Here is a 126,510-nt window from a genome sequence, read left to right on the forward strand (position 1 = left end):
ATTCATAAAGCTGAAAAAGCATATTTCTGATTTACAATCATACAGTATTGTAAAGATATTAAAATATTTTGCTTTTTTTCTTCTCACTGCAAGTAGTGAATGTGGCCGCCTCCAAGTTTCCTCTAATTTTACTCAAGTGAGAAAGAGGAAGCTGAATCTATCCTCTGGTGTCATCCTTTGGATGCGTGCCCATAACCAGAGGCAGCTTTTGGGTGTTTTAAACAGGAAAGTTCAGCAACCGAGGATATAGCTATAACCAGTATTTTCTTTTCTTTAAAGAGAGATAGAAAGCAGGAAGGAATGGACGGTTAAAAAGCAGGACAGAACGAAAGGTAGAAAGCAGAAAAGGAGGACAGACAAAGCAGGTAAAACCAAAACCAGGGGAAAATAAAAGGTAGAAAGCAGGAAAGAATGAACCATAAAAAGCAGGAAAGAACGCAAAGTAGAGAGCAGGAGAGAACGAAAGGTAGAAAATAGGAAAGAAGGAAAGATAGAGAGCATGAAAGAACAAAAGGTAGAAAGTGATAGAGCCCGTGAAGTGCATGCAAGTGTGTGTCTGCTCACCACATGCAGCACCCATGTGAGAGCATGCTGACCTTTGATTTTAGATGCATGCGACAACCTGACTAGGACCTGACTGCGTGTTTTTGTGAGCGTGTGTGTGTGTGTGTGTGTGTGTGTGTGTGTGTGTGTGTGTGTGTGTGTATCTGGGAGTGTCCCTCTCTGTGTGCATCTCACGCATACTTGAGGAAATTGTCAATAGTTGCTCATGAAGACCAGGACCAGCTCAGCCCTGTCCTGCCCTCTGAGAGCACATGGTCCACATTAAAGCCATCTTCCACAAGGGCGTGCTCGCCATCAGGTTCTCCAGTCGAACGTCTGGCTATTTCAGTGGCTGTCCTTACGTTAGGAAATGACATTGCTTTTGAAATAGGGCTTCTGAGTGGATAATCTTTCCCGGGAGTGTTAGCAGAGACTTCCAAGTTCACTGGGTTTGTGCTCAGTCATGCAGAGTGTAACAGTGGACTGTGATACTGTAAGGCTGGGATCGATGCATTATTCACATAACTTGGTTTAGCTCCAGAGCTCCAAAGCAATACAGCCCAGTCTCCTTTTAAAGATATACACTGCACCTCAGGGTGGTAAGTTAAAATCAAACTACATTGTGCAGAGGGCTGCACAATGAAGCAGGCTTAGTGGCTTAGTGAGGTATGTTGGGCCTAAAGCCAGAGTTCTCTGTCCTATGTCCAATGAAGATGGCTCTCTTTTAACCTGGCTTGATTGCCATGGTAACTAATGCTGAAGACTTAACCTGGTCAAGACCTTTTTTTTCAGTTTCAGCTTGAAACTGGCTAAAAAGCGCCTTTCAGCTCCTTTGAGCAGCCTCACTCTGTAGTAAATGTCAGTCTACGAGCGATACAGATTCTCAGCTGAAGGAATGTATTATAAATGCGCATTATCCAATTTGTTGAGCCATAGCGTTACATAAATGCCACTGAATAGAGCCGTGTAGCACTTACTGGATGAAGAATACATTAATAGTTTACTATATGATTAATCAGGATGATGTTTACTTGCATGTGAAATGCGGTATTATTCCTTCAAAGCATACCATGATAGCCGTGTCTCAATTCAGGGGCTGCAGCCTTCGAAGGCTGCATTTGAGGACCGACTGTGTCACATCAGTGCAACCAAGGCTGTCCCATTTCGAAGGCTCCTTTCCCAGAATTTGGAGGATGCAACAAATGAATCGTTCGTGGCCCAGCCTATCCCAAGATGCAGTTAAGTTAACGAACAGTTGTTAACTAGCTAACGGTTGACTGTTGTTAACATTACTGTTAGCTAAAAGCACACAGCTTAAATAATCTTGATTAAATAAGTTTACCTGAAAACAGTCCTCCATCAGCCTGAAACATATCAAACGGCGGCGTCTCCGGCGGTGAATCATCTCCTCAAGTACTAAATTAAAAAAAATATATATATATATATTTAACAGTCTCTGGGTCCATGATTTAGGGCTAACTAATTTACTAGCTTACTCCTTCTTTTGTCAAGCACGGCTGGTTGCTAGGTAACAGTAACGTCAACTGGTCAGGGCGAGAACAACTGGTGATGCAACCAGAGAATCCTTTGCAAACCAGACTGTCCATTTTCGGACATCATTCGGTTTGGCTAATGCGGTCTTCAAAGAAAGTGGCCGACGTTGACTGCAAAGGCTGCGTCCTTCAAAGGCTGTAGCCCCTGAATTGAGACACAGCTGATGTTATCACTTTAGGTGAGACTTTCATGCTTCCTGATTTGCTGAAGTCTCTTTCACACTGCAATTTACAGGTTGGTCTATTGTGCTTATTACACAATATTAAATCAATAAAATTCTTTGACTTTGATTTGTCCAAAAACTAAACTAAAAACTAAACTTATTAAGGGACGGTTTCAGAACTAAACGTAGTTCTTGAGTATCAAGTTTGAATCTGCTGCATTAAATTGAAAGTTTAGGAGGCACACGATCAATCAATTTTATGAGTTAAATGACATGTTCCCGACTGGTTTTATGTGATCGAGTACAGAGCCTGAAGCAGATAGCCTGAGTAAACAGAGCAAGTTAATAACCACCTTCGTGGTACCCATTATCTCTGACTGAGGGTTTAGGGTTTGTTGAGCCAGATAAGGTAAAGACAGCCCGACTCTGTTGAACTGGCGTCGTTGGACAGCCCTCTGAAGTCAGTCTACTGGTTGCACATTTCATGATTTCTCCACATGTAGAAGAACAAGAATGGCTTAGAGTTTCAAATTTGCCTGAAAAGATAATTGTGTTGCTTCTTACTATGATTTGCTTGTTTTTGGGAAACAGATGTGAGTCAGAGTTGAGCCAAGGTGCTGGTGTGTTACAGGCAGTGAAAGTAGGTTTTTGCTGATTTTTTTTTTTTTTTTTTTTTTTAAATGTAATTTGATATTTATCTATAAAATAAACACTGCACAACTTTCCAAAGATTATAAATGAATAGAAATAATTCACTGCACCCCAAACTGTGAATTTTATAAGTTTAAAATCACATTTGTCTTCTGTGGAGTCCCTGCATCTTTTTATAGCTTTATCCAACTGCTTCTAAACAGGTAGACGATTTGTCTTAGGGACCAGGCCAGGTTAAGTGTATTGAGGTCAGACAGGATGGCCGCTGAACAGCACACGTTTAATCCCTTGACCTGGTCCAACCGACAGATTAGACCAGCTTGTTGGGGGAAATACTCAGGTCGATCCTGTCACTCTCTGTTGGCTGCACTTCAATCACATTCAATATCCAACTTCCTCCTCTCATGTCCCCACCGGCCCGGCAGAAAAGGTCAATACGCTGCCGTCACATAGCCTGGTCACAGTGCAGAACTACTTTAAACAATGAGTAATGACGTAGCTCAGGCAGGATTTTGTAATAGGGTGACTTCATGGCATTTAGTACTGGAAAAACCAGAAGAGAACAGACAGCGCTGTGAGAGACAATGAGACCAAGAGACAAAGCAATTCCATTAAGGTAATCAGGCAGGCTAACAACACCTCTGCAGTGAGTTGAATAACAACTGCTACACACGTCATTTACTTTTTTTTTAACTTCTTCATTTTAAATGTGACGTACCTGTGACACACCTGCAATTATTAGGCAGATTACATATCAACTATGAAACCTGGCATAGGTAGAAATCTGTAAGAGGCAAAACTAACAAAAAAACAGCACAACTTAAACCTCTAACTCTCCCACCAGACAACCATGTACATATGCACATGCTTCACACAGTAACCCGGTGTTTTCCATACATTTATTTATTTAATCTTATTTCATTATGCAGTTTATTGCAGCACATTCACTCAGCTCCTCTTTGTCCTGCTCTCTATCTCTCTCTTTATCAGACCACAAATGAGGCAAGTATTAGCTCGCTAGCCCCACCGTCCCTTCGCCTCACTCCCCGCCACTGTAGACTGCTTTGCTGGGAGGAGAGCAGGCAGCAGCTCTAGAGATGGACCTTTGGTCGGCGGCTGTAGCTGCTCGAATTCTGCCAGCGCAAACCCCCAAACGCTTGATATCACAGCGGGCCTGCGGCCAGTGACAGCATCAGATCTAACCTGTGTAAAGGAAGCAACAGAAAGTTTGCCGACATGGTGGGGAGTCAGGGCCATGTGGTCCGCTGGGACTATGGTTTGTGCTGGCTAGATTCAGGTTGGTGTGGCTGCCACTCTCCTCCTGGCGGATGGTCTGTAGCTGCAGGGAGTGAAGCGAAGAACACATTGCGATTCAAGGCCCTAGCAAATGTCAGCTAACATTACACAAACCTGAACTTGAAGCCACAACCATGTGCCTCTGGCTCCAGTTAGCAGAAGGCTAAACTAAAGGCTACATTTTCTCTCCATCTCCGAAACGCTTCATCGTGTCAGTGTCACACTTGCAGTGTAGGCAGTTGTTGCCAGTGCTCGAATAGCAGCTTTCTCTGGAGGAGTCTCCGCCATTGAATCAGGCTTTCACCAAAGGGACATGTACATGCATCTGCATTTGTAAAACAGCCAACAGGAACGCACTCTCTCTGAAATGGTGTGTAATTGGCCCAAGTCTCCCATCACAGACTGAATTTTCTAAAGCCTGGAAACAGAGGCAAAAGGAGGTGCAGAGGTCTAGTTTTCTCTCAGTTCACTTCACACTCAGTTCAGTTGAATTGAAATGTGCTTAAAGTTTATTATGGTATTCTTGCCCAGTGAGACAAAATAAAACTGCCTACCCTTACTTTAAGTCAAGAGTAAAATTATATGTGAGATTGGCGAGTAAAATATGAGACTGGGAGAGAGGTGGTACAAAAAAAGCAACTTTTTTTTTTACTGTTTTCTGTAAATGAAAAAAAATATAAAAAGGTTAGGGGGGCTGTATTTGTCAATAGCTGCTCAAAAATGAGTGTGTTGTGCTTTGAGTGAAAAATAAAAATCTGATGTCATGCATCTGTTATGTGCCTGGTGTTGGGAACGTCTGTTTGCTGCAGAGAATTTAGTTGGTAAGTTAAGTAAGTTTTTATTGCATTTAATGTTTTTGCCTTTGCGTGATACTTAATGAAAAACAGTCCACGAAATCAGGGTTTGTTGATGTGCAACAACACCACGAGGCTGGAATCCAGAATTTAAGGAAAATTATACTTACTGCATTTCAAACAAGACAGTATATTCATGTTTCGACCTTTGCATTGACACAAATTATCTCAGGAGAATGCCCTGTGATTAATGTTTCTCTGTCTGTATACAGGCTTCATTTGCATTTTGTTTGTCGTGCAGGTGGTGATTTAGAGAGATCTAAATGTCTTAGTAGATGTCTTAATAGTGGCATGAGCTCTTGTTGAAGGTAAATAGTGTGTGTCCAGGTCTGTGCAGGCCCATCAGGTCTATTAGGTCAATTGGCTCTATTAGCTCGCAGCATGGGCACGGGAGGATTTGCCTTGTCTTTGTCAGCTTCTCATCAAAACTACACTGTCAATTACCACTGACACCACTGATGACTTACAGGCACCAGGATATTAGAGGTTACAGCGACAGATATGCATTCTCTGGATTAAAATCTTGAGCCATAAATCAGGAGGTTAAGGAGGCTAAAAGATGCTTTAAATAGGATTGTTTTAAGTTTGGTTGTAGAGCCTGACAGGGTTTTTAAATATGGTCTGCTGATGAGTACTGCTGCACATTATTATTCAAGTACTTTTGCTGCACTTCACACATACTTAATTCTTAAAGGGGTACTCTACTGATTTTACATGTTCATACATTTATGAATACTGTGATTTGTGTCAGTTTTTAATCTGGAAAGGGAAAACATTCTCAAACACAACTCTGTACTTATGGTCGGTAAAAGAAGGAGTGCAATTACTTGAAATACAACAATGAATTACATCAGCAGATTCATTTTCGTAATTGTCCTACTCTGCATGCACATCACAAAGAAGCAAGCAAGTTTGGAAGATGGAAATGATCACCTTAAGTGGCTGGACATATTTCCATTACTTTTATTATTATTTTGTTGGGAGGAAAGATGACAGATCATTGTTTGAGGTAGCGGAAGTGATTAGTCGGACCCCCATGTTTAAAATTTTTAAATGCTTTGTGTGATGTCACAGTTATCCAGCCTATAGCCACCTGGTAACCCTGGGTAACCCAGCTCATGCAACTGTAAAGGTGGCTGTGTCAGTGGCCATGCCATGAGTGCGTATGTGTGTGTGTGTCACTTGCAGTCACTCTATCTGCACCCTTTTTGTCGCACGTCACAGACCTAGATTCAATATTTCCTGCACCACAGAGGACACCTTTTGCACTACTGTGTGCATAAGAAACAGGGAGCCGGTATGTACTGTATGAGTGTGTTTATGTGTCGTGTGCATTTGCCCTTTGTCCCGGCTGCTATGTGTTCTGGTATGTAGCTAAAGGTCGGGGCCAGGCGGAGAGCAGGACGGCAGGGGCCCGGTCAGGGGGAGCTGCGGCTGGGGAAGAGCCTCAGAGCCAAAGGCCAGAGCGGGGATTAGGACGGAGCCACGGATATCTGAGCAAAACAATACAGATCCTTGTGCACAGGCTAAAAGATTATGGGCTATAGAATGCAAGAGGAAATAATCAGTTGTGAGCTATGTATATTTCATTTCCCTCTACACACACTGCATTAAGTAAAACACGTGTGTAATTTAAGAGCAGCAACTGATGCACACCTCGGGAATCTGAGCTTATGTGTCATTCCAGAAACTTCTGGCCTGTTGTTACCCGCTGCATGACTTCACAGGACTCCAGTGCAGGCTGCTGCTGAGAATGTTTCAAGTCAGGATAGCTACAGCACACACACATACACACGCACACACGCTCACTCACACATAATGAGCTATCCAGCAGCCCTACTGTTGGCCAGAAGAGGTACTGCAGGGTCAAAAGTCCTCTGCCTCAGTGGTTTAGACAGCAGTGACTCTGACCTCTGACCTCTTCTGCTTGGGCTTGTGGCCAACAGTCTGCTTTACGCATGTGTGTTACTGCAGGAATAGACTGGATTTACACAAGGAAGACAGAATTAACTAGTTATCACCACATGGCCTGGACTGTCTTTTCCCTGTTGGTTAAATATGTCAACATTAATAGTGTAATGCAGGGTTAAATATCAATTTTGTCATGTGTTATTGTTGTGTGTCCCTGTGCTAATCTAGCCATAGAACAAAATAATCATTGTCTTGTTGACTCACAGCAGAACTTGGAAAGACACATTTGGGAGGCTGCCATTTGTTATGCAATCCTTTTAGATCTGTGACCTTGTTCTGCAAGGCCTACAAGGAAATTTTGACTTAGAAATATGTGCTAGTGGAACATTACAAGGGTTGGAAACGATACTACGAACACCTGCATGATCTGATGACGAATACTATCAACTACTGAGGGACCAGAGGACTCTCACTTAACCATAACTTCGCAGATACATTGTTTGGGAGCTTTGGCGAGCGGGTGATTGCTCAAATTCCACAGACATCTGTAATCTATGAATGAATGTTGTGCGCACAGCTTTCCTCCATTTTGGCCCCTTTGATAAATAAGGCACACACACTGTTTAAAAAGTTGAATAGACAATCCAAATATGAAATCCCGTGAGCCTAAAGGATTTGACCAGCTTGATTGAACTGCTGCCATCTCGCTTATCCTTTTCAAATCTTCGGAGGAAATATGAGGGATGGACTGGAAATCTTCAAAATTTCACTTCCTAATCTGGTGGAGTAGAGAAGTAAGAAGGCATAACATTTATTATTCTCATTCATCAAAGACCTCGACATTTACTCATATGAGCGTCACAGCAATGTTACATCAAAAGATTAAATCACAATCAGAAGGAACTGTACAGTATAATAACCATCACTGACTTTTTTGGATCATTTTAGACACATTTACGCAGCACATACTTGCATTGCATTGAAACTATCATTGTCTATATACATTTTAAGAAGTCTACCTCAGAGGTCATGTGCAAAATGTTACATTATTTGCCTATTTGATGTGGGATTGATGTGTGCTTCACTAACTGCATTATGAGGTAATATGTCACTGAGTCCATCCTCTGTTTAGACAAGCTGTTATTAACCTATGACTAACAACATCATGCTGTATGGTATTCAGTGCTGCAGCCTTGACATACATCAACATGAAAATACTGCTGGATGACGTCCAGTAACAAGTATCGTCAGTGTCCATGCATGCACGAATGCTGGTTGAGCTGCAGTTTCTTTACTGTTCCTGAAAGTCAATCTGTGCTTCTTCACCAGCGCACAGGAAAGTACCAACAACTGATAATTAATTTCAGCCACTCAGCTGGTGTGAAAGAATTTCCACGCCTGTTTGTTCCACACTTTGAGACTACATCCTAGTATCTGTGGCCTGATGGGAGCAGCTGAGGACAGGATTGAGATGAGAACAGTTTTCAAGATTTGTGTCAGTCCTCACATGGCAAGGTATATCAGGTAAAATTCAACTCTGTAAATAACCATTCAAGGGTTGATTAAGTCTAATGACATACAGACTGGGCAAATCAGTGAACATTTAGAGCTGCAACCTGTTCTCATTCCCAGATTGTCAAATATTGACTCTTTGTCACACCCCTTGTGTCTCTTAGCAATGCACAGAGCCTCCTTTAGCATATCTATGTGACGCACAGCTGAAGCACATCGAAACGTGGAATTTAGGCAACAAAACTACTTGGTTAGGTGTAGTAAAAAGATCCTGCTTTGGCTTAAAACAAGAAGGTTTGTTATGTACCATAATGTTAAGTAAATACATAACTAAGTGATGTCAGTGCAGACGACGTTACGTTAAAACAACACTGACTTTTGGTTCCTCAAGGGACACAAACTCCCCTGGATTAAAGTCTTATTTTGTTTGACCCATCCACGTCCCCTCCCTTCCGTCATACACAGACTTTCTCACTCTATAAAATACGTCATTTGCTCCGGTGGTATGTGTCCACAAGATGTGTCATTTTCACACTTCCCATTTAATGTCTATGTAAGCAGCTGGTTGATGCATTCTGGTTGCACAGCGTTGCATTTCAAGAGACGGGCTAAAGTTGCGTAAAGTTGAATCTAGGCTACTTGATGAAAATCAGCGGCCTCTAGCATAACTAACCTCACTCTAGAAACCCCCGAAAAACTTTTAAACTAACTGTTGTTGATCTAAAATGAAGACAGATTCAGCAACTGCATGGCTTAATTCTCGCCACAAATGTTTTCACATTTCGGTGAGCTGTTTTCATGATATAAGAGAACGTTTCCAAATCAGCCATCATGGTGATCAGGTTTGAAATCCAACGGGCCTAGTGGCAAGCCCATCAAGGGTCAAATGCTGGGAATCTGAGCAACATTTCGGGCTCTAGTTTCCCAGCGCAGCGCAGGGTGGCGCAGGGTGGCGAACCCTGCGCAGAGCTAGTTTCGAGCAGCGCAACCCGAGGCGCGCTCAGTTTGGTAGTTTGACAGACCGAGGTGCGCTGAGATGGGTGTGGCGGTGCAGCAGGGGGAGGTGTCGACAGATCCAGCTTGGCGCAGTGACAGTTTCGTGCCAAAAGGCTTCACCGAAGGTGCGCTAAAAGCTCGCCAGCTGAAACCAGGGGCTCTAGTTTCGCAGACCGGGCGAGGCGGGGGCACAGCGCATCTGCGCTTTGCCAACTGGGTGTGGCCAGGTGCCTGGCGCAGCTACTCCTCTTTCCCACCTCCGTCCCTCCTACCTGCGCAAGTCGGAAAGAGGTAGGAGAGAAGGCGTGGAGTGGGTTTTACACACATCACACCAATCAAATGAGCCCCTCTCCTCGCCCTTAAATGCGCAGCGCGAAGGCGTAATGAGAGTTTACTCAATTCGCCATTGCAGAAGAGAGCAGCAGCGTCAGACGGCCAAACTTCTCCCAGGAGGAAACTGATATTTTGGTCCGGGAGGTCCAAGCTCGCAGTGTCCGAATATATGGAACTGCGAGCAGACCTCCACGGGCTGATGATGCAAAGGTAGCCTGGGAGGAGGTCACCACAATTGTAAATCAATCAATCAATGTAAATGTTGTGTTTCTCTCGTGCGCGCGTGCGCTCTCTCTTTCTCTCTCGCAGTCTCACTCTGTTTCTTTTCTTTTGACTTTTCTAAGAATGACAGATGCCAGGGCGCACGGTGTGCCAAACTTACAAAATCCGCCTGGCCACACCCAGTTGGCGAAGTGCAGGTGCGCTGCGCCTCCGCCTCCGCCTCGCCCGGTCTGCGAAACTAGAGCCCTTCATGTTAAAAAATGCCCCTAAAGACACTTACCAAAGCCTTGTACTTCTCATAAAGTCCCCAAAGGCTGCCTCTGGTGTCGATATTACACACCAAGGGGCAAGGGGAACATCCTGCGTCTCCAAAGTCCTGAACTTCATTCCATCCATCCATCCATCCATCCATCCATCCATTTTCAACCACTTATCCGAAGCCAGGTCGTAGGGGCAACAGGCTGAGCAAGTAATTCAGACGCCCCTCTCCCCGAGAACGCTTTCCAGCTCCGCCTCCTACCAGTAGGACGTGCCCAGAACACCTCTAATGGGAAGCACCCAGGAGGCATCCTGATCAGATGCCCGAACCACCTCAACTGACCCCTTTCCATGTAAAGGAGCAGTGGCTCTACTCTGGGCTCCCTCCGGGTGTCCGAGCTCCTCACCCTATCTCTAAGGCTGAACCCAGCCACCTTTCTGAAGAAACTCATTTCGGCAGTTTGTGACCTCATTCTTTAGGTCATTACCCATAATGAGCTTAACTTCATTAACTACCATTACTACTAAGCATTGAAGATATAAAATAAACTGTGTTCTGTGACATCTCTCCCTACATTTTGTAAAAAAAAAAATGATTTTCTGCAGGAGAATTAGGAGTAATTTGACATTTCCACAGCAGCCTCTGTTTTTCCAGATTAAAAATAGAAGGAAAAGACCAGTGACAGTCCAGTCTGTACTGTGTGTCCATTCAGGAAGGGTTCATAGTGATATGTAACTGGAGAAAACGGTAAATCATCCATTATAGTCAGACTCCTTAAAATTACATCTGTCTCCACGTATTTCATCCGTAGCCTTGGCTAGACCAAAATGACGAAAGTGAAAACTGTGAAATAGCCTTGCCAGGCTGTGTCGACCCAGCAAATGATCCAAAATAAGTTCAAACTGATTCAATAAAAGAAGAATAAAAGATTCTGAAGCGAGGCATGTCATTATTAGTGTGGGGAGTGTTGAAAAGCATCTGTAGGTTCAAAGTTTTTGATGTCCTCCTTCCAAAGTCAGAGCAGATGAAACCCCTGGCTTAATGTCTCCACTGAGGATGTTAGGAATTCTGTTATATGCATTACTGATCTGTGCGTGTATGTGTGCGTGTCGTGTGATCCATACTTCCAGCTGAGTGTACAGCCTCTGGGCAGCGCAGTGTGCGCATGCCTGTGCTTCTCAGAGAGCAGTCCCTCTCAGTCATTGTAATCCTGGTGTGTGTGCGTGTGCAGGAACAGGGCGTGTCTGAGAGTGTGCAAAATATCTGTGCATTTGTCTTTAGCCCAGAATGGAGGTGTGCACAATAGGTAGATTAACTTCACCAGTTGTACGTCAAAAAGTATGTGCGTATATGTGTGTGAGTGTTTCCATGGAGGCGGTCAGAGAGGCTGAGTCACAGTGTAACCCTCCGCTGTGTCACTGAGAGATACACAAACATACACAAACAAAGGAGATGGATACTTAGTGACATGGTGCCTTGGTCTTAATCTGTGTATGCTTCAGTGGTGTAGAGAGTATTTGATATCCTTTACTTAAATTGAGATCATATGAAGAAAATCGTATATCAAGACATATTTGACCAAATACCTAAATATCAATATTGTGACTATACTACAGGATCAATTATTGGTGCTTTAAAACCAGGTAAAGGCAACACAATCTAAGAAGATATCTAGTCTTATATCATGATATCGATACAATGTTGATATATTGCTCAGCACTACTTAGATTACAAGTATACATATATATTAAAGTAAATGTCTTGCTTTCAAAATTTCCCTTAAAGCTGTTCAAATAAATGTTTCTGCACTTACAATAAACAAATGACGACTCGTGTGTGTGGGGTGTTGCTCATAGAGACAAATCTTCAGAGAATTATCACCTGACTGTAGCTCCTCTCAACTCCTTCCTCCTTCCTCAATTTAGCTCATTGTGTTGTTTTTTTGGCACACAACTTTACTGTTTTGGTTCACTCTCAGCACTCTCATCAACCACCAAACAGCAGACAGTAGATAAAGAGTCAGATATTTCCCTCAGGAGTTGGTGGAGACCAACAAGAGAGTAACTTAATAAGTTTGATAATAGAGATGTCACTAGAACTGATACTTCAGTACCATGTTGATGACAAAAAAATTTAAAACATGACTATTGGCCATTAGTCCACTAGTCGCCCGCATGTTTATATTAATTTAATTATTAAATGATATATTTTGGGCGGGGCAACACAATGGTTTGAGTTGAAGGTGTGAGAAAGAATAGTATCAGACTGTGCTACATTACAGAGAAATACAAAACCGTACTAATGAACCTTCATTAATATAGGCCTATATTTTATCTACAAGTGCACGTCACACACTGAGCGAGCCGCCTGTTAATGACGCTGTCAGCAAAGCAGTAATGACTGTGCTAAGTGGCTAATAATACCTACATGTTTCAGATGATACGTCACGTTTGTATTCGACGAATGACAGGCAAATGTTTGCAAGCTGAGTTTACATATCGCCTTGGGTTTGTCCTTTACCTTTTTTTTTTTTTCTGCGACTAAGTGGCTAATAAAATCTTGCTGACTAATGACCTCTTTGGTTGACTAATGTTTGATCAATTATTAGGGGCCAGCCCTAGTAGTTATCGTAGGTACCAGGGATGAAGTTCCTCCAAAAGCGTTCTTGTCTGCTGTTAAATGCTAAAGGACGAAGAAGAGCACCTACCAATACGGAGAAACAACAGCAACACATGGAAGGTGACATAGAGACAAACAACCATTCACACTCACATTCACACCTACGGGCAATTTAGAGTCACCAATAAACCTGCGTGTCTTTGGACTGTGGGAGGAAGCTGGAGCACCTGGAGAAAACCCATGCTGACATGGGGAGAACATGCAAAATCCACACAGAGGGCCTCTGCCACCCGGGGTTCGAACCCCCCACCTTGGGTTCGAACCAGACAATGCTAACCACTGCACCAATTTGCCGCCAAAAATGTTGGGAAAACCACTGTGCTCGTCACTGTCACTTTTTACCCAGCCATCCAATCACAGTGGACCAGGGTTGGGACAAATAGCCTACGACAAACACCAGCTGTCACATCTTATATGTACGAGTACTGAACTGCAACAACAATCAAGGAGAAATGTGTTACTATACTGTCGGCTATATATTAACATAGGTTAGGCATTAATGGTACAATTTAAATTTAACATAATTTCAATGTTTTTAATGAAGGGGTTTATGTTTAAGTGCACGGGATTCATTGTTTTGTTTTTGTGTTTCACCCAGTATCAAATTGGGTATCGACAATTGCGGGATTTCCCTGGTATTGGTATCGACTTAATTTCTGGTATTTTGACATGCAACAGCGATAATAAAGACTATTGTTAATCATAACTAATGTGTGAATGTTGTGTTAAAGCTCGTCACACTGCCCCCAAGTGGAAAACATGAAGTACTGCAAAGTAATAAAAGTAAATGTAATCAGTAAAATCTACCTTAACATTTCAAAAGTAAAAGCACTCATTTACAGAAGGCTTCTGTCAGTGTTAGTTGGATTATATTTATTGATTATTGGGCAGCATCTTAATGTAGTGGTGGTGCTAATTTTAACAATGTTACAAACTGTAAAAAAAAATATGTTGGGTGATTAAACTTACTGTGTTTTGCGTTTAATTAACTACTCAATATAGGCTTTACAATTGCAATGTGCAATATACCTAGTAACTACATCTGCCAAATAAATGTAGTGGATTATGTCTCCCAACCTTGCACAGTGAACCCCACACTGCTCTTACTGCATGTTCCTCCTCCCTTTAGATCTGCTAGGTCAGCTCTGCTTGTCAATCTGACAGGGAGAGAAAGAAGTGTTTTCTCTCTGTGTCTCTCCCACAGCAGAAGCACAAAAGGTTTACACATTCATAAACATTATGCTATGTGCGTATATGTTGTGCGTCATGGAAGGAGCCCTTCCCCCGTGGGTTATGTATATGAATGAATGGCCTCTACACAGGGAATGGCTCCTCCCCAGGAAATCCACGACTGTACTTTCCAGAAATAGAGTATGACTTGCTTAAAGTGGAACTAATGCATCAGCGACAGGTTTCCAGCAGGGCTAAATATGAAGGAGACCGGGGTGTACCTCCTCCTGCTGGTAGGACTCCTTGTAGTCTCAAAGACGATGTGTGCACGCAGTTCTGCAGACACACATCTGACTCCCCACACAACTGTGTCCATGCTGCAAATCCAGATATGCATTTAAAGACACAAACAAATGCAGCTAGACACGCATAGGCGAAGCACTAGAGAAAGATGTAGGCGGTGTGACGCAAGCATTATGAGTCACTCTGACACAAAGCCTGAGCATTACAACACACGGCATTGTCATGGTATTACCTCTACAACAGGTTGGACGTATTACTGCTCTCCCTCCGCTCAATGGTAGGAAAACGGAGCAAAGGTGAGGACGCACACGCACACACAACTTTAAAATGACCCAAAAACCAAAACCATATTCAGCTCAGGCCTCTTAGGATATTTTCTTTCAGGTTTATAATTACAGACAGGGGTCCAACAATGATTAATCACTCTTTCCTTTTTCTTTTAAACTCACAGATATGATAATTATGTAAAAGGCTGTCACTATAGCAACACAAACCTGTCATCCAAGAGAAGCACCCCACCATATGCCCAGTGTTTCCACAGAGATGGATGGAGGAGCAAAAATCCAGAGAGAGGAAACAATTCAAAGTTATTTAGACACACTGTAATTAATATTATAATGATAGTGCTCATGAAGCTAACACCTCACCCTGTTCACACATCTGCTGAGCACATTTTGTAACTATCTGTGCGTGCTACAGATGAATTTACGAAGCCAAATGAAGTGTATGTGTAGCCCAGTGTCATATAAATGTCTCATAAGGGCTTCACACATCCACATTTACAATATATTTAAATCAGGCCTGACAGGATCAAGAAGAGGACAAACTCCAGCTGCACTACCAACCTCTTCCACATGAGGGCGCACTATCTTCTCCCTGCTTGTGCTTGGAGAGTTGCCAAGTGCATACCAAACTGTTGCCCAATCCTGTTACTCTCACATCAGTGGAAAAAAAAAAGGCAAACCTGATAGTACGTTGCAGCACTTTGCAAGGATATAGAGGTCTTATTTGAACAGAGATAAGACAGCAATCTCTCAGGATAATACATGGACAAATACCTATTCCTCCATGTTGTTCCACGGAGGAAACACAAAGCTGTAAAGTTATACAATTGTGAGCACTGCCAAGGTGCAGTTATGGGGTTTTTCTATGTGCGCAATTAGAACAGAATAAGGCATTAACACTGGGTAATGTTTTTGGAATAATTGCCCTCTCAAACTGCTTGCAGACTTTGTTAGCAAACACTACAGGAGCCTTGGATTACACACACACACACACACACACACACACACACGCACACACACACACACACACACGCACACACACACACAGACATCCACACAGCACAGATGGGAGACAGATGTTTAATAGACAAAGTCAAAGAGTCCATACAGTAATTGTCTGCTCCACCATTTCTCAGTATTCTCGGCATTGTTCAGATCACCACATCCACATAAATCCAGGAAATTTCCTCTGGAATGGAAACCATGTCCCACTCTCACAGACCTATTTGTGTGTTTTTTTTTTCTTTCTCCTACTCTCTCTGTCTCTCTCACACACACATATACGCACACACACTTTTGTTCTGGTCTCTGGGTACATCCAGCACCCACTCAGACATTTACATAGACACATAAAACAAACAAACAAATAAAAAAAACCTATGCAAATGTAATCGCGCTCAAATGTCTGTCGCTCTGACTCTGCTTCTCCTCCTTTCTGGATGCTTCTCGAGTGCGACAGCATCCAGAGAAAGTGCTGATGACGACTGATACACAAAGCAACAGCAGAGAGATGATGAGGCGAGGAGGAGAAGTTTCTAATCTCATTATCCCTACGTAACCTAATCCACCAGGAACACCACCTCCGTATGATTCATATCCTTCACACATGTTGTACCACACACATCGTACACACAAACACACTCCTGAGATATACGGTAATATAAGGTGATCCATATCAATAAATAAAAAGAGATGGCGGACATGCAGGACACGATGTTGCTGGGTATGGAGGGAATCAAGAAAACCATCCTGCATGGAGGGACCGGAGATATCCCAAAACTCATCACCGGGGCAAAGGTACTGTAGAACTTTAGTATTTTATTTACATTAATACAACATTTATTAGTTTTGGGAGCCCACAGCCATTTCACTATACAGCTCATTTACTGTGCAGATGAATCTACCCGAACCATATTTCAGATAGGTGGCAGCTCTGTGTGTCTGAATGATTAATAATATTCCTCACGAAGCTAGTTTTAATGTTCTAAATCTAATAGAAGTTACATAGGCACTTAATAATTACACTATGCAGAGCATGCAGAGACAAAGAGGGATCAAAAGCATCAAAAACAGAGAATGCCCAAATCGAGGCTCTTCTTCACCAACCTGTCTTTGACTATCATATAGACTTCATTTTAGACATGACAGAAATACTGTTTTCTTCTATTAAAAGGAACAATTTAGTTATGTCTGTTGTGTCTCCTGATAATATGCACATGACTTAAAAGAAGAAGTAACGGACTGTTATTGACCTGCTGAAAAGCATGGCTGTGATCTGTCGTCAAGACGACCTACACCTAGACCAAGTCATGACCAGAACCAGTGTATCTAGACAAGACCAAGACTTTGGGGGGTTGAGACTAGGTCAAGACCACAACTGAGACCAGTGACAGTCCCACACTGCATGGCAATAAAATATGGAAAATGCAAACCATAGACTCTTCTTCATTCATGTCATTGACGTAGGTAGGTAGGTAGTTAGGTAGACAATCAAAACGCATTGCAGAGGATTTTTTGTGTGGGAATTTTTCTTTGTTTTCTGAGAGCAAACAAATACAAAACACTAAAATCAACCATATTTATTCAACACTCCTTTTTCTGAACAGGCAATTTAGTGATATCCCCGTAGTTGTGGTCTTGACCTGTCCTGAAATAAAATGTATGAAAGCGAAGCAAGACCAAGTAAAAATGCAGACGATTCCAAGACGAGACCAATACCTTCACAAAGTGTTCTTGACACCAAGACTGATCTTGAGTACTACAACACTGGATCAGTAATGATTTGATCATTCATTGCATCATCACTTGAGATTTATGGATTCCAGTTTCCTGACTTGGGCCAATTTTTACTCACTGCAGCTGCACAGAATATGTGAGGAGAGGCACGTTCATGTAGCTTCAATTCCCACTGGCAGCCAGTAGAGGCTGATAAAGGACACCTATCCCTTAATGTATTTATAATGGCAACTTCTTACATTTACATTCTTTATTTCTTCCTCTCATGTCCATCCCAGCAATCAAAGTCACAGTCAAAACAACGCTAATACATATTTCCATGACTGAAAAGGAGCAGCAGAAGAAAATCTTTTTTATGAAGCCATTCTTGAGTTTGAAAACACTGCTGCTTAACATTTCTTGGATGTTATACAAGTTTGCGGCCTTGATATTTGCCTGTTTAGACCAGCTGTGTGACACTTGTGACAACTATTAGGTTTCCTTCATGGTTCTCAACACTGATGAGTCACTAATTGACATCATCTGACGTTAATAAAATCACTCATGACGTACTGGTTCTTAAATGAGGGCACTATTATTATGACATATGGGCAGTTTTTCATGATCTCACTTTCCTTGGACATTATACAACCACGTAACCTTGGCATGTCTGTCCTTCCTCCTGTCTGTCTGTCTGCCCTGTTGAATAATGGAGTTGTGTGAAGCTCGTGACATAACATTTTTGTTAAGGCTCAGCTGTATTTCGTCCCCTTTTTCAGCACAACATACTATCTTTAAGTTTATGGCATTAGAGATCATCTGCATTTTAGGCCTCTCTGATAAATCATGTCACTTCAGCTGCCTCGTGTTTCCTGAGAGAGTCTTTGTCCATAATTAAAGCCGAGATAAGTCATGTATTTCCCCCGCTTTCTGTCCACATGGTATCATTTTAACAAGCAAGCCTCATGTCTCTTGATGTGGTTCTCCTTACTCCAGGTGACATTTCACTTCCGCACCCAGCTGTGTGACGATGAACGTACAGTGATAGACGACAGCAAAGTGGTGGGGACGCCCATGGAGGTAGTGATCGGCAACATGTTTAAACTGGACATCTGGGAGACGCTGCTGTCCTCCATGAGGATCGGTGAGGTGGCTGAATTCTGGTGCGACACCATTGTGAGTGCTAAAACAAAAAAAGTGCCAACTGTGTTTTAATTTGTGTGTGTTGCATTGTTTTCCTCCTCGAGCACAGAGCATCATTGTCTGTTGGTGCGAATCTCCTCTGAGAAATCTGACTGTTCACTTTATGCAGAATGCAATACGCTGCAGATGTGGTGGTTATAGGCTCTGTTTTCAATAACAAGCAATACATCACAATATGACAAGTGTTATGTGCCCCACTTTGAAATCTAAAGCCCTAACATAAAGCACAACCATATATTGCATCCTTCTGTTCATGTATCACTCTGTGGCTGCACTGGGCTGACAGAGGCAGAGTTGGGTGCTCACAACTTTTTCAAAACTGGATCAACAGGCTGCCTTAAGTAAAACACTTAAATAATTACACACGGACATGGTTTATAACAAATATTCATGTGTTTAGAATACTGCCTGAGGAGCATCTGATTCACTTTTACTTCAGTTTCACTTTGAATTTCCTGCATATTTCCTTTGTGAGTCATGTTTTGTCCTAATTAAACCACGTGCTGTTGTGAAAGCTGTGCCATACAGATATCCATTGTATAAATATACACGCCCCTACACCAGAGTCAGGTGTTATGGAGCAAACATACTTCCTCCGAATATGCAATCGATGTGCGTGTATCTTATCGATTTATAATTTCCTCTTTCTGGTTTATATTCTTGTGTTTGTGTGTGTGTGTACGTGTGTGTCAGAGACAGATGGGTCGAGGCATACTGTCATTAATCTGCAGCAGCCTCACTTTTCCCTAATCGGCTCTGATTCCTGCTGAATCAGCACTACTGACTCGCCTCAGCTCTGATTAGATTTGATGGGGCTTAGAGCATTTATTCACTCCTCTCTGAACAACATGGCCGCACCACGCACCCCACCGGATATGTTGTGCAGTGTCACTCCCATCCAGTGGAGGGCAAACTTGCCATGTTGGACTGGGGACACAGACTGGGGATGAATGTGATAATGTGATTACAATCAATCTTTAATCAGTTTAATATGAAATGAATCAGATTTCCTGTGTAGGGTAAGTGCAGTATAAACAAAGCAAGTCTATGGATAAGACAGAATTCACTATAGAAAAACTCCGGTCACCTGTTTAATTCCATTTTAATTTTGACTTGAGGGATGAACGATATTGGGATTTTTGCTGATATCCAATATGTCACTTTTCTAACTCATTTTGGCTGACTGTCAATGCCGATAAATACTAATATTTTTTTCCCATCCAACTGTAGAAAGCATTAAGACTCTCCTGTCCGGAAATTACCATATAATTATGCCTACTCTTAACATGATGGCCGACTGGCCGAAGCAGACATTCAATGCTTTTCAAAATGTACACATCCACTAGGGAAATAAGAAAACTACTTCAAATTTATCCAGCTTTAACAGACAATTCTGACAACAGCCACAACCAAGCCAAGTTTGACCTATTTCGACAACTTAAGTCACAGAATTAAAGCATTATCTTATCGACCCGTCATATTGTCAGAGAAGTCATTTCAGGGTGTTATATATAATTAATTTCAAAGTCTTTAGCTATCAATACTGATGATGTGCCGATACTAGACTCTTGCGATCCTCTCTCCACTCCAGCACACTGGCATCTATCCACTTGTTTCCAAGAGCATGAGGCGCATCGCTGAAGGCAAAGACCCAGTCGAATGGCAAATGCATACGTGTGGTATGGCCAACATGTTCGCTTACCACAGCCTCGGCTACGACGACCTGGACGAGCTGATGAAAGAACCAAAACCCCTCTACTTTGTCCTTGACATGCTCAAGGTGAGGAAGTACATAGACAACCAAGATTCATGAGGATCTGTGTCAAAGGGAAGCTTCCCCTGTGAGGACGTTCAGAAACTAACTCACTATATACACTGTGTGATTGACAGGTGCAGCAGCCTAGTGAGTACGACAGGGAGACGTGGGCTTTGAGTGATGGGGAGAGGCTGAAGGTGGTCCCTGTGCTGCATGGCCAGGGGAACAAGCTCTACAAACAAGGACATTACCAACTGGCCGGACAAAAGTACAAGGAGGGGATCATCTGCATCAAGAACGTTCAGATGAAGGTGATTACGGCAAACTAGTGGTGCAAAATTAAGTTTTATTTGCTTCTATAAATCAGTATGCATAGATGTTGATCTGAGCTGCTTTCCTCTTAAGGAGAAAGCATGGGAGGCCCCGTGGTTGAAGCTGGAGAAGATGGCCAACACCTTAACCCTCAACTACTGCCAGTGTCTACTGCGCATGGAAGAATACTACGAGGTTATCGAACACACCAGCGACATCATCAACCAGCACCCAGGTTTGGCACTTACTGACGTAGACTGATGTGATGTGTGTGACTCTGTCATGATGGAGTGAGGGGCTACATAGACATTTCTAAAGCAGAAAAGGTTTTCTTTGCTGAGTAGATTACCATCTTCCAAATAGCTGATATATTGTGAGTGTGAACTGTCTTGCTGTACAGCTCCAAACAAGCTGGGTATGCTCTTGCATCATTTATGGCAGCTGTGAATGTATGTTTCATGTGACTATGAAAGCCTGACCCTATAAAAAGGTCTGGTGCCTGCACTTCAGCATGTGTATGTGTTCACAGATGCTCATGTGACTTGAACAAATTTGTAAAAGGCTGATAGAATTATGCAGTTAAGAACATCTAGCACACACTCGAGCTGCAGATGTCTCTCACATGATTGGAGGCTGTCAAACATGTTCGCATTTGTCCTCCAGGTGTCGCAAAGGCCTTCTACCTGCGAGGGAAGGCACACATGGAAGTGTGGAATGAGGCGGAAGCTCGGCAGGACTTCAGCAGGGTGCTGGACCTGGAGCCCGGCATGAAGAAGGCCATCAAGAGGGAGCTGGCTGTGCTCAACATGCGCATGGAGGAGAAGAACCAGGAGGACAGGAACAAATACAAGGGCATGTTTTGATCAGGAGAGACTGCGGCCGAGGTTGGAGAATTGGGGAAGTGATGGGCTAAAGAAGAGTTAAGTTATTAAGCCACATACCCAAATCCCTGCACTGACTTTCACAAGGTCTGTGAGACACTCCCAGGATTTTGAAAGACATCCAATAAAATGATCCTGTTTCATTGAATCAGGAAGTTATACATATATAACCCCCTCTCTGTTTGCCCTCTTTTCTGTTCCTCTGCACCATGAATGAGACAACCTATTAAATTTCACTCTCATAATCTTACTTAAACAAATATTTCATTGCTGGAAAGATGGTGTCTTTATAAAACGGGTCTATGCAGTAGAAAGACAGAAGTACTCGAAATCAGTGCTACATGACCAGAGAAAAATACACAGCAATAAACGCTGGTCCATATCTTATCTGCTTAGTTTTACCGTGTGATCTCAGCATTTTCAGCCTCTCTTTCTACAATACAGGAAACGGTGTGGCGCCCACTTCCTACTCACAAAGTCAGGTATTATAGCCATAAAGTACCCTGGAAATCCAGAGTTCTCGCGAGAGCACAATTTGAATTTGCTCAGCGAGTCACTCTGGCAATCAGTAATGATGCTCATTACCCATGCCCTTGGAGCCGAGCTGCACCAATCACATCGGTGTATCTGATATAGGCGGGCCAGAGGTGAGCTAAACAGATGACGACAGCGCTGTGACGACGAAGTCCGGAATCAGTCAGTAAACATTGCAAGATGGCTACGGATGAACACCAGTTGTTTGAAACGGCTTTGGCCGCTACAATGAACGAGTTAGACTTGGCTTTTTCTCTAAAAGAGGAACAGAAGACGTCACTCGAGTCTTTCCTTTGCAAGAAGGACGTTTTTGCTGTTTTGCCAACCGGATACAGCAAGAGTCTAATGTACCAGTTAGCTCCACTGGTAGCGCTCTGGATACGACCCCGTGTATTGTTCTGATTGGTCGTAGTGTTATCCAATTGCATGCAGTGATATTTACAAATGCATGCTTGGTGCCGCCCCTCGAGTTGGGCCATTTTTATTACTCATGCCCAGACCCTAAATCTTTCTAGATTTGGGTCTGGATTTCCAGGCTAGCCATAAAGTGCACTAAAATAAGTTTCTGAAAACATTTCAGGGGAGAATTAGACACTACAGTAACATTATCTTGGTTTATATTTGATCAGCACTGCCTCGTCTTACAGTTTGATCTGAGTTTCAGAGAGAAAGGGAGCAGCCATTCAATCCGCTTTTATACTCTGTGTCCGTGGTGGCGGGCATATGAAAATGCAAAAGTACAATCTTTAGTTCGAGCAACAGCCTTAGAGCCAGGAAAAAATCATTGGAAGATGAGCAGGGCGATCTGGGAACTGGTAGGGTGGAGGAAAGTTTACCACAGTTCTTTTACACATACTGCCCACATTGTTATGACACAAAGCTGGTTGAAAACCAGCAACGTATCCCTTTAAATTGGTAAATATTTCACGGATTTCTTTGCGTACTGACTGCTGTTTGTATTGCATTGACAGTATGTAATGTTCCAATGTTTAACAAGATTTAAAGATGTATCTAAATGCAAGATTATGGATGCATTAAGTGATCTGAGTGGCAACTGCAATACTGTTGTGGAATATTTTCTCATCGTGCATAGAAAAAAATCATCCATTCTTAAATGTTATAATAAAATGAAAACCAAGTACTTCCCTGAGTCTTGTAGGCACAATGCCCTGCCACAAGGTGGGGCTCTAACCCCAACTATTCCTCTGTTTCAACCTGAACCCTGTTGGAGAAATTATCCTGCATCTATAAGCAGCAATCTCATTTTCATGAAGAGTCTAGGAGCTCGTAAAACTAAATGATCTGGGTGGTATGTACCGCTCGTCTCCTTCCCTTCTTCTCCTCTGTACATTTCAAAAAGACAGAGGGGAAGGAGACAGAGGGATTTTAATGCAAAGGGGGAGTTATGACTAACACATCCGGGAAATGCACTAAAAAACACATTTGAAGGCAATTAGGTTTGTGCATCGAGATGAAATATTAGATCAATAGCGTGACATCACATTGAGGGCTCGGTTTCATTCAGGGAATCCCCATTCATCACTATCTGCACCGTTTCCCCCACTCATCACTAACACAGGTCACGGTGCAGTGTAGCACCCACTCAGGGAAATGAGGCTGACGCTAATGCACCAGTCTAATGATGAGGAAAATCAATAAAAGCAGATCAAAGGGAAAAAAACCCACAGAGGATCATGATTAAACATTCAAGCTATGGCATCCATCCTTTTACAACCGCCTTTACTAATGCAGTTCCTGCCGCTGAATCCTGTCTGATGTGAGGCAGCTAAACAAGGAGACTAAAACTGTGGTTGGATACAGCAGTCATTAGAGACCAGATGCAATTTATCTCTTTCCAGATTCAGTCAAATGTTTTCTTAATCCTCACACTTAAATATCGTCAGTGCTGATGAGAAAATGGACTGAGAAAGAGTTTATGATAGAGGCTGTGCCTGCCCTGGGCTAAAACACAGGGCTACAGTAAATTCTGCATAGCAGCACAATCTGCCACTGGCTCTCCTCCATAAACCTCTGGTGCTGATGTTGAGAGGAGGGGAAGAAAGGGAGGAGGAAAGGGAGGAGGAGGAGGAGGAGGAGGAGGAGGAGGGGGAGGCCCTGCCACACTGCCCTGCTCCAGCATGAGACGCATAAAGTTAGCCAGAGAAAGCCCATGTCATGCAGGAAGTACAGTGATGGTGTATTCAAAATAAAAACCTGTAAATGCTGGATTCTAAAAGGAAGATAATAAATAAAGTTTTTTGGGTGTTTCGTGTCTGCTTGTCTTGGTCTTTACCCTCTATTTTTACGAAACTAATTATTTTGTTTTAATTTATGGGCTACTTATAAAGTTACGTCGTATACTTTATGTGTTTTAAAACTGATTCCTCTCTCTTTCATTCTTATATACACTGCATTCATTGAGCAAATGAGTTTCTTTAGATAAACAGTTCCCATTTACGTAGACATAATGGGCAATTACATTGGGCATGTAAGCAGAAGGAACTGGATTTTGATCCCTACAATCAACCAAACTGCTCTCACATCTGAGCCAGGGGTGTAAAACTTATTTTAGATCATGGGCCACATAGTACAGCCCAGTTTGATCTCAGATGATGAACCTATAAGTCATCAGCTCCAATAGTTTCCCTATTTTTGCGTAAAGAATGACAAGTACATTCTGTAGGCGTTCATCCTTTAACAAAACAGCTGACATGTTCTAAGAAAAATAAGCGTAATTTGACCAGTATGTCTCAGTTTTTCCACATTCAGTCAGTCCACTTCTCACTGTCATTACATGTGCATTTATCCACACATTTCCTGATACAGATTCTTCTGAACTGAAGCTGCTGATTGTTTTCTGGTCAGGGTGGAAGAGGCTCCGAAGCAGAATTTTACATGAAGCAGGCAACACATTGTTAACTCGCTCCTGCAACCTGGCACCTCATATCTTTGTTGTGTCATTTAGGCTAAGTCGAGAATGAAGTTCACTTCTTGTTTTATTGTCCTGTATTTGAAGACATAAGGAATGTATTATTCAGTAAGATGACCTCTGTGTATGTTGATTTCTTTTGGTTGGATGATCATGAAAAATTTGAGTTTTGTTTCAGAAGGGAACCTTTTTGTGGCTGAATTTCTTTGCCAGGATAGAAGGCGGAGCATTTTGTTTCTGGACTGAGTAGTTCGATAGCATTTACTTTGGATTGTTACTGTAGTGTCATTGTAATGGTGTCTTGTAAACTCATGAGGGTTGAGCACATGTAAGTGTACATGACACAAATAAAAATCAATCAATCAGTCAATCAATCAATCAAATCTTAGTCTAGTTATCTAGTGGGCCAGATTGGACCCATTGGTGGGCTGGTTCTGGCCCAGGAGCCATGTTTGACAGCCCTGATGTAAGCTATATGTTCAGATCAATACTGGCTGTACAGTAAGCCATACACTTTGTAACACATAATATTTTGTCATCTTACACATATTGCTTTGAAAATGAGCACAAAAATGTGTTTCCCAAAAAGTGACCTTGTTTGCAAGCTGGGAGGGTAGGCCTATAGAGAAAAAAAACTATGGCATGACAATGTTATATGATAGACCTATTTAATTAATGACCATATTTAGGCTACAGTATAAGTGCATCAACATGTCAACATGACACCACAGAGCCCCTAAATCCAAACCAACAATATGTTCCTCCACCATTGACACTTTGCAGCCTGCACACAACTGATTATCAACTGCAGAACAAAACCGGAAATGAGGACAAAACTTAAACAACTAAACAAAAATGGCCAACAATAACTAAAAAAAAGAGATATAGTAACCACAGCGGGTGCAACTAAAATTAAGCTTTTCAGCCACTAAATACCCTGACACTTCATATTGGATCAACAGCAGAATTAAACATCTGCAAAACAACAACATGAGATGAATAAACAAACTCAACAGCAGCGGCTGCAGCAGCCACAAACACGCATATTAAAGCAAAGGAGAGATGCAAAGTTTTTACACAGTGTAGAGCACACACGAAAAAGTTTGCTGTAGGACTCACCTGTCAGATCAATCTGTGATGTGATGTAGGCCTGCACCGTCTGCTCCATTTTGAACTCCTCTGCTTGTTTATTCTCAGCCTCTCTGTCCCACTGAACTCCTCGAACTTTTCAGACATGATTAGCTGAATGCAGTCACAACAGCACAAAGTCCCAACATCCCTCACTGAAGGCAAAATATCCTCAGTGAATTCAGAAGTAGCATTTAGCATGTCACAGACAGCGTGCACCTGTGGGTGCGTTTGATTTGAGCCACTTAGCTGCTCGCCAGGAGGCGCAGTAAAGGAGGATGCAACCTTTTTTAAACTTATGCCGAGCTACAATATAGACCAAAACTTAATCTATAATGATGTGATTCTTTATTATGTTGCATTTGATTATGGACTTTATTATATATATAAGACAAACTTCCTTCGGGACAATAAAGTCTTATTTTATCTTATCTTATCTTATCTTATCTTATCTTATCTTATCTTATCTTATCTTATCTTATCTTATCTTGGGTGAATTATTGTAGTGTATTCTATATGTATATCTATATTTAAAGAGGCTTTTATTCTGTGTTCTGTCTCCGGAAGTCCTCAGTCTTAATATGGGTGCTTTGACACTGGTCCCAAGTTGAGTAGAGTCGCTGTGCCGTTGCGCCGTGGAGACAGTTGGTGGAGGAGAGGAGGGGAAAGTGTCTGATCTGGGGTCTGCTTTCAGAGAGACGCATCACATCCATCCATCTGTCTGTAGAAGGAAAGAGACGCGCTCAGGCTACTTTCCAATGAGCAGACAGACTTAAAGACAAGTGTTGGGGCTGGATCAAGGCGGGCGGCAGGAGCTCCTCTGACTGCGTCTCTCCTCCTTGGATGTATCAGAGAGGAGGGGAGGCTTTCTCATCTGAGCCCCTCCGGACATGAGCCACACGGCGGATATGAAGGAAGGTGACGGAAAGTGATTGAAGAGGATAAAATGATGGCTGCTTTCCTCTCTTCTCTCGTTTTATTCTTTTCTTTCAGGAGGGCTGATCTGTAAGGTGACACCCGAGCTTTATAAAGCAGCTTTTAAATTGTCTTCATCCTCCTGCTTCACCTCAGCTGGTGATCCTGGTTATTTAATCAAAGTTGAAAGTTATTATCATGGGATGTCTCCTGACTTATAGTCAATTTTAAACCACTTTTTAAAAAGAAATTCCTTTTCTGATCTAATTTGGTACACCTGAGACTTGATCATGGCCATCAACACGGACACCGACTTCCTACAGTCCAACTTGAGTGAGGGTGGAGGAGGCGCACAGCCCGCGGACCCCCACGAGACGGAGAAACTCCTGGCTCTGACCACCGAGCCCGGAGGCAACGGGATGAAGATGTCCACCTCCTTCACGGTCAACATGGACAGCGACAAGGGCCTGGAGGCCGACCAGAACGGCCACAGCGTCGCCGTCAGGTCGGGCTCCGCCGGGCAGCTGACCGCCGCCGCCCCCCTCTCCCCATCCAAGGCCAGCCTGAGCCGCTCCTCCACCGGGAACGCTACAGTCCAGGAGACCCCGAAGCCCAGGGATTACCTCATCCTCGTCATCATGTCCTGCTTCTGCCCCGTCTGGCCCGTCAGCATTGTCGCACTGGTGTACTCCATCATGGTGAGTTAACTCTCTCAGTGGTTCTCCAAATCTACCAAAAAAAACTACAGCATCCTGCGAGTGCAAAAAGTGGGGCAGCAGAGGTGGATGTTTAGTGTGATGGAGAGACCTCATACTGATCTATGAACAGCATCAGTTGTTTATTAGTAAGCCTTTAATTTCAAACCACACAAACTAATATCCACGTGACATCTTTGTATAGCACAAGGTAAGTGTCAGGATTTGAAAATATGTTTGCTATCAATGTAATCTGGCTCAGACATGTCAAGTTAGTATAACCGACATGACAAACAAGTGAGATGCCTCCCAAAACAGCTATACCTTTCTGCAGTTGTGCAGTGTATACTGTACATCTGGTTTACCGAAGCATATTGTCTACTTATCCTCCTGATATCTGAATAAAGTGAGACAGACATGTTGGAGAAAGTGGATATTTCTCTTGACTAAGAGCAATATTAGTCTTTAAGAGGATGGCCATCAAACTGCATGACAGGGGAATATTCATAAGACAACATAAGCTTAAGTGCTATATCATAGGCAATTGGACTTGCTTGAGTGTCTTGAAGACGTTTTGCCTCTCATCCAAGAGGCTTCTTCAGATGTGAAAAAGTTGGTCGGCTTTCTACAACGTATCAGTCTCACTTTCCTCAGATATCAGAATGAGAAGTGCCGACGATATAGCAGTTAAGATTACCATGACCTGGATGACTGAGAATCTTCACCAACAGATAAGATAAGATAAAATAAGATAAGATAAGATAAGATTACACTGGGCGAGAGGCGGGGTACACCCTGGACAGGTCGCCAGACAATCACAGGATTACGTACAATTTAGAGTCACCAATTAACCTGCATGTCTTTGGACTGTGGGAGGAAGCTGGAGTACCCAGAGAAAACCCACACTGACTCAGGGAGAACATGCAAACTCCACACAGAAGGACTCCCCCACCCCTGGGTTCAAACCAGGAACCCTCTTGCTGTGAGGTGACAATGCTAACCACTATAAGATACGACAAAACAAGACAAGACAAGACAAGACGAACTTTATTGTCCCTAGAGGAAAATGTTGCTTGGAATCAACCTGAACCAATACATAGTCAAACATGACAGTGATACAACACGGACATAATAAATACATACAGTACAACAAAAATAAAAAACGGAGGATATATAAAGTTTTGCACATACACAGGCATTGGCATACGAAAAGCAAAAGTACAATCTTTCGTATGAGCAACAGCCCTAGAGCCAGCAGACATCATTGGGAGATGGGCAGGGAGATCTGGGCGCTGGTAAGATGGAGGAAAGTTTACCACAGTTTATTTACACATACTGCCCACATTGTTATGACACAGAGCTGGTTGAAACAGTATTGACTGCTGTTTGTATTGCATTACAGTGTACAATGTTCCTATGTTAAGCAAGATATAAAGATGTACCCATAAATGTTAAAATTATGGATGCATCAAGTGATCTGAGTGAGAAAAATAGTTACTACTGTTCTGATTCATCATGCATAGAAAGAAATCATCCACGCAGCCCTATCTGATACCACTGTGGGAGCAGCTTTGTTGGATTTCTTTCATTATGAATAGAAAGATATCAGTACATCCAGAAGTATATCAATGCTCTTTTTTATTGATCAATATTTTTGATTAAAACAAATCCCTTTTCTGTGAAATATGAAAAAAAATATTGCCAAATTGCCAAACGCAAGTTATCTGAACCCAGGGTGGTTGCTTAAAAGCACTTAATTTCTCTGTCCAGCAGCCCAAACTTTGATTTACAGTATTAAAAAACAGATTAAAGCAGCAAATCCGCAAACTTTAGAAGCCAGAACTGACAAACATTTGGTGTGTTCATTGGATAAATCACAACCAGTGACTGATTAAGTTAAATATAATCTTTACTTAACTCAATGGTTGGACTTTTTATTGTCTTATCCTGTGTAAATGGTATTCATTTAAACGCATTTAAATGTAAAAAAGATCTAAATAAAGGTTCCACCAAAACCAGAGATGGTCTCAAAAGACTGCAGAACAGTTGTTTCAGTTCACTTCAGCGTAATGTCGTATCTAAATATCCAAAAATTCCTCAAAATGTTTCATATTTTATTGACAGTACATTTTCTGTGTTTCATTGGAACATACACACACATGCACACACACATATCCAGAGCTCAGTGCATCATCAGCTTTCCCAGTGCTGAGTCTCCCGCTGCTGGTTGCTCTGGTTTCGAGGCGCTGACACTTGATTAATCCTCTCACTGGAAGTTTCAGGATGCAGGAAATGCTGATACAAGACGCAGCTAAGACACTGAAGCTACGATGGGCGACCACACATGCTTGATATGCTGCTACTGTTAAGTACTCTCCAATCAATATTCTGGGGACACAATTCTTAGTTGGTCTTCAGCAAGCACTTGTTCCAACCCAACTATGTGGCCTCGTCACATTCATATTGCAGCACATGCAGTTGAGTCGATGTTGAGGGTGCTCTGCGATCAAAGTGAAAGCTGACACTTGTCTTGTTGTCACCCTCTGCAGTGGGGAAAGGTCTGCAGTGAAAATGGTGGACTTGTCATTGAAGGCTGTGCGAGGCTGTAGCTCATTTCACAACATTTGGATAACGTCCAAGATAATTAAAGCAAGATACTGCTGCTTGTGCTTGATTTTGATGTGTAAAAATGCAAACGTGGTCTAACAAGCTGAGAAATGTGTCAGCTTTGTGTTCGAGAGATTCGTGATTTTGTAGACGTTTTAGAAAAATTACAGATACGGTGTAGCATTGATTGAGTGGGCTACATCTCATTGACGGTGACCTTTGCTTCGCTCTGGCACACACTGACTATTAGGTAATAAAAAGTCATTGTTTAAGCGATATGCCAGTGATATTGCAGCAAAGGTAAAACACAGTAATGAAAAGTGGCATCCAGCCTGTACACTTTGTCTTCAGATTACACTTGTGCAAGATGATACAATAAAACATCCAGCCACAGGAAGCTGCAGAGGGCATTTGATCGCTGGCATGATTTGATAATAATTATGTGGAAATTTGCCTTCAGTTTCACCTGTTGGTTGAAACACATCAGAGTAAAATCACAATACATACAATGAATGACACAAGATGCACAGTACAGACATCAGTAACGGACATGGTTCCAGTGCAAACAGCAAAGTTAGTGCATTTGGTATGAAAGGCCTCTTGTAAATGTTCTTGGTTTCTACAGCAGCTCTTTTATGAATCCTTTGAAAAGAGGATGAACCGGATCAGCCACAATATGTAGGGCTTTTTGTTACACTTGGTTTTGTATATATATATATATATACACACATCCCAGTTATTTTTGCTGTTTCCCAATAATTTAACTGGCCATGTTTTTAATTCTGGGTGGTCTCCCTTTGTTCCTAGCACCCATGTGTCGATGTGCACGTTAAAGATTTATGTAAACAGTCTCTAAAAATTTTCTTGCATAATCCCTGATTAGAAAGACAGGCTGCATTGCTTTTTTTAAATGGCAGTAAAACTTAGAGTGCCATCAAAAAAGGTTCCTTAATAGCCAGTAAGCACTGTGCTGTTACAATGTCAGTATGATCTGTTGTGATCCGACACTCCTCCTCCATAGACGCAGATGTGGAAAGTTGATCTTGTAAAGTCACAAATTTAATATCTGAAATAAAAAATAATGTCAAGGTTTGATGGTCTAAGAGCTGCAAATGCAAATGGCAGTTCAGTCGGGTAATTACAGACATAACTTCAGGCCCAGCGATCAATAAGTTATTTGCACTATACTGTACTGCACTGTATTGGTTAGGCTGCTGCACGCACACGCACACACGCACACACACACACACGTCCAGTATATGATCTGTTCCTGATGAGACCCTACATTAATATGTGGTGTGCACTTGAGCTACACTTTTAATGGGATTGTGTTACATACAAGACTTCCACAAAGTTTTTCACAGAGATCAACATCTGTAAAATAAAAATAAAAAAACACTTTATTTACAAGTAAGTACAGTTTATTTTCGTCACATAGTTTTTATTTTTAAGGGCTCTTCCCTGTTGTAGAGTGAGTGACTAACAGACAGCTACTTGTCAGAGACAGCAAACTAGCTCAATGACATGGCCAAACGCAAGTATGACACTGAATGTATTAGACTGTGTGGACCTTGAACTAATGTCACAGGAGAAATCTGGACCCTGGGGCTGGACCAGTTGGGAACCAGTGGTTTACCTTGTTCCCACAGGAGTGCCTTTTTGGTCCCTGGTAGAACCTTTTATAAAGGCTTTTATAAAGGTTGTGAGTGTTCAACCCAGAACCCCCTGTGCAAGGTTATACAGAGAACACTTCTGTAGTGTAATGGTTCCTCCTAAAACCCTCTCTGGGGGTTCAATTCTGAACTTTTCCACCTACTTAGTTGGCTAACAAGAACCCATCCAGGGGGTTCAACTGAGAACCCTTTGATATAATACCAGGTATTAATATAGAATCCACCAAGGGGATGGCAGTAGTAATTAAATAAGCACGGTAAAAAAGAGTAATTGACACACATGGATCTGTCTCCCACTAATCATGGTTTTAGTTGGACAGGTTAGCCAGAGGCATGTCATGTAACGTACGTCACGTGCAACCCCTAGCACACACTGGACAAGTCGCGCCACAGTTTGTAAACAGACGACCATGCAAAGTAATTACTACTTTTACTATAAGATTTGTACGTCCTCCACCTTTGCATTAGCTTAAAATCATGTGTGGACAGACTCTAATTAAACTTAATTGCTCACCTAAAGAGCCGATCTCCAGAGCTATGATACGCCAGGCAATATCTTTTTGGCCATTGTCTTTATAACGGCGGTTTTGTGGGTTGTTTAGGTCAGGATATTTCTCAACCTCAACAACGAGACTCTCCTCATCCATTATTTGTCACAAACGAGACACAGCAACAGCAACAGAGTTCTCTATGCATCAGTGGTGAGGAATGAGAGGAGTCGAGCTGCCATAGGAGCAGAGGAAAAGAGCTGCTATAGGAGCTGGTATGTACAAGCAGAGAGTCAGTGGGGGGAAATGCATTTAAATGCAGTGGTGTAAAGTGCAACGGGGCGGCAAGCCCAGGAGTACCGACACGCTTCTTGCCCCCACCCATGTGGAGCTATACATTGAAAATAATAGGGGCTGTCGCACGTCAAAAAATATGTGGCCTTTAGTCTACAATAACCTTTGAAGAACCCTTTCAGAAGCAAATGGTTTTTAGTAGAACTTTCATTAAGAACCCTTTTGAAACCCTTATTTCTGAGAATGTAGCTGAGCAGTGCAGATAAATAAGGCTTTTGACACACCTTCGCATTAAGTATCTGGCGGTATGTTACCAGGAGTCTTTTAGTGGCATCAGTAGTAACTCTGTTGTGTCAGGATTTTAACTCTCGTCGGCTGATGGCAGCTTAGTTGCTATTGGCACAGCCATTTGTGTTTTTCAGCACACTTTACTTCTGACACTGTACAGCAGCCAGCACTCAGATCTACAGAGAAACAAGGCAAAGGCAATGCAGTAAACCCATTAGTTCTGTAATATCACTCCTGTGGGCACTACACACCAAAGGGAATATCAGGCAGTATCCACGAGACAGCCTGTACTTCCCAGAGCCATCATCATGAACCCACTGACATTCACAACTCAGCCGCTTGCTAATGGCACGGAGAGTGTGAGAGTGTGTGTGTGTGTGTGTGTGAGAGAGAGAGAGAGATGGAGAGAGGGAGAGGCTTTGACAGAGGGCAAAAGAAAGAAAAGTGAAGGAGGGAGAAACTGGAGCTGGCCGCTAACTCAATAGAAGGCGAGAGAAGTCTATTTAGTTTCTCTGCAGAGGGCAGATTGCAGCAGTTAGCCAAGCTCTGTGGCAGCGATCAGCATCCTCTCTCTTTCCTAAGGGGATGGAAAGGGGATACGGGCCTGGCAAAGAAGATCAAAACATCATCGCTACAAGGGCAGGTGGGTGTGAGAGAAACGGCAAATGGCTATAAAGTAGTTCCTATCACTGGATTAGGAAGGAATTGAATCAGATACCACAGTGATGTCAGATAAGTGCAAGTGAGTCAGAGCAGGAAAACAGAGGTTTACAACGCTCGCTTTGAACAAATGAATCAAAAGTAATGTGGTTGATACCGCACGATACAGCCCAGTGAGAGTGCAAGCTCACGCCTAAGTGCTGATAATTTCCTCGCCCATGTGAAATGGATACTTCTGGAAAGTTAAGGAGAAAAAAAACTCTTAACTGCTGTTAAAACCATACTGGATCAGAGGAAACAGCCCAGACCCTCGACAAGTGTACAAAGAAAAGAGGAGATTAATTAACTTACTAATAACTAGCTTGAGCTCTGAAAACCCGACTGTACACCAACCCGCTCATCAGCAAACAGCAGACAGACAAAGTTGCACCCTTTTTCCATTATCACTCTTGGATGTGCCGAGTAAAGCCATGCCATGCCGATGTGTGTTACCATTGTTAGTTTAGATGCGGCGTGCCACGCTTAGCCGCACCCAAGATGGACCTTCTCCAGAGTAGGTCCAAAAGCTTGGCTGCCAGCCCTCAAGCGGGTCACGGTGATGTCTCGCCGACCGCAGCCAACTCCCAATGACCCCCAAACAAGCTTGTGTGTTGCAAGACTTGACTCACCTCTGTCGGCAGGAGACCAGAGAGAAAGACGTTTTTAAAAGTCTCTCAGGACTTTTGTAGCTTCTAACTGAATCTCTGTGGTTTGGAGTTTAGTTTCTCTCCTGCGTCCTGTCTTTACTTTAGATACCTGCTTTATTTTACTGTTTCATGTTCGCGATCCGCTGTATTAGAAGTTGTGTGAAGTTGTTTATTTTGCTACTTCACAATAAAAGTTTATACATACCAAAATACTGGGGGACTTTCAAGTCTAATTATATGGCAGGGAGGAAAGTGAAAGCAGAAACAGCCACAGTGAGATGTTGATGAAGAGCTGCAGACAACAGGCTCTTACTGCACTTCTGCAAACAGCTCACCTCCTACAGGTAAACTTTTACCTGCCCTGCTGTGGAAAAACACATGCAGCAAAAATAATGGGACTTTAGTTTTAAACATCATCACTCAAGACAAGCCGTCATCAGTTTAAGACACATTTTCAAGACGGTAGCCGTGTTGTGATGGAAATGGATGGGCCAAGCCAAGCCAGCCCATGACTGTCGAAAGGGGGTATTAGTGACTGACTGATCACACAGTGAAGCATGTAGCAGCTAAGGACCCAAGTATTTCCCTCAGGAGCCAGCAAAAACCCAAACAGAGCTAAAAGGAGCATAAATGCTGGACTCATCAAGTGGACATAAACAGCATTCAAAACAACTTCTAATGCTCCTCAGTGTGCAGTTATGTAGGGTAAATAGGCAATTGTTTGCTAACATGTTCACCGTTGCAACTGTATATCGTGATAATGTGTCAGTATTGTGTCTCAGCTTGTTCTGTTTCCCCCAAGTGGCCAAAAAAAATCAATGAATGCAGATTCAGATCTTCAAACTGTCATATGACCATTTTATGGTGGTGTAGATATATCGTCTTGCTATTTACTTGCATCCATGTTTGATAGACTGGGGATGGGCATTTCAGGCAAAAGTGCTATTTTATATTCACTGGGAACTATTTGACAACTATTCGAAGAGTTAAGGTTTTTCTCGATACTCCGGCTGAAGAAATGCCATCAAACTTCAAAAACCCTGCCCCTCGATGAAGCCGATGTGTAGCATGTGGTTGTTTGAATGTTGATCATCAAACTTACTTACTACAAAGCTTGACAGTGACTGCTGATCTGCGGACAGTGCCCCACTTTCTGCCGGATAACTCGCTGTCAAATGGCTGTGCTTATTTGTTGTTGATTGTAATATGCTAGTTTAACCTCACAGAGTTTGCACTGCACCTCATTTTCGTTTATTTTATTGAGGAAGTTCCACACAGAAGTTTTTCATGGCTGTTGAAGTCTCTGCTGTTTCTGCTGTTTGTATGATTTACAGCATACGGGCTCTCACAGCGCTGTAGAAAATGCTACGCTGACTGACCTTGTGTGCTCCAGGTTAAAATGCCCAACTTTAAAGCAGAATTTAACATGTTTCACAGTCTGGTACAAAACACATTTTTGGTCTCTATAGCTAAGTACCCCTTCATGACAAATGTACTGAGGGTGAATTTTTGTAGAACACACCCACTCACTTTTTATTAGGGCTTAAAGTTATGTATTATTGAGGATGTGGTGAGTGATAGGCTGTCTGTGAGGTGTCACCACAGTCTATCGGTTAGATCCGTCCCCCACTTCTTCACAGCTCCACCCTGTCGTCCAAATATGGTCACCTCGGGTCAGGGCGCCAAAATTTCCAAGACTGCAGCGGCCAAAATACAAAACTCAAGCATACATCCATTATTTTTATACAGACTATGATTTAAACTAACCTTTATGAGGTGTCATTATTGGAAAGCCTCAACAAGCACATAATGGAATTGTACCAATGATAGCCGATGTACATGCACTAAACATCAAACGAGACAGTATCCGTGTTTTAATCCTGTAAACGACAAAAATGCATTATAATTAATCTGTTAAGGCCTCATTTAGGCTTGTACAAGGAGTCAGCATCTTTCTGTGCTGGCAGATGGTGCATCGCTAACAACGGGACTGCCAAAAGTTACATCCATCATCATCCACCACCACTTCCAGCAGCAGGACCACCTAAAAGCCAACTTCCAGCTGGCTGCCGCCACAGATCTCTGACAGATGCTCTGGTGGGGAAGGCTTGCGGCTGGCAAACACGGAAGATGTGCAGTCAATTATGGGGATTGGAGAGGCAGGGGTAATAGGTTTTTACTGCTCAGACCAGCCTATCCCAGTAATGGGAAGGCCCAAACTGCGGGAGCGTTATTGCACGCTCGGCAGATTTGCCTGTGAAATATGGACTCGCAGTGCTGCACTGGATGGACGTCTGTGAATGTGTGTGTGTGTGTGTGTGTAGGTAAATGACTTCTTATTAGCAATCTAATACTGCAGATATAGTGGAGCACTTTATACCGTTGTTGCAAATTATAGGACGCCTATCAGAGTCCTGCAGAGAGAAAATCAGAGACTGCTCTTTCTATAATAGAATATAGATTTATTTATCATTTGCAGAGTTAAGCCTGTGCAGGTAATGATATTATCATACCACAGTGGGTAAAATAGGCTTTAATGAAAGCTGACCCCGTCATGGTGTGGCTGCAAGTGGTGGCATTCAAGCACCACCCAGCTTTATGAGGCATGGGGGTTGCTGTCGGCCATATTGCAATAGGAGCTTCCAAAGTCAGAAATCTTTAAATCCTACAAGTGGGGGCTTTAATATAATAGCATTCTTATTATAGTTATAGTTTATAGTTAATGTCAATAATAAGTCTTTCTATTATAATACGTTCAGTATGCCTGAGCTTGAAGTTATTACACATAGATGTTAACTCCAGTAAGCGTATATCAATCCTACACTCCCTCATGTTATTTGGTTTTTAGCCACTGTGCTACCGGCTTGGCTCGAGGTGTAGCTAAGTCAGCCTGTCAGACAGTCGGTCCACCCATGTTGTAACTGGACACTTGTTCTCTGGTCATCATTTTAAATGCTTTAATGGATCTGGAAAAAACATCATCTGATGGGTAATTAGTGCTTCCTTTTCCTGCATCAGTTTGAATCCCATGTAGAGATGTGTCCGCTCCTTTATGTACAGGACAGCCAGCACTTTGCAGATGTAGCCGACTATGATGTCACTTTGTTTATTTGAACACATCACCAATAGCAGCATGCTCTGTTAATCTTGATAATGGGCCCTCAACACCAAGAACAATAGCTATTTTGATAACAATGTGAGCATCCATACTGGTAAACGATTAGGGCTGGGTATCAATACTCAGTACCTTAAAGGTATTGATGAAAATGATCCAGTACCAAGTAGTATTGAAACATCTACACTCAAACAATACATCTACTGGATCCTTTTCGTGCCAGGGGTCAGATCCCGGACCGTCCCGACTCCCCGTCAAATAAACAAACATTCTGTTGCTGCAGTCTCCGGAGCAGCTGTCCTCTTGGCAAAGTCAGTTCAACATCTGCCAAGTTAGCACAAGCTAACACAGCAGCAGCAGCTAACATCCAACACTGAGCCATTAATCGGTCCCAACAAACTCACAACAATGAAATGGCTCAATCTGTCGTTAAATTCCTATATAACCTTTATAACCACTGTTATCTGTGTGATGTTAACAGTCACCCTTTCACCTTGTTTGTGCGGCAGGGCAGGCTCTCACATCTGTCCCCAACATCGAGCTCTTACTCTCACAGCAGCAGCTACCAATCATACAGTCTGAGGTGTGGTGAAGTTGAACACAATGTTTTTGATGGAGTTGGCAGCTAAGCGTGCCGAGATGTTCAAAAGTAGGGCTATACTACATGCCAATGCATTCACATGATGGGTATCAAATGAAGCACTCTACTGGTATCACTGGTAGTACCGGTAATTGTAATTTTTAAAATAACACTCAGCCCTAATGATGATAACAGTATGAGCGTCCACACTGATGAACGATAATGTCCTGTAAATGGTGGCGCCAACGCTCTGCACGCTTTAGCTGTAGTGGCAGTTTATGGAAATGGATACCGTTCATTAATGAAATCGCTCTGAAAGTGCAGCTAATGATATCATTCACTACGGTCGTCGTTATAATTGTGGAGTCGACTCCACCATCCATATGAGTCAGAATTATTTTTAGAATGTTGATGTGGACGACGTACTGCACTATGAGCTAAATTGTGAAACTTGACCCTGGATTATCTCAATAAACAGTGGTTTCCTTATTACTTGTGTGTTTGTGCGGCTAACACTTAACCTAGTTAGCTAATCTGAACTGTGTTTCCAGCTCACATGGTAACCAAGATATAAATACAATTAAAATTTATAAGCTGCAGCAGCTGCAGCAGCTAGAATGCATTTCATAGTGCCAAGAACCATCATGGGTCTGACAGGTTTGATCATCTGACCCCGTTGAGTGGTTTGCAATTTTAATGGAGACTCGAGTGTAACAAGGCTGAGTCTAAAAGCCCTGCTTAGCGGCCCCTAGAGGCTGTGATGCTCCTTACACAGACTGAGAAACCACTTGTCTCTCTTTTAGGGCTTGAAATGGCTGCAATTACATTACAAATTATCATCAACCATGAAGTTTGAAAGACTTTTTAAAATGGTTTCCAAATTAAAAAGACCAATATGTATCGAACTGTGAAATGCACTTTAAAGAAGGCTACATGACAGGGGAAGCATGAAGAAAAATTAACAAAAAAATTAAGGTTTAAAGAAGTTAAGGGGCATAAATGTAAATTAACAATTTGATCTGAATGGCCAGTCTCACAGACATAACTACACACCAGCTCCTGGCTGTACACTGTCCCTCTCCACCAGGCTGCTGCCAGCCCTCCATTATTAATGACAAGAGGGAAAGGGAGCACTTACTGACTTACTAGCCTCCACCTTCCTTTGCTAAGCGCATGAACTACAGATGGAGGGAGTAGTGTGTGTGTGTTAGTGTGTGTGTGTGTGTGTGTGTGGCCGTTGTGTACACTGGTAGCACAATGAACACTGGACAAGACACTTTGAGGGTAGAATTTCCCATTCACAAAACAAATATGACCAGGCTCACTCTCACTGTGAATCAATATAGACATTCATCAGCTGAGCGAAGGGTGCCTCCCACTAACCACACACACACACACACACACTCTCTCTCTCTCTCTCTCTCTCTCTCTCTCTCTAAATGTCTTGCAGCCCCCGCAGCTAACATAAAACAATGCAGGGTGTATTAACTGAAAACAAGAATGCTGACAGAAGCCTATTTCTTTCTGTCTCTTTTTTATTCTCCATTTTATGACGGACTGATGAAAAATATCATCTTTGCAGATCCACCCTGATGAATGTTTTCTCTCTAACCAGGCTAAATGAGCAGTGTTTTCTGAAAGGGGGCCTCCATTGATTTAAGGTGCTGATGTTACTTTCATTTGTGATGTGAGTCCAGATCGATGCGGGCTCCACTGGGACTGTGTTTGCACCATAGCTTCACATTGCAGTGCTGGAAGTGAGAAGCTTTAGTGTGTCCCTGTGTGAGAGGAAAATCTATCTTACTGTCAGGAGCCCAGATTGACACGTGCACTGTTTTAGCTTTTGTGGCTTAAGTCACATTGAAATTACATTAGGGGTGTCAGTATATACTGGTACTGACTATAACCATGATATTTAAAAAAGAAATATTAATATGTTAACCCTTTGAAACCTTTTGACACCTTTAACATGTATTTAACCCTTTGAACAAATTGGTGGGATTTCCTTTAAAGACATAGGGGGGGAAAGCAATGAACAATTTGCTAAGAAAATTTTATTTAGAAAATTTTTTAGAAAATTACATATAAAAAAAATTATCTAAAATAAATAAATAAATAAACATAAAAAAAAACAGGGAAAAAAGAAAAAAGCTAGGGAAAATTATATTATAATTATCATATATTTAGAATTATGACGGAGAATTATTGTCATTTTTAAGCACTTTTTTCAGGTCATTTCCTGGTTTTTAACTTTTTTTTACTAACTTTCTTGTTAATAATTTTCCCGTTTTACTAATATCTTGCAATTTTTTATTTTATTTTTATTTTTATTTTATTAACCCATATTTAACCAGGTAAGTCCCATTGAGATCAACAATCTCTTTTACAAGGGAGACCTCAGAGATCCATTTTGGGGTTATTTCTTCTTCTTTGCTCACTGCCTTCTTCCCATAATTTGAAAGACATCAAGCTCAGGTTTCAAAGGGTTAATGATACACATAATAATATCGTGTACATAATCCAGCGCTTCTAAAATTATTTTGTTTCTTTCTGCTCTCTCTTTGTCTCCCTCCCCCAGCGCCATCTGGTTTCCTTTTCACATCCATCAGGTGTAACTGTTCTTTTTGTGGGCGTTAGAGACTCTCTGTCCATCTCCCTGCACCCTTATTTTCAGTTAAATTCATCTGTCAAAAAAAAAGAGGCAAAACACACAATAAACAAAGCGAAAGATGAATTTGACTGATAGCATTATTATTTCTTTGGTTAAATTTTTAATAGACATGGTGATAATATTGTTACTGTGAATTCTTTTGACTGCAATAATCATGAAGTGAAAATCTGATATTGTGCCAGCCCTCAGTTTTACCAAAGCCAGCTTGACAGTTTTAGATATTTTTCATCACTGTTTTTCAAAGGCATTATTATGCTTTTGAAGTAATGTGAATCAAAGCCTGTTGAATAAATTATGTTACTTAAATTGAATTAACTGAACTTAGATCAATAAATCCTCTTACACCTGACTTTTAAGGGAATATCTCACACATATACAAGCAGCTCAGATCATATTTTTTATGCTTCTTAAATAAATGAATGAATGACTTATTTTTGAACCAAAAATAAAAAAAACATAATAAAAAACAAACAAGACAAAGATAACAGTGTCCAAAAAGAAGCAGGTAGAAGTAAAACTTACATGTCCCTACCCCTTTCTTACATTTCTTCTTTTAACTTATATTATTTCAACACATTCCCAACTGTATTTACAACTAATATACAACTATCCCCAGTCTATTCACCACCACAATAAATATGCACTCCCCTAACATAACCGTTACTCATCTATATATCTGCCAAAAACATCTTTTTGTTGTAGTTTTTTTAATTGAATTATATTTGTGCTTTGTTTCAACCCTCTTTAAACATGATTATTGCAGTTTTAAATTTGACCAGATCTAAAAATTTCAATGCATGTGACTTTAAAAAAAAGTGTGTTCATGTGTTCCCTGTACCCCACATTGTGTACTGTCCTGATTGCCCTCTTTTGAAGGATGTATAATGTTTGTAAGTTGCTTTTGTAAGTGTTGCCCCAGACTTCCACACAGTAAGTCAAATGTGGTCGTAAATATCTACAGTATTGATATTCCAATAAGAAATTATATATTTAAAAAAAACAGGCTTCTGTTTTACAATCTGTAAAAAGCCTGTGGAAAATAAATCTTTACTCATAATTTTAAATGTACACTGTTCTCACAAACATAAAAAAAAACCGTCCTCATTTAAAACATTTCTCTGGCCACCTACTTCAGTGGAACACCCCAGTGTACCAAGCGCACTGTGGGATCTGACTACACCCGAGACAGCCTGGAGACAGAGAGGCTCATGGGATTGAGGGGATGAAGTAACTAGCAGGAGATCAGGGAGGATGGAGGGAGGGCTTTCTCTCTTTGTCTCTCTTTCTCTCTGCAGTGTAATCTTATCTTACACTGAGGCAACCCCAACTCTGCACCCTCAGTATTGACTGAGCGAGGCAAGACAAACAACACATTGTGACTTAAAAGGCGTAAAATAAAAGTAGTATGTTACATTACAAAACCACCACACCTATAAAATTGTAGATTAAAAAAATGTTCATATTATCATGAGCTTGTAAATTTTGTGTGTTTTTTTTTTTTTTCACTGTAATAACTGCAAAGTAACGTCGCTGGATAGCGGCAGCAATTATTCCATTTAACGCCACACTATCTTTATGGAGGAAAGCACCCTACAGAAATATAGTGGTGTAATTTAATATAGATGAGAAGACTGAGAGCTCCATTTCCTGCTGTGCTGCACACAGCATCTGGCTAAAAAGAAATGTTCAGCACCACGGACAGCTCCCTAAAGTTTTCATCAGGCTTTAAGAGTAAAAGATGGTGCCGTCACAAGAGCGAGCAAATGGCCGTGTCGCAGGGGAAGTTTGAGTTTAGACTTTGTTGTGTGTGATCTCCTCACCTTCTGCCCTTGCTCTACTTTAACACAGAGTGTGAGTGACACTTTTCTAATACTGTATTCCCCCCCTGAGTCTGACCTCTGAACGGTCTCAGTTTACCAGGGCAAGGACCCAAAAAGAAGTGAAAACCACCCCGCAGGAGTGCTGACCCAGTCTAACTCGCACAAGCTGGTATTGAACACAGTCCAAGCAGCTCTGGATTAAAATCTAGTGGGTGGAAACTCCACTGCATAAGTTTATTTCACTGTTTTGTTCAAGCATTCCCAGACAGTTTTAGCCTCCTTAAAATGCACTGGCAGTGCCGACGTAAAGGGACGATCAGTCGTCCTGTAGCATTCTGTCATAAAGGGGCTCAGTGAGTGCCGTGCAAATGTAATCAACACCATCACACAACCACCAGATTGCTGTGTTTTCACTCTGCGTGATGGATGCATTTGGTCACACAACCAGAAGGAGACAGCAGGAAGTGGAACTCATCAGAGCAGGCGATGTTTTCCAGCTCTCAGCATCCAATCTTGTTGTTCCTTTCCAGTACAACCTGGAATTCTGGTTCAGTGCTGATAGAAACACAACTTAGCCGCCATACCACATTAATGGGATGGGACAGGTTGCATGTTCTTCTTATTATGTTATTATGGGGTGTTTTAACACCAACGCTGCACTGATGCTCTGTACACTTCCTGTTTGCTTGTTCTAATCTCTAACCTGACACCATAGTATCATGTTTATACACTTTTTCTTCCTGTGTGTTATAGCCCATCATCATTTGCGTCTATTTTTTGTCCTAACAGGTGAAAGTAAACAGGGATGATACGTCTTTTGACCTGATTCACCCAGTCAGTCTGTTTAAAAGATGCTTCTTATTGTCAACAAATCACATTTAATAACCAAAAACAACTATATTTTAGTCCGTCTTTCATACGTTCGGACTTTTCTGCCCCATCTTTGTTAGTCATTTTTTAAAAACAGGTCACTAGTCACTGTATATTTTCATTTTTAGAGTAGAAAGGCTCAGTAATTTCTTGCTGGGCATTGCAGTTTTTAACAAATGTTACACAAGTCGGAGGAAATAGTTGGTTGATTGGTTCATTGATGCTTGGTCAGTGGCCCTTGGCGTCAGACACTGATGCACAGAGGCCCCCTTTCACAGTGGTATAAAATGCATTGGGCGGTGGCATTTTTTGACGCTCTGAGCAACTGCTGTAGCATAAAGAGTAAGAAAGTCAGCATAAGGTGGATGAAAGGGGAGGTGGATGGGTCAAACAAACACTGGACTTTCAACCACGAGACCGCAGTTCGTGTCTCATGTGAAACCAAAAGGCAATTGAGCTATGTTAATAGCAATGTAGTGTGTATATGACATATGTCACGTGATATTATATTACATTAGTAACACAGTAACACAATAATCCCAGCCAGGATGTTTTTCCTGAATCTAACCATGTACTTTTGTTTATTTTAAGTTTATTTTGAAAAGAGACCATATGCATTTACGGAGCCTAAACTGTACATTTCCTGTGAAAAAAAGGAAGTTTATTTTGAAAAGAAACAATGCATGTAAAGAGTGTACATTTACACGCGGCCCCTGAATATCCAAAACTGATGCAGGAGGGGCCCTTGTGTGTCATATTTGACATGTTGGGCCCCTGAGCAAGCATCAGTATGTTTTGAACATGGAGGTGACAGGAATAAGCCATATCAGATTTGGCTAATTAGCTGATAATTGTTAGTAGGATCAATTGATCGCTGGTCTTGGTGTTGTCATGGCATTTGCTGACAATAAGAGAAATATCAGCTGTCTAATCTTTTGAGGGAAGATTGGCATCCCTAGTGTTTCCTACAATGCTGTAATTAAAGTACACTCTTTTATATGCTACCTCATGACGTAGAAGTAGATTCAGTAACTTTTGTAAAATGATAAGGACTTCGTAAAATATCTAAAAGACAAGATATTGTAAATAACGTCAATGACAAGATGTCTGTATCATGGTCAGATATTCTTCTCTGTTTGTGTGTGTGTTTGCCTTTCATTGGTTTTCGTACACTAGTGCATGTGTCATGTACAGTAGTGTGTGTTTCACAGTATCACAAATAAAGAGCAGCCCAAATTAAGTGCAAACCAATGTGGGTGAGAAGATGGTGACATAAATCATGTGAGATTTGTTGTTTTGGGATTCTCACATGTGAAAGTAATGCACAAGGATTCCCATCTACATACAACCACAAACACACACACACGCCTACACACACACATAAATCATCCTGTCTCCACATCTCCAGCACACATAAAGCAATATACATACAGGATCAAGTTGATCTACGACCCCTTCACACCGCTGCGCTCACCTTCTCCATCAGTCGCCTCTGCCAGTCACATCATTCCATCAGTCCCAATCTGCCAATCTGAAATACACAATTTCACCGTTCACAGCTTGGAATAAATTACTGTTGGCATTTTATCTGAAGGGACTCACACTACAGCACCCTGTAGACAGGTCAACTTTACTGCACTGTATGTGTGTCATTTCCCCTTTAAAATAACTGTGCTGTCGATTAATGGAAAACCACCTGATAAATATTTTAGAGTGTAACTCTCAGAGAGCGTCGAGCTGTTGGACTGTGGAGGGAAAGGTCTCTGGGTCATGTATGTATAGACTATAGACTATAAATCCCTTGTTTGAGGTGTAAATGTGTAAATTTGTGTTTTTAGGACTTTTAAGTTTTATTGCCCAGTTTAAAACATTTGTTAGAAAATACATCAGAAAGTAATCAAATGTAATAAGTTACTTTATTTTGAGGAATACATTAAAATAGCTACATTACATTTTTAACAGCGTAACTAGTATCCTGTAACCACTTCTATTTCAAAAGTAACTTTCCCAACACTGCTGCTGATTCAGCTTCTTTCACTGTCTGTCATGGAAATATAAATGTTTTTTTTTAGTGCTGCTTGCTTGTGTCAACAAATTGAAGCTCACTGGGGAGATGTACTTATTGAAAGTATCTGTGGATATGTGTGAAATATGAACGTCACAACTGCCTATAGACTCAAAAACAAAGTTATGGTGAGCCAAATGGGGTACAATTAAAGGAGTTTGATTAGTTTCTTTGTAACTTAATTTTCATTTTGTATTCTACTTACTGCAGGAAAGAGGTCTTCTAATGATGTATGTATTAGGCATGTACATGTAGTCTTTTTTCCAGTATTGAACATGTTAAATATAATGTAGCTTTAAAGGTCCTGTACATGAAATGTACTAGAATCAAGCAGTGAATTCGCAGAACTGAAACATCTCCCATGTGCGAAGCATGTAGAAAAACTTATATCCATCATTCCATTGTCCGTAACCGCTTCTCTTCTTGAGGGTCACGGGGGTGCTGGAGCCTATCCCAGCTGACATTGGGTGAGAGGCAGGGTACAACCCTGGACAGGTCACCAGACTATCACAGGGCTGACACATAGAGACAGACAACCATTCACACTCACGTTCACACCTACGGACAATTTAGAGTCACCAATTAACCTGTACGTCTTTGGACTGTGGGAGGAAGCTGGAGTACCCACACTGACACGGGCACAACATGCAAACTCCACACAGAAGGGCTCCTTCCTGGGATTGAACCAGCAACCCTCTTGCTTTGAGGCAACAGTGCTAACCACTGCACCATCGTACCGCCCCAGAGAACTACATGCCAGTGCAAAAAGCAGATGTCCCTGTGGTGGCCAAAGCGACACAAAGTAAAAGCAACAGTGGTGATATTATTCACACGCTCACCTCACTACTTTGTTAAGAACACTAGCTAATTTTATTCGCAGGCAACCACATGCCAAACAGTTCAGATCAAATTCAAATCCACACTACACAGTTTATTTGATTGATAATCTCTTTGTTTCCTTTCAGCCACACACTGTTTAAATGGAGTTCACACATTTTCACATTGTAGGGCTAGAATGAGTTATTTTCTGTTGTATTATTCATTTTCTTTGTCCTTTGTTTGAGTTACCGTGGTGCTGGGAGGTCTCTTCCTGGGGGGGATTCGTGTAGTTAGGTTTTCCTTTGTATTAGTTGTCGTTAGACGTCCATTATGTTTCCACCTTTTGTGTTAGATGGTTTGGACATGCCACCATATATATGTCCCCTCATGGTTCATTTGGTGAGGTCAGTTTGTTCAGTTAAGGGACTGTGGTTTGTTGCTGTTAGTTTGAGTATAGTTCTGTTTGTTTGACCTATTCTATAGGCCCAGTTACTAAGTTCATGGTTTGTATTGCTTTTGGCATTTTTTGGGTAAGTAAAATCCTATATTTCCAACCAAATCCTGTTTTCTCACCGCCTCACTGCTCAGTCCCTGACAGGCCCTATACAGAGCCTGTGTTTGATTTGTCCTGTTTCCCCCACCGAACAAGCTTTCTGACGACTGTGGGATTAAAATATTGAATACTGTTTTGATACAAGATCTATCATGGCCTGGTGGAACTTAAACATTAAATAAAGTTTTTCATCTATCATCTATTTAAAAAGGATGTAGCAACCTCTCTTATCTTTCATTTGGGCGGTCGCTTCAAAATGTATTTATTTATTTAACCTTTATTTAACCAGGAAGTTCCACTGAGATTGAAAATGTCTTTTACAAGAGAGACCTGGCCAAAGTAGCAGCCAATCAAAACACATTAAAAATGCAACGAATACAACATATAATACAAAATCCACAGTAAAACATTAACTATTCAAACATAGTGGCCTCTCAAGAAAAACAGGCACATGTCTCTGTCACCACATTCTTTATGATGCCCTTAAATTCATCAGTGTTTCTAATTTTAGATCATTTTTAAGATTGAAAATGTAGCTTGTTAGGGAGTGATATGGCCTCTCTGCTCTCATGCCCTGATTTGAGAGAGGACTACTGTGTAATTATGGTTTATATATCTCTGCATTGCTTGACATTGTCACTCTAGTGTGTGTCTTGGTGTTACCTTGTGCTTTTGTGTGTCTCCAGTCCAGAAACAGTCTCCAGGTGGGGGACATCGACGGGGCCAGGAGGCTGGGTCGACTGGCACGTCTGCTCAGTATCGTCGCCATCGTCCTTGGCGTTGTCATCATCGTAGCCTATGGCTCATTTGCAGGTACAGAAACAAGGACAAGGACAAATTTAAAAATACAATGATGGCTAGATTTCATGTTTGTGCTAATTAAACATGCACGGACAATATTAATGAAGTCTCAATGATATGAAGTCAGAATAGAGTCAAGTATTGTATTTGTGTATGACCATATTTGACTGTATTTGTTCAGATATGTTTTACTGATTCAAACATTTGACTATTCATACAAAATGTTTTTACACTGTCAGATATGGTCATACAAAGCTACAGTATTTTTGACTCTATTCTGACTCCATACAATGATGCAGTGTGAATCAAACTGCATTAGATTAGTTTTATGGCTACAGTAGTCTGGCTTATGAATATGCAAAGAGTTCTAACTTGAATATGATGCGTGGTCTCGCGCACGTGTCCACTCACAGTCTCACACAAGCCTTTAACAACAAGTGTTCACCGACAAAGAATACCTACTGCATTACGATTACAGGGTGATATATGACACTACCACACAAGCTTGAGATGTGTGTTTTTCTACGTCTTAACTCAGCACATTTCCAAGGCGTGTGTGTGTGCGCAGATTGATTCAGCACTGCAGCGACTGTAGTGGGCTGACTGTGCAACAAGGGCGATTGGCCCTGCTGCTCAAAGCCTTCGACACTTGAGCCGCAGTCAGAGTAATGAATCTAATGGTGAGTTTAAGCTGTCTGCGTGTGTACGATGACTTTGTCTGACGATGGCACTCTTCTCCTCTCCCCTCTTTAGCTGTAAACCATTGACATGGAGGACCCGAGGGGAAGAAATGAACCATGAAAGCCGAACCACGGATGCAACAAGGGGGGGAAAAGCTCATTCCAAAACAAACAACAACAAAAAAAAAAAACAAGTAATACAGTTCCTAACGTTATGCCATATTGTAATTACATCATGACCGACCTCAGACAGCAAAAAAAAATAGGCAACTCGAGAGAGTAAGCAAGTAAAAACATTCAGAGAAAAAATCAGAGATGCATGCATTCAGTAACATTTGCTTGACAAAAATAACAAAGAACCTGATGTAAACTTGTGCGGGTTAAAACAGAGGAAAAGAAAAGGCAGATTTGTATGTGCCCAGAAGGACTCACAAATGTTTCTTTATGGAGTAATGGACTTCTTAAAACGAAGAAAACGATCTACAGATGAGAGGAGAATGAACGACGGACATTTTCTGTGTCCGTGCTTCTTTGAAAAACAGACTTTGGGGTGGGCTTCAGACAGCTGCATATAATCCGCGTATAAACCTCTTGCATTCACAGCATATACAGCTACAAATATATTTGAAATATGGATATATGACTATATATATATATATATATACACAGATGTACATTTTATAAACTGTTTGTATGCCAAGTGGTGCTGGGTTTGTTAAGACTGTCACAACGGCTGCTTCGTCAGCACTTGGATTATCACTGGAAATTCAAGGGTTTGTGAAAAAGGGGCAGGGACACATTTTTAATTTTTGTTATTTATTATAATTTTTTGAACTAAAAAAGAAAATTGAGACCAACTGCATGCCTGAATGTAGATAACCAAACTCCTGCCTTCGTTTTGACTGTTATAAGTTGTCTCTTTTCTTATTGAGGAGTGGAAGAGGCTAACAGGTTTGCACATGGAGGAGTGATTTGTGTACGTCCACTGTAGAATGTGTGAGGACTGGGACCTTAACCCGCAAACACAACCCCCCCCCCCCCCTTTATATCCCCGAAATCTCTTGAACCTTGCCTTGCTGTGGCAGAGACTGAAATGCATGCCAAACTTCCCAGATTCCTTCTTTTCCTTTCACATCACTCCACAAACTTGATTTAGCAGCCGCAGGCCGTCATCTTGTCCCCTTAAACTCCATTTTACACTCTACCTTTCTACACCATAGCGCCCCATTTTCCATTCTTACATTGTTATACATCGATTGTTAAATGCCATTGTTTCACTGAATGTTTTTTTCTGCTCCTTGTATTGGTATGAAATGTATTTATATGGGAAAATATATATGCAATATGTACGCATGCTATGAGCCAAACAGGCTGACACTCATTTATGTTCTTTTGTAAATGAACAGGCCGATGAGTTTGACTGAGTAACGACAAAAAAAAGCATTTAAAGAACTTTTCATTGAACTCCGAGCACGACAGATTGTCTGTATTTGTCACTTTATCAGAGAGAAAACACTGTGGCTACACAGGACTGTTGTATTGACACATTACAGGCTTATGCTACAAGCACAGGTAACATCACTGTAAGACCATGTCGCGTTATTTTGATCCACAGCTTTCCTTTGGGCATTAATGTTTTTTATTTTTTATATCTTGTGCAGTTTAAATCAGGAATCATTTGGACAACGTTGCTTTAAATTGATAAAATGTTTGTTTAAAGGGCTCGTACAAGTGAAACGAGAAACACCAGCTAATTTCAACTAATGAGGGACGAAATGTGTCAGACAGCTGAAGAGATTCTACCAACTACCACGTGTGCTGTAAAGTATCACTACTAAAATGCACATTGTTTTGTGTGATCCAGGCTTTTATCGGCTCCATTCAATTCATAATTGTACATAAAAATCTTTATCCAAACATCTGAACGCAGCAAAATCCAAAGATTCCCCATTTTTACTACCAAACTAAAAAAATGTCACATCACACTGTTGCCAAAATGGTAACACGTGTGTGTGTAATTTCTGTCAATCACACCGAATGTAGTTCACCGCTCTAGTGTTTCTCTCTAACATACAAACTTTCCATCACTGAAACTGGTGTCTAAGAGCCAACCGTCAAGCCTATAAGCTCTGCTCTGTCAGTAAAACAGTTCATTTCATTCCAATATGTTACTGTGTTTCTTTGCCAGTGTACTGTACGTGCCAGTTTTCATCTCTGTGGTGTACATTTTGCATGTCTGGAATAAATGTTACCATGCATGGTCCAAGTTTTTGCCTTTTGATGATGCTGTTTATGAGGAGTTGTGTGTTGACAGCCAGAAATGAGTGTAGAGGACTCAATTAGAAGTGTAGCAGCTCTATGAGGCGGTATTAAGCACAGAAGAAATGTAAACATGCTTACAATAACAATGCTAACATGTTAATGTTTAGCAGGTTGAATGTTCGAGCATGCTAACTTTTACTAATTGGCACTGAATACAAAGTACATCTGAAGCTGATATCAATCATAAACCAAAGTAGGGGAGACCGGGTGTGGCTGTAACAATGAGATAGTTCTAACAGCACCATTTCCACCAAGAAGAGATGACCTATGACTCATAGTACATTTGTAACCACTTCTTTTCTGACTCTGCATGTGAGATTTTATAACGTGTTAAGAAGTGTGCAGAGTTTACAGCCAAAACACTGATATTCTAACCTGGAAATCCAGATGCCCCGCCCCTAGCACATTCGAATTTGCTCTGCACGGGAGTCTGGCCCCGACGAGCAGAGCCCACTGAATCGCCAATCGGACCAATCAGATCAATCTATCTGACAGAGGCGGGCTCTGGGCGGGCGTAACATGATGACGACAGCGCTGCGCCGTGAGAGTCAAAAAGTAAACAGCCAAGATGGCAGCTACCGAAGGACGCGTCCATTCAATTTAGCTTTGGAAGAAACGCTAAGCCAACTACACTTATCTTTTTCCTTGAGAGAGGAACAGAAGACTGCCCTAGAAGCCTTCGCTTCCAGGAAGGAAGTTTTTGCTGTTTTGCCGACGGGATATGGCAAAAGCATAATATATCAGTTAGCCCCACTGGTCGGCAAACAGATGGGGCTTAGTGCAATGAATACGTCACCTTGTTTTTTGCTCTGATTGGCCATCGTGCTATCCAATTGCGTGCGGCGGCATTTGAAATGCCTGAGTCAGTGCTGCCCCTTGGGTAGGAAGGGTGTATCGGTGAGGGCCAGACTCAGAATCTTTCTAGATTTGAGTCTGGATTTCCAGGCTACTGATATTCAGGTATGAAAGTAAATTTTTTTGACCAAGTCTAGTGAAACTAGAATTATGTAACCTGTATCAGATAAGAGAGTAGTCTCTTGGGTAAAATGTGAGGCACTTCATCTTTCACCATGCTGCTACAGCTCGCTAAACACTGGATGACTGGATGGTTGTAACACCTTTTATGAATGTGTTATAACTAAACCCAATGAGAACAAAGCAGATTTTATCTATCATACTCCTTTTTTCAGCAGGCCAGGAAAGTAGGTGAGATAAACTGATAGGGGTGTGCTTGCACATAATATCAGCATCAGATGAGGTCAGGCAGGGAAAGACAGTAAAGTCTGTCCCTAGATAATTCTCTTTCTGACTGAGCAGACACCGCAAGAAATTACAAAACCTTAGAGAAAGAGGATCAACACAGCTGCTCTGAGTGAGCTATCACAGCTGTTAAAACGTCTTAAATGTGCCACAAGAGGATGTCCTGACTGTTTACTTGACCGAGGCAGCACTCTTGTATTTTCAACTTACTCCACATGAGGTACAAAGCATCTAACAGGTACAGGTTAGCAGGTTAGACCTCAGAAGGAACTGTTATTAGTGTATGTAACAGGTCTTAATGTGTATTTTTTTTTCCAAATTTTGTCATTTTTAATTCTTCTCTCGTCTTCTTACAACTCACCCATCAGTTAACAAATTCTGTGATGTGGTTGAAGAAGCTGGAAACATTGATATTTGCAGTACAAAAGTAGGGTACTTTGAGTCAAAAATTGAGAACTCTAACAAAAATTCAGCAAGTTATAAGTACTATGCATAGACTGTAAAAATAGTGGATGTAGCTACCATGACATCTCCCACTGGTTTGTGGACATTTTGAAGCCTGATGTTTGCTATATTGGCCGTCACCATCTTGTTTTTTGGAGCCAGAAGTGACCATTTTTGGGCGAGAAGCTGGCGCTGTGGATCTGACTGATAAGACAAGGACACTATCAGCAGACTGCCTGTAGGCCAAACACACCGGTGGAGAACGCTGCATATCAAAACAATGCGCCACTATTATTTTCAACCTACAACAGCACACCTGAGGAGGCTAGACGGCACTTCACGCCACTGATCTGTTTCAAGCCTCACTGCCACTTGAATTAAATGCATTTTATCCCCAGTCGCTCTCTGCGTGTACATACCAGCTCCCATAGCAGCTCTTTTTCTCTGCTCCTATAGCAGCTCAACTCCTCTCCTCACCATGGATGTATAAAGAGAACTCTGTAGCTGTTGCCGTCATGTGTGAAAAAGAATGGATGAGAAGAGTCTTGTTGTTAAGGTCGAGAAATATCACAAGCTTAACAACCCACAATCCCATCATATTAAGACGATGGCCAAAAAGGTATTGCCTGGTGAGTCATAGCTCTGGAGATCGGCTCTTCAGGTGAGAAATCAAGTTTAATTAGGGTCTGTCCACCCATGATTTTAAGCTAATGCAAAAGTGGAGGAAGCACAGATCTTCTGACGCAACCCCTGTACAGTTGTGAGAAGGTAGAAATTAGCTACAGGGACCAAAAACATTTCTTGCACCAGGCTGTAAACATGTTTATTTCTGCTGTAAATTTGGGCATTTTAACATGAGGGTCTATGGGTATTGACTGTCTTCAGGAGCCAGCCCCAAGTGGCCATTCAAGGAACTGCAGTTTTTTCGGCGCTTCCATGGTGGATTTATCTTTTAACCCTGGTGACTGCCACTTAGTGCTGAGAGTGTTAGAACCACACCTGTTCTCATCCATTCATGAAAAACCAAAAATGCCAACCCCACAATGGTGCTAGAGGTAATGTCAGGGAAAGGCAGAGAGCTTTTTCCTCTGCGGACCATGACCATGTGTACAAAATGTCAAAGCCATCCATACAGTAGTTACTGATTTTTCAGTCTGGACCAAAAATGGTGGACCAAGCGACACACCAATTTCACCACCCATGGGTGAGAACGAATGCCTTATAGAGAGTGAACTATTTGAACAAAAAAAAAGTCATTAATTACTAAAAATGGTTATGGTCAAGAAAAGAGGTAGAAACATTATAATAATGTAAGCACAGTTCCTCTCACCTGTACAGTGTGATAAAGGATTACATTGTGAATACAGTATTACTGTGTAATGTTCAGTTATTGAGACTGAATCAGAGCTATTGATTCAACTCTGCAGTGCTGTTGTATTGGATTGCACTATATTGTTGCTGCTGCTTCCCTGTACATACAGCAGGTCCTGATACACAATTGTGCCTTAGGGCACACAAACACCATTTATCATGGCTGCCACTACAGTGGGTTATAAATGGCTCTGTTGGAAAAAAGGGGAAAATGAAGAATTCATGACAGATTTTGTGCTTTTAAAGCCAGCTCCCAGCACCTACACACTCTGCAGAGTCGCTGCCTGATGCAATCCTTACAACACCACAATCCTGAAACACAAAAACCTGCATCTTTTCTATTATTACAGGTAAGAGCTTTCTGGGTTCAGATACAGATTCTTGGTTCTTTAATTTGCCAAAAGAATGAACCTGTCTGTCCTGTACCTCACACTCCAAAAGCCTTTTAACCCATCAGGAAACATGGGCAGAGAAAAGTGATGGAGACCATTGTGTCATCAGACGAGTGAAGCATCCCTTTTCTTTCACAAACACAGCTTAAAATAGCCGTTTTGTTTCTACACAGACACAGACAACCAGCCTTCTGTCTTACATGCCAGCTGCTGAATAAACTAACTCTGTGCTTGTCAGAAGTTACTGTGGCGCGACCCTTCTAAGTGAGAGGATCTGGCGCTTAGTTCTGCTTGGGTGGCGTTCACTTTGAGTGGCTGGCATATTCAGGAGCTCAATGCATCAGCAGACTTACATGTCTGGACCAAATTTAGATTTAAACACAGGGTTTCCCTTCTGAAGAAAGTTCAGGGGAAGATGGCAAAGCTTGTCTGGCTACTGTTTTCTTTACTTTGTCTTTCTTTGCAAAGAAGGCATCAAAGAGAGGGAATGAGGACAAGAAACCAAATTTATCCTCTTCAGCCCATTGAAGTGAGTCTGACGCTGTGAGACAACACATTGATGTTTCTCACACAGCTGCCGTGCTTTCACATTGCTTCACCCCCACTGACAAAGTAAGACTTTAATCTAATGAGTCAAACCCAGCCTGCAATCATCCCCTCCTCACATGAATGCTTTAGTTCCCACCTTCAAAGGCAAACGTCACTTTGTGTTTAGGGTGGAGTGAAATCAAATAAGAGATTCATGGGCTCTGCCAGGCACACTATACGTGCCGAACATTTAACCCCCTCAACAGCCGATTATCAAAGCAGTATGTCTCCATTTTTCTTCTATAGAAACCTAGATGTAGTGCACTAAGGGTGACAGAACTGGTTTGGTGTTGAAGATATTTCACTCCTCAAAGAAACTTCATCCAAAATGCTTATTTCACATGAATCTGATAGCCGTCATGGCTGACCTTAACGACTCAAAGGTCTGTCAGTCAGCAGATCTGATGAAGCCTCTTGGATAAGTCACCAAACCAAAGGAAACACAAGAACTGCTTTTACCTTTTACTTTTTATATACCTATATTTCAGTTGATTAATCAGTTAATAATTTGCTTTATAAAATTTCAAAAAAGTGAAGAATGCCAATACAAAAGTTGCTTTGTTTAACCAGTGCTCCAAAACCCAAAGATATACAGTCTATTGTATTTTACAACAAGGCAGAACATTTTCCCAGTTTAGAGGCTGTTTGTAATTTTTGTTTTAGAAGTTATATTACTTTTAATATCAAAATGGTTGCCTGTTCATTTTCTTTTTATTTGTCACATTAATTCAGTGTCACTTTCAAGTGTCTTGGTGCAAGGTTCTTGGTTCAAGTCCAGCCACAGACCTTATTTTCTCACTCTATCTAGCATTGGACAGCTGTGGTTCAGGAGGTAGAGTGGGTTGTCTAATAATTGGAAAATGAGCGGGTCAATCTCTAGCTCCTCCAGCCCGCATGTGGAAGTACCTTGAACAAGACACTGAACCCCAAATTGCTCCCAGTGGTTTGTGGTCGTGTTTCAGCTGAGTACCAGGTGGCACCGTGAATGGTAGCCCCCAGCCACCAGTGTGAAAATGTGAGACATATAGTGTTAAAAGCACTTTGAGTGATCACATGACTAGAGAGGTACTATACAAGTGAAGGTCTATTTTACAATAACCACTACCAACTCTGTAATAGAGGTATGAAGTACTAAAAACTAGAATTACCACATCGCAAATATGTGTTTCCACAAACAAGTCAAGTTGGAGTTACAGTTTACATCTATGTCTGTCCAGACTGATCTGTAGCCATGACAGTGGTTCAAATATGGATGTTGATGCAAAAAAGCTACATATTCTAAAACATGGATGCTTCACACACACCTTCACTCCGGCAGCACAGAAGATCTCTACTATTAGCACAATTTCAAGGTGGAACACCCAAGAACAGTGTCATCAATCAAATATCCGACCAAGTATCTCCCCTTGTGTTCCCTGAGTTACGGTGTTGAATAATGGCCAGAGAAGGGTTTTCGCAGAACATTATAATGTCACAGTGAAAATGACCTTTGACCTTTTGGATAAAAAATGTCACTTATTCTTAATTTTATCCTATTAGACATATGTCTGAAGTTTGTCATAATTAGTCCAACAATTTTTAAGTTAAGGCCAAAAACATGTTTTGGGACCTTTGATCACCAAAATCCAATCAATTCATTGTTGAGTCCAAGTGGACATTTGTGCCAAATTAGAGAAAATTCCCTCAAGGCCTTCTTAAGATATTGCATTCATAGGAATGGGATCGATGAGAGGTCATATTGACTTTGACCTCTGACCACCAAAATCTAATCAGTTCATTCTTAAGTCCATGTGGCTGTTTGTGCCAAATTTGAGGAAATTCTCTCAAGGCCTTCAAAAGACATTGCATTCATGGGAATGAGACCGATGAGAAGTCAGTGACTTTGACCTTTGACTACTAAAATCCAATCAGTTCATCCTTGAGTCCATGTGGCTGTTTGTGCCAAATCTGAGGTATTTCCTCCACGCCTTCTTCAAATAAGCCATTTACAAATATGGGACAGACAGACAACCTGAAAACATAATGCCTCCAGCCACAGCTGTTGGCGGCATGGAGGCATAAACAATAGACAGAAATGCAGAAATGGAAATTTTTGAGCCCTGCTGTGGCATCCTGTTCGCTAAATTTGCTCGGAAATGAGAAGGCCCAATACACTTTTCAGTTCCCATCATATATTTTGAAAAATAAAATGTTTGAGTGTTCAGTATCTAGTAGTGTCACACACTTTTTTTACACATACCGATATGAATAATTTATTAATTCACATTTTACAGCCCACAATGAACTATGCATCCCACTTCATCAATTAAAAAGGACCATTCAACTAAAAATCCTTCAACCTGTGGAAAAGAATTATACATCTTTCATTCTCTCAGTCTCTTCACACTTCCCTGTTTCTCTCCAAGTGAGTTATCAATATAATTGATTAAAATCTAGTCTTATTTGTACTTTTGGTCTCCATTCACTTGTTGGCAGCCCTCCATCTGTCCCACTGCTAAATACAAGTTCAGTAGTTTGTGTTGGCCAAATCTGTTCCTGTCCAGGAACCGGACCAACTGAATGTCCTTCTGCTCAGGAGCCTCCAGGGTCCTCCAATCATTGAGCTCAGTCTCCTGGGGTTCCCATGTTACAAAGAGCAGATCAATCCTGCTCCTTTAAAGATGTCACCAGGATCTGCTTTCAGTGAAAAGCGTAGAGCAGGAGGAGAATGGTGCAGACGCCGATCACTGAGCCAAGGATGAGAGAGTCCCTTCTCTTCCGCAGGTTGATTCGCTGGATGAGATTGTTGATGGTTGGGAAACGGTCTGAGAGAGTCACAGGTTAAGGAAGATCACACATATATAAATTACAAAACATCTTACATTTGATAGCAGATATGGATCAAACACCTTGGCTGTCAATACCTCGTAAAAACCTAAACGAGTGCAAAATACTGAAGATTGCACGATTTTAACTGGGGCTGGTCTGGAGACTTGATGAAGCTCAGTGCTGACATGAACTAACACTGTGGAAAAGTGAAACTCCCCTTCTCAACCTGATGTAGACCTTTACTGCATTGTTTGACCTCTACAAATCAAAAGATAATTTGGGTGAATGGCCCAGCTGCTTCCTGATACAACCCCCATAAATCCTGATAACAAGGACCCACTGTCCATCACTGAAAAGCAATATGTTAGCACTGATTTCTGACTGCATACCAGAAACCCTTCAGCTTCCAATATACTGTGTGTTCTTCTTTTTGCCCCCTCCTACACATACAACCATGCACATGAGCAACACAAAGGATACTGGCCAGTGTGTTGACCCGGCTCTGTATGGATTTCAGCATGCCCCTTTGGGAGGTCATATTCTCCTTGGTCGCCATGGCAATGCTAAAGAGACAGAGAGAGAAATGAGTTAAGAAGTGATAATATGCTGCATGTAGCTGCAGTTATTAGTACTGTAAAGTGCCTCCGACTGCCACATATGATTAGTAACTCAATTCTAACAGTGGATGTTTTTTTGGAGAAATGAGTGTCCAGTTTAAAGGATAAGAGGAGGCGTAGTTTGACGCTGTAGAGAAGAACAAGAGAACCATCTAAATTATGTCCTTAGTATTAAGAAAATGTCCCTTCATGTAAATTCTAGCACCATGTCTAGAAGAAAGCTCTGGGTTGAGACCCTGTCTACACGTATACAGATATTTGCAAAACTTCTGTATTTTTGCCTCTTGTCTACATGCATGAGTTGTAGGTCACTAAAACAAAGATATTTTCAAACTCTTTTCAAGATTCAGAGATTTCAAAACTCTGGTTACTTTGCATCTGTGTAGATGTGTAAAACGGAGCATTTGGGAAACGATACCATCATCTTCTCAATTTGCCCATGCCCTTTGTTGCTTTATGTAATGGGCATGAGCCTGAAACAACTGCAGACTACCTGTTTCTTGACGTGTTGCTAGCATTGCTTGGTCTAATGACTATTTTACACTTCATGGACGTTTGGAGGCATCAGCTGCACCCAGGGATTTTGCTCCACGTCAGTGTCTGTTGTTTTATGCCAGAACTGTAGGTTTTCATAATCAGGACCAGACAACCAGCAGACGGTGGAACAATTTTGAGAGTGGGATTGTTGTCGATGAAGAGTAAAAAGGAAAACTTAAGCATGTCCAGAGTATTACCTGTATCTTAGAGTAAGCCCCTTCGTCTTTATATCAAAGGGGAGTCATCGGTGATGAGATCTCCAGTAGTTTTTTTTATTTTTATTTTTTGAGTTGTTTTGTGTTCCGGTGTAGATGGGGATATTTTGTAAAATGACGGTCGTGTGGACAGTTTTTTTTTTTTTTTTTTTTTTAATTAAACAGAGGGGGAAAATATCTGTTTTAAACATATGTATATGTGTAGATGGGACCTAAGTCAGGGCCTGAGTCAACTCAAAAACTTACCATATTTGTTTTTGGTGCAGGAAAGCATATCTGTGATCCAAGAAAATACAGTTTCTAAACCAAATTATTGTGTCAGCTGAAACTAAATAAAAAATGGAGAGAAAACTTCTTGCAGATATCTGATTTAAAATCAACGTAGTTGTGTTGAAATATTGCATCTCACTCTGGCAAGTCCAAAACTGTTTAAATTAAATTAAATTAATCCCAAATAAAATATTTCATCAAATATTTTGCCTGCTGAAAGAAGTTAAATGCGTTTTCACTAGGGATGTCCCGATCACATTTTTTTTTTTGCATCCGATCGTTATTTTGAAACCGAGTCCGACCCGATACTTTGCAAAGCATTAAGAAAGAAAAAAAAAGAATGCATCCAAGTTGTCCCATAAGGTTTGTTTTTTATTTAAATAGTATCCAAAAAGCTTATCAGTGGTTCAGCAGCACAAAATTTAAACAAATTCTGAATTGTAAACAAATTGTCCCTCCAGAATTGCCGTAGGGCTGTGGTAGGCGAGGTTCCGCTGTTAGGTGTGGCTATGTTGTTTGGAATAAAGAGAGAAGCGGTGGCCGCTGAACCTGTTGTCTCGACTCCTGTCTGTTTATTGCTCATTAGCTGCACTAAGTTAGGCGAACCTAGCATGCTCGATTACAATACATTGGAAAGCGGAGGCAACAATGAACAACATAGATGAAAAACCTGGCCATTTTTTGTTGTTTTGATTCCTCTGATCTTTTATTACTGATTCCGATTTTGTAAAAATAACGTGATCGGTGCCGATACCCGATCCGACATCCCTAGTTTTCACTTATGTGGCTCCATCTAATACACATCCATTCACACTGAACATTACAGGATGTGAGACAACATGGGACTGAAACATAGTTGGCAAATACTGATATGCTCCTGTGCCGTGATTAAAAACAGGTACTGAAAGACTACACATCTGTATGGACCTCCATGCTTCAAGGAAATGGGATGAAATGTAATTCCGTCTCACACGTTCTCCTTGGGTGCCTACAGTATGTGTGTAAGCCGCCTTGGCTTGTAAAAGGAGGGTATAGAATTGCTGTGATATTGTAGCTCTCTTGTTCTCAATCTTGGGCCTCAGCAACTTTCCTTGCAGGAAAGTGCAGCTGGGCATTTGGCAGGAAAACTTTCAGGCTCTGTGTTTGTCCTCGGTGGCATCTGTTACACACAATAATCAATGGCAGCTACTGAGCCCACACTTGATCCCTCCACAGTGGGAGTTTGAGTTAAAGAATCAGCTCCCTGAAACCACCAAAGTAAATATACTTAAGTAAAGTGTTAATATGCTCAAAAACAGGTGGCACAGCAGCACTGTGCACCTCCTGAACAGCAGGATGGGAACCAGTAAGCACTAGCCACAGGGTACAAACCCCTCCCATCGCAGAGGGACAGAGCCCCATAGGAGGCAGGTCAAAACATAGTAAATGAAATCATCACAGTTGTTTACTCTTGGCTTGAAAAGCTGATTAGCAGCAGGTCCAAAGAGAATGTGTGTGTGTGTGTGTGTGTGTGTGTGTGTGTGTGTGTGTGTGTGTGTGTGTGTGTNTCTAGGAAGCACATGTTAAGAGGCCTGTGTGTGTGTGTGTGTGTGTGTGTGTGTGTGTGTGTGTGTGTGTGTGTGTGTGTGTGTGTGTGTGGGTGTGTGGGTGAGGTCATGGCATCTCCTGACAGTCCGCAGTCTTGGCCTGGAACAGTGTTTTGGGGATCGTGTTCTCCTCAGTCAGGAATACACACTTTGCTGACTCCAGCACCTCGTCAAGCCTTTATCTCAATGTTAACCAGCTCATGAGAATCAGAGCTGGAGGAGAAAGACTCCCTGAACATACACACACACACACACACACACACACACACACACACACACACACAGTATGTGATCAGTCAGTGAACCGTTGTTTAAAAGTGATCCAGGAGTGGTCTCAATTTGTCAAATTTTCAAGTGAAGTCCAATTATATTTACATAACCAAAAACCCCAAACCAATAATTCTGCCTCAGAGGGTTTTACAATCAAAATTTACGACACCCTCCTCAGATAAGAAAAACGCCATAAAAAAATAACCTCTAACATAAAAAAACCAACTTATTAAAAAAGTAATTCTGTATAAGAGCCGCCTTAGCATTTATTTCAAGGTTGTTCTGTGTTATGATATGCACCACAGGGAAATGGAAATTAGAGTTGTCAGCAAAGGTCACCACAGGAGAGGACACTCCATAGACATTAAAAAGTTGGGTACTTTTCATTTTAATATCACCCCACAAAGCAAAACCCGGAAGCAGGTAAAAAAAACAACAACAACAACCTTTTAACCTGTATTCAAAATGCAGGTGGAGAGAGATATGGAATAGACCATTTCATTTATTATTTATTATTATCATCATCTCGTTTGAGGACATTGGGACTTTATTATCATCTTGTTTGAGAACACTGTGACTTTATTATCGTCTCGTTTGAGAACACTGTGACTTTATTATCGTCTCGTTTGAGAACATCAGGACTATTATCATCTCGTTTGAGAACACTGTGACTTTATTATCGTCTCGTTTGAGGACACTGTGACTTTATTATCGTCTCGTTTGAGGACATTGTGACTTTATTATCGTCTCATTTGAGAACATCGTAACTTTATCATCATCTCGTTTGAGGACATTGTGACTTTATTATCGTCTCGTTTGAGAACATTGTCACTTCATTATCATCTCGTTTGAGGACATTGTGATTTTATCGTCTCATTTGAGGACATTGGGACTTCATTATCGTCTAGTTTGAGGACATTGGGACTTTATCATCGTCTTGTTAGAGGACGCTGGGACTTTATTATCGTCTCGTTTGAGAACATCAGGACTATTATCATCTCGTTTGAGGACATTGTGACTTTATTATCGTCTCGTTTGAGAACAGTGACTTTATTATCGTCTCGTTTGAGGACATCGTGACTTTATTATCGTCTCGTTTGAGAACATCGTAACTTTATCATCATCTCGTTTGAGGACATTGTGACTTTATTATCGTCTCGTTGGAGGACATCGTGACTTTATTATCGTCTCGTTTGAGAACATTGTGACTTTATTATCGTCTCGTTTGAAAACATTGTGACTTAATTATCGTCTCGTTGGAGGACATCGTGACTTTATTATCATCTCGTTTAAGGACATTGTGATTTTATCGTCTCGTTTGAGGACATTGTGACTTTATTATCGTCTCGTTGGAGGACATCGTGACTTTATTATCGTCTCGTTTGAGAACATTGTGACTTTATTATCGTCTCGTTTGGGAACATTGTGACCTAATTATCGTCTCGTTGGAGGACATCGTGACTTTATTATCATCTCGTTTAAGGACATTGTGATTTTATCGTCTCATTTGAGGACATTGTGACTTTATTATCGTCTCGTTTGAGGACATTGTGACTTTATTATCGTCTCGTTTGAGAACATTGTGATTTTATCGTCTCATTTGAGGACATTGGGACTTCATTATCATCTAGTTTGAGGACATTGGGACTTTATTATCGTCTTGTTAGAGGACGCTGGGACTTTATTATCGTCTCGTTTGAGGACATTGTGACTTTATTATCATCTCGTTTGAGGACATTGTGACTTTATTGTCTCGTTTGAGGACATTGGGACTTTATTATCATCTCGTTTGAGGACATTATGACTTTATCGTCTAGTTTGAGCACATTGGGACTTTATTATCGTCTCGTTTAAGAACACTGGGACTTTATTATTGTCTCGTTTGAGAACATCGTGACTTTAATATCGTCTAGTTTGAGAACATTGTGACTTTATTATCATCTCGTCGGAGGACATCAGGACTTCATTATCGTCTCGTTTGAGGACACCGGGACTTTATTATCATCTCGTTTGAGGACACTGGGACTTAATTATCGTCTCGTTTGAGAACATCTTGACTTTGTTATCATCTCATTTTAGGACAATGTGACTTTATTATCATCTCATTTAAGGATATTGGGACTTTATTATCGTCTCGTTTGAGGACATAGGGACTTAATTATCCTCTCATTTGAGGACATCGGGACTTAATTATCATCTGTTTGAGGACATTGGGACCTGATTATCGTTGACAGTGTTTTGTTTTTTATACTTATGTGGTCCTACTGCTCCCAAATAGCTAGGAGAAAATTAAAAATGCATACCAAACAAAAGTTCAGGTCTCAGGAGGATAATATTTTGAGGGTTAGGATGAATAAATGCAATGGTATAGGTTGGTTTTAAAAAAGGAGGGAAAATGAGCAATTACATGAAAGAAAGGAATGAAAATAAGGGGAGAAATACCACACAGCATCATCCACCATTTCAGAGACAAATTCCACCAGTTAGACCGCTGCCCAAGCCAATCTCTGGGTAAGCATAGCTTACAAGATGTAAGGACTGGAAATGGAAAAGGCAACAGTTGGAAGAGGACCAGGGGAGGAAGATGACAGAAAACAGTCTGGGAAGAGGGAGGATAAATTCTCAGCCACATATTTGTCATCTGTGCAGGTCTGCAGGGAGGGAAAGGAGCAGGGAGTCGTGAGAGATGGATGGTAACTATAAATCAGTGAAGTGGGAGGGCTTATTCTGGGTACGTGACTATGCCATTCATTGTATGCACCCACGACATGATGTGACCAGCAGTTGGCGCACTTCCAAGGCTTTGATGTGTATGGTACTCTTCAAGTTGAATCATCGGTACAAACAATGAGCAACGGCATTTAAAAATTAATTGATCAAAAGAAAACAATGCTCAAAACAATACCCATAAAACCTTCGGGGAAGAAGTAAGCTGTAACTCCTGAGGAGCACTACAGTAAGAGACATCTACAAAGTAAAAAAATTTTCTGCACTGGTCATAACAGGCTGACTTTAAAGGTTGGGTAATGTGTAGGGATGTCACAATAACCCCATCACCGCAATGCCACGGTCACATCATGCTATACCAGTGATTAAGTCATCACAGTCTTCACAGCATTTCTTTTTTTTTTTGGAGCCCAGATAATAAATTAATTGAAAAACTGCTCTGTTTTGGCTCTGATGCAGCCCCCCTGTCTGCAGTCTCCACTCTGCTGTAGCCCCCCACAGCACTGATTGGTTACACGTCATGTGCAACAGCCTATCAGCACTGAGGGCTGCCGTGCCACAGACAGCAAAGACAGAGATTGGAGCTATGTCGTGAGTGAGTGGACTCGGAACTGTGTGTGGACGTAATACAACAAATAACACCAAAATTGTAATAAACATCACAGTCTTCTATACTGAGGCTGCAAAACTGACCAGTGATTCTGCTGGTTATGTCAGAAATAGTAGTAACTGGATGTAACTTCAGTTGTATGACTACAAGAACTACAAAGAGAAGACGAGGGAGTGAGACAGTGCCTGGATGCGGCGAGAGATGTGACCAGATTATCATAGTATTAAAGCTCAGTGACGATACAGATATTTCATGCACCAGATGTACATAACACAGGCTTGCTAATGGGCATTCAGTGCACGTTGGACTGTTTATATCAGTCATCCATCTCGTCACTGTCTTTGGGGAGAGAATCCAATCTGCAGTGTAGTTCATACACTTCACTGATAAACCAGAGAATTATACAGCAACATTCATGATGTACACGCACATAATGCACTGTGCGAGGACACCACGTGTCAACAGGGGCTCTATAAAGTCCAATAAAAAGCAAAGACCATAATTTTCCATTTGAAAAAAATCAATACAACCAAAACCCTGGTACTGCAAAAGTGTGTGAACGCATTCAGCTGTAAATTGATTTACTTTCAGATTCTGGATTCATTTTAGATTATTCTAGTGTCCGTGGTGTTTCGTCCTGACTGCAACAATAAAACCTTTTGAATTTGTGACTGCTATGAGTGGCAACTCCATTTGGATAGCTGGTGTTTGCAATAACAATGGCTGCTGAGCCTCATGGGTACAGTGGGAGTTAGAAATGACTGCTATACTAAACACAAAAACATGATTTCTTGGAAATGAATTTGAAATATTAAAACCATTTGTCATAAGATAAAACTACAACTGAATTAAATCATTCAGGAGTGAGCTGTGTTTCTGAGAGTAGGTGTTTCTGTGATGATCTGGAGAATGCAAGGATGAGGCCAATCACGGAGTTCTTTCTTAATGCACGAACAGTTTCTATGTAAGGAACATTTCGGCACTAACTGCTCTGCCCATTTTTATTCTTTTGTGTTTGATTTTCAGATGATAAAGGCTGAAAAAGGTACTGTTCGCTTCTTTTTTTTTTTGTCAGTAGGCTGTGTCCTACAGCAGCAAAAAGAGTATAGTTTGATTATACAGGTCCAGCAGTTTATTACAATTTTCCTATACTGCAGTTCTAAAATGGGCTACAGGACAATTCTTTGGTTATATTTATTAATTACCTCATTCAGGTTAGTATTTCTACCATACTGTATAGTGGCTACTGAATAATGATACACAATAAACAAGAATAATTTTTGTACAGGTGTCCAGTCCAAGCTCAACAGAGCCTGTTGGGCTTCATATATATTCGAACCATGTTAAGGTAAATTTTTGCACACATACCGAGGGATCTGAGTCTAATTTCGCTGGTGGATAAGACAATGGAGAGGGGGGGTTGGAGCTGTCACGTATGCAAACATATGTCTTCTCATATGTGGCAGAGAGAAAGCAGGTCTTACCTTATTGTGTCATCCATCAGTCGGTCCGAGCTACAAACAAAAAGTAGGAGAGGGGGGAAGGGAGGAAAATACAGACACTGGTTAGTTATTGACATGAGGCAGTGAAGCACAACATGAAATGGTTATAAACCAATCAAGTGGGGGCAATTATTGGTATTACTCTCAGCTTGGCAGCGATCAATATTGAATTCACGTTACTTGGTAACACAGAACTGATTGGAACTTGATTTCCTTTTCTTCTCTCTGTATCAATCTAATCAACTCCCACATCGTGACTATCCCACCAGTCTGGCAGAACATGCATAATGTAATATGAGTCTTCCCACTAATGTCAGTGTGGTCACATATCTTGAGCTAACTGACACAAACAACACAAAGTCTTATTTGTTAAAACGTTGTGTGGACAACTTAAAAAACAATTAGGGTTTAAATCCCAAGTAAAATTGCTAGCAAATAAATATCTGCACAAAACAGTGTGACTGTTAATTCATCTTCCCCTCATGGATGATCCCCACAACAACAGGGAGTCTGGACTAAGACGACCCAGAGAGGAATCCACCTTAGGGATCCTGGAGCTTCTGCATAGCTTCAACAAACAGGGAGTGTCAGATGCTAGCTTTTGTCCTGCAGGGAATACTGGAACACACACACACACACACACACACACACACACACACACACACACACACACACACACACACACACACACACACAAACCTCTAATGTTGTAACACCAGTTTCATGTCTCGGGTTGCTCATAAACAACAATGCTCTCAGCGGTTTATTCCCTAATTGGAATCAATTTGGATAATGTTGCAGAGAACTAAAGTAAACCAAACAAACAAAACTGCAGGGATTGTATTTCACAGTTCAACATCCATTCAGCTTCTATTCAACAACTCCACATCCTCTTTGTCCAGCTCCATATGTGGTTTCCGTTAAGCTCTTAGCGTCCTTATGCATCTAACCAAACTTACAGGAAGAGAAGGAAGGTCTCTCAAAGATTGCCTCGATCCACACTACACTCTGCAAACCACAGCCATCTGCACCCTTTCCCTAAATCTTCTCTTATCTTGACCATCTCAAAGCTTATGAACCTAATTTACTGCTTCGCTGCTAAATCACAGTGCTTGTGCTCTTTAAAGCTCAATATATACAGTTTTCTTACTCCATAGGGGAAATATTTTACCAGCATGCACAATACCAGGAACCTGAAACTGAAGCTACAAACCAGCATTCAGTCATCATTCATTTTATCATTTACACCTGTGCTTTTCATACTGTGACATGTCAAAAAAGTCTATCTTAAATGTTGGATGTTACAGTCACACCCTGGTCCATTGTCTTAAAGAAATACTTCAACCTCTACCCATCAAATGACCATCTGTATGTCAATTTCTCACCCAGTGTTACGCTGTATTCATGAAGAAAAATAAGATTCACCAAAAAATACATAATAAACTAGCTGATAAAGGCAGCAATAGTCCAGCAGCTTCCATGTTCAGCGAGGTACAATTACTGTTTTTGTCACTGGAGTCTGGCTTTGACGACAGCATCGATACCTTCCACTTTTAATTCAGGTTCCCGTCAGAAAGGGCTGTCAGTTTGGAAGTACTGAGCATACAACTGGATAAATGAGACTTGGATGGTACCGTAGAAGTTGCTGTTGTTGAATGCGGCTGCCTATGACTTCACCGCAGGTACGCAAGAAAAACAAAATTTCTTTACGAATTCAACATAACGGGGTGAATAATTAATATACAAACAGTCATCTGGGGGATGAAGTATTCTTTAAATTGATCCTAATCCTGTATATCTGTTCTAAGTGTATAGAATTTTCATATATTCTGATCGACTTCTTGTTTCATTGGCCTTGAGAGACGTACTGCTTTTTAATCAGAATTCTGTGTGTAAGTTGAATGTGAAAGCAGGTATTTTTGTTTATTTTATGATTGGGCAAACTAAAAGAGAAAGATGGATGAGCTACATTCAAGGTGGTGGCCCGTCTCTGCTCTGCAGCTGTTTTCTTTCAGAGTGAAGGGAAAACATGCCATGCGGCTCTGCATGTGCACATGCATTGCTGGCAAGTGTGTGTGCTGAGTTCACAGTTTTTATTCCATCTAACAGATGCTGGGCAGCCCTCAAAGGAGTTTCAAAGATCCAGTTTGTCAAAAATGATGAATTCAAGGAGAACGTAATAATCTCAAAAGAAAAGCAAATTTATTATTCCAGAAGGAGCACCGCAAAGCTCATTCAGGCAGACTAAATGTGACAGCATTGTAACTACAAAACCAAGCAATGCCATGAAGAGGCCCTACTTTAATATGATTGTGGGCCACACAAGTGACCATGTCCAGGTCGCTGATGTGGTCAAGTATTGACCAACTGATGTCTCAGAGGACAGACCATGTACTGGGTTATATATTGATGTAATCAGGTTGAGATTAGTCCTGTAAATTACCTGTAATGTTAGGGTCCTGTTCCTGCAGGGGGGCAAACAAGACTGACCTCAGCCAGTAAGTGTTTCATTCATTCATTGTTGGGTTTAATTGCTTTGATCCCAAGAGTGTTGCCCATAAGAATGGATACTGTAAGTGACACCTCACAGTTACAGTGTGGGCTGGACAGCCTTCTTTTATTGGGTCAGAGCTCCACACACAAGCACCAAAGTGCTATTTGACAGTAGTTTGTAATATATCTGTTGACTCTGTCACACTGACATGGAATCATTTACAGGAATTATGTCATCTGGTGAAATGACAATTTGCACCTAATTCGGAAAGAAGTGTAGCGTCCACCCTCTGGTTCCCCTGGTTAACACTGTTAGCTCTGTCAGCTCTGTTGCTGTTGTTAAGTGCTGATCAGTGAGTTAGCGCCATTAGCTGCTAGCCACTGGCTCAGCCACCTCCTTGTCTAGAACCGTGTCCAGACAAATCATACACTCTGAATCTTGCGTAAAGCTCCTTTACAACAACTGACTGTCATTTAAAAATTCTTATTAACCTACTGTGCTTATTTCATTATTAGGTACATAAGATCTAGCAGACATACAGACTGTATGTCTGAAACAGAAAAAATGGACAACTTAGCCACATAACACAAGTCTTGAATGATGGAGGAAAAAACATGATGGACAAACGACTGACAGAAAACTAAACCTTTAACTGTCTGTCTGCCAGCAGTATTCACCTTATAAATCCTGAGCTGAGGAGCAAAAGGGAAGTAATGGGAGGCCGGGAGCTGAGGTGAGCCTTGATTTATGGAGTTTTTATATGCAGAGATGAGATGGAGCAAAAGATTTATGCTCTGTTCCTTAATCATCAAGGTGCAGCTGTAGTGGTGAGGTTGATTATGCCATCCCGTTCATGTATTTGTGGCCCTCTGTGGTTTTAGCTTTGAGTGGGTTTTCCCCTGGTCAGCGGCGTTTTGCTGCAGTCATTATATCGCTCATTAGCTCCAAGCTAATTGCCCTTCCCAATGTGATGTATCAACCCACACTCGCCCGCATGCTTCCTTGCCCTGTCTTGCCATTCACACACACAGAGAAACATACAGACTGCTTTTTGCTTATACGCCTGTGTCTTTTTGTTTGCATTCAGGACTACTAGTGGTAGAATTCATTCTGCCTGCACTGGCAGCGTTATGCAGGTACCACTCAAAGCCTAAACAAGCTCAAAGATTAACAGATAGTAAACAAATTGATGACTTACTTGTTTTCTGTTGACTCATCAATTATTTGACCATTGAAGTGAAATTCTGAAAGGAGATGCTTTGCAGCAGCCTTCTGAGAGTAATGCTCTGTCGGGTTGGCTTTTAGAACAATGTGAGGAAACTAATACAATCAGCCAGGTAAACTGAAACATTAATTACTTTGCTGAGGAAACAGTCCAGCAAATCTTGGCAACAGCTGCAGAAAGCAAACTGTATCAGCAAAGAGGGAAAAGTGGTCACAAATCAAAGCTCAGAGCTGCATACTCAGCACACCGAACGAATTGTGAGATTCACAGACATGATCTCTACAGTACTGCTGCCATTCACAAACCTTGGCCAATTAATACAGGACTCTCAAAGATGCTGAGAATCTTTAGGAACCTGGGATTGTTATTTTTTCTGATTTGGACACAACATTTGAAAACAGAAAGGCACTTTGAAAATGGTTATATCACCTGCCATTTCCGTGAGCCCACGTGAGCACACAATTAAAAATAGCAGGACAAAAAAAAAAAAAAAAAAAATCTAAAAACCTTCATGGAGATATTTTTATTTAATATCATTTGTCTGCTGGATCAAATACCTATGTGTAACAAGAGCTACAAACTATTCCTCCTTTCTGTTATAGGCAGTACAGCTGGTGGTGAAATAGCTGTGGTGATTCAAAACATTTTTCAGATGAGAAGCCCTTGGGCAAATACTACACCAAGCACCCCAAAGCGCCATCAGCACATACCAGCAAGCAGCAGAACACTCCAAACCCACTGGAATCAATTAAGCAAGAAAAGGTGTCTTCTTTCACAACAAAGTGGCGATAAATGGTACATGCTTGTCTGTGAACATGGTTGATGCACCCCACAAGAGTGCCGTCATTTACATGCTCGGGTCCGGCTTTTTTGTCTAGTGGCTTATCTTGATAGCCAGCTAGATGCAAAGCAAAGAAATTTACTGACCCAAAATGTTCGGGACATTTCTCACATTCTTGGTGGGCAAACCTCTGACTGAACCTCTAAACCTTATAAACTGATCTGGATCTCTTTGGTGAGCAAGAGAGAGCAGGGCAGCACTCTATCCTGAATCCTCTGAGCTTTCCCTTCACTGATAACTTAAGCATATCAGGAAGCTGGCGGCAGAGATCAGACTTTTAAAATGGACAAGCCGGCACACAAAAAGCAGGGATCCTGAACTTGGGGACATGAAGAGACGAACAGAGAAAAAGAGAGTAAGAATGAGATAAGCTGTAGCTGGTAAACAGTTGGGTTAAAATGCTTGGGAAACCCCTTTAAAAGACGACGCACCGATAAACCTACCTATACTTTTAGATTTTTGTTAACTAAGTCTTTTTCATCACTTAACAATGCACCACACGCAATACAGTCTCGCTGTTTTACAATATATGACATTTTGTTACAAATGAGACCTTGCTGAAAGCAAAGCAAGACTGGAGAAGTGGGTTGGGTTATATTGGCCATCAGGGCTCTAGAAGTAAAAGCCCAAATTATTTTCCCCATAAATCTCTTTTGTTACTAGCCAACTGAGCATTTCAATCATTTGGATGGCCAATAAACTGTCATAATTTAATCACGCCAACTGAAAGAAAAAGGGCTGGTTTATTGGGAGTAAAAAAACATCAAAAAGGTGCAAGACTGAATACACAACTAGGGCTGTCATGATGACTATTTTTGGTGGATGATATATTGTCCCAAAAACAACTGCAATAAACAATATTATGGTTATTTTATGCACCTGATATGACAATAATGAAATAATGCAAGTACACTCATTCAAAGAGCAGTGAACTTTTAATTCTTAAGAATATCTAGACATTGGAATTGGGAAAACACCTGCTAGCCTCAAGGTTATCACTTCACCTGGTTCAATGTCACTGTGTGTGTGTGGCAGCACCTTTTAATATTTAAATGTCAAAAGGTCTTGCCAAAGTGTGTGACACAGAGAGCAGATGAGGGGACAGAAGAGACGTGACCAGAAATGACAGCAAAAAAAATTTCTTCTGTTCATTCAGCTTGAGCGCTGTGCATAGAAAACACTTGTAAGTCTAATAATGATCAGGAAAACTCTGTTTATTCTGGCATCATGTTGAAAAGTATCTTACCATGTGTGGACACAACCATGATCATTTTTGCTGACATAAATAAGTCAATAATTATCATAACAGGCCTATACATATGAACTTTAGAAGATAGGTCAACAAAGACGCCTGAGAACTACTGAACAAGGCATTTGCTGTTGTGGCAAATGAGCGCAGACCGCACACACACTCCATTAAATTCAAACAAATGCGTGTCAGTGTGAGCGACACCATTGCCGTGTCAAAAAAAATCCTCTGTTCGACAGGAAGTCCTTATCAGAGGGACCACTACCATTAGAGCTGTTCCAACATGAACTTTTAATGGACCTGCCCCTCCCTCCTTCTAGTTTATTCATGAACACTGACCTTTATTGCACAGAGAGATGGAAACACAGATATACAAGGATGGAGAACAAGACAGAGACGAGGCGAACTCACAGACGACAGAAATAGTAGCTACTAGTTCTAATAACTAAATAGCATCAAGTTTAAGTGAACACGTGCTGGAGTATTTAAGCTACAATTGCTAACTTGTAGAAAAATAACTTTTGTCTTACTTGCTGAGGCTATCAGTACATTCACCACACAGAAGCACGAGACAGTTCCTCCTCCGACTCATAGTGCTTCTAATGGCATTTGCTAGAATCTACTGCGGCACATCAAAAACGACCAATCAGAGCCGAGGAGTCACTAACAAAGCTGTCAATCATGTCAATCACTGTTCATGAACTACAGTTAAACTGTCAAACTAGGTAATATGAATCAAGAATCTGTTCGTGTATTGCTTATTTCTCACCTCAAATGTTTTCAAAACATTTTAGTACACTGTTTAGATGTAAAACTTTCTAACAAACTTTCTAAATTTGCAGCTGAACAGTGCAAAAAACAAAAAAAAAGAAAAAAACAAAAAGGTTCCTAACGACAGCTTTAAAGATGCTTTCTGGCAAAATCCATGTCCTGTCTTCTGAATGGTCAGCAGCAGGTCACACCTCAGATCCTCCTACCAGCCCATATTCAACAGGCTGCTGTCCTGCTATCCACCTGTAGTTTCTGTGGTTGCCATGGTCACACAGCAAGCTGCAGCAAGTTGAAAAAATTAAACCATCATAAACTCTGAATGCAGCGGCAAGTAGCTGTTTGCATTCACGAGAGCAGCGGCCGCCCTCCCTGTCCTTGCTGCCACTGCCAACCTTGGCACGCTCGCCGTCTGAAAGCACCTAAAGTATCGCTCTTATTTACAGACGTCTCCTGCAACGACAGCTTTTCAAGCATAACGTATGGGCAAGTCTGACGGATGAGTACCTACACAAGGGTCATGACTACCAGCGAAAACTAAAGAGGCAGTTATCTTAAAAATTAATCTGGGCATGTCTCTCTTATTAGGTTCTGTTGAGAATGAATGCAGGCTGGCAGGCATTCCTCCCACCGCAGTAATTTGTAGATTAACTGGAAGGGACTTGTTTCCTTTTTTCTTGGGGAAGTGATTAGTCTTAGCTGATCAGTTTGGCATTGCAGATACCATCACTTGCCAATATATTATAGACTCAAGCACACACAGGCACGCACGCAGTCACTATACAACGCCTCCTACACCACTTGTGCAAATTTATATTGATCATATATTACACCACCTACTTTAAAAGCACTGTAAAGACAGAGAACTTGCATCCTTATGCTGGCTCACTTGCCGTAGGGAAAAAGCCAAGGGCACAAACAGGGTTTTGTTACAAGCTGAGCTGCAAAGTGACTGTACAGACACTTCAGTGTGAATATTAAACTCAAAAACATCCAAAAGAAAGTCTTTCTTGATACAAACAGATCACTTAAGTTCACACCTCACTATTCATAAATCTGTCTTTTATAAAAAGAGAGCATCACAGACTGTGTCAGGAAGCATGACGAAGATAAAGAGCATTTTAACTCAAATCTTTCATCTTTACTGAATATCCACGCTCTGCTGTCAGTGAGACTTCAGACCATATCTCTGGCCACTAACACATTTTAGTCCTTTTCTCTTAAGGCCCTCTTTCCTGTTTTATGGCCCTAATAGGATCAATCAAGTGTAACTCAATCCTCATCTCCAATCTCGTCCTTCCCCTCCCTTCTTTGTCAATGGTCTGGGGAAGCCCTATAATATGGGCTGTGGTTTAATAAGATAATTTCATTATCAGTATCCCGATCAATTTCGGCTGGATTGGCACAAGGATGGAAATTGCAAGTGGCTGCAGGAAGCCGGAGGAGCTTCAACACAATTGTCCCCAGCCAATCATGTTCTCATTTCATGTTGCTAAGATTATTTCATAATCAGTATTCACTTTGGCTATTTGGAGCCCAGTCTGAATAAAGACAGGAAGATAGGGTCTTATCTTCCTTTCCTCTCTCAAGTCAGAATACAAAGTTTACAGCAGATACATGTAACGTGATGACTGATTTTTCAGGGCCACTCCCTTAAACTCCCTTTGGAGCATTAACAGTAAATTACTTGGGCAACGTTTCAGGCACTGCTTGTGACTTTTACTTATCACACATGCACTACATTCACGAGCATTTTCGTCTTCCGCCTTTTCCCACATGACATGGCAATGCAAGAATAAATAGGGCGTAGGATGGTCCAGCAGATGGTTGTAATGCAACACTTATACAGTAGACGCCAACCACCATAAAACTCAAAAAAAGAAGATAGGGCAAAGCTGGATGTATGTGTAAACGACAAAGAATCATGTAGAATTACTACAGCATCTTCAACTGTTCCAGACAGGTGACTGTGAATTTCACCCTCTGCGCAGAATGAGAGCACTTCCTTGTGTCACTTCTTCAACTTCTCACTATGGCAACATTAGCTGCTCTGTTTCAAAAATGTTAGGCTGAAAAAACGTGCACGCAGGCTGAAATTCAACTATGCTGTTCTGTCTGGAGATGCAGTGACTTTAATATGTGGTGAGTAAAAAAAAGTAAACGTTAAATTATACATGTAATCTGCTAAACTATGAGTAGGGCAAAACTTCTGCTAGCCACTAGGCGAAGTTATGCAGTGTAAAAGAGCTTAAACTAATAATGTATGCCATGCAAAAAAACAATTGTTTTGTCTATGAACCTTGACAGTTATGATGGAGCTGAATTTTATACTTTTGTTAAATGATCTTGTTGTTAATCTGTGTTTTATGGCTGTTGGGAGAAGTTTGTCTTCAGAGCTTTAAGCCAGATAGCCCTGACATTTCAGGTAAAAGTTTGGGGTTAAAATGAAAAGATTCGTTCCAGATAGGGCTTTATGGCAGAAAGCAGGTTAACTCCCATGTGCTGTTTTATTTTATGGCCAAAAGCAAAAATGAACGACTGTGTTGAATGAGCACATTGTATCGTTTCTTATCGATCACAGACCCCTGAATTGATATCAAATTAAAATCACATTATAACAGATTTTGTGATATCAGCAAATATTGTATTTTTGTCCAAAGAATTGCTATAATATCGTATTGAGATCAAAGTAGTCATAAAAGTCTTAATAACAAGACGTGGGGAACTTCTGGGTCCTGAGGACCTGCAGCATTTATTTGTGCACAAGCTGCAAACTCTACTGTACATTCACTGCTGCTTGATAATTTACCACTAAAACTTTCTTCCCTGCTCCACTCACTCACTTGTCTGCTTTCACCGCATTCACTGTCTCTTTCGCTCCACCACACACTCCCTACGCACACACACAAACACTCCACTCAGCAGCAGAGTCTTGTGATTGGTTTGCTTGCTCTGTCTTTCATCAGATGGATGTAACCCTTTTCATGCTTGTCCCTGAAATGTTACTGCCTTAATTCAAGACATAGCCGTACTGGCACTTTACCTGAAATGTTTCAAAATTGGCAGTACATATTTCCTTGAATATCAATCCCTGCTCCCGTTCACACATGACCCCATGCAGGAAATGTTCCTGAACATTTCAGGGGACAACATGTGTGAAAAGGGCTTTAATGACCAAGTGTAAGAATGACTCTCATTAGCCCCTTTTACACTGCCAGATTTTCGGCGAATGTTGGGCCATTTTGCAGGCAAGCTGCGAGTGTTTAGACACACAGAGCCGGATTGGCGAGTTGATCCGAGGTGCCCAATTTTTCCGCTGCACAGGGGTAAACATATTGGCGGAAGCTTTTTGGTTTAAAAAGAACGAGGCGCACTTCCGCCACGGAAAGGCTGTTGATGACTTGTGGGAGGAGCTGTTGATGACGCCGCACGTGCGACCCACTGGCAGTGGACTAACAGGAAACAGCTGATAGCAGGAATGAGCAGATAGTAGCAAGAAGGAAATGCGAACCTGAAAGACACAGTAAAGATGAGCAACTGGGGAGACAAGGAATTGCGCGCCCTCCTTGCCCTCGCAAACGAAGAAGCCATTAACCGTCAAATGACGGCAACGGTGAAGGACGGGCCGACTTATGAGAGAATCGCCGAAGGACTGACGAGCCGCGGCTTCCCTCTGAGTACGTCACTGTTTACGTCACACGTTGAGCTACATGTTTTGTTACTTGCTCACGCCCCCCATTGCCCCGAAAAAGGCACATTCTGTATAAACAAAAGTAGGCAGGCGGTTTTGTTTTTATACTGCCAATGCTGAACGAAGACTGATTGGGCTGTCCTGCAAATTTGCACAATTCCTATCTAAAAAGGGCTTATGTGACTCTTGAAAACCTCTGTCGAGCTTCACTAACAGAATGCTACTGCAATTAACCTTCATTAATAAACTCAAGGGGTCTAGAAGTGGTAGCATTCTTGTCTGATATCAGACAGAACTGTCAATTTGTTTCACTTTGTTCAGAAACAGTCAACTCAAACTCTGGAGAGGGCCGATTCAAAGGTCTGGACCCAGGCAAGTAGCATTCTGCAGCTAAGTCACTCCCTTGGTCAACCTCTTTCCTCTGAGTCCTGAACCTCAACTCAGGGCGTCTGTAAATACAGAGTACAGATGTGACCAGTGCTCTCTTACTCCCAAATTGACTGTAAACTTGTAAACTGAACGGCTGATGACAAGAAAAATGTTGAACTGATGAATCCCAGTAATGACTGCACCAAAGCAGTGATAGACTCGCTGTGTTGGAGGTGTAGCTGTGAGGCAAATTGTGATTTGTGATATTGGGCTTTATAAATAAAATTGATTGATTGACTGATGTCATGACAAGATTTGTCGGGCAATAACCTACCAGGAGGAACACTGAGTGTAAATTATATGGCGACCAAATCCCCCAAAATGAGTCCCATGTAAAACCCTTCTGACAAACTCTAGCACAAGTTGTATCCACCCATCAGCAACGGACAACATGAAGCATCGATTGCTGCACAGTCACAGTTTTTGCTGCACAGCTTTATCACCATATGCTACAGATCCCTTATGTTACTGCCACATAGCATGGCAGCTGTTACAGCCACAGGGATAAAAGGAACGAAAGTGGTACTTAAGAGGGGTTTTCTAAGCCACATTTGAGTCCCCTGAAAACACTGATGCAATGTCCAGCCATAAAATTAAAAACATCTTACAAGGGCCTGAACACAATTACTAGTGTTTAACAGATCTGACAAAAAAAACACAAAACACTCTGCCATACAAGTATACACAAATGTGTGTGTATACCCACACATCCACACACACACACACCATATGTGTAGAAGGCATTACTGTGGATGAGTCACCCCTTGTTATGCTACTTTTTTTGGGGCCAAATTTAATTGGGTGCATTTCATCCAAAGTGTGAACGACTTCCTTGCAGATATAGAGCACACATAGAACAATGAAAAATCACATTAGTGTTCATGAAAAACCTTTAAATGTTCAAACACTGCCACATCATTGCAGGATTATCTTATTAATGCATTACATTTCTAAGGTGTTATTGTTGTTAAGTTTAGCCCCTGTGTATGTGTCACTCTATAAACCTTTTTTCATTTCATAAATTGAGAAATAAACATTGGCATTGTCATGTCAGAGTAGGTGCAGTCTGTTCTGAAATGAATTAAGAGGTCTCTGATGAAGAGTAATTGAGGCATTATTCCTTTGAGAGGTTGAAAGAGGAAACAAACATTTAACCGCAGAGAAAATCAATCAGACTACTTCAAATTTGCTATCTACAAATTATCTGATGGGATTCTCAAGCCGGGGCAATGTAAAAAGCTCTTCTGTGTTTTACTCGTACTTTGGTTGAGTGTGTGTGTGTGTGTGTGTGTGTGTGTGTGCGTGCCCTGCTGACATCCAATTTTATCTTCCACACAGGGTGCCTCTCACAGAAGTACACACATACAGATTTCACAAACTTTGCTACCTCATGCAGTTCTGCTGTGCTGGAGAGTCAGCCAAACGATAGTAGGACACTAATGAGGTTGCTGGCAGATCATGGTTTGACCTACTGTGTCAGTATGAAAGGTATGCTGAACTTTTTACAGCTTTGAGATGCTTAGTTAAGTTATAGAGTAGGAGGAAGTTTTTTTAATCTCCACTGGCCAGGAAAGCACTCAAATCCAATCTACATCTTCTCCGCCCTGAATTATACAACAAACTTTAGATTAATGAATGCAACATCATGAAAAAGTGGCTCTACATTGGCGAGAGGGTAAAAGCATAAAGAGATAAAGTGCCAAGGGGTGCCAGAGCTTAACAAAGCAGGCATCGGCTACAGCAGTGATTTCCGGTGTTATTTCAAATGACTGGGCTGCACCATCAAGATGAGTTATCTCATCTTGATTTCTGGGAAGTTGAGGCAATTGCCTCGCCAGGAAAGGCTGTACAGCTCTGGAGAGTGGAAGCTATGTCCCTCTTCCAACTGCTGGGACTGATATGCCAAAAACTAACTGATAAATACCCTGAAAAACCTTTGCTCTAAATGTAACTGAAAAGTTGGATTCTCGATTACCTCACATGTATGGCAAAGAGAGGAGATGGGAACTTACTTTCTCAGATGCTCGTGCTCCTTTAGAAACAGCTCTGTTCTTCTGTTGTTGACCCCAGAGCCACTCTTGTACGTCCTGAGAAGAGCATGCAGATACACTGGTTAAAACAACAGTCACTTTGACTAGTCACAAATCTATTTGTGTAATGCGACACAACACATGAAAACAGTGAGAGAATGACATTTTTCACAACCTCAAAAAGATCCAGATCTCGCTATCTTTGGTTTGGATCCTGACAGACCGAGGTGACAGTTAACTGACAGTTGACAGCCTTGAGCCTGACCATCGGCTGTAGCTTTTGCAGTTTGTCTGGCACTAATGATTCTCGTCTGTTCATATCAGCGGCTGTAGGATTCAGTCACTCAGAGAAAGTGCTATCTGAATGGCAACCCATTTAGTTTTTCATCACCACCACCACCACTTTTTCTTTTCCTCATCCACAGCCAAAACACCGCAGTGTGAAAAGAGTTTGCTAGTTGCAAAATGAGATTAGTCTCTGTCTGCACAAGCTCTTTGAAGTCACTCATTCCATTCAACATTGGGGACCTATCAGCACGGTACAAGACGTTGCTCACCTCAATGGTGTGGCGGAGCTTTGCTGGTTTGCACAAACACCAAACACACGTGACCTACAGCTCTTTATCTAACTAGCTCACAGGGGCTACCTATTCTATCACAATCCATTGCAATATTTAATCTGATCCACTGACAAAAAACACGAGCAGGACAGCTGTGTAGCAGTCGGCACCAATACCACTGCATTTACGGCTTTACAGTAAAAGCCGTCTTGTGGTTCACCAATGGAAAGCTTTTAATGTGAAGCGAGCAGCAGCAGCAGGAAATATTCGGTTAGCATTAGCAGTGACTTAACACAACATATACAGCACCAGTAGAGCTGATCGGAGATGGTTGGCTGAATGCGGGGACGGGGTGGCACAGTAGGAGTGGAACCAAAACCTTACATTACACAGGAGCTCCTACCAAACTAAAGGTTGGAGGGGCAGAGATGGTCATCCTGTTACAAAGCTGGGCCATATATAGCGAGCCATCCTGGTTCTTCACTGCTATAGCAGCAATGAAAATGCGACAGCTCTGCGTGCCACAACACAGCTTAGAACACCATACTCGGCAGAGGGAGAGGGCCAAAGGAGCTGCTTGGCCTGACCTCCTCCTCGACAATGGGTCGGCGTTGGTGGAAGTCTAGAACTGTGTACAATTCTTATTATTATTGATGTAAGACTCCACTGATTCCATGCACATGCTGATAGCACCAGGCAACCTCAGGTTAATAAAGGAGCAGAAATGAAGTGGTGTGCTCCATTACTAGGCTATCTGGTAGCAAAGCAGTCAAAGTTAATGGATGGGTTGTTGTAACTAATCACAAAGCAAACACATCACACCCATTTTCCTTTGCCTGATGCAACTCCAGCTATCAGCATCCCTGAGCAACTGACACCCAGCCCCACCCTCCCGTTGGGCGACAACAAGATAAAGAGCAGGGGAGGAGGGGGAACTGTGAAACATAAGAGTACGCACACACATATATATACACCATAAACATCCTACCCCACCCAGCCCGCTGCCCGAGAACAAATGTGCCTACTTCATCCCCAGTGCGCCATCCAATGCTGCTGAATGGAAGTACTATATTCAGTGCACACACAGCACGCTCCACAGTGGCTGAGCCCGATCTGGCCACCCCACCGGCGGAGCCGATGCCTTTGTGGGGCTAGAATTGCCTGTACTGACGGCCAGCTTCATCACTCCAGCAAGGCTTTTTAAAAGGGCACGGGTGTAAATCACAAGCGAGCTGTCATTGTTGTTGCTGACATTTAGAATCAAGGCAGGAGACGAGGAAGCGTTAGGTCTGAGCTCAGCTATGCTCCATTCTACAGTTATGAATGGTGCAGCTGTGTGTGTGTGCGTGCATGAGAATGTTTTGCTGACAAAGCCTGCAAGCACACTCAGAGATATTGACACATTTTCGACAAAATGTCATATTGTTCATGTGGTTGCTTAAATGAGTCAGTGTGCACCATTTCTTTTAATCAGTGTGGTTCTTTTGTGTGTGTGTGTGTGTGTGTGTGTGTGTGTGTGTGTGTGTGTACTGCAAACAACCCGAATACACATAGGAATCTACAGTTAACAGCGTCCTGGCCAGGTTTACTCTGTGGCCAAGATCTCTACTGCCCTCTACCTGACAAAAGGGACAAAAGGCTCAGCTGCAGCAGAGACAGCCATCGCTTTATCTAGGACACGAATGCCCACACGTTTCAGGATGAATTGACCTTAATGTTTTGCTTTCCTGACACAACTAAATCTGCTATATTACATTAAAAAGCTTTAAAACTTTAACTATTAAAACTCACACAGACAACATTAGGTTCTTGTTGTGATGCAACTTCTGAACTAGGCTGCTGTAGCCAAGAAGAAAACAAGATTTGGTTTGATAAAATCAGAAAATGTTGTGCGCCTCTGTGATGAGGAAGAAATGGTATTGTAGTTTTTACTTTTCTCACTGCAATTCTTTACTGTTGCAGACAGCAATACTGAGTAAACTTGGATAAAACTGTGATCATTGATTTTCTCTGTGCACACCTCTGATAAGATTAGAGGAAAAGTGTGTTAGTGAAGCTCACCGTTTTATTATTCCTCACAAGCTGCATAACAGTCGAGGCAGTTCAACGGATCAAGACTTGAAAAATAATAAGCTAGCTTCCCAGCTGTCGAGGATTGACTGCTCTCGTATATTCTCCGGTCCTACTTAATCAGTTTCCCATGTCCCACCAGCAAAGGTCAATGATAGGGAGGTTAGGGGAAAACAGCTCTTTAAAAGAGATTGTCTCATGTAACGCATGACTCGACATCTCATTGCAATGCGCTGCAGCAGCCACGGTTGTAATTCCCCTACCTGTGAGATCAGACGGTTCCCTCATTAGCAGCCCCTGGGCACATTAGTCATCGTTAGGCTGAGCAATGGGTCAACGAGACTGGCTCATTTCTATGCATTAGATTCATCAGCACTGAGCCCATTAGGAGGGTCAGTGGCACTCCTTAAGTAATGTGCTTTAATGAGAAGATTGAGAGAACTGTTGCATGTAGTGCTGACCCTGTGGGGTGGTACTGACTGAGCAGATACACAGTTAAAATGTGATTGCTCAGGTACATCGTGACTTCAAATTATCAATAAACAATAATGGCTGGGTGGTGCATTGATCAAAGAAGTCTGAAAAAAGTTAACTAAAAGAATAAAATTATTTGACCGGGGGAAGGGGACGCCATCTCCCTGGTTAGCAAAATGACCAAAAAGTATCCCCTTTGTTAACCTGCTATTCCTCTCCATCCACATCCAGACCCAGACAGTGTTGGAAAGAGGAGATTCTTAGATTTATGATTATACCAAAACACGTCACATTACATAATGACTGTCACGGAGCCATGGTGTTGAGAAAAAGTCCTTCAAAGTGGCTGCAAAGATACATGACAGAGCCCAGTGGTCTTCTAAACTGGGAGCGCATGCTGTATTCTAGGGGCTGTCTGGGAGTGAAAAATACAGAGAGGCTCAGGGACACTTTTATTTTGTAGCAAACAAGGTAACAAAAGCAAGCATACCCAACTACAACACAGTAAAGGAAGAAAAGAAAATATGTAAATTTAGATTAATTTTTTGTGAAAGGCCCTTTTGATTATTTTGATTGCTACACCCTTAAGGACTAAATGAATATGAATAATTTAAGACTGGACAAATATTTGGACTTTAGGACCAGTCAGGGAGTCAGCACTTTTTTTATTTCTCTCGTCCACCATGCCTGTAAATCTGAATGATTTATACTTTGGTGCTCATGGTTTCCATAAATTGAACTTAACAACTGACTTGTGAAGAATTCAACCAAGCTAATGATGTATAGCAAGTCCATATTGACAGAAGTTATATTTTGACGTGATGCTAAGCCACGTAGAACTAGCTCAGCGGCTAACCAGTGGGTTTTTAAAGGTTTTAATATTCTGAAAGTCAAGACTGTGTTTATTTGAAATCAGGTGAAAACCCACTGTCCCAGACCGAGCAGCAACCTCCAGGGCTGAATACTTAAGCAATGAAGAAAGACAACACGCACTCTCAAAAAAGAAGAAAAAAGTCTGGAGGTGCTCGGCAACAGAACAACAGTATAAACAAGAAAAAGCCAGCAACACTCGGTGTCCTTTGTTGGCAACTTTTAATACCTCACTGGTACAGACGGTTAAACATACAGACCGGTTTCTTCCTCAGTGTGTGAAAGGACCAGTCAAGTCTTTTCACACATTGAGGAAGACACTTGTCGAAACCGGTCTGTGTGTTTAACCGTCTGTACCAGTGAAGTATTAAAAGTTGCCAACGAAGGACACCGAGTGTTGCTGGCTTTTTCTTGTTTATACTGAATACTTAAGCAAAAATGCAAGTGCACAAAAAATGCAGTTCTGTGAACGTTCACTTGAAGCTGGCTCCAGAAGCCAGTAAATACCCATAGACCCCCATGTTAAAATGCCCAACTTTACAGCAGAACTAAATATGCTTACAGCCTGGTACAAAAACGGTTTTGGTTGCTATTGCTAGTTTTAACATTCATGACATATACTGGGGTGAATTCTTTTTTATAACTCACTCGTCCACATTTTATTAAGGCATAAGGTTACACATATGCAAGGGTGGGCCGCTTAGAGTGACCAGCTGTCTAATGACAGTGTCCTCGGTAGGGCTGACCCAAAAAATTGGAAGCTTCGGGGCGTCGGTGGCTTGGTGGTGGAGCGGGCGCCCCATGTGCAGGGCTGTTGCCGCAGCGGCCCGGGTTCGGCTCCAGCCTGTGGCCCTTTGCTGCATGTCCTTCCCTCTCTCTCTCCCCCCTTCACGCTTGAGCTGTCCTATCAATTAAAGGCTAAAACGCCCCAAAAATATCTTTAACAAAAAAAAAAAAAAAAAAAAAGAAGCTTCGAAGCTTCGTTCGATGGCACGGGATTCGAAAAAAAAAAAGGAATATTCTGCCTTTTTTTTCCCTTCCGTTTTTTTTGGGGGACCTTGAACGCAACACTAACCCCATTAGGCCGAGTAAAGAAGTCATCTGGTCTGATTGTTGCATGAATTGCCTAAAAAAGTTTCACAGTAAATCAGAGAACAGGGATATTATTATTGCCACGGGTTATTTGAAGTGGACAAAGGTATTCTTTACTTGTGAGTTAAGGGAGAATAGCTATCATGTAATTAAAAAAGAAAACATCTCCAACAAAGAAATAGAAAGCCCGACGTGCAATGAATGGAGACCTATTATCCTGCTTGAACACAGACGACTAAATTCTTTCAACAATGTGACTCAAAATAATAATAAAATAGATTTTATTGATGCTGATGGTGACATTTTCCACCGGTCCGCTGCGCTCTGAGTCTGGTGTCAGTGACACATGCTGCTCTCAGTCGCGCATCTGTCTGCTTGTGCTGCAGTGCGCGCCGAGGGTTTTAATTTTTAGTGTTAAATCAAAAGTTAAACACTACTTATCAGTAACCACAAGTGTTTTTTCGTCTGTGAATATTTTTATCTTTATTCTAGGGTTGCAAGAAACTACCTTTTCACCATAATTTTTAAGTTATTAACTTTTTTGGACTTATTTTTCGCTCACCCACCCCGGTCGTTGAAGGCTTCAATTTAAAATTGTTCTGAGCTTCGAAGCTTCGACTTTCCAAAATGAAGTCGAAGGTCAGCCCTAGTCCTCGGTCTCAGTCAGACCCACTCATCTACAGCTCCAACCTGTTGCCCAAATATGGTCACTCCTGGCTCCAAAAAAATCAAGATGGCAACAGCCGAATTGCCATACTCGAGGCTTAAAAACAGGAATCCACGAACCAATGGGTGACGTCACAGTAGCTACGTCCATCATTTTTACAGTCATGTAATGGATCCTGCCTTGTTACGATAATGTTAAGACTTTAATTCATAACTTCAGGAAGAATATAAAAGGAATTGAGTCAATCCCACCTGTTTAAAAATCAATGAATCACCTACAGTGTACATCCCCCACATCCAATACAAGTCTGTGATTACACTGATACAACATTTTTCTGGTAAAAACCAAGAGTTAAGGAAATCTAATTATTTAGTAATATGAGGACTGACACCCATGCTTTTAAATGGGTTAATGTGTGAGAGCTTAGTGAGAAAGAGTTATGATATAAAGTGACTGTGAAGCCTTTGGAACAGGTATGACTGTATGAGGCATCTGCAGATCAATAGGAATCCTGCAGTGCTCACCGTATGCTCACTACTGTGTCTTACAGATCAATAAGCCATTACAAAAAAAAAAAAAAGAAAACCAAAAGAGTCATGGTCTGGGGGAGCCTCCATCTCATTTCAATACACTCACTCACGACTGAGCCAATCTGAGCAGAGGACACACTTTCTCAATACAAGGCCAAAGAGACCATAAATCTTCTTAGGTTTTAATGGCCAACATTTTTCAAGAGCGTGCCAAGTGGAAGTCAAGGTTCAACTATCCCTCTAAGGAATATAAGGTCTACAACTTAGAGGCACTGTGAATAATGCTTGGCAGTTTTTATTCCTGCACAGCTGCTAAGACCAAACACAAGCGATGCATCACATGACAATATTATTTGTTTTGTATGCAATGCCAGCACCAGTTTTATGTGAGCGAGACAGTATGTGTGTTGACTTTGAACACCTTCACCAGTCAATACATTTAATGAGTTATCAATAGTTCTGTGCGATGAAATTGCATTTAGAGTGTGAGCAATAAACTACAGAGCCCACATTCCCATAACTGTGGACACATGCTGGTGTATTAGCTGTACGGTCAAATGAATTAAAAGGTGGTGTGACAGGGTACTCACTCAATGTCTTTCCTGACGGACCCCAGCAGGTCTTCCCTTTCTCGGATGGCCAAGAAGTTGCCTTTGGTCTTGTGGAATTCATGTGTGTAATCCTGCGTGGAAAACAAATCAAAGTGAGAATGAAGAAGGCGTGGAGGCAGAACGAACGGTGAACACAGAGAAGGAAAAAATGGAAACAGTGAGGCATGTGTGCTTCATAAAATAGTTTGTAGAGTGGAATACATAAAAAGTATAGAAAACATAAGCAAGAAGAAGAAAGGAAAACTAATATGGAAAATGAGAAGCAAACCTGTAGGATATCTCTGTGTCTCTGGAGCGTGTGCATGAGCGCAGCATTGAGAGAAGCGGTACTCGGGGCATTGGTGTACTCCGCCATCTTGTCATTCACTGCAGTCAGCTGAAAGAGATGGAAAATGAATGGGTTGACAGATGGATGGAAAAGACGTCAGTGACACCAGGAGATCAGCAGATAAGGTTAGGACCCACACAGCATCCCAATATGACATGAGGCATATGCAAAAACATGGTAACACACATAGAACGTGTAAATTGGAGGATGAACACTTTATATCAAAGGGGTGTTTTTCATATAACCAAATGATGCAACATACATGTCTGGCAAGTCACTATCTGTCACCAAGTGAATTAACACAGTGGTGATTAAGCCTAGTGATGAAAGCCTTTGCATTTGCAGTATTACAAAGTGGGTGTATGGGACGACATCCCAGGGGAAAATGCACAAGCAGCGTACAGTAAGTGACACGTTTTCCATCACCCAGCAGCGATCGGTCTGCCAGAGAGGGCAGGCAGAGCTACAGCAACAGACTTGCTCTTCAATTCACCTGTGTGTGAAGCGGCGCTCTGCTAACGTTTTGAGTAAACGATTACTTTCACCGAACAAAAAAACAGCAAGGAGATGACTAGACGATGAAACCTTAAAAAACAAGTGCAAATCCACAGAGAAAGAAACAAATTTGACATTCAAAAGAAAGCATACAAGCGACACTGTTTGGATCTGTGGAAAATGGGATCCAAAAATACATCTGCAATTAAGGCTTATCACCATAGCTGCCACCAAAGAGAATAAAACAAAGATCTTCGAGATTGTAACTTTAAATCTTTAAGTTGAACTAAGTCAAATGCATTAAAGCACTCTGGGGTCCAGTGCAAACCATGTGAAGAATTAAAGCCTGCAGTCGGCTCTTTCCTTGATGAAAGACAAGACCCACGGCATAAATCCAGTGCTGTTCTTATTACAGTCTTTTTGTTGGCCTTTCACGGGCCACTGGCCCATGAGAATTTACTTACCTTGGCCAGCAGCTGTTCAATCTCCACTGACATGGTGTCAAACATCCTGTCTTGGGTGGAGTTGTTTAGCAGCGGGGTGGTGTCTGACCTTGAGAGGGGAAAGAGTGGAGGACAAGTTGTTCATGCTTGTTTTAAAAAGGTTGCAAAAGGAAATCTTTTACAGAATTCTCATGTCTAAAAATATACTAATATTGATTTGAACTGTTTCATTGATTACATGATACACTGACAAAATTAAACGTTACACTTAGCACCAAAACTTTATAATAAAGGAACAATGCCTCTTGAATCTTGTGCACTTAGGTTCAAAGTGTATAAACTGTGTGAACATTTTCAGCTTGAAATGAATGTGCATCCAAAAGGAAACAAATGAATTAGATAATATTCACATGCACTTTAATTAGTACTATTCAGGTAAACTGTTTTAATAACATGACCCACATGGCAACCAAAGCAAGCGTGACCTACAACATTCCTCTGGGGAAAATACACTGATTCCCCCCATACACCAGTTTTGTTAGATAAATTACATGGGTAGTTGTGGGTTTCTTAGCAAGTGATAGTTTAGTAAATGTCCTATTTAAGATGCATATGTGTACACTAATTGTTGCATGGGGAATCAAACCAGCACCACTTGGCAACACAGAATCTTTACATTTGACTGTTTCTAGCCAGGGGGTTAGTGATTCTCACTAAATCCAGGACATGCCCCATAGGTTATTGCCCTCTTATCGGTTAAAGGTCCAGTGTGTAAGATTAAGAGGCACCTATTGGCAGAAATGGTATAAAACATTCATAACTATATATATATATATATATATATCGTTTATATCTACACACGGGTTACGGTAGAAACAACATGGCCAGAATGGACAAATCAAACACTGGCTGTAGACAGGGCCATCTGGGTTTTCACATCAGCCACCGTAGTTCTCCTATACATGCTTAATTGCTTAATTAAAATGACTTAAAATACTTTGAGATGCAACTAACACTTATTTTTGTTATCAATTACTCACACAATTATTTTTTTGATTAATGATTTAGTCTTTAAAGGGTCAAAAAATTGCAAAATGCCCATTACTTATACCACAACCTGAGGTGACATCTTAACATTCCTTGTTTTATCCAACCCTGATATACTATCTAATAATGTGTAGTTTGCTTTTATACCGTAAAACTTCAATTAGTAGCCGGGTTACTATTTGCTTAAATCACTGAACTCAACAGGCCTATATTTGGGACAGGCGTCTACATGGGACAGGCCTTTAATATATTTTAAACAAAACTGTTGCTCAGCAAAGATGGGAAATATGATCAAATTGTTTATTTAAACCAGTATTAATATTACTTGTATAAAGCTTAGACTTCAAATAACATATCAGTTATGTGTTATGTTATGACACCTGTTTCACAGCCCCCGAGGATAACACCACTTTATCCTGTTAAAACAACATTCATAACTTGGATTAATTTTTATGAAAACACCTTTGATTATTTTGATCAGTGCACCCTTACAGACTGAGTTATGAGGAATAGACACATAGTCTGACTTTATGACAGGGAGTGACCACTTGTTTTGTCACCATGCTGGTAAATCTGAGTGACTTCGGGTTTTCTCTGGTGCCTATGGTTTCAGTAAAATGAAATCAACTGAGCTAAGGATGTGTAGCATCTTCACATTGATAAACATTTATATTTGTATGTGCGATCTGAACAGCTCACTAATGTTAGCTAAGGTGGGTAGTCAACAAGCCGGTTTTATATATCCAAAGAACTTCTATAAAAGTGAACTGCTTGGCAACAGACCAGGCTTCTGATTGAGACAGGCCTTTATTTGTCAAAATGTGTGGCTATACCAGGCTAGTGAAAGGGACTGGGCGTTTAATTAGGACTAGGCTTTCAATGGAAGTTTAATAGTACAGTGGTGTGAAAAAGTGTTTGCCCCCTTCCTGATTTCTTACTTTTTTGCAAAAATGTTTCAGATCATCAAACAAATTTAAACATTAGTCAAAGATGACACAAGTAAACACAAAATGCAGTTTTTAAATGAAGGGTTTTATTAATGAGGAAGAAAAAAATCCAAAGCTACATGGCCCTGTGTGAAAAAGTGTTTGCCCCCTAAACCTAATAACTGGTTGGGCCACCCTTAGCAGCAACTACTGCGATCAAGCGTTTGCGATAACTTGCAATGAGTCTTTTACAACGCTGTGGAGGAATTTTGGCCCACTCATCTTTGCAGAATTGTTGTAATTCAGCCACATTGGAGGGTTTTCGAGCATGAACTGCCTTTTTAAGGTCACGCCACAGCATCTCAATAGGATTCAGGTCAGGACTTTGACTAGGCCACTCCAAAGTCTTCATTTTGTTTTTCTTCAGCCATTCAGAGGTGGACTTGCTGGTGTGTTTTGGATCATTGTCCTGCTGTAGAACCCAAGTTCGCTTCAGCTTGAGGTCACGAACAGATGGCCGGACATTCTCCTTCAGGATTTTTTGGTAGACAGCAGAATTCATGCTTCCATTTATCACAGCAAGTCTTCCAGGTCCTGAAGCAGCAAAACAGCCCCAGACCATCACACTGCCACCACCATATTTTACTGTTGGTATGATGTTCTTTTTCTGAAATGCGGTGTTACTTTTACGCCAGATGTAATGGGACACAGACCTTCCAAAAAGTTCAACTTTTGTCTCGTCAGTCCACAGAATATTTTCCCAAAAGTCTTGGGGATCATCAAGATGTTTTCTGGCAAAAATGAGACGAGCCTTAATGTTCTTTTTGCTTAGCAGTGGTTTTCGTCTTGGAACTCTGCCATGCAGGCCATTTTTGCCCAGTCTCTTTCTTATGGTGGAGTCATGAACACTGACCTTAACTGAGGCAAGTGATGCCTGCAGTTCTTTAGATGTTGTTGTGGGGTCTTTTGTCACCTCTTGGATGAGTCGTCGCTGCGCTCTTGGGGTAATTTTGGTCGGCCGGCCACTCCTGGGAAAGTTCACCACTGTTCCGTGTTTTCGCCATTTGTGGATAATGGCTCTCACTGTGGTTCGCTGGAGTCCCAAAGCTTTAGAAATGGCTTTATAACCTTTTCCAGACTGATAGATTTCAATTACTTTTTTTCTCATTTGTTCCTGAATTTCTTTGGATCTCGGCATGATGTCTGTAGCTTTTGAGGATCTTTTGGTCTACTTCACTTTGTCAGGTAGGTCCTATTTAAGTGATTTCTAGATTGGGAACAGGTGTGCAGTAATCAGGCCTGGGTGTGGCTACAGAAATTGAACTCAGGTGTGATCAACCACAGTTATGTTTTAACAGGAGCTGGGGGGCAAACACTTTTTCACACAGGGCCATGTAGCTTTGGATTTTTTTCTTCCTCATTAATAAAACCCTTCATTTTAAAACTGCATTTTGTGTTTACTTGTGTTATCTTTGACTAATGTTTAAATTTGTTTGATGATCTGAAACATTTAAGTGTGGAAAACATGCAAAAAAGTAAGAAATCAGGAAGGGGGCAAACACTTTTTCACACCACTGTATATGACAAAGAAAAGCAGAAAAGCATTACATTTTTAGAAGCTAATAAATTGAGTATTAAAATAGTTGCACATTAATTTTCAATCAACTATTTGTCTCAGCTCTGACATTACTATTTTACCCAACTCAACCTAACAATCCCAAACAGTTCAAATTAGTTCTTGCCTTGATTAAGTAGTAGTGTTCAGAGGCAGTTTGACTTGCTAGGTGTACTTAAAGTAGCTAGATAACTTTGCCTTAGGCCTACCCCTTCTCCCATAACCTGTATGACTGAGAATAATACACAGACATTTGCTGTGGGCGGCTGTCACTGTGCACGTGTGACTGATCTTACGTGTCTCCTCCTCGACGTCCATCCCTGGAGCTGCTGTAGCTGGTGCACAGTTTACTGAAGGAGACCAACTTCAGGTCGAGTTCATTCTCCAACTGTCTGGCCTGCTTTCGCAGATCTATAACATGGGATCACACAAAGAATATTTTACCACTTACCAACGTGTCATTGTAGCTTGTTGCCAAGGCAAACAGCAAGGCTTTTAACTTGTACCACTGGAGTGAGCTGAGATCAACACTTCGACCGAGGGGACAAGGAAGAAAATGGTTTCTACTAATTAAATTATAATGTAATATGTGTAACAGCTGGCACAGCGGACTCCTGTGTCCAGTTGGTAAACCGTTTAGTGTGGCGACACAGATTTAACAGCTTAAGGAATAACGCTAATTTACATGGCGATGTGTTAGCTAGCTTGTTGCTGGCTAGTCGTTGTAGAGACACGTACATGTTTGAGCCACGGACACGCGCCGACAGTGACACTGGCAGGTGAATAGGTGATATTAAAGTAGAGTACTAGACGTTGCTTTACATTATCTTGTCTTTAATCGAGTCTAATTTGGCTCCCTTACCTTCCCAGTAGTTGCTGCCTCCTATTCCTGCCATCTTTGTTGTCCTGCGACATCACCAAGTTCCGGGTTGCGTCACATGACAGCAGAAGACGTTCCACTTAGAAAACAATGCGGGTTTTTATCGCCCTCAGCTGAGCCTCTCAGGTAACACACATGTGCTAGACACAAGCTGAGAAACAGCGCCATCTAGAGGTCATTTGGGTCTTTACAATAAGTTTCAAGTAGTTTTTAAAGAGTTTTTATTTATTTTCTTTTATTTAATACGGAAGCGTATTGCATTCACTTGACAAATAAAAAAAAATCAGTTTTATTGAGTAATTTTTTCTGTTTTTCGGAGTAATTTTTTTATTTTTCTGTTTTTCGGTGTAATTTTTTCTGCTTTTCGTGGTAATTTTGTCTCTGTTTTTTTTGGTACTTTTTTTCTGTTTTTCGTGGTAATTTTGTTTCTTTTTTTCGTGTTTTTTTTTGTTTTGAGGGGTATTTTTTTCTGTTTTTCTGAGTATTTTTTTTCTGAGTTAAGAGAGCAATAGAACAACAGACGCTTTCATTCCTTTCTTGAGAGGTCGATATAATGGAAGCAAACATGACCCGCTTGTTTAGTTTAATCCAGTTTTACTTTGTTTTGGGTTTGAGACACTGGGAGAGGCGCCGGTCACTTGTAGGTGCCAGGTGGGAAAACCCACGAAAAACAGGGGAAAAATTACTCAGAAAAACAGAAAAATAAATAAATTACTCCGAAAAACAGAAAAAATTACTCAGAAAAACAGGGCTTTTTTTTTTATTTGTCAAGTGAATGCAATACGCTTCCGTACTTTATCATAAGGAGAATGTACAGAACAAGTTGGAGAATACAAGTTAAAGGGTGAAAGAAATTAGCAGCAATGGTCGAAATGATGCTACAGCACAAACATAAGCAAAAAAAGCAACAAAAATTGAAAGGACAAACAATCAGGTAAACAAAAAAGAGCACAAGAGAGCAAGTTTCATGTATTAGGCTACAGTTATGTTTTTAATTCACTGTGAAGTCTTGAACATGCAGATACATAGTGTGTTATATATGTATAGTCTTATTATGAAATTTTGAATGTTAGTTTTGTGTTTTTTTTTGTACCCTGACTTTACCCTACCAGGCACAGGCCCAGTGGCCCAAAGTGACAGGGGGCCCCCTTGGCCATCAGCTGCAGTTTCACTGTATGTTATACAGCGATATTTTGTTGGAGCAATCCAGTTAGCAGCATATAAATGTTTACACATGCACCAACACCCTCACATATTCACCAGCACACACCCGCTCATCGCATCATTCTAACAATCACATACACACACATTCATATCTATCTTTTTAAAATATATGATAGAATGAATAGAATGAAATTCTATCATGTGAGAGGACGGCCTGAGTGGATGTCACAAAGGTTTGGTAGGGGGATGCCGATGATCCTCTCAGCCGTCTTCACAACTCACTCCAGGTCTTCTTTTTTTATCACTCAGAACAGCAGTATGTTATTATGCTCTTAATTGTGCAGTGGTAAAAGTGGATCAGAAGTTCCTGAGGAAGCTTGTTACATTTCAGGGTCCTCAGAAAGAACATCCTTTGCTGGGCTCTTTTGATGATGTGGGATGTGTTCAGACTCCAGGTCAGACCCTCAGCTACGTGCACCCCCAAGGACTTAAAGCTCGCAACCCTCTCAACTTCTTAAATTAAAATGTCACTTAGATTAAAATGTAACAAGCAGTAAGAGACTTGAAATGACCACAGTAACCCCTTTCCACCAACATGGAGCTGGTTCCATTCTGGTTACCTCACTAAGTTTGAACTGTTGAAGCATTTCGACAAAAACTTAAGTACTTCAGAACCCAAAATGTTGGTTCTCAACTGGAACCAAAATAATGTGTTTTTTTCTTGACCTTAAGTGTGAACTGTGACAACATCAGTGGGCATGCCAGATTCTTCAGGTTGGGGAGAGAGGATGGAGTATTGCACTAACAGTCTTCTACATCTTCTTGTTATTAATACCGTAGTTGGTCCGTGTTTGTTTTTTGGATAGAAACAAATCTTTTAGAGCAGAACAAAAGCTTGCCGGAAACCAATGCAATCCTCCATGTTGCTATTACTGGACTGGGTCCCATTCTCTTATAACCCGCCCATGACAGTAAACCCACCTATCAGCCAAAAAGCCATTGGAATACATAGAACAGAATACCCACCTCTTCTTTGCTAACCTGGCAGTACACCCACTTCATCAACTACCACTGCACCACTGTTTGACACCATTCAGAGAGATGTTAAAGGAGAAACCCAGGTTGACAATGTTAATATTGCATCATGTATAATGAGCAGTGAATATAACTGTGCAGTTTGTCAAAAGACTGTAACTGAACTGATCATTCTTTCATATTTTTTCAATACTAATAGTATGGTAGGGTAGCACACACACTGTTGCCCATTTGGTCCAATAATGAGCATCCACATTTTATTCACAAAAACTGAAAAATAAAAGGATGATCAAATGTTTCAAGATGATATAACCATGGTTAAAGCGTTTTGCTTTTATTTTACTTGTGCATTTTTGGCATCACAAATTCCCAATGTGGCCTCTCATTGTATCACCGACTGAGGTCACACTATATTGGTAAATGAGCTACACCTTCATGGCACTTCGCAGGACAAAATACTTTGCAATGCCTCTCTTTTACCCACGTGTACATACTCCTATATTGGCCATCAACTGCAATTTGAGGTTCAGTTGTTCAAGTACACTTTGACATGTAGAAAGGAGGAGCCGGGATCGAACAATTAAATGACAACCTGTTTGACCCTCTGTACCACAGCGTCACCCAAACCCCCCAGTTATTACAAACAGCACAATGCAACACAGACGCAGGAGAGACGCTGTGAGAGGTTTTATTTCATTGTGTCTCATGAGATTTTGTGCATGTTAGCATGTCATGATCACACAGAGGCTTTTATTAAACGTTTCGAGTGTAGATTCATGGTTAACACATATTGCATTTATTTTCCCATTCACAATTGGCAAACATTATTTACAGCCGATTCTATTTCATATAAAATCTTCACACCAACACTGCGTGACCCTGACACACGCTCACCTCTCAGAATTCATACTCACACATTCACAGATACGGTATAAGAAAGGAAAAATAAAATACAAAACTGTCTCTCTACACAGAAATCAGGTTTAACTTAACTGATGACAGCTGCTTTTGTTAAAAGAAGGAGGAAAGAATATCTTCTTAAAGTGAGTGGAAATCAAGGCAAATTATTAAAGTGTGTGTATTCCTTCAAACGTGATGAAAAACATGCACGGCATTCCTACTTTAAGAGCCATCTGATTTTAATGATCCAGTGCATCAGTTTTTATTCAGCTGGGAATGTCGACACATGGAGATCCAAAGCAAAGATAACCACAAGTTTGGTTTTTTGAAGTTCACCTCATACGCTAGAAGATGCTTCAAGTTCAATTTTATGCCATGTCAGACAGGATTAACAACAGTTTTTCTTCCTCTAATGACTCTTCACCTTACTGCTCCCCTGATTTGCGCATATACGCCATGTAAATGTTGCCACACAATGACTTATGAGCTTCTTAACAAATGAGAGAAATGAAAAACGGCTTATTGTCGCATTATCGTCAAAGCAACCGTGTCCCTTAAAACTGGCTACTACAGGGTTCCCACACATTTTTACCAACGAGTTTAACAAACTTTCCCATTACTTTTCCATATTTTACAACATTTCCATGGCTTTAAATAGTTTGAAATAGCCTGGACACCTCTCTGACAACAAGCGATTTAAAGAAGGGCACAATTCCAAATGGGGTCTGCTCCTCTTTGGAGTTGTGTTACATTTGTTGTTGGGAAGCCTTAAATTATTAAACACCCACTACTACCTGCACTTCCACTAACAAGCTGCATGCAATGTGTATCATGTGATACTAGCAACATTTCAATGGTCACACAGTGCAGCACGAGATTTTAGTGTCAGACATTTTTGTTTTAATTTCCTAACTTGTCCAAGAATTTCACGACTGTGGGAACCCTGCAATTATATTTACGCACACATAGTTATGTACTGAGTAGCTTTAAACCTCTGTGTGACCTCAGTCTCAACTGAAACTCCCATTTGATTAATTTTCGCAGCTTTCAACCACATTTTGGTCGCATGGATTATGATCTATATGCCCTTTGTTTTACAATGAGTTTGGAAAATGTGGATTTCTTTGCACTGGATCTTTAAACCATGTAGCATGGTTGATTCCTGGACAGTGATCAGTAATGGACGGACAAACGTAGTCTGACTTCTGCACTCTTCAGTACTGTTTAGTGGAGGAATAAAGACTGAATAAACACATTCAAACAACAAAACTGATAATGCTCGTTATGAGACATGGTGAGAATGCACATCCTCGGATCAAAAACAGGGCACAGACTCAATGCGACATGTGACGAAAGTAAGCAGTAACTTTCCATGTACAGACAGTTTATCCTACAACAAACCTATAATTAAAACAAAAAAGTGAAAAGCAACAAAATACATTCTTGTTTTATGATTACATATTTAGAGATTTCTTTCTGGGCCAATGATATGGGACGATCCTTGCTTTCCATTTTAGTGCAAGTGACCTCCATGCATACATTAGAGCACCCCGCACTTTCTGAGTAAGGGTTTCATTCAAGCATTTCATTGGTAACAGATTCTCCCTGATGCTTTAAAGCTTTTGAGAAACTCGCTCCCATGATGGTGATGGTGATGATGATGATGATGATGATTTTGGCCACATTTACTCACTGGAAAAATACAAAACTGCTGAACCCAGGCCAGCCAGCCTGGAGTCACCTGTGCAGAAACAGTGCAACATTGTAATTCAGCAGTCATTTAAATCAGAATTTCTCTCTCTTCCTACCACCTGAGTATAGGACGGATCAAATATTATCTATCGCTCTATGCTATGTTGCTGCTTTCTGTCACGTACTATAGCCCGACAGGACTGTAAACTTTACAGAAGCCAAGGCACAGTGTTGGATTCAGTCTCCTAAAGGCTCGGACACTTCAATGTGGCGATGCTGTCTCAGATAAAAGAAACATTTCTGATTTCCTAGCTCAAAGCAGTATTGAGAAATGCGAGATATCAGCGGGGAGATTGTGTGAGATATAGCACTTCCATCCAGAGTTCATTACACATCCACTAAACAAGAGTTTATTTGGACTTTACGGCTGGAACCCCTCAGCCAGGCAGGACAGGTAGTGGTCTAACAGAGCACTCTTGCATGGCTCGGAAATGGAAAAAGCTGCGGAACTCAAAACCTGCTACAGAAGGACGGATGAGGGCCACAGTGGACCAAACCTTTATTTCTCCCTCCCTCTTCTTATCACCTTCTGTCTTTTCTCCTGATCCAGTCAGGTAGAGATGGAGCAAGCCCTTCAGTCCAGACATCAGCAGGATGCTCTTTAAAGTAATAATTTAGTAGCACTAATAACTGAGTGACTGGGAGTGAGTCCATAGAGCTCGTTGGTATAACAGAACAAAGTGTCTCTATCACTCATATCTTCGTCATAAAGAGAGACAGATGCTGTCTACAGTTCAGTCTGTTCCTTGTTGGTTAAATTTAAGGGGGAGATCAAAATAAAATACTGAGCCAACGGCAGAATCGGTGCAATTGTTCTCAGATTTTGTTGGCGTACAGTGTCTCCTCATCGCTTTCGCTCTCATCCTGAAACTCGTGGGCGAGCAGCGACTTCTTGGAGCCCATGGAGGTGAGCCGGATCTCATCGTCGTAATCGTCTCGGTGCTGTCGCAAGCGGTGGAAGCCATCTTTTTGACGATTAGACTTGGCTGCGCACACACACCAGATGATGCACGCCGTCACCACCAACGCTGTCATGGAGGCCGCTGTGAGGAGGAAGAGAAATACAAGACTCAGCAAGTCTGCATACAGTCTCTCGCTGGGAGAACACTAAAAGACTTTAAAGAAGCATTCCATCACAGAGCTAAAAGCTGAGTCATCTTTAATCTTTTGTTTTGATGATTAAGCACAGTAAACATAAGATTGTTCTCCGTTGTCAATGACAAAGATCCGTAACACTGACAACCGTGTCAACAAAAGAAAATTCCTGAATATAACACTAATACTCCTGATTACATGCAGCCGTGCATACGCCGATTAAAGTGTCCTAACATGTCGTTTATCATGTCAAAAAAATAGAAAAGTGGAACAGCTGGAGATGCTTCTGCTACTTTGCATCAAAAAAAAGATTTTTTCAAAAGTTTTCCACTGGTGGAGGACATGTTTGACCATGCAAACACAGTCTCCCTCTTTCATTCCTGCAACCACCGTCTTGAAAAGGTCAATATTGTCATATTTGCGTATAGTAGGTAAGTTTCTCCTTCCATCCAAAAATGCGGGCCTCTCTTTTAACCATGCATCTCTACCCCTGCTTTGCAAACTGTTGGCAAGTTGGATTGTGTACAACATATCCATGACAACTCAAACAGTTTCAAGTAAACAGGCAAGAGGCCGTGTGACACAAACTGCTTTTAAAATTCCCTTTGGTATGCATAACCCAAATGCGCTGTAAACAGGTCCAAAGAATTCTCCTAAAACCCGATTAATACCGGCATATTCCACTTCTTATCTGAAAATGTTTCAGTGGGGAATAAGGCCCAATTCGGAAAATAAAAAACAGAATATGCCGTTTACATGACCTGTAAAAATACTGTAATTATTTCACTGTCGGTATCTCAGAAAGGGAATCAGTTATTGAGTGCATTTTATCTGTGTTGAAGATCTCAAAACTAACATCCAAAATGGATATAAATCCATTAAAGAGGAGGGACTGGTTGATTTTAGACTTTTATCACTCACAAGTGTTGCATCATAAGAGCTACAAAGCATGGTAACCGTTTAAGATATTTAGCAACACTGAATCAAAACATGAAAATACAGTCTGAGGAAATCGCAGTACCCAAAAGGATTAACATTGTGTTTACATGTGGACGAGTCACATCATGCATAAAGTCTTAAACTTGTTACAAAAGACGTTTTCATAGACATGCTTACCTGCACTGGCCACCACAAACTCTCTGGGTAGGCCAAAGATGCTGTTATCCATGTCAAACTCAATGATGATGGAGCTAGCAGCTTCATAGGACGACACCACCACCTGCAACACAGCAAAAGTCTCTTAATAGGCCTCTGATCCTTCCTGAAACATGCTCACAGTGGGATAGTTTAGGTGTAGCTACTGACTATAGACTGTTTTATTACTTTACTTGTTAAATAACTCTTCACAAAACTCAAAGTGCAACAACATTAGGAAAATATCAAGCTCTACCACATCAGCTCATCCATTCTGGCAGTTCCTCCACATGGAGGTGAAACAAAGCTCCCTGCAGAAGTGAGGTTGTTCATTACCTAATTAGCAGGCCTCACTTGCAGGTGTGACTGCTCAGTATAATCTGCTGCAGGTTGCCCAAGTGTTGGCTCATAAAAATCCTTAATTACACAGCAATCTTCAAAGAGGTAAATTACAAGGATCTCAGACTTCACTTGTAAGTTGGTTGACTTTTCTCCATAGCAAGTGTGAAGTGTGTCTTAGTCATTGTTTAAGTGCAGTTTAAGTGCAGACAAAATGGGGAAACTAGACCCAAAGCTCCAGAAGCAAGGATTTCAAACCAAGTGGTTCCAGACCTGATTCAGTAATGTGGCCTGAACACACCCAAAGAGTTGTTGTCAAAGAGTAAGTGAACCTCTTGATCCTAATTTCTTTCCTGTTTCTCATTATTAATATGGTTTGCTGGTTGTTTTCTGACAGAGGCCCCTGAATCCACTGTTACTAATGTCACTTTAATTTCCAGAGGAATGAAATGCGTCCCTATGGCCTGCGGCAGAGTATTCGATGTCCTAAGAAATATGGGGAGACTATTAAAGAGAGGAAACCAATGCTGGCCACAAATTATGATTTGGACATTGTGTGTGGGCAGAGTGAAGTAGACTCCCATAAACCACTACATGACAGGTATTTAAGGAACGCTGCCATTGTTCCAGATCTCAACCTGCCCCACAGCGACAGAGTCCTAGCTGCTGAAGAGAGGGCCTCCAGCAGCGTGTCAAGTAGCCAGCCAGGACTTCTGATGATCCACGGCTTCACAGTACCAGAGTACCAGCAGACATATCACTCAGTGGTGGATCCGCTGCTCTTCAGGCCGTGTGGGAAGCTCGCAGCCTACAGTTTGGAGCTGGGCCGTAACATTAAGGAGCATCTGTTTAAAGAGCTGGCCTACCCGACGCTTCAGATTTCAGAGCAGCCAAATGGAAAGGTGGAGGTCATGGAGAGATTTTGTGTACTCCGCCCTACACCCTTCATACATATAGACATTAAAGGGGAACCACAGTAATGTGCTCCCAGTGACTTTCTATAACACGAGTGTGCTATTTTATTTACGTCTCTTGACACTTTATTAAGACAATTTCTGTTTTCCTTGACATGTAATGTAGCAGCTGAATTTATATTACAAATGTTTCTCGAAAAAAAGACGTCAAATGTTTGACATCTACAATAAAACTCCTCTTTTTAAACAGTTTAAAAAGATGCAAAGCCTATGAAGCCAAAATCTGAATTTAAGGGATTGAATCTGCCTTTTAAGTGCTCAGTATATCAAATGATTTGTTTGTGCTCTATGTCTGGGATCATCACATGTTCAACAGCGCACGTGTGGCTGCAACCAAGGCACAGCCTATTTCTCCTTTCTAACATTTTATCATAAAAATCAATATTAAAAACAAGACAAGACCGTGTGAGCCTCTTCTTTTACTCAGCACTATTATCACCAATAAATGTCACATCTTTAAAATGTTCACTTTTATAGGCCTTGTCTATGTTTTTGATTTGATCTGAGATAAATTAATTAATTGAACTTTTTTCCCATCTCCATTTTGTATGCTTTTCAAGTGATAACGTAAACTATAAATTACACACACGTCCCATCATGGCTATCTTCCTGAAAGCTAGTACATTCCTAGACAGCATTGTATGCTGTGTGTATAGAGCCGCGTACCTCTTGACGTTGTTGTTGGTAGCCATCAGCAACAGCTTCAATGTTGTGGTTACCAGGAGCCAGCAGCGCATGAAAGTAGCCGCCCTCTGTAGTGAACACCCTCACTCCCCCATTCAGCACAATGATCGCCCCAACAATAGGCTTTCCACTCTTGTCCTTTACCACGCCGCGCACCCCTTTATGGACCTGGATGAGGCAGAAATGGAGGGCAAATTAAGGCTGAATGATAATAAAGTTTAATTAATCTTAAATCCTTCATTTGAGTCTTTAAACACTTATTTGACAGTTCACAAGATCAAAAATCCATATTTTCCCTCTTACCTGTAGTGCTATTTATCAATCTAGATTGTTTTAGTGTGAGTGGCTGAGTCCGTAAAGATGTCTGCCCTCTCTTCAGTTTACTGGAAGTAGATTGCACTTAGCTTGTGGTGCTCAAAGTGCCAAAAAATACATTAAAAAAGTGATTTTTCTTTTCAGAAACCATGACCCAGTTACTCAAGATAATCCACACACCTTGTTGTGAGCTGTTTCATGTAGGAATTATTTTCCTTCTACTGAAATTAACCCACCAACCGTAACACTGCACAGAAAGAAGAGTGCATCTACTGCTAGCTCACCTAGCGGAGTGCCATCTACTTCCATTAAATTGGAGAGAAGGCAGTCATCTCTACAGCCAATATCTCCAGCTCTCAGCAGCTCACATTAAAACAATCTAGACTGATAAACAGCACTACAGGTAAGAGGAAAAATATGAATTTTGATTTTGGGGTGAACTATCCCTTTAAAGCTATAGCACTCACTAATCTATATTTAACAATGTAAAAAATAGTCCACTAAACACCTCCATGTTAAGCTGATAAAATTTGAATCATACCTCCACCAACATGCTTAGGAGAGACTTCTTGTTCTCAGCCCAGAGTGTGGCCAGCTGCTCAGCAGGAGGAAATAAACAGCAGCCGCTGTACACTGTGATCTCTGGACAGTGGCCAAAATCCATGCTGAAATCCTGGGAGGGCACGTAGACACAAGAAGACTCGTGAGACAGCACTGGGGGCGAAGACCACTTCTGGCTTTGCTTTGACTTCTCATGTGACAGATATTTCCAAACTAATTTTATAACATTATGTGTAATATTCAGGATCTCGTTAACATTTTGCACAACAACCCAAATACTTCATAGAGGCAGCGAGGATGCCAACTGAAGTGCAGAAACTGCTCTCACAGACACTGAAGTGGAGTGACTAACCTTCATGCTCCCCATGTGACTTTGTCTTTCTGCTGCCCTCATAACTCCATCTGGGATGTTTCCCACTGCGTCACAGAAAAGTCACGTTAGCTTATTAATGACTGATTCTATACCAACATGACAACAGTGATTAATCATGGTACTTAAACTACGTACTCTGCCCATTATTTGAACATCCGGTGTCCCCGAGGTGCATCTTAGGGTGGTTGTTGGCATAAACACTTGCCAAGTACTTCAACGTGCCTTCATTTTCAACTACAAAAAACAGAAAGGGTACATGAAACCACACAGCCAAGATGGAGCATTTCATTTGTTCATTTGTCCTACTCTTCACAAACTGCTGCTGTTCAGCGTCTGTGTGTAATCTGTAGACTGTGAGGAAAACTACCAGACTGGACAGGCTTGTCGTAAGGGTAGGTAGCCACAAGGGCGCCTCCATCCAGGGCCACAGACAGAGTGTAGCTCTTGTCTAGAATCAAGTCCATCATGGCTCTGGTCTCTGGCTGGGCCTCCACCACACGCTGTGATGCATTTCCTAGAAAAGGAGGAAAACACATGGTGGACCGGAAATGTTAGAGCATGCTTAGCTTTTTATAGCAAGTGTATTTGTGACATTCACAACACTTCGTTAACAACTGTAGAATGAAAAAGTTGATGGAATCGTTTTCCCTTCTGTCATGCTGTGTTCACACTACAAGCGACACAGCAACAGGCTACAAGTCATTTTCAGTCGAAGCTGGTGACATGAATAAACCATGAACCATTAGTCACTCACTCTACAGCAGGAAACAGCCTTTCAAAATAAAAGCTCTGTGTCAGAAATTCACTGTCCTCCAAAACAAAGTGTTTTTTACAAACTTTACTCACTTGCGAGTCACTTGCAGTCCATTTACAACGCACCCGCAACCCACTTTTGTACCACACAATCCAAGTAGCACACACATAGCGCTTAAGCAGCACTTCAACAAGTGATTATGTAGCTAGGCCACACTGTCGATAGCAGTGTGAACATAGCATCGGTGTCTCTCTCTCACTTCAGTTGCACACACACAAATCCATACAACTGACCAAAGAAATCTGTGTCCAGATCCTTGCCATGAGTGTTGGTCATGCCCTGAGTGGAGGTGCACTGCTTCTCAACAGCCTGTTCTCGTCCATCTGGGTTGATAGAAGGAACGATGACAATCCGGGTCTCATTGATCAGCTTGGGAAACAGAGAGCAAACAGTTACAGACAGGGCTGAGTAATACACTGTGTTTACTGGGACAATCGCAGATATGAAAAGAGTGCAAAATTCTCAGAGTGAATATACTCCTATGAAAAAAATGTACTACTCTATACACCCCAAAACTCACCCTGGTGATGGCTGGGTTCTTCCCATAGTTGATACAGAGGAAGGCAGCAAATTCCAGCAGCAGCTCTGTGCCCACTGGGGCGTTGCCATGGATCCCTGCTACAAAACGGATCTTGGGCTCAGATGGTTCAGCCTTCCCTGGTTTGTTGGAGATTTCTAGAGCCCAAATGGTTCGAAACTCTACACTTTGGCCCAAACTGGACACAGAAGGGAAGAAACCAGAAAATAGGAGAGGTAACTAAAGTTATAAAACACAGAGCAGATCTGAACACCACTGACTTTTGGCATACAGAGGATGAGAAGAATCTTCCTACCTGTGTAAGGATGTAATTTTGGGAAAGTTAAGTGTGAGGCCTCTCAAAAAGGCGGACAGCTCTTTGTAGCGTCTGTAGCGGAAGCTGTTCTCTGTGGCTGTGCTCCTGACCAGCTGCTCCAAACCCTGGCCTATAGACAGGTCCTTGATTAAGCTCTGGAACTCCTTCTCAGATGGGGTACTTGTGGGTGGTGGGCCCTTGGGAGACTGGCCGTTAGGTTCTGAGTGTATACGTGTCAGTCTGAAGTCCACCTCCTCTACTCCATCCTTTGGGACTGTGGCGTAGGTCCTCACTGGTTTATAACTGGACAACAGAGACAGTTTATAGCACTGAAAATAAGGGCACATTATGGCACAGACATATATAGAAACTTCACGATAAATTCTTAGTTGGTTCTTGTTTCTGAAATCTAAATATTACCCATGGGCGGAGGCAGTGATGGAGTAAGTCCCAGGGGCCAGCAGTCTCCAGTAGTCTCCAGTATGAGCCGTGGTGACGTTGTGGTCTATCTCCTCCACACTAATGGTGGCACTGGGAATTCCTGTGCCATCCCCAATGTCAGAGACTGTGCCTTTTACTCCAGTGTGAACCTACAGAGACACACAGCCACATAAACATGAGCAGATGCAAAACTGAGTACGGAAAAAACAACAAGGATACAGGTTTTGATACGTTTGTTTTTGCTTTCTCTGTGTGTACTATAATAGCACTTTGGCTCAACTCTGTGTTTCAAAGGTGACTTGACTTGTCTTAAAGAGAGGAGAGAGCTCAGTGTAATGTTCAGATTTGTGTTTCATACCTGATGCATAAACTGAAGCAACGCTCGGCGGTTTTCTTCCCAGTATTTTGGCAGGTCTCTGGCCAAGGGGTATTTGACACAGCCCAGCTCGATGGTCACCTCAAAACAGTTGGTGTTAACATAGTTCCAGTCCTGCATGCCACCTGGAGAGAAAAATGTTCCTTTAAACTCCACCTCAGACTTTAACAAATGCAGCACACAGTGGCGTTAATGAAATGCTGTGATCAACTGCACACAGGTATAGAAAGTCAAAATGTGGTAGATTTACTGTAATATTGTGTCCACTATCAGTATCACTGAAGCCTACAACCACAGCGGCCTGAAGGGGCAGTGTGTAGGATTTAGCGGCATCTAGTGGTGAGGATTGTAGCTTACAACCAGCTAAAACTTCTCCCATGTGCCAAGCATGAACTCCTGGTTAGGATTCCTTCAGTGTTCATTGTTCAGAAGGTTTCTACTGGGAACCGAATTATTAGCAGAGGTCTCTTCCTCACCTAATCAAAAAGATCTGGTGATTTGAACCACATAAACATTTAATAAAGCAGTTTCATGTTACAAATCAGTGTTTTTCTGACGCTGTTCGGCTCGTCACAAATGGACTGCTAGTCCAGTACCTTCTAGTGTGTGCTCATATTTTTTTCTCTAATAACTTTAGATGCAGACATTCAGGAGGTTTTTACTGGGAGCCGTATTATCCAAGGAAGTCTCTTCCTCTCCACAACAAATAGACCTGTTATTTGAACTGCAAAAAAACTGAATAAATCAGTTTCATGTTACAAATCAGTGTTTTTCTGACACTGTTTGGCACGTTGCAGAGAGGCTGCTGACCATGATGGCTGATGTGAAAATGCAATTGGCCCTTTTTAGAGCCAGTGTTTGGTTTGTCTGTTCTGGGCTACTGTAAGAAAATAGTGGTGCAACATGGTGGACTCCATGGACAAGGACCCGCTCCCTATGTAGATATATACTGCTCATTCTAAGGTAACAAAAGATTATGTGTATTGATTAAAATTCTAAAACATTAAAGCATGATTTGGCTGAATGCTTGTGGAACAAAAAATGGATTTGGTGAGTATCAGAAAAGAATAAGAGACGCAGGCTTACCAGGAACACTGTACCAGTTTGCACCATTGGTGATGCCATCCAGAAAGTATTCATGCGGGTACAGTTCCTCACAAGGGTGTCCATTGTGCATCAAAGGATTCTCCTGCACACACAAGTGACAACACAACAATGAGTGCTGTTGTGGTCCACAGATTTCAAAACTCCACAGATTTCACAATGAGCCAGTGGCTTTTATCTGTCCTAACTCCACATTTTGTTTTCAATTGCAACATGAAACCACAGGCAGACAATATCCCAGCCTGCAAAGGATCCAACAGCGATAGTGTCCAGTTACCTGAGAGTAGGCTCTGGACAGCTGCTGAAAGACTTTGTCATCAGGTGACTGGCTGTAATGAGATGTCCCGTCTCTGTCGTCGTCATAGGGGTAGTTGACCACCAAGGAACCTAAATTCCACAACACAAAGATATAACGAGTCAGTAAAGTCTCTCATTAGGATTAACAGACCAGAGTGATCAATATCAAATGGTGGCACCGACAGTGAAAGGCAACAATCTTTGGCACTAAAAGCTCACAGTGAGACCGTACCTCCATGGAGGTTGGCTGACAGGACGAAGGGGATGCTCTTCAGCCAGTTCATCACGGCTATAGTCTCTGGCTGTCTGGGCTCTGTGATGGTAACAAACTGGTCTGGGAAGTTGCGGTTCAGGTCGAAATTGTTGCTGTTGTTGCGGCCTTTGTAGCCCTTTACATCGCCTGTGAGGAAAAAAGTACCAGTGATGACATACAGTATATCTGTATCTGCGACCACAGCATGTTCCTGCTTAAAGATGTACACAGCCTCAGCTCCCCCTCCCCCATACTTCCTTCCTATAAATGTGGTTTGTTCACTTTATACGGTCTGTGCCACTTACAACTGCTGTACATTTGAGAGCAGTTAGCGACATACACTCAAAGAATGTAAGTCAAGTGATAAAATTACTGTTCAAGTCCTGTAATGTGACATCTTGGTTCACGTATCCAAAGCAATATAACACCTATGTGAACTATGTACTAAAATATCTAACATAATGGTAGTTGAATTTCATACTGTGCAGATAGTGTTACTACATTTTTACCTGTGTAAAAACTTCTGAAGCTACGTTCATATTACAAGCAAATGTGACCCAAATCTGATTTTTTGGCTCTCATGTCACACAGATCAGATTTTTTCAGAGCAGCGTGGATACAGAAAAACAATTTTTTTTCCCCAGTCAGATCTAGGACACTTTCATACGTGGTCCTAAATCTGATAACTATCCGATCACTGGCCATGCGACCACTGTGAGAACGGTCACGGAATTCATGTGTGTGCTTCACATACATCCATGGTTTTTGCATGTCATACGTCACTGTGCAGGAGCAGATTAGTCATCATACAGTGTTGGAGCGATTCGTTGAAACTACAGAAGGCTGCCGTAACCATACTGCTGCTGGGGTGGGCTGCCCCAGTCGCCAACCAGTTGAGCCCGGCTCTCAGAAGCTTTCTGATTGTCTGATTGTCATAAAACTCCGATAGATATTGAATGTAGTCTTGGTTATCCTATAGTTTTTGAGGGATTGTTTCTCTGTGAAACCCTCCACATCGCAGCCCCAGCACTCCTGAAATCCTCTCTAGCCACACCCACAAAGGATGCATTTCTCTGAAGATATGTTACACTCTTCTGAACAGAAGCACATGATTAATTATGATGCAGAATGATGTCATCAACCTCCCTACAACGGCAATCATTTGGGAGGTGAAGCTTGCACAGGTTTGTCATCCATTTCTTTCCTAAATGCCCGTTTAGCAAATGTGATGTTTTTGTTGTCCCAACACACGTGTGTGACGTTACTGTTTGCATGTGGGGTGTTTCAGACTTAAGATCCGTTCACATTGATGTCATATATGGGTCACTTCAAACTTAAATTCATATAGTCTAGGCAGAAAGATCTAACTGGGGACATAATCAGAATAGAGCATTAAGTCCTGTGATGTGAACGTAGCCTTGGTGTGTGCCCATGCGTGTCCCTTACCTTCAATGGCAGCGTCATAGCCGTCAGGGTTCATAGAAGGCATGATGTGAATGCGGGTACTGTTGACCAACTGAGTGACCTCCGGGTCAGTGCCATAGTTACGGCACAGGTACTCGATGAGGTTGAGCAATAACTCTCGTCCCACCACTTCATTACCGTGCATGTTGGCTATGTACTTAAACTCTGGCTCACCTGACATGGAGACAAAAAAGAAGGTAAGAGTGAAAATTCCTGCAACATTTTAGGGGCAAAGTCTTCATGACATGTAAACAACAGGAAGGATCCCAGCTCATTTAACCAATAGCCTGAGACGTACCATGCTCGTGGTTTTTGGGGTTATCCGAGATGACCATCACATTGAGCTCATGGTTTTCCACAGACTTGCCAACTGTGTAAAGATGGGTAATAGAGGGGAACTCGCTGCTGTACTTGCGCAAAAACAGCTCCATGTCCGCGTTGTTGTGATGACGAAATTCCTGAGGCTGAATGGGCTGCTGCTCAGGAGGAAGTAAAGGAGGGTTGTTCCCACTTCCCTCATGAGGAACCACCCGGGTGGTATCAGAAGCGTCGGTAGTGGTGGTGGAGAGCTTTGGATTGTCAGTGGATGACATGGAGTATGTAGTCACAGTGGTGCTACCTGAAGCCTCATTGACCATGGGTGCCAAGGTAAAGCTCTGTTCTGTGGCGTTGCCCTCCACAATGTGGACACCGTAGACTGTCACTGGTGCGTAGCTGTGTATGGGAAAACAACACATGCTTGAGTGCTTCCACTCCACCTTAAAATCACCAGGAAGTGCCCAAATTAGATGACAAAAAGTTATCAGTGTCTATCAGTCTCTACCAGGAAGTCACCAATGAGCGTGTGAAGCACATTTTCTTCACTTCAATAACAATGAGTCACTCTGCAACTCTGTAAGAGGAAGTAAGTAATGTTATGTATTCCTGCATTGCAGCACTTGTGGGTAAATCTGGCTGGGACATAAACCCTGAGCCTCACTGTCTTGATAATACGGGGAAAACCTTGTTGTGATGTCATCAGACATTGCGGTGAAATTTGAAACCTGATGATTATTTGGAATTCTTGCAATGCTGTTCTTGAACGCAGAATCTGTTTTTGAGAAGCTGCTACGCCAAGAAGGAAGTTCAATTGTATAACTCACCCCGGGGCCACAGCTGTGATGTTGTATGTTCCTGGGAGGAGAAGGCGGTAGTAGTCCCCATATTTTCCTGTCGTCAGGTTGTGGCGAATGCCTGCCACCACAATGCTGACATTGGCGAGGGCAGCACCACTGATAGCATCTTTCACATAGCCATGGACACCTATATGGGCCTGGAAGACAATGGTTTTGTAAATACCGAGGGTGTCTTGTAAAACTGGGACAATGTTACGTCCTTTTTTTAGTTATAAGCTCTACCTGTTCGATGTAGGCTATCAAGGATTCCTTGTTCATATTCCATTCCTTCTGGAGCTCAGATGCAGGAGGATATTTGCAGCAGCTCAGCTCCATGGTGATTTCCAGACAGTTTCCATAGAGGTAGTTGTAGTCCTGCATCCCTCCTGGATAACAAGACAGAAATGTAATCAGCAAATCATGCTAGAAATGGCATACCACCTTCAATTCTATATTACATAAAAGAGAAAGAAGATCAATTCTTAAACATGCTCTGCTTCCCTAAATTTGACCCCCACTAGTGCCAGGCCAATTTATTAACACTCTGTCTGGAAAGGCTTAATCACAATTTGTCTCTTCAGTGCCACAGTTTAAACGCAGTGTTTAATGTGGCAACGAGCCATGACATCTGCAGTTAGGCAAACAGAGAGATGCACAGGAGGGCAGGATGTTTGGCCGGTCATCCCACTGGAGCGACAGCAGGCAGCCAGAGGCTCCCTGGCTGGAGGGTTGCCATGACTGCCTGCTGGGTGGCAGCAGGAACCCGGTGAAATAGCCACCTTTTAGCACTTTGCAACGGTCATAGTGAATGAGCTCACACACCAAACACTAATAAATAACTTCAGCAAGGCAACCAGCCTCCCACCAGTCTCAATGAGAAGGATGTCACGCACACCACCCCAAAAAACAACAGAGACAAAGACAAACACATTCTTTGACTGTTTTTCCAGAGGTCCACATAAATATATTCACAATGTTTAAATGAAAGTGGTACACAGAACACCCACGAGCCCAACACTCTACCACAGTTATATATGCCAGGCATAGTACTGCTTTATTCAGTGCTTTGTGCAACCTATTTTATTTAATTCCATTCCTTCATGTTTATCACTGATAAACCCTGTCTGCCCGATATGACCTATCAATAATATCAGGATATTTCAGACTGTATGACAATGCAAGATACATACCAGTGTCTTCATACTGTTAAAATAAAGTTGAACAAAGCACTTTTACAATAACGTTTAATTAAATACTTTTATAATGAAGTGAAATAAAGTACTGTCATAATAAAGGTAAATACAGCATTGTTATCATAAAATTAAACAAAGAACTGTTATAGTAAAGTTAAATAAAGTACTTTTATAATAAAGGCAAATAAAGTACTGTTATAATAAAGTTAAAGTTTTTTATAATAAAGTTAAATCAAGTAGTGTTATGATACAATTAAACATAGTATTGTTATAATTAAGTTAAATAAAGTTCTGTTATAATAAAGGTAAATTAAGTACTGTTATAATAAAGGTAAATAAAGTGTTTTTATTTTAAAATTAAGTTCAAAAAAGTTGCTACAAAGAAATATTTAAAGCGGAACTATTTGTGCTTTTATTCTAAAGCAATTTGCTCGTCCCAGGCCAGAAGTGTCAATGTTTTTTTTCTGTGAAACTTCCGGTCAACAGTGCTAACTTGTTTTTAGCAGATGGTGGAAAGTTGAACATCTCAGCAGCTCTACTAAACGTGAGAATTTATTCATTGTGACCACAAAACAAAAATAGCTCTACAGTTCATATATTAATAATATTTGCAAGTCTCACTGGTGCTCTGTGGTCGCAAGATGCCACTAAATGTACGCAGTCTTCAGCCCTGCAGATACTAAGCTAGCTCACTCTATCACCTGGGAGACAGTGGTCTAGATGTGTGGGGCGGATCATGTTTGTGAGTCTTTTCATACTTCTGCCCATTTTTAAACAATCTGATCTGTTGCCTGATGATGACATCATCCTCATAGAAATACTGGAGGAAACGCAGTAAAGAAAATCACTATCATCCCTCACAAGCTGAGGGGACGAGCTGCAGGCAGTTCTGTGGCACACTCCTTTCCTCTGAGAGCAGGCGTACCAAAATATACACCACAAGCACAAGTTCCTCCAAGTCATCCCCGGTCAAGCAGCAGCTGTTCAGCGGTCTGAAAGTCAGTGAGGGTGACCGACTGCCAGGTCATGCACTGGAAACTGTAAAGGGCCACTTCAGACGAAGAGATAGACTTTTAAAGGCTCGTTTGATACGTTTCAGGCGTGTTCTTCAGTTGCAGGGGGCATCCTCATTGTATGCCCCGGAGTAATCCCGCAATACTAAACTGGTGGGTACAAACATTCACACAGGTCAACAGGGGCCGTGCCCTCTGAGCTTATTTTGAATGTGTTTATGTGTAGAGGTGTGTCGGGGTAATTCAGTAGAGGTTTTACCCCCCTGTGGTGGCAGCAGACACTGTAGGGTGCTATGTCAACCAGTTTTAGCCTTTAAAAAAGTCTCACCTGCTAGTGATAAGCAGATAAGGCTAGATCTACATTCAGCCGTGACAATGTGTGGAAATCCATACTTGGTTTCACCAGCATGACAACACGAAACCCTTTTCTCCGGTCACAAGATGTTCAACGTCATCCTGTGCTAACTTTGAGTTGATCAAACTGAATGAGGTAGCATTTACTTAAAGTAAACACATCCCACATGCTAACAGAGTATGACAAACACGGAGTCAGACTATGGCTGACCCAACCTTATATATATATCCTGTCTATGTTCCGGATCCAGTGACACACCCAAAAATTGGCAGGAGACCACGAGCAAGACAATGGAGCCAAAGTCAGAGGTGGAAACTTGCTGTGTACAGCACAGGGATGTTTATAATGCAGGAGGATTTTAAGGGTTTAGCGATGCAATGCCATAAACTATGATAACCCAGGAGGAAAAACTATATATGAAAGTACTTCTATCATATGACTGTCAGCAGTTTGAGAGTGACGCAGCATGAAAGTGCAGTTATCAGAGCTCTGAACATCTTCAGGCAGCTCCGGGGCCTCAGATTATCACAGCAATACAGCTGTATTTCCAAATAGTAAAATGATATTCTGGACTTTGTTCTCCTGCATGTCTGAAGGCAGTGACGTGTATCTTTCAGCACATACTGGATTATCACAACCTTGGCCTGCACCTTCTAACAAATGACTCATAAACATTTTAAACCCTTTAGACTCTGAATTCATAAAAGAAATACACAACAAAGTGAACACTGTGCATGTTAAAAAGCAAATGAAAGGCTTACAACCAAGAATATACATTTGTGTCATGAGGGTTACATTAACAGAAACACAGCTCAAAAGTAAAGGACGTCCTCCGAGGCCAGACTGTGTCAAAAGATTACGAGTCAAGATAACATGTAATGCTGAATCATTATTTCTAGCCCCGACTGCCACACAAAATATCTCCTGTCCCTGACTCCTGGCCCTGGCTCTTTGCCCGGGTCGCTCATTATGTCACACAATGTCCTGACCGCCTCCATCATCTGCCATTACCCCAGTTTTAGCAGTGATATTTCGTCCACTGAGATATGTCTGACAGACACAAGCACTGTCTGCTTGACTGTTTTACACTTTTCTACCTTTACCTTGAGATTTGTTCACTGCTGCTGATAAGAGCTTCATTTAACTACTGAGAAACACCGAAAACACAAGAGGTAATTCAGTCATTCAGTAATCACTGTGCATTTCACTCCTGATGACAATCTAAGCCAATATTTACACAGATAAGTACAGCCAAACTTCTGCTGATGTTTAAAGTGTGTGCCCAAAGCTGTGGTAATAATTTACAGCTCCGGTTCCTGGTCGTAAACAGACAGCATGACATGTTATGACATCAGTCTTAGAGTGACCTGCTGCAGAGCAAACACAACCGTTGTTAAGAATCCCGGCGTTGTGTGTCAGTTTATCGACTCACATTTCAGATATTTGCTTACAGCCTGTAAATTTCTCCCCAGGCAAACATCATACATCCATATAATCATCATCTTACTGCCACTCCATAACACCATAAACTCAGAATTACTCTCATACTACATGGTTAAAATCTGGGGACTCATAAACTAACTTAAACATATTATCCTGATGGATCAATCAAGAGTTGAACTAAATTTCAATGAGCGCGTTTACATGCACACTAATAAACCGATCATTATCTGATTTCTGGAGTTACCTGATTATTCAAGTGGTCATGTAAACAGCATAATCCGATAGGCTTTATCAGATAACAGCCATTATCTGATTATGAGAAATCAGATAAACATACCTAGCTTTTTCCCCAATAGTCAGATTATTCGGTGCATGTATACCCTTTAATCTGGTTTTTCAAGGATACGAGTACCTACTGTAACAGGAAGTTTGAGTTTTATGTCATGTACTTGAGGAGAAATCCAACTGAAGGACTGAATCATGTAAACCAGGTTTTTCTGATTATCAGATTATTGAAGTGCACGTAAACGCGTCAAATTGGATTATTACCATTACCTGATTATACACAGTTATCTGATTATTGTGATTATTGTATCTGATAATCCCAAGGATTGTAACTTGGGAGCAAAAACTGGTACCCACACATGGAGTAGCTGGGTCTGGTTTCATTAGTGGGGAGGAAATATATGAATCAGGGGGTTTAGGGGTCCTTCACTGGAAAACTGTGAATGTAAACACTTAATTTCCTCCATTCAGAGGATTGTTATGCACCATTTCGTGCCTTTTCTGCGTCAATTTATTTGGTCTAAGTAAAAGTCCTGAGGTGGACAAACACGTACTAAATATTTAGGGGGCATGCCCACTGCATCCCCCTTAAAATGTACGCCTATGGCTGGGTCCACAAAATGAAATCAGGAAATGTACGCACTAAACATCCAACATGCTTGAAAAAGACGTCAGGTGAAGAATGAAAGCAAAGCAAGTGCGAGTTCTGGAGAGGTACATGCTAAATGAATGCTAGTCTATGGCAAATTACCACCAGGAAGACACTATCCTAAGCTAAAATTTGCTGCACACAGGACAAACGGTGCCGTAACCTGAAGCTGCAGACAATTTCATCTCCACCTGCAAAGCCCTCCGGACAAGCCAACAAAACAAAAGTAGCTGGTTGAGTTACCAACTGAGTGATGCAGAGTAGAGTCATTCTCTGAACCCAGATGAACTGTAGAAGTTGGCCAAAAAAACACAGTCTCCTTTTGCTTAAGCTGTTAAAAGACACTTACAAGAGTACATAGATACACATTAATATATATGAGATGAGTCAGAAGATTCAATCTACCAGCCTATAAGCTTTAATATGCCCAGACTCTGAGCTGACAACCTGTCTACTGCTGCAACACTTTCAGTAATTACAGGCTTTGGCAGAAAAACACGATGAGTAGAACACTCTGAGCTTAAGTGCTTATAATTTTTGCAGCATTTTGACACCTGCCAAAGCCCAAACCAGGCCACACTATGCAGTGCTTCAATGACTGAAGTATGAGACTGAAATTATTTTTGGGTAGATCACCAATTATCAGTGTTGCGAATGAGGAATCAGTCAGTTCTGTTCACAAAATCTTTAAACTGACTATAAAAAGCATAGACTGTAAAACTAATGGACGTAGCTACCGTGACATCACCCACTGGTTTGTGGACTCCTGTTTTAAAGCTTTGAGTTTGGTATCATGGCCGTCGCCATCTTGGTTTTTTGGAGCCTGAAGGAATTGATTTGATTTTACACACACCTTAAGGTGCAACCTGGACACATCATCAGTGATGTAACCTGGAGTCATTGGGTGTTTCAGGTCTTTCAACATCAATACACCCTCACCCAAGCGACCCAGCCAGGGGTGATCAGACTCTGGCCTGTGTCTAGGTAGCTTATGTGGTCCACAGATCACTACTTCATCTCAAGAGGAAGAGACTTTGTAGCGGCCGCTTAGCATGATCTCTGTGGAAAAAGGGGCTTGTAATATGTGGACCTCTGTGTCATCCTAATGTCCTGCTGAACCCTGTTTACACTCTCAAACTCTATGTGGAAAAAAGGAACAAATAGTCAAAAAGTCCAGTAGTCAAGTCCAAAAACAATAGTAAATCCAAGAGCTGGAGTGCTAAAGCTTAAATTTATGATGTCAACACATATAAAGTAACTGCTCCACAGATAGTGAATTGAGAAAGATGTCACAGATAACACAGTACAACAGAATAAATCTCATATGGGTAAAAAGGAAAACAAACCCAAACAAACAACCCACATCCTGTGGGTCCACAAAATCAGGCTCCCATTTATTGTCTGTAAAGCAACTCCAGACTTTATGACATCACAAATTTGAGATTTCTCTGGTTTCTTGCTTTGAGAGAGTAGCCAATGTTCAGAAATATCAATTGAACTTTCCAAGGCCATTGAAATAATACAGTGGAATCCTTAATTTAGATGGTCTTCCCCTTTAAGCTGTGTTACATCAAAGAGAAAAAGGAAACTGTAATAACTTCTTACTGAGTCTTCTCAAACATGTTAAAGCTTGTGCATACCATTCATACCAACCCACAACCTGTATGCTGCAGACAAGCCAACGACAATAACTTAGATTCTTGGCTTCCAGATGAGGAGATATCGCATAGCAACACCGGTTAGACTTGCACTACACATATTAAACAGAAGTTTTACTTGCCTATAGACATGAAGCAAGTGAGAGAACGGTTACAGGGAAAAAACATTATCTTAAACAACAATATGTCTTCATTCAAGGAAACAACACACCAATCCCACTTGGCCATCTCTGTGGCAAAACACAGCCTAGGTGTCTCACTTCTGAGTGTTACACCTTTTAGCTCATTAAGAAAAGGTGAGATGGGACATTTAAGTCCATAGGACACACACAACGTCTGACCCTCATTGCCAGATAACCTCAACTCTCAGAAAGGATTTCCACGCCATGATGGTCAACACAATAAACATGGCCACAGCTCTCTGATCATCACAGACACCTGTGGTCCCTCCCAAGATTCAACAACAATGATTAGTTTTCAATCACTACACAAAGCATTAAAAACAAAGAAAAACGGATCATCTTACCAGGCACGTCATACCACTGCGCCCCATTGGTGATGCCATCTTTAAAAGTTTCGTCCATGGCATCGGGGCAGTTGGGCTCCCCGGTATTCATCACAGGGTGGTTATGGGAATACACCAGGGCCAAGTGGCGAAACAGGCTGTCATCCTCCGACTGGCTGTAGTGGCCCTGCTGCTGGTGGGAGGGTGAGTCATCAAAGGGGTAACTGGCAACCACAGTGCCGCCATGCAGGTTCCCCGACAGCACGAATCTGGAGAAACAATGGCATATTTAGCCTTAAAGGTTAGGTTCAAGTCTGTCTTAAAACAATACTTACATGTTCATGTGTCACTTTTCCTCATAACTTTAAAAGGTTACACAGAAAGAACGCTGCTGACAAGGGAAATTCCCTTTTCTTGCAGAGCAGCCCTGGAGGTGGCAGGGCCACTTAAAGGTTACATGAAGGCCTAGTCTAGTCGAAGTGGACCTCAGTCTTACACACCATGTCATTATGGCGTCCCGGGACAGCAGTTCTTGCTGACTTTATTTTAAGCCACACTGAGGTCCTGATACAGGGCTTTAAGAAAGAACTGAGTTACTCATTGACAAAATGTTTGTTGCTTTTCAAATCAGAGCCGCAGCTAAGTTTGATTCTTTTTTAATTAGCAATAAATCTGCTCATATTTTGGGCAATTTATGGCTTTATTGAATAGCTGATAGCATGGAGGCAGACAGGAAATGAGGGCAGAGAGAGAGGAACAACACATATAAAAAGTCCCCAGCTTAATTTGAAACATGGTCATTGTGTTTATATGATATGTACCCCAACTATTCAGCTATATATATTGGCCAGGGTCGAAAATTAACTTTTTTGTCCACCTGCAGATTACCATTGGGTTTTTTTTGGCTGGTGAGTGAAGCAAACCTAGCAGCCACTTGCATATTTCACCAGCATTTGGCTGCTGGCTGGTGCCAAATTCAAACTTGATATTGGTTAGTCATGTAATCCAGGGAGTCTACAAGTATCAGACACTAAAATGTAATACTTTTGAACATCTCAATATTATTTTTAACCAGATTTAAGACAGATGTTTTTGGACAAATCATCTTTTGTTTATAATCAAGCATTGCAGGTAAGTATAAAGGTAAGAAGTAGCCTAATATATGTGTGGCCCCATGCAGAGGTAGGTTTTATGTAGGGAATATGGTTATAAAAGTGAGTTGGGCTAATTCACATTTTGCCATCAGTTAAGGACAAGTATTTTGTAAAGTATTAGGTTTAAATTTGTAACATCTGAAATGTGGACTTTGCAGAAGAGCTTGACTCGTTTTGACAAAGAAATTAAACAATGGATAAATTAAATTAGATCAAATTTTTACGTTAGACTATGTAATGACTTTAATATTCATATGATCAAATTCAAGACATTATGGGACTTTTTAAGGACCTCCTTAATCATTTGGTGTATAAAATGTCAGAAAATAGTGAGAAATGTCCACCACAATTCCCTGAAGCCCAAAGTGATGTCTTGAAATTGCTTGTTTTGACCAAGCGGCAGTGTAGAGGCCAAAGACACACACTTTATATACAAGGAAACAAGCAAATCCTTCACATTCAAGAAGCTGGAGAGTCTGAATGTTTTGCACATATGCTTGAAAAGTGATTGAATCAATTGTTTGATGATTAAAAAAAAGAGTTGCAGATTAATTTTCTGCTAAATGACAAATCTAAAAATCGTTTCATCCCAGCTGCACCTTAGTCTTAGACACCATCCCATTATGGTGTCTCGGTGCAGTGAGTCTTTAATGTGAGTCACACCTGCTGACCCCTGAGGCCTTAATAAAGCAGACAAAGAGCAGAGTTGCTCATTGACAGACTTAATCCTCCAGTGTGAGATACATATTGACCAAAAGGTGTCTGAGGTCAGTGAAGTTTGCTGAAGTCAGTCCAACCTGTGCTCTGGGCAACAGGACCTCAAACAACTGTGGATTGTGTGTGCAGTGTGTTTCACATAAGACAGACTTACTTTTTCTCCTGGATCCATCTGATCATAGCCATGACCTCGGGGATCTCATCTGGTTTGACACGGGTCCCATCATACTGGTCAGGAAAGCTCCTGTTGAGGTCTGCATTCAGGGCATTATTTCGCCCCCCGTTGTCGCCATTGCAGTCCCCCTCCACGGACCTCTCAAAGCCGTCAGGGTTCATGCTGGGCATGATGTAGATATCCGTGGTGTTCACCAGCTCATTTATACGCGGTTCCTCCCCATATCTACTCAGCAGGTACTCCACAAGGTACACCAACACCTGCCTGGACACGGTTTCATCGCCGTGCATGTTCCCTACGTATTTGAATTTGGGTTTCCCCGGTGCGTCTGTGTTGGGGTCCTTGGTGATCCGCATCACCCACAGCTCCCTGCCCTCCACAGACTGACCTATGCTCGACAGGTTAGCTATGTGAGGGTATTTCTGGGCTAAGGACTGTAAACGTCTGGTCATGTCCACATAATTATAGTATTTGCTGTAAGTTTCTACCGTTTCCTCCGTCGCGGTGCTGACGCTTCGTGTCCGGCGCAGCCTGGTTTCACCAAGGGAGACAACAAGAAAGAGGAGAAAGGCGAAAAGTGGCACCCGGAGTTTCGCCGTCGTCGAGAGATAGTCCCAAATGAAACCCATGTTGATGTATCTGCTACTTCTACACCATGCGGACTTTTAAATTAAAGAATAAACACCAGCTCCGGGAGTTTGGCTCCCCAGCGACAGACGTATTTTCGCTGTCAGAGCCAGTCTGGCCTCTGTTTGCTCTGTTTCCATCTACTTCCGCTCAGAGGGGCGGAGCTCCACGATGACGTAACATTTTAAGGTGGACCGGTGGAGTTACATTTTAAACTGTATTGACTTTTTTGCTCAAACTTCCACAATTTATAATGTTTCATCGACATGAATCATATCTAAACAGATGTTTGTCTATTTTTCTGTGTTTTTAAGAGGCATGACAGGCATTATATCATCCCAAGACCTGAACTTTTGTTTGGCATGTATATTTAATATCTTGTAGTTATTTGGGCTGAGTAAGACCTGATACATATAAAAAAAAAAAAAAAAAACACTAAACACTGTCAACAATAATTAAGTCCAAATTTCCTCAAACAAGACTACGATAAAGTCCCAGTGTCTTCAGACAAGTAGCTTACTTCCTAAATATCAGCGTCTTAGCTTGTTACTGTTGCTAAAAATGGTCAAATATGTTGCCATATCTAACTACAAACTTTATTAATCATAAATAAGTTTAAACCATTAAATTTGATCAGGTTTTGACTCTTGTTCACTTCTGTGTCGGGATCGGCTGCAGACTTGGCAGAGATGGCTGCCATTTTGTTTTAACATGGATTAGTGTATTGTGGTCTTAGATGGCACAAAGAAATGTCCAGGAACAAGGACAGCAGGTGTAAATTAAGTAGTTTGAAGTATAAGGTCAAGTAAACCCAAAATGTGATGTCCTCATGTGAGGACACAGGGTCTCAGGGGGATATATTTCATCTTTTTGAATATGTCGATATTGTATGGATATCGTGATATGACACTAGACATTGTCCAGGTTTACCACACATTTTCATGGACACATTTTAAAACTTTTCAATGACTTTTAAAGGACCTGTAAAAAATTCTTGCCCTACTTGCCTGGCAATTTTCAAATATATGAGATTCAAACGTAATTTCAGCTAGCTGGCATACATGAGGAGAGAGATGGAAATATAGAATATAGAATATAGAATATAGAAAATAGAAAAATAGAAACATACATGATAGTAACAAAATGTCACATCGACACATATTAGAGCTACATTACGTGGACAGCTTCAGAAAATACATTTGCCATTATGTTACATTACATAGAAGGTAATCCATGGAAAATTACTGTAACACTTGTATGATACATAAAACAAAATTTCATGACTTTTTCAAAAGTTTCTATAATTTTTATTAATTCCATGACTTTTCCAGGCCTGGAAAATGTGACTGTAAAGTTCCATGACTTTTCCAGGTTTCCATGACCGTGGGAACCCTGATGGTCTTAGATTTTTTTTTATATTGTAGTATCGTGAGTGATGTCTTCTCCTGGTTTTAAAGGCTGCATTACCAGAGGCACAGCACCAAATTCTGTGCTCTATACATAAGCAGCCCCCCGCCCTTCGGTCCATGTCTCTCTCATGCACCTTTTGAATTTTTATTTTTTACAAAGTCAGTTTACTTTCTTTCCTTCACCCTACCTTCTTCTCTTTTTTTGTAATCCCAATTTCCCTTTCTTGGGGAAAGACATGACAGTGTACATCCATGCGCCAGCAGTATAAGCAGTCATTCATTTAGCTCAAGCTGAGTTTAGGAACAAATCCGGACTAAACCATTTTGAGCCTTGAAGGGGTGAAAGGGGCTACAAAGAGCTTCCACTATATTTCTAAACAAAGTTCAGTTCTTGAACTTCAATTTAGTTATGGCATAAATTATTTAGAAAAAAAAAAATGAAACAAAAAAAAAAAGAACTTGTCCTTTCAAACTTTTCAAGGGCCCCCCTCCCATGCCCTGGGTAATTAGTCCCACTTTCCCCTCGCTATGACACCCCTGTGCTTTACAGTAAAATGATGTAATGTTCTGAACTCAACAGACTGTCATAGCTGTTTTATCATTTGTCTTTACCCACTTAGTCATTATATCCACATCACTGGTGACTTTGTATGAATAATTTCATTGTGTAAATATTTTATGAAAGCACCATGAGTCAAAGCTACAATATTGATGCGATATCGATTTTAAGGTATTTGATCAAAAATATCTTGACTTTTGTGTTTCTCCATATCGCCGTGCTCAAATATAAAACTGCTAATACTTTCATACTATTACAACATAAATTCAATGTCATAAATGACCAGAAACTTCAAGCACCCCTCTTTGTTTGTTTGTGTTTATTGTTATGATTTTACTTTCATACATTTTTAGCATATTTTTAAAAAAAAAATCTTTTCTTTCTTTCCCTATTATACATCCATTGACTCCTACGTATTTTGCTCTCCAGTATGTTCTCAGTAGACTTGAACTTGTACAATGCCAAATCATTTGTACTGTATGTTAACAAAGGAACTTTAGATATGTGTAAAGTAACATGTGGGGGCCAAATATACTGCTGATTAGATGTAATTTTGTACTACTGAGGAAGTCAGAGTTGCTGTATGTATGTTTTATGACTCAGACCTCCGGATATGTTTCCTGTTTGCTTGTATCTTTTCCTATGGCCACAGCACACACCCTTTCAAGACATTTTCTGCTGCACTACTAATTGCACTGCAGGAATTGGTCAAAAAGACCCAAAGATATATACATATATTTAAAAAAAAAAAAAAAAAGCAGGAACTCAGGCAGGGTCTTTAATGGTCTAGACTATTTTCAATCCTTTATCACTCAAGCTTTCACTGAAACTTGGCCATGGCCATTCACTAACGTCACACAGACTTGATAAGTCTGATAAGTTTTTTTTTAAATACATGCTAAATAAACAAACAAACAATAAGTGTGGAGTGTTTCTCTTTGCTTGAGAGATTTGATTCTCTCTATATATATTTTGCTATCAGTCTTGCAGAAAGCCTGTAAGTCTTTATCTTGTGGAGATCTGATTCAATATAAAGATTTTTGAGTTAATATTTTCTGACCACTCTGACCCTAGAGCTCTAACTGAAAATGAATTTCACTGTGTGGTTTCCTTATCAGTGCCATTAACTGTTATCAGTAACCTTAATACAGTGGCTCTTATTGTGTGCATGGGTGGAGCAGCCACAAGTTGTTTGTGTTTTGAAAACTGCGTTTTAAATTGTTGATTAAGTGTTTATCCTCTGTTACAATGATATCAGTAGATGGTATTGTCAGGGGAAACTGTTGCTCATTATTTCCAGTGATTAGCCAGTAGCACTGATGACATGTTGGTGATGTTTTTGTGTGCGTTATTTTCACATATGGAAATGCAAATTTTATGTAAGACTTCCTAAAATAGAACAGACACCAGGACTAAGCTTAATGTGGACTTGTGAGGCCCTTGTTGTGTTTAAGGTACTGCATGAATGGAGAAGCCTTCACTGCAATATCAAACTTCCCAAAAGCAAAGACTGACAATAATTGACCACTGAGCACCACAGAGGTTAGCAGCAGACTCTTGAGTTTCTGTTTATTTTATGTTGCCCATTCCTTCTTTACTGATCACTGGTAGCACCATCTTTACCCACAAATACGAGAAGCAACATGACACCTCCACCCTGCCGCCGTGATGCCTTTAACTTCCTCCTCATCTCTCCTCAGTGGGGTGTCAGCCAGGCGCTTCTCTTCAGTGACCGTTTCTTTCCTTCCTGAACTCTTTCCATCGTTTCTCTTTAGCTTCATTTGGCAACAGAACAAAACAAAAGTGCGGTAAACATCTTGATTGTGAAGCACCGGCGGAGCATCAGCCTCAGCTCACTGAGGTCTGACGGAGCTGGCTAAAGCTTGGAATGACTGGGTGAAGGGGGGAGGAAGAGGAGGAGGAGGAGCTGGAGGAGGTAAAGAGTGAGAGGCTGGGAGGGGAGGCTGCAGGTCTCATTGCTGGATTCGACGCAGCGACTGCACCTGGAAGGACTGAGCATGGGAGCCCCACTCTCTGTAATGTTTGTACTCGCCGCCATGACGATCACACTCCATGATGTACTGGTAACCACGGTAACCTGGAAACTGATAGCACACCCAGCTGGAGGAGAGAGGGAGGGGTGGAGAGGGAAAGGAAAGCAGTGGTTAATGATTGAAAATAACCACACTTCAAAACTATTTGAAAAGAGGGCAGAGGTAAAATACTACAGGCGTCTTTAAAACTGTCACTGTGAACAGTTTGCTCACTCCATCATTATTTCACTATACAGTGAAATATGAAAGGTAGAGAGACACTATCAGGTTAGGCTAGTCATTTAAGATGACTTCTGTATTTCTGTCACATTTAATCAACCTAAAACTTGGATCTTGAATACAGTAGGAGCATCTGGCGGCACGGTGGAGCAGTGGTTAGCACTGTCACCTCACTGCAAGAGGGTTTCTGTTTTGAACCCAGGGTGGGGGAGCCCTTCTGTGCGGAGTTTGCATGTTTTCCCCTTGTCAGCGTGGATTTTCACTGGCTACTCCGGCTTCCTCCCACAGTCCAAAGACATGCAAAAAATTTGCCCGTAGGTGTGAATGTGAGTGTGAATGGTTGTCTGTCTCTATGTGTCAGCCCTGTGATAGTCTGGTGACCTGTCCAGGGTGTACCCTGCCTCTTGCCCAATGCCAGCTGGGATAGGCTTGTGCAAATGGTGTTGCTGTACCTCAGCAGAAGCTGTTCCTCTACTGCCGTGGGTACAATCAGTGTCAAACACCGTACTATCTCTATATTTTGTCACTTTCAAATGTGTTAAAAAGTGGAAAACAAGAATGTAAAAATCTGTTACGTAGGCGACATCACTGTAAACTGTTTTTGTTAAGTTTTAGTATGTCATAAAAATGTCATATAAAATTCACTGTGTGTGCACTTTTCCTGTGCGACCATCAATTATTTGCTGGATCCCTAAAATAGCACTGAGTCATCAAAACTTCAAAACACCTGATCGAAGATTTTTGTTCTAAAATGTTTCTACAAATTTTTCTTAGGGAGAATTCCCCATAGACTCTCCTTTGAGGGCTTAATTGCAGAAGGTGTCAATTCAAAATGGCTGCCCCCCCAAATGTTAAATATAGATGACTGCAAATTAAGTGACAAAATGAAGTTGCAATAAATAATGAAATACATAATATGCACCTGCGGAATGGGATCAGGTGGTGGCTGGGATGTCTGTGTTCGCACATTGTATGGCTCTATAGCGTACTGGCATAAACAAAGTGTGTTTTACTGATATCACTGATATACTGATTTGTTTTGTTTTGCTCTATGAGTTTCAATGTTGCATGTTGGTTGATGCCAGCATTCACATGGCAGAAGCCTGTAGAGAGCAATCCATCTCAGTGCAGAGGTTGACACTTACGAGCCACTCTGAACTTGCATGGATCCAATTTCGTTGTTGCCCCAGCCCATGGCCTGCAGAGAGGGGTAGTCATCGTTTATCTCCCACTGGCGTCCCATGAAGTTCTCCCTCTCAAACAAAACCATCTTGGACTCCTTGTGGTTCTGTGTGCAAGAAAAGAAAAGTCAGTTATCATATTAACCTAACATGTGTCTGAATTATGGTAGTGCATAAGGTTACAGTCTTGTTTTAGCTGTAACCAGTAGCTGGGGTAAGTCACGCTGTGGGTTTGTCACACATGAAAACCAAGTGAGTCAACTTGATGAGTCATTTTTAGTGCTTTGTAACCGGAGACAGCTGAAAAGTCAGATAGAGGGTAAACAGAAGTCTTTGGAATGGGACAGAGACTCACAGCAGAGCAGATGGGGCGGAAGGACATCATCCTCTCAATGTGGTAGGCGTTGCTGCCGCTCCACGACTCCCAGTGAGGATACTCTCCTCTCTCCAACACAAACTGCTGTCCACAGAAGCTGGAGTGCTCATATCCTGCCCAGCTGTCCCAGCAAGCAGACAGACACATGTTCACAACACGCAGGACACTTGTAAAACAGACTGACTAACAGATCGGCTCAACATTTCAGTTGTTGCTGAATTCACATGTATTAACAGATCTCTTTCCTCTACGCTCTCGGCCTAACTTACGCTCCGCACTCCACCTTCAGGGAGCGGATGTTGTCAACGCCGCACTCCATGATGTTCTGGCAGGCTGAGGTAAACTCCAGACGCTTCCCCTGGAAGTTCTCCTGGTCATAAACTGTGATCTGGAGAGGACACAAATGCATACATGTAGTATGCACATGCCACACGCACACACTGGTGTGTGTACAGACACACACACATCATTGACATCATCAGGCCAGGCATGAAATTAAAAGGAGTGTAATCTGCTTTTGTTAATCATCAGTGGCGCGACATCACACTCACCTTCCATGGTCCCAGTGGGTTGGGATTATTCAGAGCCATGCTACTGTGTGTCTCAATGCTGATTTACCTTTAGTGCAGAGAGCAGGGAGAATCATATTCATGTTCATATTAAAGGCTGATTACACATTTCAAACACAACCTGTCACCTCCCTAACATCAACTGGAGCTAATGTTCATTATCAAATGCCTTTGTGGGATGTATATTCATATTCTTTGTGAAGAATACTGACCCATATGAAAGAACAATAACTATTACATGCCATCTGTTTGGGTGTGAAACCTTTCTTGAAGCTAACTACACACTCACACTGATGCTGCAGCTGCCGATGTAGGCACAATGCTGTTTGTTCTCCCAGTGCATGGCCAGTGTGTGTGTGTGTGTGTATGTGTTTGACCTCAGTCTATACATTCATGTGGCTCAGCAGAAACAACAAAGACAAAAGACACAGAGATGTTAAGTGACAATGGTCGGCACAGGTCTATAGGCTGAATGGATCGAGATGGAGGGCTTACCTGACCGGCCCCAAAGAATAGCGGTGCAGTGCTCACAGGGGGCTCCACAAAAACGATGTCCTGACCCCAGAGTAAACGGACCTATTTATACATGCTGGTGCTGAAAAGCAGCTGGGCCTGTGGGTCGGGGCAGGAGTCAGCACATTGCTGCTCCAGTCATTGTTCAGCACTGAGCTGCTGGGCTTTAGTCCGCTGCCGTGGGACTGGATGGAGGGCACCGTGCCCAGTGCAGATAAGCGCAAGTTGTAAATGGTCCATGACCAGTGGGCCGGACCAAGTTCTGGCACAGCCTGGTCCAGGAAACAGATCATCACAGATGTGGATAGTCTTGCCAGTGACTCTGGTGCAAAAGGCAAAACACATTTATTGTTCAAGTGCAAAGCAAAAAAACAGAAATGTCAGACTATAAACAACATTTCAACTGTGTTGTATTTAAATTCTGGATCAAAAAACTTGTTTCAAAATGACAAAAGTGTCCAATAAACAAGCTGAATTTGTATTTTAATAATGTACTCACTGAGTTCTTTGCACACCGCGCTGTGCTCCGTCTCCAATCTGCACACCATGTCCACCTCAACTGACCCCACATCTCTGGTCCTGTCACCTTTTCACTCACTCCTTTATACACACATGCTCAGTCATGCACACACACAGTCATGGACAGAGACAAGCACGCAGAGGCCTGTTCATGCAGAAACACATGCACTGAGAGCATACAAAGGAGCTCACACACTTACACATCCATTTAAACACTGACAGCAGACCATGATGTCAGTATAAACTTTAAATCCTACTTTGTCATTTAATGTAATGATTTTCTTTTCTGTATGACAGTAAAAATAATTAATAATTGATAAATGAAATAATTCCAAACACTTCACATAAGCTCACAGGTCAGTGTTTTCAAAGAAGGTTCACCTCGCTGTCTAACCTCTAAACTTGTGGTAGCTTTAATAAAGTGTTATATTTCCATTGTTCATTAAAAGCTACATACAGTATACTCTTAAAGCTGTAGCTGGTAACTTTAATAAAAATAACTTGTTGTCATATTTGCTGAAACTGTCACTATATTCTGACAGTAGGACATGAGACAGATAATCTGTGGGAAAAATTAATGTTCCTCTGGTTCCTCAGAATGAAAACAACTAATCACAGCAGAGGAGTCACTAAACAGTACACTGAAATATGTTTCTGAAAACATTTGAGACAAGACATAGGCAGTGCAGTACCAGAGGCTTGATTCATACTTGATCAGCACTGCCTAGTTGGACACTGTGACCCCACTTCACCAGAGGTGACTGACATGATTGACAGCTGCGTTAGAGACTCCTCAGCTCTGATTGGTTGTTTTCAGTGTATGACAAGCCATTTTAACATTCAATCACTAAGTCTGACTATCCGGAATTACCATTATAGATATCTATAACGTCATTTTGACTAGTAGTAATGTCATTGTGACTAGTATGAATTTTAATTTAAGATATCTGTAA

The 126,510-nt window shown here is 41.5% G+C and overlaps 6 protein-coding genes across 10 annotated transcripts; 3 read left to right on the plus strand and 3 right to left on the minus strand.

Moving 5' to 3' along the window:
• Positions 1 to 16,422: 16,422 nt before the first annotated feature.
• aipl1 (aryl hydrocarbon receptor interacting protein-like 1) lies at positions 16,423 to 21,904 on the plus strand. Its single transcript, XM_050032425.1, has 6 exons — positions 16,423 to 16,527; positions 18,442 to 18,621; positions 20,240 to 20,428; positions 20,539 to 20,715; positions 20,810 to 20,951; positions 21,380 to 21,904. The coding sequence occupies exons 1-6, from the start codon at positions 16,423 to 16,425 to the stop codon at positions 21,577 to 21,579; spliced, it is 993 nt and encodes a 330-aa protein (XP_049888382.1). The 3' UTR covers positions 21,580 to 21,904.
• A 4,904-nt stretch (positions 21,905 to 26,808) lies between these two features.
• trarg1a (trafficking regulator of GLUT4 (SLC2A4) 1a) lies at positions 26,809 to 48,662 on the plus strand. Its single transcript, XM_050032567.1, has 3 exons — positions 26,809 to 27,801; positions 47,674 to 47,800; positions 48,542 to 48,662. Exons 1-3 carry the CDS (start codon positions 27,394 to 27,396, stop codon positions 48,553 to 48,555), a joined length of 549 nt encoding a protein of 182 aa, XP_049888524.1. The 5' UTR covers positions 26,809 to 27,393; the 3' UTR covers positions 48,556 to 48,662.
• Positions 48,663 to 57,046: 8,384 nt separating this feature from the next.
• gosr1 (golgi SNAP receptor complex member 1) lies at positions 57,047 to 91,441 on the minus strand. 2 transcript variants are annotated; one of them, XM_050032507.1, is made up of 9 exons: positions 91,305 to 91,441; positions 90,739 to 90,853; positions 86,876 to 86,963; positions 85,857 to 85,964; positions 85,568 to 85,659; positions 78,697 to 78,771; positions 65,970 to 65,999; positions 58,134 to 58,216; positions 57,047 to 57,649 (listed from the first exon to the last, which is right to left on the minus strand). In XM_050032507.1, exons 1-9 carry the CDS (start codon positions 91,336 to 91,338, stop codon positions 57,525 to 57,527), a joined length of 750 nt encoding a protein of 249 aa, XP_049888464.1. In that variant the 5' UTR covers positions 91,339 to 91,441; the 3' UTR covers positions 57,047 to 57,524. The 2 variants fall into 2 exon arrangements, with proteins under 2 accessions (XP_049888464.1, XP_049888473.1); XM_050032516.1 differs by lacking the exons at positions 57,047 to 57,649; positions 58,134 to 58,216 and adding an exon at positions 60,881 to 61,109.
• A 2,752-nt stretch (positions 91,442 to 94,193) lies between these two features.
• Positions 94,194 to 118,292, minus strand: cpda (carboxypeptidase D, a). Its single transcript, XM_050060403.1, has 21 exons — positions 117,511 to 118,292; positions 115,507 to 115,754; positions 108,628 to 108,770; positions 108,373 to 108,542; positions 107,529 to 107,944; positions 107,213 to 107,404; positions 105,746 to 105,913; positions 105,494 to 105,603; positions 105,199 to 105,301; positions 104,095 to 104,237; positions 103,716 to 103,885; positions 103,296 to 103,598; positions 102,983 to 103,178; positions 102,696 to 102,831; positions 102,016 to 102,162; positions 101,784 to 101,882; positions 101,628 to 101,692; positions 101,256 to 101,387; positions 100,382 to 100,567; positions 98,385 to 98,487; positions 94,194 to 97,216 (listed from the first exon to the last, which is right to left on the minus strand). The coding sequence occupies exons 1-21, from the start codon at positions 118,158 to 118,160 to the stop codon at positions 96,990 to 96,992; spliced, it is 4,107 nt and encodes a 1,368-aa protein (XP_049916360.1). The 5' UTR covers positions 118,161 to 118,292; the 3' UTR covers positions 94,194 to 96,989.
• On the plus strand, positions 98,502 to 100,371 carry LOC126400012 (uncharacterized protein C22orf31-like). Its single transcript, XM_050060415.1, has 2 exons — positions 98,502 to 99,063; positions 99,182 to 100,371. The coding sequence occupies exon 2, from the start codon at positions 99,191 to 99,193 to the stop codon at positions 99,719 to 99,721; it is 531 nt and encodes a 176-aa protein (XP_049916372.1). The 5' UTR covers positions 98,502 to 99,063; positions 99,182 to 99,190; the 3' UTR covers positions 99,722 to 100,371.
• Positions 118,293 to 120,927: 2,635 nt separating the features above from the next.
• Positions 120,928 to 125,675, minus strand: cryba1a (crystallin, beta A1a). 4 transcript variants are annotated; one of them, XM_050067726.1, is made up of 7 exons: positions 125,538 to 125,675; positions 125,021 to 125,360; positions 124,508 to 124,574; positions 124,226 to 124,396; positions 123,936 to 124,077; positions 123,545 to 123,687; positions 120,928 to 122,247 (listed from the first exon to the last, which is right to left on the minus strand). In XM_050067726.1, the coding sequence occupies exons 4-7, from the start codon at positions 124,363 to 124,365 to the stop codon at positions 122,100 to 122,102; spliced, it is 573 nt and encodes a 190-aa protein (XP_049923683.1). In that variant the 5' UTR covers positions 124,366 to 124,396; positions 124,508 to 124,574; positions 125,021 to 125,360; positions 125,538 to 125,675; the 3' UTR covers positions 120,928 to 122,099. The 4 variants fall into 4 exon arrangements, with proteins under 4 accessions (XP_049923683.1, XP_049923667.1, XP_049923675.1 ...); XM_050067704.1 differs by having other exon boundaries at positions 120,932 to 122,247; positions 124,226 to 124,344; XM_050067710.1 differs by lacking the exons at positions 125,021 to 125,360; positions 125,538 to 125,675 and adding an exon at positions 124,815 to 124,870 and having other exon boundaries at positions 120,930 to 122,247; positions 124,226 to 124,344.
• Positions 125,676 to 126,510: the final 835 nt, after the last annotated feature.

The sequence above is a fragment of the Epinephelus moara genome, chromosome 2 (genome assembly GCF_006386435.1).
Source record: "Epinephelus moara isolate mb chromosome 2, YSFRI_EMoa_1.0, whole genome shotgun sequence".
NCBI classification, from domain to species: domain Eukaryota; kingdom Metazoa; phylum Chordata; class Actinopteri; order Perciformes; family Serranidae; genus Epinephelus; species Epinephelus moara.

What these genes read in the sequence shown, in the direction of transcription:
- aipl1 (XM_050032425.1), top strand. Translation starts at nt 16,423, where the DNA reads ATGGCGGACATGCAGGACACGATGTTGCTGGGTATGGAGGGAATCAAG. An exon ending in TTGTCCTTGACATGCTCAAG is followed by an intron (nt 20,429 to 20,538) that starts GTGAGGAAGTAC and finishes TGTGATTGACAG; the next exon opens with GTGCAGCAGCCTAGTGAGTA. An exon ending in CATCATCAACCAGCACCCAG is followed by an intron (nt 20,952 to 21,379) that starts GTTTGGCACTTA and finishes TTTGTCCTCCAG; the next exon opens with GTGTCGCAAAGGCCTTCTAC.
- trarg1a (XM_050032567.1), top strand. Translation starts at nt 27,394, where the DNA reads ATGGCCATCAACACGGACACCGACTTCCTACAGTCCAACTTGAGTGAG. An exon ending in CACTGGTGTACTCCATCATG is followed by an intron (nt 27,802 to 47,673) that starts GTGAGTTAACTC and finishes GTGTGTCTCCAG; the next exon opens with TCCAGAAACAGTCTCCAGGT.
- LOC126400012 (XM_050060415.1), top strand. Translation starts at nt 99,191, where the DNA reads ATGCGTCCCTATGGCCTGCGGCAGAGTATTCGATGTCCTAAGAAATAT.
- cpda (XM_050060403.1), bottom strand. Translation starts at nt 118,160, where the DNA reads ATGGGTTTCATTTGGGACTATCTCTCGACGACGGCGAAACTCCGGGTG. An exon ending in AAACTGGTACAGTGTTCCTG is followed by an intron (nt 104,238 to 105,198) that starts GTAAGCCTGCGT and finishes TTTTCTCTCCAG; the next exon opens with GTGGCATGCAGGACTGGAAC. An exon ending in TCCTAAGCATGTTGGTGGAG is followed by an intron (nt 100,568 to 101,255) that starts GTATGATTCAAA and finishes TGCCTCATCCAG; the next exon opens with GTCCATAAAGGGGTGCGCGG.
- cryba1a (XM_050067710.1), bottom strand. Translation starts at nt 124,546, where the DNA reads ATGGCTCTGAATAATCCCAACCCACTGGGACCATGGAAG. An exon ending in ACCCACTGGGACCATGGAAG is followed by an intron (nt 124,345 to 124,507) that starts GTGAGTGTGATG and finishes TGTCCTCTCCAG; the next exon opens with ATCACAGTTTATGACCAGGA. An exon ending in CTGAAGGTGGAGTGCGGAGC is followed by an intron (nt 124,078 to 124,225) that starts GTAAGTTAGGCC and finishes TTGCTGGGACAG; the next exon opens with CTGGGCAGGATATGAGCACT.
- gosr1 (XM_050032507.1), bottom strand. Translation starts at nt 91,338, where the DNA reads ATGGCAGGAATAGGAGGCAGCAACTACTGGGAAG. An exon ending in GGACGTCGAGGAGGAGACAC is followed by an intron (nt 86,964 to 90,738) that starts GTAAGATCAGTC and finishes TCCCCTCTCAAG; the next exon opens with GTCAGACACCACCCCGCTGC. An exon ending in GACACAGAGATATCCTACAG is followed by an intron (nt 85,660 to 85,856) that starts GTTTGCTTCTCA and finishes TTTTCCACGCAG; the next exon opens with GATTACACACATGAATTCCA.